At 45.7% G+C, this 144,179-nt stretch overlaps 1 protein-coding gene across 1 annotated transcript; it reads left to right on the top strand.

Moving 5' to 3' along the window:
• Positions 1–37,434: 37,434 nt before the first annotated feature.
• On the top strand, positions 37,435–88,978 carry LOC144499437 (claudin-7-like). Its single transcript, XM_078221422.1, has 6 exons — positions 37,435–37,654; positions 61,220–61,381; positions 66,606–66,681; positions 85,332–85,439; positions 87,969–88,078; positions 88,785–88,978. Exons 1-6 carry the CDS (start codon positions 37,435–37,437, stop codon positions 88,976–88,978), a joined length of 870 nt encoding a protein of 289 aa, XP_078077548.1.
• Positions 88,979–144,179: the final 55,201 nt, after the last annotated feature.

The following is a 144,179-nucleotide window of genomic DNA, read 5'->3' on the forward strand; positions in this document are numbered from 1 at the left end:
CGAACAGGGAAAACAGACTCCGCAGGGCTTTGATGACCGTGGCAGCGGACATGTCAGAACAGGGAATGGCAAAAGGGAATCGGGAGTACTCGTCAACCACGTTGAGGAAATACACATTCCGATCTGTCGAAGGAAGGGGGCCCTTGAAATCAACACTCAGTCATTCAAAAGGGCGCGTGGCCTTAATGAGGTGTGCCCTGTCAGGTCGGTAGAAGTGCGGCTTGCATTCAGCACATACCTGGCAGCTTCGAGTTATCGACCTGACATCCTCTATGGAGTAGGGCAGATTCCGGGCCTTTACAAAATGGAAGAGCCGAGTGATCCCCGGATGGCAGAGATCATTGTGGAGGGCCTGTAGCCGGTCCTCCTGCACACTGGCACATGTTCCACGCGACAGGGCATCTGAGGGCTCAATGAGCTTCCCCGGACGGTACATGATATCATAGTTGTAGATGGAGAGTTCGATTCTCCACCTCAAGATTTTATCATTTTTAATTTTTCCTCTTAACGTGCTGTTGAACATGAATGCCACGGATCGCTGATCCGTGAGCAGGGTAAATCGTTTTCCAGCCAAATAATGGTGCCAATGCCGTACGGCCTCCACGATGGCCTGAGCCTCTTTTTCCACAGAGGAGTGCCGAATTTCAGGGCCTTGGAGGGTGCGAGAGAAAAAGGCGACGGGCCTGCCCGCCTGGTTAAGTGTGGCGGCCAGGGCGAAATCAGATGCATCACTCTCCACCTGGAAGGGGATGGACTCATCGACAGCATGCATCGTGGCTTTCGCGATGTCAGCTTTTATCCCTTCAAAGACTAGGCGAGCCTCTGCTGCCAGGGGAAAAGAGGTAGATTTTATGAGCGGACAGGCTTTGTCCGCATAATTGGGAACCCACTGTGCGTAATACGAGAAGAAGCCTAAGCATCTTCTCAGTTCTTTGATGCTAGTGGGTAGGGGAAGTTCAAGGAGGGGACGCATACGGTCTGGATCGGGGCCGATGACCCCCTTTTCCACCACGTATCTGAGGATTGCTAGGCGGTGCTTGCTGAATACACACTTCTCCCTGTTATAGGTCAGATTCAGGCGAGACGCAGTGCGTAAAAACTTCAGGAGGTTGGCATCGTGGTCCTGCTGGTCATGGCCGCAGATAGTGACGTTGTCCAGGTACGGGAAGGTAGCCCGTAGCCCGTTTTGGTCCACCATTCGGTCCATCTCACGCTGGAAGACCGAGACCCCATTAGTGATGCCAAAAGGGACCCTTAAGAAGTGGTAGAGACGGCCATCCGCCTCAAAGGCCGTATATTTTCGGTCCTCTGGGCGAATGGGGAGCTGGTGGTAGGCTGACTTCAAGTCGATGGTGGAGAACACCCGGTACTGCGCAATCTGGTTGACCATGTCAGATATGCGCGGGAGAGGGTACACGTCCAGCTGCGTGTACCTATTAATGGTCTGACTATAGTCTATGACCATCCGGGGCTTGTCTCCAGTCTTAACCACCACGACTTGCGCTCTCCAAGGGCTAGTGCTAGGTTGAATGATCCCTTCCCTGAGGAGCCGCTGAACCTCAGATCGATTAAAGATCCGATCCTCAGCGCTGTAACGCCTGCTCTTAGTTGCGATGGGCTTGCAGCCTGGCACGAGATTTTCAAATACAGAAGGCCGGGTAATTTTGAGTGTCGAGAGACTGCACGTGGAGCGCGCTGGACAATTTGGAGGCTGCTGTTCTCCCACTAAAAGTGGAGGGAGTGGCCCATCGTACTGCAGGGTCACACTCCTCAGGTGGACCATAAAGTCTAGTCCCAGGAGTACCGGAGAGCAAAGGTGCGGTAACACGAGGAGCCTGAAGTTCTCATAAACTGTGCCCCGCACCGTTAGAGTTACCACGCAGCTCCCAAGAACGGTAACAGATCGGGACCTCGACGCCATCGAGATTGTCTGCCTGACAGTTTGTACTCGGAGAGCGCACCGTTTCACGGTATCCAGATGAATGAAACTCTCCGTGCTCCCGCTGTCAAACAGACAATGTATCAGGCGTCCGTTTACCTCAATGTCCATCATGGATTTGTCGAGTCTGTGAGGCTTGGCCTGGTCCAGGATGATTGACGCCACTGTTGGGTCCCGAGTGCAACTGCAGGCAGCTGAGATGGTCGATGATGAGGACCCCTGCTGGTCGTCTGCGGCCGGTGTCGACCAAAATGGCTGCGCCCATGGATCGCACGTGGTCGATGGCGTTGAAAGTGGCGGCACCCGCAGGTCGCACGTGTCTTGCGTCGTCGTCATCAGGAATGGCGGCGCCCGTGAATCGCACGTGGTTGAAGACCTCGACGAAGCTGGAGACGAGGAGACGGATCCTGGGGAGTCACACGCAGCACTGCTTGGCTTCGAAGGGGGCTTCACTCGGCACACTTTAGCATAGTGCCCTTTCTTTCCACAAGTGGAGCAAAATACCGTCCTGGCCGGACATCTCTGGCGAGGGTGCTTCGCCAATCCACAGAAATAGCACCGTGGGCCTCCTGGAGCTGCCGCAGCCGTTAGGTCCGAGGTTGAAAGCACGATCGCGCAGTTCCTAGGAGCCGCTGGGTAGAGTTGAGTCTGTGGCTGTACTTGCCACGATATTCCCACGTGGTCGGTGGGGTAAGTTTCAAGACTTCTGGAGGCCGTTTCCATCGCATCAGCCAATTCCACCGTCTTAGCCAGGTCCAAGTTACCTTGCTCTAGCAGCCGCAGGCGAATATAGGATGAGCCGATTCCCGCCACGAACGCATCTCGGATCAGATCGTTAGTATATTGAGTAGCCGACACTGGCTTGCAATTGCAGGCTCTGGCTCGCTGCTGAAGTTCGCGCAGGTACTGTCCCGTCGTTTCGCCAGGCTGCCGCCGTCGAGTGGCTAGGAGGTGAGGAGCATGAATCTCGTTTGGCGGTTTATGGTACAGCTTCTTGAGTAATTCGATGGCCTCTTTGTAGTCTTGGGAATCACGGATTGTTGCGTACACAGTGTCGCTTACCCTTGCGTGGAGGACCCGCAATCTGTCAGCGTCGTTTTGGACTGCTGTTGAGGCGTCGATATAATCTTGGAAACACTTCAACCAATAGTTGAAAGTGTTCGACGCTCCAGCGGCACGCGGATCTAAGGTTAGCCGATCGGGTTTTAACATCTGCTCCATGTTTTTTTTTCAAAACAAAAATTGTTGCTAATAAAATTGATGCGCGATTAATTCACTCGGGAGGCTGGATCGTACCCGGGAAATAAAGGCTTTTATTAGCAACAAGAATAGAGCATACTGCTTAACAATACAATCCCAGACTAAAGGGTCACTAGGAAGTGCAGTGACCTTTATACTCCTATAGGAAGGCGGAGCCAACCGGAGTGTACCACAGAACAATGCTAACAGGTGGAACACCCCAACCCTAACCCCAACAGTAACAAGAGTAACATATGTACAAGTACCCATAGTGGTGACCATCTATGGTTCACCACAGTCCCTCACCTCAAACATTCTGCAGGAGGAACATTGCACTGTCTTCCCTGCCATCCCCTCGAGATAACTTGCGGATAAAGCAAGAAAAAGAAAGGAAGAGCTTACCTGATATTCACACACCCCCTTTAGGTTAGAGAAAAAAAAAGCTTATCTGCTCTCACTCTGAGTCTTTTTTTTTAGGTTAGAGGAGGGGGGGGGGGGAGGGTGGGAGACATTACACGTTGAGTGTCTCGGGTTTCCTCAAATTTATTGGGCAAAAACCTTCCCAGGCCTCTCCGCGGCCTACATCCGGTTTCCTGTTTCCTGCTGCGCTGGAAAAAAAAACTCTGAGAAAAAGTAAGGTAAAAAATCAAACTCTCTTATCCTCAGCTCTCCTCACATGAATCGCTCCCCCTCTGCTTGCTCCGGTCGAACAATGATCTGCCATTGAATACAGCCTTAACGTCATTTTGCCATCTGCCCCCATAACCTTTCACTCCTTTGTCTATCAAAAATCTGTCCAGCTCTGCCTTGAATAAATTCAGTAATTCAGCCTGCACTGCTTTCTGGGGAAGGGAATTCCACATACTCAGGACCTTTTTGAGAGAAAGAAATCCTCCATAAAATAAAATCACAAGCAAAGCATTTTGTGACTGGCTACTTTCATCAATTTAACACTGAAGAAGGTTTGGATTTTCCAGTTTTAAAAATTCATGCATGGGATGTGGGCATCACTGGACCCATCCCTAGTTGCCCTTGAGATGGTGATCTATCTTGAACTGCTGCAGTCCATGTGATGTAAGTACACCCACAGTGCCATTCGGGAGGGAGTTCCAGGATTTTGACCCAGTGACAAAGAAGGAAAAGCAATATAGTTCCGAGTCAGGATGGCGAGTGACTTGGAGGGGAACTACCAGGTGGTGGTATTCCATGTGCATACTGCCTTTGTCCTTCTGGTTGGTCGTGGTCATGTGTTTGGAAGGTGCTTTCTAAGGATGCTTTGGTGAGTTCCTGCAGTGCATCTTGTAGATAGTACACTCTGCTGGCACTGTGAGTCGGCGATGAAGGGAATGAATGTTTGTGCATGGGGTAGCAATCAAGCAGCTTGCTTTGTCTGAATGGTGTCAAACTTCTCGGGTGTTGTTGGAACTGCATTCAGCCAGGCAATTGGAGAGAATTTCATCACACTCCTGGGCGGGGGGGGGGTGGCGCTGGGGGGGTGGGGGGGCGGTTGGGGGGTTGGGGGGGTGGGGAGGCGGGGAGGTGGGGGGTGATGTGATCTTACCTTCTCACCCCATCCACCGATGGGCGGGACGAGCCGGTAAGATCATGAAAGAGCCGAAAAATTAGATTCTCGCCCAATTTCTCGCCTCTCGCGATCTTACCAGCCCCGGATATCCAGCAAGATCAGCCTTGCACCTGAAGAGGGTCTGAGGCCGATTGTCATATTTAAATTCTATAATAGAATTTAAATATTACAAGTGAGCCTAGGATGCTATCGTCTGGGCTCACTTGTCTTAGCTGCCTCGCTTTGAATGTTCTCACTGGTGAGGACCATGTATGGTCCCCATCAATGGGAACCTGTAATGATGGCCTTGCCGGTAGAGTCAGAGGCCATTGAGCCCTCCCAACCCCTGGGAGGTCAGGGGCAGTAGGGTGCACACAGGCAGTGCCAAGGAGGTGGGGCCTTTTGTGAGAGGGTGGGCATGAAGGGGGCCAGTCTAAGGCAGAGGTGGGCAGTGGGACGCTGTACACTCTGCAACTAGGATCGGGGCGGTGGCGGGGAGGGGGGGTGGGGGGAGGGTGGTGGGGGTAGGGGTTGGGGGTGGGTAGGGAGGGAGATGCTGCACACTCTGCAACCAGTGATTGGCTGGTCCATGCAGGGGCGGGAGGGGCTTTGGAAGGTGGGCTATTGGCCAGACTGTGCTGCCAGCTTCCAGCAAGCTTAGGCCCCGACCCCCTGCCCCTGGTGACAGGAAACATATCTTGCTTAATTTTTTCCTCAGAACAAAGAACAAAGAATAGTACAGCACAAGAACACGCCCTTCAGCTTACCAAGCTGGCACCGATCACGTTATCCTATCTAGACCAATCGCCTGTATCTCTCTATTCCCTGCCTGTTCATGTGTCTATCCAGGTAAGTCTTAAATGTTGCTAACATGTCTGCCTCAACCACGTCATTTGGCAGTGCATTCCAGGTCCCCACCACCTTCTGTAAAAAACTTTCCCCGCATATCTCTACCGAATCTTTCCCCCCTTACCTTGAACTTGTGCCCCCTTGTAATTGTCATTTCTGCCCTGGGAAAAATCTTCCAACTGTTCACTTTATCTATGCACCTCATATTTTTATAAACTTCTATCAGGTCGCCCCTCAGCCTCTGTCTTTTCAGGGACAACAATCCTAGTTTATTTAATCTCTCCTCATAGCTAATACCCTCCATACCAGGCAGCATCCTGGTAAACCTTTTCTGTACTCCCTCCAAAGCCTCCACGTCCTTCGTGTGGCAACCAGAATTGAACACAATATTCCAAATGTCGCCTAAACAATGTTTTATATAGTTGTAAAATAATTTGCCAACTTTTATACTCGATGCCCCAGCCGATGAAGGCAAGTATGCCATATGCTTTCTTCACCACCTTTTCCACCTGTGCTGCCACTTTTAAGGATGTGAGGTAAGTTTTAATTTTTAACTCGCCCAAAAAAATGATACGATTCTGTCCTGTTTTCATGCTCTCTCATCACTTAGAATTGTTTTGGTAAGATCGTCCCTCTGATTTTTGTCTTTTAGATGGTGGACAGGCATTGGGAAGTCAGATGGTGAGTTACTCACCACAGGATTCCTAGCCTCTGACCTGCTCTTGTAGCCAGAGTATTTATGTGATTATTCCAGTTCAGTCTCCAGATTTTGATAGTGAGAGATTCAGTGATGGTGATACCATTGAATGTCAAGAAGCAAGTTAGATTCTCTTTGTTAGAGATAGTCATTGCTGGCACTTACATGGTGCAAATGTTGCTTGCCACTTGTCAGCCCAAGCCTGGGTATTGTCCAGGTCTTGCTGTATTTGGACATGGTCTGCGTCAGTATTGGAAGAGTTGGGATGGTGCTGATTATTGTGCAGTCATCAGCAAACATCCCCACTTCTGACCTCATGATGGAAGCTGGGCTCCTCCATCATTGAGGATGGGGATATTTGTGGTGCCTCCTCCTCCAGTGAGTTGTTTAATTGTCTACCATTATTCACAACTGCATGTGAAAGGACAGCAGAACTGAGGTCTGATCCATTGGTTGTGGATGAAATTTAGAAGAAAGATGCATCTAAGAAAGACACGCCGTGGGCGGCATGATGGCACAGTGGTTAACACTGCTGCCTCACAACATCAGGGACCCAGATTCACTGTCACTCACTGTCTGTATGGAGTTTGTACATTTTCCCCATGTCTGCGTGGGTTTCCTCCGGGTGCTCCGGTTTCAAAGAACAAATAACAAGGAACAAGGATTTATCTACCTTGATGCGCTTTAAGACTTCCAGCACCTCCTTCTCTGTAATATGTACACTCCTCAAGACATCACTATTTATTTCCCCAAGTTCCCTTACATCCAGGCTTTTCTCAACAGTAAATACTGATGAGAAATATTCATTTAGGATCTCACCCATCTCTTGTGGATCCGCACATAGATGACCTTGTTGATCCTTAAGAGGCCCTACTCTCTCCCTAGTTACTCTTTTGCCCTTTATGTATTTGTAGAAGCTCTTTGGATTCTCCTTTGCCTTATCTGCCATGTCCCCTTTTAGCCCTCCTGATTTCTCTCTTAACTCTACTCCTACACTCCCTATACTCTTCAAGGGATTCACTTGATCCCAATTGCCTATGCATATCATGTGTCTCTTTCTTCTTCTTGACCAATATCCCGAGTCATCCAGGGTTCCCTACTTCTGCCAGCCTTGCTCTTCACTCTAAGAGGAATGTACTTACCCTCAACCCTGGTTAACACACTTTTGAAAGCGTGCCACTTACCAGACATCCCTTTGCCTTCCCACAGACTCCTCCAATTAACTTTTGGAAGTTCCTGCCTGATACCATCAAAATTGGCCTTGTCCCAATTTAGAATTTTAACTTTTGGGCCAGACTATCATTCTCCATAGCTATCTTAAAACCAATAGAATTATGGTCAGACTTTGATAAATATTGAAAGATGAATAGTCACACCATAGAAGAATATATTCTTAACTTTAACAGACTGCATAAATGATTGCAGAAATTCAATTTGGGGATTTGAATTGCTGGATTGTGCTAAGATGCCACATATGAAGAGGCATCCAGTCTTTAACAGACATTCGGTTCTCGGGATCAAATGTCTGCTGCTTTATAAAAAATCCTGGGGAAGCAGTCACTTACAACAGCTTTGATATGATTTTCTCGTAGAGGACTTCCTGAGGCCTTTCCAGATCATTCAAATACAGGTTACAGACATCAGTACAAAAGAGAAGTGATAGCTGGAAGGAATAGAGCTGAAAGACAACAGAACTGGAGTTACATCAACAGATGAATGAATGAATGGACTTCAGTAAGGCCTTTAACGAGATCCCTTATGGCAGACTGGTACAGAAAGTGAAGTCGCACGGGATCAGAGATGAGCTGGCAAGATGAATACAGAACTTTCTCGGTCATAGAAGACAGGGTAGCAATGGAAGGTTGCGTTTCTGAATGGAGGGCTGTGACCAGTAGTGTTCCTCAAGGATCAGTGCTGGGACCTTTGCTGTTTGTAATATATATAAATGATTTGGAAGAAAATGTAATTGGTTTGATTAGTAAGTTTGCGGACAACACAAAGGTTGGTGGAATTGCGGATAGCGATGAGGACCGTCAGAGGATACAGCAGGGTATAAATCAATTGGAAACTTGGGCGGAGAGATGGCAGATGGAGTTTAATCCAGACAAATGTGAGGTAATGCATTTTGGAAGGTCTAATACAGATGGGAAGTATACAGTAAATGGCAGAACCCTTAAGCGTATTGATAGGCAGAGGGATCTGGGTGTACAGGTACACAGGTCACTGAAAGTGGCAACGCAGATGGAGAATGTAGTCAAGAAGACATATGGCATGCTTGCCTTCATCGGCTGGGGCATTGAGTTTAAAAATTGGCAAGTCAAGTTGCAGCTTTATAGAACCTTAGTTCGGCCGCACTTGGAATATAGTGTTCAATTCTGGTCGCCACGCTAGCAGAAGGTTGTGGAGCCTTTGGAGAGGGTACAAAAAAGATTTACCAGAATGTTGCTGGGTATGGAGGGCATTAGCTATGAGGAGAGGTTGGAGAAATTTGATTTGTTTCCAATGGAACGACGGAGGTTGAGGGCGACCTGATAGAAGTCTACAAGATTATGAGGGGCATGGACAGAGTGGATAGTCAGAAGTTTTCACCCAGGGTGGAAGTGTCAATTACGAGGGGGCATAGGTTTAAAGAACAAAGAACAAAGAACAACACAGCACAGGAACAGGCCCTTCGGCCCTCCTAGCCCGCGCCGCTCCCTGGTCCAGGATTGAATCCTGAATCCAGGATCCCCGCCCAATTTTCCAGCCTATCTACATACTAATATCCTATCCACCGAGCTGTCCCTCACAGCTACGATGCTTTGTTCATCACAACCTATTAACTCACCCCCACCCCCCCATTCCAGACCATGTGATCTCCAGGGAGAGGCGAAAACCCAGAGTGAAAACCCCAGGGCCAATATGGGGAAAAAAAATCTGGGAAATTCCTCTCCGACCCCCTGAGGCGATCGAAACGAGTCCAGGAGATCACACTGGCCCTGATCGGAAAATGCTTCCCAACCCTATTCATTTCCACTTCCACGAACACCATATGAATTCCCTGCCCCCGAGACAGGTTCCCAACTATCCGCAGTCTCGCTCTGTACTGGCACCAGCAAGATGATCATAGAATGAAGCCTTGAAACGAGAAACAAAGAACAATTAGCCCGCGCCGCTCCCTGGTCCAAACTAGACCACTCTTTTGTATCCCTCCATTCCCACTCCGTTCATATAGCTGTCTAGATAAGTCTTAAACGTTCCCAGTGTGTCCGCCTCCACCACCTTGCCCGGCAACCCATTCCAGGCCCCCACGACCCTCTGTGTAAAATATTAAGGTGCGAGTAGCAAGTTTTAAGAGAGATGTAAGTTTTTTACATAGAGGGTGGTGGGTGCCTGGAACTCGCTGCCGGGGGAGGTAGTGGAAGTAGATACGATAGTGACTTTTAAGGGGCGTCTGAACAAATACAATAGTATGGGAATAGAGGAATATGGTCCCCAGAAGGGTAGGGGTTTTTAGTTCATACAGGCAGCATGGTCGATGCAGGCTTGGTGGACTGAAGGGCCTATTCCTGTGCTGTAATTTTCTTTGTTCTTTGTTCTAACCACAGAAAACAATTTAATAGGTGCTTCAGATGTAATAATATCATAATGCAATGAACTGCCCAAAGCAGAACGGAATGCTTTTCAAAGTGATGCATTACACAGGGTTCAGAAGTTGAAAATGATCAGCTGGAGGGAGAATTGTACTAGTCACAAGAATCTTTAGTCTGATAATGAGTATATCAATCATGGATTCATTTAGTTGTGCCATTTTTAAACATTTATAGTACATGGAACAAATTGAACTGAAATAACATTTTAATCAGTCAATAGTAAGGATTTGAATAATATCAGGGAGTATGAATGTTCTATTTGTTTCAGATTTCTGGTATGAGAACACATTGAGCTCCCTGAACAAAGTGGTGATACAAAAAAAAGACTGCATATGTTAAGATGGCGCTAGACAGTTTTTGGTAAGTAAGGGAGTAGTAGGTTATCAGGCATAGGAGGATGCAGATTTGAGGTTACTATCAGATCAGTCATAATCTTATTAAATGAGAGAGCAGGCTCAAGGGGCCAAATGGCCTACTCTTGTTCCTTGTTTACAAGTTCATATACCAAGTTATGTGGACACTGTGACTTCGTACATTTTATCCTTAGCATCTCCATGGGAAGCAATACACAATTATAGTTTGACAAGTTTATATAATCAGTTTCCATTATAAATCTGGACACAGGAATTTGTAAGGTAAAAGGTTGATGTGGAGGTAGAATTGGAGGCAGGATGAAGGGCAAAACATTGAATCATACAGCATAGGAGGCTATCCTGCTCATCATGTCTGTCCCATCTCGTTCAATGAGCTATTCAATTATTCCTACTCCAATTGGCTTTCCTCACAGCCCTGTATTTTTCACTTTTCAAGTATTTTCACGTGAATCTCCTTTGAAAGTTACTATAGAGTCTGCTTTCATCAACCTTGCAGGCTATGCATTCTGACCACAGCACTCCATGTAAAACAAATTCTGCCCGCCAATGTCTGGCCATCTGTTTTTGCTGATACAGTTTGCAAATGGGTTCATTATGGCTGCTTGGTTGAGCAGAATTTTGAGATTGATACTCCCCAAAGGATGTCAGTTTTGGAAACGCTACACAGTTGAGGGAGGTGATCCTGTTTGGAGTTACTGCTTAGTATCTTTGTTAAATTACATTTGCAGTACAGTTTTGGCTCTTGTTTCCATAGGTTGAATTTAAAGCTTCTGTGCTATGGGGTGGTTTGTTAAATCCAGCAAGTGGCCTGCCCAGTGCCACCTTCCAGCCTGCCCCTAATATTAATGGCAAAGGTGGCATCCTGTCAGTGAGCCAATTGAGGCCCTTAAATGGGCAATTACTGCCCACTAATGGCCTCAACTCACTGCTGCCAGGATTTACTGGGTCATGGGTAACGCTCCAAGCAGCCAGCCTGGCAGGTTTCCCTATGCAGGCTGTTGGTGGGCTTATTTGACAGCCCCCAAAGTGGGACTTCCTGTCCCTGTCGGTGGAAGTCACGCCTCCAATCATCTGTTGAATGGCTGGGGGCTAGAATTGCCCTCAACTGACTCTTTCTCTATTCCACCATCAACCCCCCCCCCCCATCCATATTACAAAATGGATATTGATGCATTGGAGAAAGTGCAAAAAATGTCTAATTATAGATGCAAAATTGAACAGTTTTAACTGTCAGAAAAGCCGAATAGGTTGATCTAATTTCTCTAGAAAAGAAAAGACTGGGGATTGAACAGAAGTTTTTCAAATTATGATGGGGTTTGATAGGGTAGATGTTTCCCCTTGTGGAGAAGTTAAAAACTAGGTAGCCACTAATAAATCCATTAAAACATTTAGGAGAAATGTCTTTACCCAGCGAGTGGTTAGAAATTGCAACCACATGAAGTAGCTGAATCAAATAGAATAAATACTTTAAAGGAAAGCTAGATAAGCACATGAGGGAGAAAGGAACTGAAGGACATGCCAATCGGATTAGATGAAGTTGTTTGGAAGGAGACTTGCTCAGAGCATTAAACACCGCCAGGGACAAGTTGGGCTCAATGTGTAAATTCATGTAAAGATGCTTAAAATGCAAACAAGCAACCAGAGACAAGTTATGCCAGAATACTGGACTTCAGACCCAGATAAATAATAGGTTAGATGTGAGTGAGGAAGACAGATTGATGCCTGAAGCCTTTAATTATGGCAAATATGCTAATGTTAGATATGAAATAGACAGACTTCATCATCAGTAATGTAAGATCACATGACAACAAAGTATGCTGAGAGAAGCCTCATGCTAAGACTTGTACTATACATAGAGTCATTAAGTGATAGAGGTATACAGCACAGAAAAAGGCCTTTTGTCCCATTGTATCTGTGCCGGTCAAAGACAAATCATTTCATTATTCTAGTCCTATTTTCCACCATTTGGCCCATGGCCTTGTGTGCTTTGGCATTGCAAATGCATATTTAAATATTTCTTAAATGTTATGAGGGCTTCTGCCTCCCTTTCAGACAGTGAGTTCCATACTCCCACCACCTCTGGGTGAAAAGGTTTTTTCTCAAATCCCCTCTAAACCTCCTTGCTCATACTTTAAATCTATGCCCCTAGTCATTGATCGCTCCACCTAGAGGAAATGTTTCTTCCTATCTACTCTGTCTATCCCCCTCATAATTTTATACATCTCTGCCAGCTGTGTTTACATAGCATAAAAATTTTTTTAAAAGCATATGCTATGTAGGGAAGGTGGTGGCCTAGTGGTATTATCGCTAGACTATTAACCCAGAAACTGACTGTACCACCGTGCCGCCCATTCTGGGGATCTGGGTTCAAATCCCACCACGGCAGATAGTGCAATTTGAATTCAGTAAAACAAAATCTGGAATCAAGAGTCTACTGATGACCATGAAACCATTGTCGATTGTCGGAAAAAAAACATCTGGTTCATTAATGTCCTTTAGGAAAGGAAAGCTGCCTTACTTGGACTGGCCTACATGAGACTCCAGAGCCACAGCAATGTGGTTGACTCTCAATTGCCCTCTGAAATGGCTGCAGTCGGGAATGGGTTAATGACCCTTGTCATACTTAAGCAGTAAGACCCGAACTCTGTGATTTTGTTTAGAACACTGCAGAGTCCATGTTTTTGTCAGAGTTCGGTGTTTTTCATGTCTGTGCCAGATAAAAGGAACAGCTATTCCTCTGTCTCCATTTGTTATCAAGAAATGCGATTAACCCAGCTCGAAATAAGCTAAACAGTCTCCATTTTTATGTACCTTTGTTTAACACGATGGAGTTGGCATGTATGCCTTCTGTCTTTGAATCACCATAGATTCATATATATATATTCATCATACGTTATTCATCTTATCCTGATATAAAGTATTATACAAACCTGCATGCAGATTAGTTAACTTGTTTGTGCAAAACCTGTGATGTTGTTTCAAGGATATAAATGACGAACAATCGTGGCCTTGGAGATCGAACAAACTACGCAGAGGAAGATACTGCTAATACAACAAGAATCTCACCATGAACAATGACAGACATCTTAGAGAATTGCAATGTAATGAGGGCGGGGCCCGGGACATATATAAACTCTGTTCTTACTTGTGTTCGATGAGAAGCCCTGGGTCCACTGTTAGGAACCTCACTTCTCCCACAATTGTGAAAATAAACCTGCATTTTGATCTACTAATAGTGTCAGAAGTTTTTTACCTACAACATGGCCTAGCAAGCCACTCAGTTGTATCAATCGCTACAAAGTCAATAAAAAGGAATGAAACCAAACGGACCCCCAGCATCGGCCTAGACACCAGAAAAGACAATGGCAAAATAAACAGCCCTGTTGACCCTGCAAAGTCCTCCTTACTAACATCTGGCGGCTAGTGCCAAAGTTTTAAGAGTCATAGAGGTTTGCATCATGGAAACAGGCCCTTCGGCCCAACTTGTCCATGTCGCCCCTTTTTTTTAACCCCTAAGCTCGTTGCAATTGCCCATATCCCTCTATACCCATCTTACCCATGTAACTGTCTAAGCGCTTTTTAAAAGACAAAATTGTACCTGCCTCTACCACTACCTCTAGCAGCTTGTTCCAGACACTTACCACCCTCTGTGTGAAAGAATTGCCCCTCTGGACCCTTTTATATCTCTCCCCTCTCATCTTAAACCTATGCCCTCTAGTTTTAGACTCCTCTATCTTTGGGAAAAGATATTGACTATCCAGCTGATCTATGCCCCTCATTATTTTATAGACCTCTATAAGATCACCCCTAAGCCTCCCATGCTCCAGAGAAAAAAATCCCAGCCTATTCAGCCTCTCCTTAAAACTCAAACCATCAAATACCGGTAGCATCCTAGTAAATCTTTTCTGCACTCTTTCTAGTTTAATAATATCTTTTCTATAATAGGGTGACCAGAACTGTACACAGTATCCCAAGTGTGGCCTTACCACTTACTTCTGACATGCCCTCCTGCACTCTCCATTGAACCAGAGTTGATCTCCTGGCTTGATGGTAATGGTTGCATGGGAGATATGCCAGGCCATGAGGTTGCAGATTGTGCTGGAGTACAGTTTGCTGCTGTTGATGGCCCACAGAGCCTCATGGATGCCCAGTCTTGAGTTGCTTGATCTGTTCGAAGTCTGTCCCATTTAGCACGGTGATAATGCCACAGAATATGATGGAGGTTATTCTCAATGTCTTGTACAACTTCAACAAGACATCCCAACTCCTGTTTTCAATGCTCTGACCAATGAAACCAAGCATGCCGAATGCCTTCTTCACCACTTGTCCACCTGTGTCTCCACTTTCAAGGAACTATGAACCTATACTCCTAGATCTCTTTGTTCTATAACTCTCCCCAATGCCCTACTATTAACTGAGTAAGTCCAGTGCAAGAGATAAGGCTGAAGGATTCACAGCAATCTTCAGCCAGAAATGCCTCCTCCAATATTCTCCAATGTCTCAGATGCCAGTCTCCAGCCAATTCAATTCACTCCACATGATATCAAGAAACGGTTGGAGGCACTGGATACTGCAAAGGCTATGGGCCCTGACAACATTCCGGCAATAGTACTGAAGACTTGTGCTCCAGAAGTTGCTGCTCCTCTCACCAAGCTCTTCCAGTACAGTTACAACACTGGCATCTACTCGACAATGTGGAAAATTGCCCTGTTATGTCTTGAACACAAAAAGCAGGACAAATCCAACCCGATAAATTACCACCCCATCAGTCTATTCTCAATCACCCGTAAAGCGATGGAAGGGGTCATCAATAGTTCTATTAAGCAGTACCTGCTCAGTAATAACCTGTTCAGTGACGCCCAGTTTGGGCTTCATCAGGGTCACTCAGCTCCTGACCTTAGTTCAAACATGGACAAAAGAGCTGAATTCTAAAGGTGAGGTGCTAGTGACAACCCTTGACATCAAGGCTGCATTCGACCGAGTATGGCATCAAGGAGTCCTAGCAAAACTGAAATCAATGGGTATCAGGAGGCAAACACTCTGTTGGTTGGAGTCATACCTGGCACATAAGAGGATGGTTGTGGTTTGGAGGGTCAGTCATTTCAGCTCCAGGACATTTTTGCAGGAGTCCCTCAGGTTAGTGTTCTCGGCCCAACCATCTTCAGCAGCTTCATCAGTGACCTTACCTCCATCGTCAGGTCAGAAGTGGGGATGTTTGCCGATGATTGCACAATGTTCAGCATGATTAGTGACTCCTCAGATACTGAAGCAGTCCATGTTCAACTGCAACAAGATCTGGACATTATCTAGGCTTGGGCTGACAAGTGGCAAGTAACATTCGCACCGCACAAGTGCCAGGCAATGACCATAACCAATAAGAGACACTCCAACCACTGCCCCGTGACATTCAATGGTGTTACCATCACTGAATCCCCTACTGTCAACATTCTTGGGGTTACCATTGACCAGGAACTCAACCAGACTCACCACATAAACACAGCGGCTACAAGAGCAGGTAAGAGGCTAGGAATACTGCGACGAGTAACTCACCTCCTGACTCCCCAAACGCTGTCCAAGGTGCAAGTCAGGAGTATGATGGAATACTCCCCACCTGTCTGGATGGGTGCAGGTCTAACAACACTAACAACAAAGAAGCTTGCACCATCCAGGAAAAGCATCCCGCTTGATTGGCACCACATCGACAAGCATCCACTTCCTCCACCACCGATGCTCAGTAGCAGCAGTGTGTACCAGTTGCAAGATGCACTGCAGCAATTCACCAAAGATCCTTAGAGAACACCTTCCAAACCCATGACCACTTCCATCTCGAAGGACAAGGCAGCAGATACATGGGAACACCTCTACCTGCAAGCTCCCCTCCAAGCCACTCACCATCCTGTCTTGGAAATATATCACTGTTCCTTCACAGTCACTGGGTCAAAATCCTGGAATTTACTCCCTGACGGCATTGTGGGTCAATCATAGCACATGGACTGCAGCGTTTCAGGAAGGCAGATTACCACCACCTTCTGAAGGGCAACTACGGATGGGCAATAAATGCTGGCCAGCCAGTGATACCCAAGCCCCACATATGAATTAATCTTCAATCTTTCTTGTTAAACATGGATAGTGGATCTGTCCCTTGGACTTTTTCTTGCTCGTTGGAATGTATCTATTCTGTGCATTCTGAAAAAAATGTACAATAAAAGGCAAAGTTTACCAACAGTCTCGCCTCCAGCAGTCTATCAATCCTGACTAAGGACAACCTCATTTAAAACCCACAACAATGATGATTAAAGTTTACCAAGTCTCGCCTCCAGCTGTCCATCAATCCTGACTAAGGACAACCTCATTTAAAACCCACAGCAATGATGATAGGAGGGAAAGAAGGACAGTGGTGATAGAGTTTTCAGTGGAGGAGAGAAAACTCACGTCAGTAAACAGGATTGTAGTCATTAACTAAAGGGGCAAAAGCCATACAAAAATTCAATGAAAATGTCTGGCAGTCTGTTTTTCATCACATTGCTGTAATTACACCTGCCCTCCAGTAGAGTTGTTAAGGATGAAACATATGATGCCTTGATGTCTATATGCTGAGAAAGTAGAATATAAGTAAAGTGTTAACTCAGAAAGTTAGCATGTCTTGACAGGGCTTAGAGAGGATAGCATGACTCGAATAAAATAAAGGCATACAAAGAATGGAATGCTCTAGGAAGAAAGCTAAAATCACATAAGTGATTTAATAATGGGTGTAACTGTATTCTGGTAAAGACCTATTGGGTAAACAAGGTAGGAATCCATTGTATTGAGGAGTATGATTAGATCTGTACAGAATTTAATATACTCGTATGATTAGATCTGTATGAAAGGCAGCTATAAAAGAACAACTGGGAGCAGATCCCTCTGATCACTCCCAATGGTCGTTGTAAGCGCAAAATAAAGTAATATTGTGTGGATTTGCCTCAATGTAGGGTTGCTCTTTAACATTTTCATTAACAATGCCCTGGCCCATGAACATACGAACAAGGAGTAGGAGTAGGTTATTTGGCCCCCAGAACCTGCTCTACCATTTATCAGATCATGAAAGATATAAGGGTAACTTCAAATCTGTATCTGCATCCTGCCTATCCTGATAACCCCTCACCCTCTTGCTTACCAAGATTCTATCCACCTCTGTCTTTAAAATATTTAAAGGCTCTGCTTCTACACCTTGTCATGAAGAGAGTTCCAAAAGCTTATGACCCTCTGAGAGAAATAATTTTACCTCATCTCCATTTTAAATGGGTAACCCCTTATTTTTTAAAGTGACCCTAGATTTTCCCACAAGTGGAAACATCCTCTCTGCATCCACCCTGTTAAGACCCCTCAGGATATTATATTGTTTCATTCAAGTTGCCTCTTCCCCTTCTATACGCCAACAGATACAAGCTTAATCTGCTCACCTATATAAGAAGTCCTACCCATTCCAAGTATTATCTGGTAAACATTCTTTGAACTGCTCCCAATACATTTACATCTTCCCTTAGGTACCATGATCTGTATTGCGGTCTCACTCGTGCCCTGCATAATTGAAGCATAACTTCCCTACTTCTGTATTCAATTCCCCTCGCAATAAATGATATCATTCTCTGAACTTTCCTAATTACTTGCTATGCCTGAATATTCGCCATTTGTGTTTTATGCACTAGGACACCCAGATCCTTCTGCACATCAGAGCTCTGCAATCTCTCACCATCTATATAATATGCTTCTTTCACATTCTTTCTGCCAAAATGAACAATTTCACATTTTCCCATATTATGCTCCATTTGCCAGGTCTTTGCCCACTCACTTAACCTATCTATGGGGCAATTCATTGGGCCCACTAGAGCTCCCAATGAAAATCACAATGGCCTGGAGAATCGGGCATCAGCTGAAAAACTGATTTTATGCCGGTGCTGAACCCATTCCGATGCTCCCAGTCCTCCATGTCAGCCCCAATCGTTCGTCAGTCTTCAAATGTAACATTATGCAGAGATAAGGGAGGACATGAGGGGAATAGGGTGTTTGATGATGCTGACTGTCTCTCTCTGGGCCCTATTTTACCATTTTGATTCGAAGTGCTGGGCGGACTTGAAGCTGGGAGTGTTTCAGATCCGACTTTTAGACTTGTTCTGAGGTGCCCCAATATGCACTCTGCCTGCAAAAATATCAGTGATTCTGAATCGGGCTGCACAAACCTGTGGCGGGGCTTAACGCGCCTGAAACCCTGGAGCTCCAATCGGCGCCACCAACCGCACATGCGCAGAAAAAAAAAGATAGAATGGTGTTCCCCTATCACATCCCTCCCGGGCCAGATAATGCCTCCCCTGGCCCCCACAGACATTGCCCCACCCCCACAACATTACTGACCCCTTTATCTCCCACCCCCCCCACCACCCAGACCACTGATTTCAGTCAGAGTGGCAGAGGACACCCCCTTCTCCTGCATTGATCTCAAGCAGAGTGCCAGCGGACCCCCCCCCCCTTCTCCTGCATGATCTCAGGTGGAGTGGCAGTGGAACCCCCTTCCACCACCCCCCTCCACCGATCTCAAGAAGAGAGCCGTCAGCCGTCAGCCGTCCTCACTAACTGGACACCTGAATTGGACTTCTATGGAGCATGTCTGTTTTGCCACGTTTATGGATGGGTGAACACGGTGGTAAACGGGAAATGCCGATAAAGTTGGGCATGCAGCCCATTAAGCCATTTTCGGGCCTTGGTAAAGGGGGAACCGGCGCAGAGGTGGGCATGGATCGCGCTACTCGCCTCAAGCCCGACTTTACCAAGTTCCCAAGAACGGGCGCAACTTGATGGTAAAATCGGACCCTCTGTCTCTCTCTCTCTCTTCACTTCTCATCCTCCCCACATCCATCCAGTGGCTGTGAATGTCATGGCTGTCTTGAATTATTTTGCATTTGGATCATTCTAGGGCTCGAGCAGAGACTTGTGTGGAATTTCACAAACGTGCATGAACAGGTGCATCTGTGAAATGAGGAATGTCCTGTACGCCCAGGCATCAGATTACATCACTTTCCACCTGGACCATGCATGCCAGGATGCCTGGGCTGAAGGATTCTCCGCCATCACTGTGATAGCCCAGGTGCGGGTGCAATAGATGGAATGTCACCCTTCGAGCTCGGTCTTAGAAACCATAGAAACCCTACAGTGCAGAAGGAGGCCATTCGGCCCATCGAGTCTGCACCGACCACAATCCCACCCAGGCCCTACCCCCACATATTTACCCGCTAATCCCTCTAACCTACACATCCCAGGACTCTAAGGGACAATTTTTAACCTGGCCAATCAACCTAACCCGCACATCTTTGGACTGTGGGAGGAAACCGGAGCACCCGGAGGAAACCCACGCAGACACGAGGAGAATGTGCAAACTCCACACAGACAGTGACCCGAGCCGGGAATCGAACCCGGGACCCTGGAGCTGTGAAGCAGCAGTGCTAACCACTGTGCTACCGTGCCGCCCCGTGACATAGGGGTGTCCTTCATTAACAGGAAGGGATAGCAATCCATGAACATGTAGCTGGTATGCAATATGCACATCTATTCATGCTAGCCTGGGAGCATGCATGACTCCTATGTCTTGGGAGATAGCTGACATGTTCGTGAGTTCTCCTCAGCTGAGGGGCTGGCTAGTGAGGGACAAGGGCTACCTGCTAAGATCATGGCTGATGATGCCTATGTGAAGTCCTCAGACTGAGGGGGAAACCCGTTACAATCAGACCCATTCTTTCACCAGGAACATAATTGAGCAGCGCATAGGCCTCCTTAAGATGCGGTTCCACTATTTGGACCGCTCTGGCAGGGCGTTGCAATGTAGCTCCCACAAGGTGGTGTGGATGGTGGTCGCTTTCTGTGTGCTCTACAACCTCGCACAGCAGCGGGGTGACACGGTGAAGGAGGAGAAGGAACAGGCGGCCACATCAGAGGAGGAGGATCAGGATGGCATGGATGAGAGGAGGATGAAGAGGATACCATAGGAGCTGAGCATCCAGCAGGCAATATCTGACAGGGACATAGAACCAGGGAGGCCCTCATTGCCTCCAGCTTTGAGGTGTAGGAGCTTCACTGGCTGGCAGAATAACCCAACCGTCCCCCTGATCCTCATGCCCTGCCTTATTCGGTCCCTTGTTCCCCAATTTGCATGATACTGGTCTCCTTCCCACTCACCCTCCCCCAATCTTTTCCAGCCCCTTGTGTTCCATCTCTCTCTCCCCTGCTCCTAAACATTCCTCCCACTCCTCTCCTCCAAGGGTCAGCCTGGCATAACACCAGGGTGATGAGCCTGAGTTGGCCTTGTGAACAGGTCTCATCGCAAGGATGGAGGATGATGATGACGCGTTGTGAGGAAAACTCTGGTTCTCCTCAGAATCTGAAGTTTGACTCCATTCACCTCCTGGTTCATCATTGTTAGAATGAGGAGTTCACTCGATTCCACCTAACAGTAAACGTTTGGGGGTGGGGAGGCTCAAGGATCATTGGGGTCCTGGACTGGAGATGGTGTCAAAGGCAATGTCAAACATTGTTGCCCTCAAAGACTCCCCAAGTGGGAATGAGTGCAGAGGCCCTTGGGAAGATCAGAGGTCTAAGCAGTTTAGGTTAGCATGCATAGACATGCATATTGCTCAGGAGGTAATTGCACATCAGCTACATGTACATGGAGTGGTATCCCTTCCTATTAATGAAGGATTGCAACGGGATCTTGATCAATTGGGCCAGTGGGCCGATAAATGGCAGATGCAGATTAATTTAGATAAATGTGAGGTGATGCATTTTGGTAGATCGAATCGGGGCATGACCTACCCAGTTAATGGTAGGGCGTTGGGGAGAGTTATAGAACAAAGAGATCTAGGGGTACAGGTTCATCATAGGTGGACAGAGTGGTGAAGAAGGCATTCAGCATACTTGGTTTCATTGGTCAGAACATTGAAAACAGGAGCTGGGACGTCTTGTTGAAGTTGTATAAGACATTGGTAAGGCCACAATTGGAATACTGTGTACAGTTCTGGTCACCCTATTATAGAAAGGATATTATTAAACTAGAAAGGATGCAGAAAATATTTACTAGGATGCTATCATGACTTGCTGGTTTGAGTTATAAGGAGGCTGGATAAACTTGGACTTTTTTCCTTGAAGCGTAGGAGACTTAGGGGTGATCTTATAGAGGTCTATAAAATAATGAGGGGCATAGATCAGCTAGATAGTCAACATCTTTTCCCAAAGGTAGGGGAGTTTAAAACTAGAGGGCATAGGTTTAAGGTGAGAGGGGAGAGATACAAAAGGGTCCAGAGGGGCAACTTTTTTCACACAGAGGGTGGTGAATGTCTGGAACAAGATGCCAGAGGTAGTAGTAGAGGCGGGTACAATTTTGTCTTTTAAAAAGCATTTAGACAGTTACATGGGTAAGATGGGTATTGAGGGATATAGGCCATATGCGGGCAATTAGGACGAGCTTAGTGGTTAAAATAAATGGCGGCATGGACCAGTTTTGCGGAAGGGCCTGTTTCCATGCATAAGTCACTTGGTATGGAGGTTACATGTGTTTATTAGTGACAGTGTACAAGTGGTGTTCCCTTTCCCCTTACTACAAGTGTGAAACTTCATCCATGTGTGCTTGGTTGTCCTCTATCTTCTTCTTCTTGCGTTTCCTCCCACTCCTTCTACATGTGTCCCCAGATTGCATATCTGAGATGTAGATGGATTGCTGGTGACTGCTCCTTCTGGCCAACGATGCCCTTGGCAGGCGTCCTCAGGAGAGGCTGGATCTGGAGAGGCCTGGCTGGCTTTTGGGTGTCACATCTGATAATGCGCCATCCTATTCTGCTCACTGCCCAGGAAAAATGCCAGTTTCAGGAAGGGGGATTCAGAAGGACTAGTGATGGCCTGAGTCTCCATGGTTGAAGGCCCTGGGCTACGCTCCAGCACTTCCTCCTCCATCAGGGTGCCCATTGCCCCCTGGTCACTCCTTTAGATGGAGTGGCAGCTGGAATGAGCTCCAGAAGCCACTCCATCATCGGGCACTGCCAGTGCTAGAAGGCCACTGCACCATGGTTCCCATGCCCTCAACCATGGCCCTTAACAATTGGGCAATGCTGTGGATGCCCTCAGTTGTGCTCCTGTGAGACTGGACCAAGTCTTATATGCATCAGCCATGTCCCGCAATGGCAGTGACATGTCTGTTTGTGACTGAGCCCTGGGGCCTAGGGCCTCAGCCACGGACATCACTGAATGCTTGGAGGTCGTTAGACGTGGTATAGATCATAGAATCTACAGTGTAGAAGGAGGCCATTTGGCCCATCGAGTTTGCACCAACCACAATCCCACCCAGGTCCTGTACTATTCCCGTAACCCCACATATTTACCCTCCTAATCCCCATGACACTAAGGGACAATTTAGCATGGCCAATCCACCTAACCCGCACATCTTTGGAGTGTGGGAGGAAACCGGAGCACCCGGAGGAAACCCATGCAGACACGTATATATTTCTTGGCCCAGGTTTTCCCTGTAGATGCCACCATTGCATAGTTGGCCTGGATACTACTCAATACCGGCACCATCTCCTGTGAGATGAGGCTCCTGAATTCCCTCAGTTGTGTCTGCATTTGCTGGAAGTGCCTGTAAAGCCTGAATCTGCTTTTGTATATTGACCATTGCTGCGATGAACATTTCCAGAGGCCTGACTTCTACCTTGGAGCTAACGATTCTCTGGAAGCTATCTGGCCTCCGACTGGACACTCCTGTGTATGTTCCAGCCTCCTCCTGATATGCAATAGAAACAGTGTGGTTCTCACTAAAGAGTGCCCAGAAGCTTGACCACTAGTGTTTCCACCGAGGTGAGTGTCTCTTCACTGGTGCTTGTGAATGCAATGACGAGAGTGTCCTTCCTGGAGCTGTGGCTTGGAATACTCAGAGGGGTTGGACAACTGACATAACCCCAGATGGACCTGCCTCATCTGGTGGAGATCCTGCAAGACAAAATACATTGGGAAGCTGGTGGAGATGTTAAGGGAATGGGGAATGATAGACTCACTTGAGATAAATCATCTGGTTCACCGTGCTTTGGGCTCTTACTTGCTGACCTCGCCAGTGACAGTTCGCTCTTGGGCCTCAACCATTTAATAGGGCCTCTCCTCAGAGGGGGTGTATTTCGGGGATGCCCCTACCCATCATTGCCTGTTCCCTTTTGTTAAAGGCAATCTTTGCCTATGGGGAGACAAAAATGACAGAGTGAGAGGGCGGCCTGTTTAGGATGTGAGGTTTATAGCAAGTGGCATGCGTGGATATGGGGCCTGGCCAATTAGGAGTGTGATGTGGGCTCTGATGGGGTTTTGTGTAAAATGTTAAAATGTGGTGCAGTGGGATAGGGGGAGTTTAAGGTGAGGTGGCAGTGGTGAGGGCATGAGTGATGCCATGGGCAGGAAAGCACTTGCCCTTGAAGATTGCAGCATTACATGCTTACCTCCTTGGCAGTAAGTGCCTCCTGGCACTTACTGCCTCAGCCACCAGTTCCCATACCACCGTGATCTTAGCTGATGGCAGCCACCTGCCAACTCTCGGGAACAGAGTGACCCTCCTCTCCTCCAGAGCTTCCAGCATCCTCTGCACATCTGCATCCAGAAATCTGGGCACTGACCTATTCCCAGCCATTTTGCTGGCTGAAGTGAGAGTGCTCCTGTTTGTAAAGGGGGGATCAGGCACTATGTGAGTTGAGACATCAGCGTGAAACACATGGGGGGGGGTGGGTGGGGAGAGCTGGCCCTTTAGCATAATCGGAATAGCATTTGCAGATTGCTGTTAGTGCCAGCGGGAAGCTCTCTGTTTTTGCCACTGGTGTGCACACTTAGTCCTGACTCAGGAGAATCAAAGCCTATATCTTTTTGTAAACTCTCTGGGGGTGAACTTACCAAGAAAATTCGAAGTGCCGAATGAGCATGAAAACGGAAAAGAATCACATCCATTTTTTGGGCGACCTCCCATATGCTATCTTCTGGCACTTAGCAAATTAGGCAAAATGTGATTCTTGCCAGTAGAGGGAGTGGGCAGAGCCTATTCATGCTGGGAAGCCGGCTGCTGAGCTATAGGAGCTGTGCACGTGCCCGAATCTCCTCCCATCACCACTCCCCTGATCGCCACCCCCCTGATCGCAGCCCCTGATACCCCCCGGCCAATCGCTGAGCCTGATTCCCCTCCCCCGGTCAATCACCACCCTGGCCGATCCCAGTGCAGTGTACATCCGCACACTCCCTGTCATGGGCTCCCCCATCAAGCCCTGCCCCCTTCAGTCCCTGTCTCCTCCCCTTAGGCTCCACCCCCTTGGCACTATCCGATGCCCAGTAAGCAGTGCCAGGTTGCCAGGCTGGCAGTGTCAGGCGGGCACTGCCTGCCTCTGCCCCCGACCACCGGGGAGGGGGATGGGGCTTCAATGGCTTCTGGCCCCACCAGTGAAGCTATCACGCCAGGTTACTGTTGGGGTGACCATACCTGATCCTCACCAGTGAAGACCTACACCAGCAAGGCCATTAAAGCAAGTGTACCTGAATGTTTATGCCCTGGGCTCACTAATAATATTAAAATTCAGATTTAAGCATTTAAATCAGCCTCATGCCTTTCCTGCGCATGAGGCTGATCGCTCTGGTAATGAAATGCCGGTATCATCGCGAGAGGCGAGAAACCAGATGTGAACCTGGTTTTTCACCTCTCTCGCAAGCTTACTGGCTCATCATTCCCATCGACTTGCATGGTCAGATCACCCCTCAGTCTCAGAACCATTCCTCTCCCTCAATCTGAATATAAAATTGAATCATATTATAGTCACTTCTATCCAGGGGCCCCTTTATGATGAGATCATGTAGATCATGACCTGCTATTATGCACAATAGCAGGTCTAGTATAGCCTGCTGTCTGGTTGGCTGCAGAACATACCATTCCAATAGATTAACTACCCAAAAGCAATCAATGAAATAGGCTACCTTTACCCATCTGACTTTTCCAGTCTATGTGCAAATTAAAATCTCCCATTATTATCACCGTACCTTTCTGACAACTCCAATTATTTCTTCCTTTATGCTCCATCCTACCATGTGGTTACTATTCGGGACCTGTGCAAAACTTCCACAAGTGACTTCTTGCCTTTCCTATTTCTTATCTCTAACCAAACCATTTCCACATCCTGGTTTCCTGAACTTTAGTCATCCCTCTGTACTGTGCTAATACCACTATTATTAACTAACCGAGCCATCTCTACACCTTTTCCTTGTTTCTTGTCCTTCTTAAATATCCTGTATCCTTCAATATTCAGGTCCAATCCTTGCCTTCCTGCAGCCATGTCTCCGTAATTTTTTCTCCTTACAGATGCTGCCAGACCTGCTGAGATTTTCCAACATTTTTTCTTTTGGTCTCTGTCATGGTTGATGTTTGCTCTCAGTTCACCTGTTTTGTTTTGAATGCTATGTGCATTCAATTATAGGACTTTTAATTTTATCCTTTTTATAACCTCTGGTCTCATCTATTAGTTTGTTTTTTATTTCTCGTGATATCTTTCTCTTTTGTCTTGTCTCTGCTCTTTGATCAACCACATCTTCCCAAATTTGATCCCTTGCCCCCACTATTTAGTTTAAAACCATCTCTACTTTCCAAGTTATGTGGATCACAAGAACCAACCCCAGCATGGTTCAGGTGTAAACAGTCCCAATGATACAGCTCCCACTTTCCCCAGTACAGATGCCAGTGCCCTACAATGTGGAATGCACTTCTCCCATGCCAGTCTTTGAGCCACGCATTCATCACTCTAATCTGATTTGTACTATGCCAATTTGCACATGACTCGAGTATTAATCCAGAGATTATGACCTTTGAGGTTTTGCTTCTCAACTTGTCACCTAGGTTCTCATATTGACTATGCAGAACTTCTTTCTTTGTTCTCCCTAAGTCATTGGCACCGACATGGACCAGGATAACTGGGTCCTCCCCCTCCCACTGTAAGTTTCTCCCAGCTCCGAGCAGTCGTCTCAAACCCTGGCATCAGGCAGGCAACACAGACATCTGAACTCATGTTCTTTGTTGCACAGAATAATCTCAATCGCTCTGACTATACTATCCCGTACTACCATTACATTCATTCTTGCTCTCCCCACTTGACTGGCTTCCTGTACCATGTCACCATGGTCAGTTAACCAATCTATCCTGCAACTCTGAATAGAATGATTACAGCACAACAGGAGGTCATTCAGCCTATTGCATTCGTAATAGCTCTCTGCAAGAGCAACTTCCTAATCCCACTTTTCTTTTGCACCAAGTGTTTTTCAGTTTATAACCATTTGCTGCATAAAACATCATTCCCACATGTTGGCTTTGTTTAATTTGCCCTCTGGTTCTTGATCCTTCTGCTAATGGGAATAGTTTCTCCCTGTCTACTTTGTAGCTACAATTCCTCATTTGTGGAACCAGCTGTCTACAAACATCCTTTCCTCCTTTTGCCTTTACTGCTGCTGCTGAAATCTGATCTCTGAGAGCTCTATGTGTTTTTTTCTCAATTAGCTTCTGTTTCTGTTGCAACATGAGGTCATAGTTTGACTTCCCAGAAATCTGATCTCACAGTCAGGAACCCAAAGATAAAACTCCTTTCCCAGAAACTTTGAAATGGTAGTTTTTCTTTCAGTTGGGGACTATTTCAAACAAAATAAGGCTTTGAAACCAAAGTCAATGCAGACAACAGCTCATACTTGTTTCCAGCTCCACAGATGCTGACATACCAAGGCCCCCATTAGTGATCCTTGTGGTACCCAACTAATTACTGCCTTAACAACTTGAAAGTACTCATCCCATCCCTACTGTCTGCTTATCCATTAACCAATCCTCCATCCCATGCTAATATATTATCCACACCTCAATGATACCTTATCTTGTCTACTAACCTTTTGAGTGGAAGCTTTTCCATTGCCTTTGGAAATAAAAGTACTATCTCTATTGGCTTCCTTTATTTACCCTACTAGTTACGATCTCAAACACAATTTTCCTGTTGTAAACTAATTTTGTCTAATAACATTATCACTTAAGTGCATTGGTAAGATTTCCTTCGTATTAAATTCCAGCATTTTAACTGGAGTTAACTGACCTCTCGCGCCCTGCTTTTTTTCTCTTTTGCCTTTCTTGAATATCAGTGTTCCATTTGAGCTAACTTCCTGTATCACTGCCTGGAAATCTCCTGATCCTCTTGGGACCATTCTAGAATCTAGGGAATTTTGGAAAATATTAACCAGTGTATCCATCTTCTCCTTTGGAATGTAGTAGTGTAGGCCATCAGTTCTTGTGATGGCCTACACTTCTTCGTCCATTAAATTTCTTCAAAAGATTTTCCTTGCAGATATAATTTACCTTAAGTTAGTCTTATTAGCCCCTTGGTTTATTTCTGATATCTAATTTAAGTCTTCTATTGTGAAGGAAGACATTCAATGTTTCTGTGTCTCTGTCATTTCCTTATTGCGCATGATAATTTCTTTTGACTCTGCCTCCATGGAACTAACTTTAGCTATTTTTCCCTTTTTGCATACGTGTCAAACTCTTACAATCTGTATTTTTAAAAATATTTTGAGCTAATTCACTTCTGTTCTTTTCTTCTTTCCTTTTGTCATCAACTTTTTAGTCACCCATTGCTGGTTTCTACAAGTCCCCAACCCTCAGGTTTACTACTATTCTTTGCCACATTACAAGTCTCTTTAAGCATTTTGAGCATTAGAAACCCGTTATAAGATGTTTATAAGCTGTATTTATTTATTTCTCATGATTTTCTCTCCCTCCCTAAAGGCAGTGAGTCACACTTGGGTATGATTGGACAGATGGTGACAGCCTTTCTACGCCTTGTTATGAACCTGGCTAATGAATGTCAGTGAATAGCTGAACTATCACAAGGAGCTTTGTACTTTCACTGATGGGGATCAAAGAACAACAATCAGGAGTGCGATCCATCATTATTTCCTCATTTCATACTCAAAGCTGAGATTGACAATCAGGTCTTAATTACATTTTTTGCCCTTTCTGGGGGCTAAACTTCAATCAGGGGTGGCACGGTAGCACAGTGGTTAGCACTACTGCCTCACGCATCAGGGACCCAGGTTCGATTCCCGGCTTGGGTCACTGTCTGTGTGGAGTTTGCACATTCTCCCCGTGTCTACGTGGGTTTCCTCCGGGTGCTCAGGTTTCCTCCAACAGTCCAAAGATGTGCGGTTAGGTGGATTGGCCATGCTAAATTGCCCCTTAGAGTCAGGGCGACTAGCTAGGGTGGATGCATGGGGTTGTGGGGATGGAGCCTGGTTGGGATTGTGCAGACTTGATGGGCCAGATGGCCTCCTTCTGCACTATGATTCTATGATAAACTGGATAACCCCCAAATTTGGGGATCATGGTGCATGAATGCCCTACACCAGTTTAAAGTGATGTTGCCTGCTAATTATAAAGGTCATGACGTGCTATCCAGCGCTGAGTGCCCTATTGAGGAGCTGCATGCCCCTGCAAAGAAGCCTAAGTTTGTGAGATAGAACATAGAACATAGAACATAGAACATTACAGCGCAGAACAGGCCCTTCGGCCCACGATGTTGCACCGACCAGTTAAAAAAAAAAACTGTGACCCTCCAACCTAAACCAATTTCTTTTCGTCCATGAACCTATCTACGGATCTCTTAAACGCCCCCAAACTAGGCGCATTTACTACTGATGCTGGCAGGGCATTCCAATCCCTCACCACCCTCTGGGTAAAGAACCTACCCCTGACATCGGTTCTATAACTACCCCCCCTCAATTTAAAGCCATGCCCCCTCGTGCTGGATTTCTCCATCAGAGGAAAAAGGCTATCACTATCCACCCTATCTAAACCTCTAATCATCTTATATGTTTCAATAAGATCCCCTCTTAGCCGCCGCCTTTCCAGCGAAAACAATCCCAAATCCCTCAGCCTCTCCTCATAGGATCTCCCCTCCATACCAGGCAACATCCTGGTAAACCTCCTCTGCACCCTCATCACTTTAAACCAGTCCGCTCGCTGTACATAAGCCAGACTAAAGGCACAAAAGTGAAGTGCATTCTGACTCATGCAAATTCTGAAACTGCTTATGAAGAATGGAAGACATGGAAAATTTGGCTGCTGGAATTTAACATGGATAAGTGTGAGGTTATCCATATTGGTCAGAGGAATAAAAAGGCAACTTATTATCTAAATGGAGAGAAACTTCAAAATGCTTCAGTGCAAAGGGATCTGGGTGCATGAATTGCAGAGAGTTAGTGTTATGTATTATAAACCAATTCAGCTCTCTGTAGTGTGTCACATGATTATGTGGTGACCTCATCAAGAGCACTTGGAAGATTTTTACTCTCTTCCACCCTGGACTGTAAGCAAACAACACCTATCTAACAAAGCTCCACAAACTGGTTAAAAAAACCCACCGTTGGCAACCTTTTCATTCTTTTATCTTGGCTGTTAAAATGAGCTGACCACTTTAGTAAAAGACAAAATTTGTGAGGACAATGGTTTTCCAGTAAAAATAGTCGGAAGAAACAATTTTGGACCTGAACCTCGAATCAAGGATCAATTTTCAGAAGGCCACTCCACCATCAATTGAAGTTTAGTAAATGTGGCCATTAGAAATGAGCTTTTAGCCTTTGCTGAGGGTGTATATTAATTTAAAAATTGATAAAACGCATCTTGAACCATCACATAATTTTTTTACTCAACCGCAACTTCGGGAGCGCTTGAAGAGTTGGATAGAGGTGGGAAAAGAAAAAAAACTTTCAGTCAGTGCACCAGTGGTAATCCTAGTCAATACACACTGTTTGTGGGCTCAAAATCTTCTAGAAAATGAGCAAAGTTAGAATATAAGGGTATGTAAAAGCAAACTTACTTATCGAAGCTGGGGAGTCTTTCCAGCAGCGGGCCTTGACATGTGGCGGGCTGCAGCTTTGGGTCCTCAAACTCAGTGCGAGAGAGAAACCTGCTTCTGGAGAAGCAACTGCTTAAAAAGAAAACAAATAACATGATTGTAACCAAGATTAAGCAGAAAAACATCTGAAATCTCCTGTTTTAAAACAGATTGGTGTTCGCAAAAAAAAAGACTTCTTAAAGCTATAGTCCAACCAAAAATACATTTTTTAAAGAAATAACAAATAATACAAAATAATTTGGAAGAAAAAAATTAAAAGGGAAAAAAAGTTAAAGTACTGTAATTTAAGAACTGACAACTGTGATGGCAGGAAAAGGTGGTGCTATGGAATTTTTGGATGAGAATGTGGAATCATGGAGTACCTATAAAGAGAGATTTCAATACTACCTTGCTGCAAACAGGATACCGGATGAAATTGAAGTAGCAACTTTGCTGAGTGTAATAGGACAGAAACCTTCACTTTATTACAAAGTCTTGCCTATCCTGCTAAGCCTGGTACATAAACTTACAAGGAATTGACTAAGACCCTTGAGAACATCTCTCACCTAAATCTTTAATCACAGCAGAGAGAGTCAGATTTAATCAACAAAACCAAGAAGAGGGTGAAAATATTCTACAATTTGTAGCCATACTACGGAAACTAGCAACAAATTGTGAGTTTGTTCTGACCTTAGTAGACAGTCTGCAAGACAGACTTGTTTGTGGATTTCAGAATGATGCTTGCTTACCAAAAGCTCTTGTACACTAAGACTTGCTGTTGAAATTACAGTGTGCATGGCCACTAAAAAAGCTTCCCAAATTTGAGCTAGTGCTAAAATACTGAGATGAATACTGAGAAAAGAAAATCTCGCAACACGCAAGCGTGCCATAGATGTGCACAAGTGGGACATTCTCCACAGGAATGTTGGTGTTGAGAAAACAAATTTGATTTGATTTATTATTATTGTCACATATATTAGTATACAGTGAAAAGTATTGTTTCTTGCATGCTATACAGACAAAGCATACCATACATAAAGAATGAAAGGGGAGAGTGCAGAATATCATGTTACAGTCATAGCTAGGGTGTAGAGAAAGATCAACTTAGTGTGAGGTAGGTCCATTCAAAAATCTGACGGCAGCAGGGAAGAAGCTGTTCATAATGTTGTAATTCTGGCAAGAAAGGGCACATAACAAAGGCATGTAGTACCAGAGAGAATCTTCAAACCTCAAAGATCGGTAAATTCCAGAAAGCACACAAATCTACACAAAACATCTATAGAATAAGAAAAGACAATGAATATTCCCAGGAAGACACAATGGGTGGAATTTTCCCGTCCTGCCCATCACAGGAATCGTAGCAGGTGGGACACAGAGCATGCAAAGGTCCATTGACCTCAGGCAGGATTTTCCAAACTTGAGGCGAGTGCAGCCGGAAAATCCCGCCCAATGTCTAAGGAGATTGAAAAACTAAAACACGGTGAATTATTGATGCAAGGCAAAACACAGAGATTTTGGATCTAATTGAAACTGAAGAGGAATGAAATTAAAATGGAAATATATGCAGGAGCCGCTGTTTACTGTTGAGAAAGGCATAGATTTTTCAGGAACTTGGAGAAATAATTAGTGATGTCTTGAGGAGTGGACATATAACAGAGAAGGAGGTGCTGGAAGCCTTAAAGCACATCAAGATAGATAAATCCCTGGGACATGATGAAGTGTATCCCAGGACGTTGTGGGAGGCTAGGGAGGAAATTGCAGGTCCCCTAGCAGAGATATTTGAATCATTGACAGTCACAGGTGAGGTGCCTGAAGGTTGGAGGGTAGCAAAGGTTGTGCCTTTGATTAAAAAGGGCTGTAGGGAAAAGCCTGGGAACTACAGGCCAGTGAGCCTCATCTGTAGTGGTAAGTTGTTAGAAGGTATTCTGAGAGACAGGATCTACAGGCATTTAGAGAGGCAAGGACTGATTAGGGACAGTCAGCATGGCTTTGTGAGTGGAAAATCATGTCTCACAAATTTGATTGAGTTTTTTGAAGGGGTAACCAAGAAAGTAGGCAGTGCAGTTGATGTTGTCTACATGGACTTTAGCAAGGCCTTTGACAAGGTACCACATGGTAAGTTGTTGCATAAGGTTAAATCTCACGGGATCCAGGGTGAGATAGCCAAATGGATACAAAATTGGCTTGATGACAGAATAAGAAGTTTAACAACACCAGGTTAAAGTCCAAAAGGTTTATTTGGTAGCAAAAGCCACAAGCTTTCGGAGCCTTAAGCCCCTTCTTCAGGTGAGTGGGAATTCTGTTCACAAACAGGGCATATAAAGACACAAACTCAATTTACAGAATAATGGTTGGAATGTGAATCCTTACAGCTAATCAAGTCTTTAAGATACAAACAATGTGAGTGGAGAGAGCATTAAGACAGGTTAAAGAGATGTGTATTGTCTCCAGACAGGACATCCAGTGAGACTCTGCAGGTCCAGGCAAACTGTGGGGATTACAGATAGTGTGACATGAACCCAATATCCCGGTTGAGGCCGTCCTCATGTGTACGGAACTTGGCTATCAGTTTCTGCTCAGCAACTCTGCGCCATCGTGTGTCGTGAAGGCCGCCTTGGAGAACACTTACCCGAATATCAGAGGCCGAATGCCTGTGACCGCTGAAGTGCTCCCCAAAAGTAAGAGAGTCTTGCCTGGTGATTGTCGAGCGGTGTTCATTCGTCCGTTGTCGTAGCGTCTGCATGGTTTCCCCAATGTACCATGCCTCGGGACATCCTTTCCTGCAGCGTATCAGGTAGACAACGTTGGCCGAGTTGCAAGTGTATGTACCGTGTACCTGGTGGATGGTGTTCTCACGTGAGATGATGGCATCTGTGTCAATGATCCAGCACGTCTTGCAGAGGTTGCTGTGGCAGGGTTGTATGGTGTCGTGGTCACTGTTCTCCTGAAGGCTGGGTAGTTTGCTGCGGACAATGATCTGTTTGAGGTTGTGCGGTTGTTTGAAGGCAAGAAGTGGGGGTGTGGGGAGGGCCGTGGCGAGATGTTCGTCTTCATCAATGACATGTTGAAGGCTCCGGAGGAGATGCCGTAGCTTCTCCGCTCCGGGGAAGTACTGGACGACGAAGGGTACTCTGTCCACTGTGTCCCGTGTTTGTCTTCTGAGGAGGTCGGTGCGGTTTTTTGCTGTGGCGCGTTGGAACTGTCGATCGATGAGTCGAGCGCCATATCCTGTTCTTATGAGGGCATCTTTCAGCGTCTGGAGGTGTCTGTTGCGATCCTCCTCATCCGAGCAGATCCTATGTATACGGAGGGCTTGTTCGTAGGGGATGGCTTCTTTAACTTGTTTAGGGTGGAAGCTGGAGAAGTGGAGCATCGTGAGGTTATCCGTGGTCTTGCGGTACAGTGAGGTGCTGAGGTGACCGTCCTTAATGTTTGCTACCAAATAAACCTGTTGGACTTTAACCTGGTGTTGTTAAACTTCTTACTGTGTTTACCCCAGTTCAACGCCGGCATCTCCACATCTTGATGACAGAAGACAGAGGGTGGTGTATAGGGTTGTTTTTGAACTGGAGGCCTGTGACCAGCGGTGTGCCTCAGGGATCAGTTATTTGTCATTTATATTGATGATTTGGATGAGAATTTAGAGGCATGTTTAGTAAGTTTGCAGATGACACCAAGATTGGTGGCACAGTGAAGAAGGTTATCTAGGATTGCAACAGGATCGTGATCAATTGGGCCAGTGGGCTGACGAATGGCAGATGGAGTTTAATTTAGATAAATGCGAGGTGATGCATTTTGGTAGATCGAACCAGGGCAGGAGTTACTCAGTTAAGAGTAGGGCGTTGGGGAGAATTATAGAACAAAGACATCTAGGGGTACAGGTTCATAGCTCCTTGAAAGTGGAGTCACAGGTGGACAGAGTGGTGAAGAAGGCATTCGGCATGCTTGATTTCATTGATTAGAACATTGAAAACAGGAGTTGGGATGTCTTGTTGAAGTTGTACAAGACATTGGTAAGGCCACACTTGAAATACTGTGTACAGTTCTGGTCACCCTATTATAGAAAGGATATTATTAAATTAGAAAGAGTGCAGAAAAAAATTACTAGGATGCGACCATGACTTCAGGGTTTCAGTTATGGGGAGAGGCTGGATAGATTGGGACTTTTTTCTCTGGCGCGTCGGAGGCTTAGGGGTGATCTTATAGAGGTCTATAAAATAATGAAGGGCATAGACAAGGTAGATAGTCAATATCTTTTCCCAAAGATAGAGGAGTCTAAAACTAGAGGGCATCGGTTTAAGCTGAGAGGGGAGAGATACAAAAGGAACCAGAAGGGCAATTTTTTCACACAGAGGGTGGTGAGTGTCTGGAACAAGCTGCCAGAGATAGTAGTAGAGGCAGGTACAATTTTGTCTTTTAAAAAGCGTTTAGACAGTTACATGGGTAAGATGTGTATAGAGGAATATGGGCCAAAAGCGGGCAATTGGGGCTAGCTTAGTCGTTAAAAAAAAGGGCGGCATGGACAAGTTGGGCCGAAGGGCCTGTTTCCATGCTGTAAACCTCCATGACTCTCTTATTTCAGAAAATTTATATCAACACAAAATCAAGAACGTACCACTAAAGCTGTCTAATATAATTCTGAGAACTTACATGGTGAACTTTTAGTGAAGGGTTATATCGTGGTGCAAATGGAAACAAATGGTCAATCAGAAAAATTGCCATTACATGTTGTGAAAGGAAATTTTCCTGTACTTTTCAGCTTATTTAAACCATAGAACCCAATGAATCCCTACAGTGCAGAAGGAGGCCATTCAGCCCATTGGGTCTGCACTGCCTCTCCAAAAGAGCATCTACCCAGGTCCAGCCCCTGCCCTATCCCCATAATCCTGCACATTTGCCATGGCTAATCCATCTAACCTACAAATCTTTGGACAGTGTGAAAAAATTGGAGCACCCAGAAACTCACGTAGACATGGAGAGAATGTACAAACTCCACACGGACAACCACCCAAGGTCGGAATCGAACCCAGGTTCCTGGAGCTGTGAGACAGCAGTGCTAACCACTGTGATGCTGCAAACAAAATCAAACTTAATTGGCAAGCAATTAACCAATTGGTTGATTTGAAAGACACATTACAGAACCTTATCCTTCTCATCATATTCTGAATATTTCTAGTCATCCATGGTTCTTTGGGCTTGTTACTCTTTCCTATCACCCTAGAGAATTCCAGAATTGCTGGCCTTGTACCCTCCCATTGCATTTAGGTGTGTTCCCAGGATGCATTTCAGAGATGAAGCAGCCTGCTCTGTTGCCTGAGATGCCCTTGGCGGGTGTCTTCTGAAGGGCTGGGACCTAGCGGGCTCCCGCCTACTTTTGGGTGCATTGCTAGTGCTGCGTCACCCTATTCAGGTGGTAATAGCAAATCAAATTCCACTTCCAGTTCAAAAGCAATATGTTACATCTGTATAGAGCTTTGGTTAGGCCACATTTGGAATATTGCATATAGTTCTGGTCGTACAATACCAGAAGGATGTGGAGGCTTTGGAGAGGGTACAGAAGAGGTTTACCAGGATGTTGCCTGGTTTGGAGGGTATTAGCTATGATGAGAGATTGGACAAAGATTTATTTTCACTTTAACATCAGAGGCTGAGGGGTGACCTGATAAATGTTGGATAGAATGGATAGACATTTTCCCAGTGTAGAAATTTCAATTGCTAGGGGACATAGGTCTGAGGTAAAAGAGGGAAAGTTTAAAGGACATGTGAGAAGCAGGTTTTTTAGACAGAGTGGTTAGTGCCTTGAATGCGCTATCAGAGGAGTTGATAGAAGCAGCATCATTTAAGTGGCATCTTGACAGATACATGCATAGGCAGGGAATAGAGGGATACGGACTGCAAAGAGGCAAAAGGTCCTTAGTTTAGAAATGTGTCATGTATTGGCACAGGTTTGGTGGTCGAAGGGCCTGTTCTTGCCTGTACTGTTTTTTGTTCTTTCTTTGTTAAATGTTCCATCCCAGGCAGCATCCTGGTGAATCTCCTTTGCACCCTCTCCAGTGCAAGCATATTCTTCCAGAATTGCACACAGTACTCTAGCTGTGGCCTCCCAAAGTTCTATACAACTCCAACATGACTTCCCTGTTTTTGTAATCTATGCCTCGATTGATAAAGATGACTCACCTGATGAAGGGGCAACGCTTCGAAAGCTCGTGCTACCAAATAAACCTGTTGGACTTTAACCTGGTGTTGTGAGACTACTTACTGTCGATTGACAAAGGCAAGTGTCCCATATGCCTTTTTAATCATCCTACTAACATGTCCTTCTGCCTTCAGAGATCTATGGACAAACACGCCAAGGTCCTTTGTTCCACAGAACTTCCTAGTGGAGTGTCATTCAGCTGCAGCACCTGAATGTCAAGTGTTTGCATTTCATGGTATACTGCACCATGGGGAAGTGAGAAGTTTGCTATGTCTCCTGTTCCATCCCGACAGGTTCTGCTTGTAAAACAATTCTGGGCCACAGTCACCTCAAGGGCCACTGCATCACTGTCTTCAGTCTGGTCTGAGCTTTCATGTCCGGTGTCAGGTGGTGGTACAGCTCTGGCCATCTTCTTGGTGAATTGCAAACACCAAACCCACTGCCTTTTGCAGAAGACCCAAGATGGTAAGGCCTCCTGCTGAGAGCTCTTCTCTTCCTCCCTGTGTGAGCAGCTTGGGTCAGCTTGACATACCCTTGTGAGAACTGAGTCTGCAATGTCATTATTTCCATTTAATGCCAAACAAAACCTTCAAACCTCCTTAGCTCAGGTGATATTTTGGTAGACTTTGCCCTTCTTGTTAATATTGCGCAGCTCATTGCATCTTACAATGGAACAATCAAAATTATTAATCCAAACAAGAAGCAAAAGCACACAGATACCAATAAAACAGGATATTTCTTCCTTTTGCACTGATTTCTTCAGATATGCTTTCCAAGGAGTTAAAATACCACAAAAGTGGTGATTTATTCAGAAAATATCACTGACTAAGCATGTCCTGTAATAAATGCAAATTAGCTAAGTCCAACAGAAGTGCATTTGTGATCTTCTTTTAATAGTTTAATAGCCAACCATGTTGCTCTGAGAAAAGGGAACAAGTTACGTCAAGATTGCTTTTTAAAGAGGTACTTGGTAAACAAGAATTCAGTATACATATAACATGGCTAGTGCCCGATTACAGATTCTAGGCTTCATGTTTGGGATAGTTGGTCTTGGTTTTGTGCTTGTTGCTACAATATCTAAAGAATGGAAAATAACAAGTAGTGCAACTTCAGTGATCACTGCTACCTGGATTTTCCAAGGCCTTTGGACAAATTGTGCTGGAAATGCTCTTGGTGCTGTTCACTGCCGAGATCACCTAACTATGTTTAAGTTGGCAGGTAAGATTTGCTTTCAATTTCAGTCGTTTTTGCAATGATATTAAAACCCAATTTGTAACACATAAAAATGTGAATTCCGATAACATTGGGAATATTAATTAGATTTAGTTCCTTATTGAAATAACTAGTGAAATTATTTTTGAGTTCAACTGTTAATCTCTGTATTTTAATTGGGTTAACCATGCATTAAAATAATGAGTAGAGTGAAAAAATATGTTGACTTAATATCAACAATACTAATTTCTAGGTATAAAGCTTTTCCAATTAAAAAGTAGAATTCAAGGGTCCGGAGTGGCCAGGCTCAGGATAGTGGTCACTCTGGCTGCTTTCTGTTTCTATGCACTCTCTGTTAGCTGCACTGTTGACAGAGCAGCCTCCAGTGGCCACTTTAGGAATTGCTGGTTAAGTCACTCTGTTCAGCATCAAAGGTGTGAATCAGTGCAGGACCAATGCTCCAGCCATTGGCACCTGTTTATTAAATTGTTGACCTGACAAAAAGTCGTTGGATCTTAAATTGATTTTTTAATAAGACTGTTGCGAGTTTCAAGTTAGCTGCTCATTTTAAAGTCTGATGTGCCTTGAGCAGTGTGCAGTACCTTGCAAAAGAAACTTTTGGCAGCCTACCATCATGTCCAACAGTATCAAAATTGCACACAATTGTCAGCTGCCCAAATGAGCCCATATTCCAAAACTGAAACGGCCTTCAAGATTTCCAGCCTCATTTAGACTCGACAGGTGAGCACAGGAGGTTTAAGACAATAGAAGTCTGTCCCAAAGTTCATTAGACCGAAACCTGAAAAATCGGTTTGCTCTGCCACTGCTAAAACAAGTTGCAGGGGGAGGGAGTTACAATTTCAGAGCTGAGGGGTAGCAGCAGACCACATTATTTCTGTCTGCCCTGTCTATGCACTCCTACACTTCAGGGGTCCACAAAGCACATTGAATTCTTCCCTTTACCTAACTTCTCCATTGCTGGTCAAGTGGTTACTGCTGCACTGTGCAGACTCCACTCAGTTACTAATTAAAATGGCAAACAGGGTGCTAATTATTTCAAAGGATCACAACTTTCACATTATAAAGACCTATTTCCTGAATTTCACACCAGGTACTAAGCTCCTTTTAAAATGTAATTGTCTGCATTGCTGCTGTGAATGGGATGGTAAAGGTCCCTGATTCCACTTTTGAACTGTTACTGCCTTGTTAATGCCAAGAGATGACACTCAAAATTGAACACGATATTTCCACAGAATGATTTTTATTTCAAGGATTACTATTATTATGAGCTGGATTTTAAGAGATACTCACCCCTCCCCGAGGGCAGGAAGAATGTTAAGGGGACTTTGAAAACCAATACTGGCTGGCTTTTCATTTCCAGTAGTGGAAACCATAAAATCATAGAATGCCTAAAGTGCAGAAGGAGGCCATTCAGCCCATCGAGTCTCCACTGACTCTCCAACAGAGCATCCTACCCAGGCCCACCCCCTGCCTTATCCCTGTAACCCCACGCATTTACCCCAGTAATCCCCTTAACGTACATATCTTGGGACACTAAAGGGCATGGCCAATTCACCTAACCTGCACATCTTTGCCCTGTGGGAGGAAATCAGGGCACCTGAAGGAAACCCACGCAGACACGAGGAGAACAGTCACCCAAGGCTGGAATCAAAGCTGTGAGGCAACAATGCTAACCACTGTTAACCAGGACAGGGAGAGGGATCCAATGCTTTTGTGAAATGCTTCCAACTCTTGTAGGGAGAGTTATCTCGCTCTGCTCCCTATTGAGACCAATTAAAGTTGCTGAAAAGCTTATTAAGAGCTTAGAGTTCATAGACAGAACTTTGAAACTAAACACATGAATTCAGGCAGTGTCTGCTGCAGATCAGCTGAACGAAGTTGGGTGGGTATATATTGGGGGGTGTTAGTCATGATCACCCCGTGACATAATCCTGTCTCCATAAGAGAGGGCAAAGACGGGAGCTGGGCATTTGGTAAGGAAGTACCCTTGTCGTTGCACAGGTGATGGGGAGGGTGACTTTCAGACTCGGGCATTGAATGGGGTTGTCACATTCCTGACATCACAGGGGCTGGAGAGCAGGGACAAGGCTGCCAATTACAGTAGTGTGGCCACCTGTCCAAAAGGAAGGCAGCAGCTGGCAATGGGGACATGACTGTCAGATTTTGAACACAATGATTAAAGAGGGCAGGAAAAGCAGAAGGTGTGGGAAAGGAAAGAGGGGGTCCATTCCCTCAGCACAGGGTCCACTGCCGAAAGGTGGATCTACCTTACTGGTAAACACTGGGTGACGTGGACAAGTTGGGCAAAAAGGCCTGTTTCCATGGTGTAAACCTCTATGACTCTACCTGGAGGTAGAACAAGAACAGAGAATGCTGGAAAATCTCAGCATGTGTGCCAGCGTCTATTAGGAGAGAAACAGAGTTAACATTTCATTACTTTGACTCTCCATAGAACTGAAGGGAGGAAGAATATGTTAGAACTGTAGAAACTTCAACAAAAAGCAACTTTAAGAACAAAAGACAGATGGCCTGGTGTGAGGGGGGCGGGGGGGGGGGGGGGGGTTGCATTGAGGCAATACACGTATGAGAAGCTGCTGAACTCAACATTAAGTCCCAGAACCGGAAGATGAGAAGCTGCTCCTCCAGCTTGCACCAGGCTCCACTGGAGAATTGTCGCAGGCTGAGGGCAGATATATGTGCATGAGAACAAGGTGCTGAGTTAAAATGGCAAGTAACAGTATGTATCGGATCAGGCTTACAAACTGAGCTAAGGTGTTTCAGATGTGACAGAAGTGGAGAAATGGGGAGAATGGAATGGAGTCCTTCCAGGAAATGAGGTGTGAGGAGCTATAGTTGAGGAGGCTGTGGGATTCAGTAGGGTTGTAATGAATATTGGTGCCCAGCCTATATTTAGACTGCCCAATGTAGAAGAGATCACATTGGGAGCAGCAAATACAAGGGCAGACAGAAGGGATTAGTTTAATTTGGCATCATGTTAGGCACAACATCATGGGCCAAAGGGCCTGTTCCTGTGTGTACTGCTCTATGTTCTATACAATAGACCAAATTGAAAGTACAAGTGAAATGCTGCTTAACATGAAAGGAGTGTTTGGTGCGGTGAATGGTGAGAAGGAAGGAGGTAAAGGGGTAGGTGTTGCACCTTCTGAGTGTGACTGAGACCCAGTGCTGGAGAGACTGTGACCCTCCAGGCAGTTGGTCATAAAGATCTTGAAAACCTTACACATCGCAGCACTGGCCATTATGCTCTGAAAGTAGCCATCAAAACCATTGATCATCTTCACTTGGGCTTCTTCATTTCTGGCTCTTTCCAATGAACAGCTTATTGGCATCTTGCTGGTTACTGATGCCCCTTTGATAAGAGCTGGAGAGCACATTCCTTTTATAACTTGTATTTTTGTTGACAAATACAGGTCATGTAATGACAGTAAAGATACGCTGATGACATCATGTGCCATTGGAAGGCAACATATTTCCTAAAACTATGTTAGCCACTCCAGGTGCTACCCAAATCCTAGAGTTGTAGACCCCCAAAACATCCCCCCATCCCTTCTGCCCCATCCACCACAATTCTCCCCATCCCCTTTATCCATCCATCCATCCTCTCCATCCCTCTGACTCATCCCCTCCATCTCATCTCCCCCAACACCTCTGGTCCAATTTCTGGAGTTGAACTATTTTTGAACTGCAAAGCAATTAAGGGTTATGGTGAACGGGTGGGTAAGTAAAGCTGAGTCCACAAAAAGATCAGCCATGATTTTATTGAATGGCGGAGCAGGCTCATGGGGCCAGATGGCCTACTCATGCTCCTAGTTCTTAAGTTCTTATGTTCTTATTTTCAATAATGCCACTGTGACAGTCTGACATTTTAAACACACTAATTGGGAGCTCACCATTTAGGAGGAAAGAACTAACAGACAAGACCTAAAAAGGGGCACCACATCAGGCAGCCTGTAAACATCAGTCGTTGATTCCAAATCGGGTTTCAAATTGCATTACAGGAGACTGATTTGCATTTATCAATAACTACAGTATCTCTGTGTTAGGATATCTGTAGCTTTAAAAAGGCAATGTGTGCATTCATGGCTGAATAAGGTTCAGTTTCACATAGTGGACTGTTTAAGCGCTGATCCTCTTACACTTATTGGGAGGTGGGACATATCGAGACCCGTCAATATTTTATCCAATGAAAGATCAGTGCTGTACTCAAGTTGTGTATGGGGAATTTTGCGTAAATTTTGTGCTTCTGTGAATCACCACTCGGAACATTGCAGAAAGGAATATATACTTGAAAAGTGGAAGTTTGCAGAGCTATGGGTTAAGAGCAGGCACGTGGGCTAAATGTTCAAAGAACTGCCACAGGCACTTGGGTTGATTAACCTCTTCCTCTGCTGTATGATTCTCTGTCTAATATCATTACTTTCATAGTAACTCCATTGCAGTGTTAATGTAAACCTTACTTGTGACTATCAAATAAACTTTAACTTCAAATATCTTGGACTGATATAGGATATATACCCTGGTAAGGAGCTCAGGATCATGGTGGTATGTACCACACCTGGCCACACATGATTATAGATTCTCTATTCCAACAAATAATAGGCCAATATTTACACACCATTTTTCTTTGCATATCAACTCATATGGCTCAAATTCATGTCACCTTCTTACAGCTATTTTCAAACCTTGTCAAGAACTTTAGTATCATCGGGCGGAATCTTCAACTTTCTCGTGGCGAGGTCGGTGGAAGTCACCATCCCCACTGTGACCTCATGGGATCGAAAGTCCAGGCGCCGTATTTAAAGGGCACCTGGACAGCCTTTGCCTGGTCACTTTTCCACCCATCTCTGCTAACCCTCCATTCATGGTCATTCTCCACACAACTTGCACTGCCATCACCCAGATTCAAGCAATGACTAACATTTACAGATGCTACTCAAAGAGGATAATGCAGCGACAACTCACCATTAATCATGGAAGAAGTGAAACTTGCCAGGTCCATGCTATTTATGTACAATTGTAGAAGTGAACATTCTAATTTCTTGCTGGTTGGGGAGGTTAATTTGAAAAAGGAGCTTAATTCTGGAGAGATGCGCTTCTGATGCTTGGACCGCTCAGGTGGGGCTCTGCAGTACTCTCCAAAGAGGGTGACCCATATCATCATGGTTTGTTGTGCCCTGCACAACCTGATGTTTCAAACGGGAGATCACTTGCTACAGAGAGACATGGAGGACGTTGAGAACTCCTCGAATGATGAAGACCTGGAAGGGCAGGAACCTGAAGAGGGCAATGATGGGGAACTTCCACATGAGGATGTCATCAAAGCCACAAGCCATGAAAGATATGAGGCTGAGACAAGATCAGTCATGATTGTATTGAAGTTCTTACGTTTGCATGTTCTTCTGTGATGCATTCATAGCCACTAGGTTCCAGGAGGAGTAAGGTGCAGGCAGGGATATCTAGGCATATTTATCCTGCCCTTTAAAGGCATGATGTGGAGATGCCGGCGTTGGACTGGGATAAACACAGTAAGAGTTTTAACAACACCAGGTTAAAGTCCAACAGGTTTATTTGGTAGCAAATGCCATTAGCTTTCAGAGCCCTGCTCCTTTGTTAGATGGAGTGGATATCTGCTCCCAAACAAGGCACACAGAGACACAAAATCAATTTACAGAATATTGATTAGAATGCGAATCTTTACAGCTAATCAAGTCTTAAAGATACAGACAATGTGAGTGGAGGGAGCATTAGGCACAGGTTAAAGAAATGTGTATGGTCTCCAGACAGGACAGCCAGTGAGATTCTGCAAGTCCAGGAGGCAAGCTGTGGGGTTACCGATAGTGTGACATGAACCCAAGATCCCAGTTTAGGCTGTCCTCATGTGTGCGGAACTTGGCTATCAGTTTCTGCTCAGCGACTCTGCGCTGTTGTGTGCTGTGAAGGCCGCCTTGGAAAACGCTTACCCGAAGATCAGAGACTGAATGCCCGTGACCGCTGAAGTGCTCCCCCACAGGAAGAGAACAGTCTTGCCTGGTGATTGTCGAGCGGTGTTCATTCATCCGTTGTTGTAGCATCTGCATGGTTTCCCCAATGTACCATGCCTCGGGACATCCTTTCCTGCAGTGTATCATGTAGACAACGTTGGCTGAGTTGCAAGAGTAGGTACCGTGTACCTGGCAGATGTTCTGTTCTCTTCCTGTGGGGGAGCACTTCAGCGGTCATGGGCATTCAGTCTCTGATCTTCGGGTAAGCGTTCTCCAAGGCGGCCTTCATGACACATGACAGCACAGAGTCGCTGAGCAGAAACTGATAGCCAAGTTCCGCACACATGAGGACGGCCTAAACTGGGATCTTGGGTTCATGTCACACTATCGGTAACCCCCACAGCTTGCCTCCCTGGACTCTCACTGGCTGTCCTGTCTGGAGACAATACACATTTCTTTAACCTGTGCCTAATGCTCCCTCCACTCACATTGTCTGTACCTTTAAGACTTGATTAGCTGTAAAGATTCGCATTCTAATCAGTATTCTGTAAATTGATTTTGTGTCTCTGTGTGCCTTGTTTGGGAGCAGATATCCACTCCATCTGACGAAGGAGCAGGGCTCTGAAAGCTAATGGCATTTGCTACCAAATAAACCTGGTGTTGTTAAAACTCTTACTTTAAAGGCATGGCAGTGACCTAAAAGGCCCAACCATGAACATCAAGAGCCAGATCAGCATTGAGCAGTGTATCTTGAACCCTCATGTTTCACCAGGAAAGATCAATAACCAAAGCTGTATGGAGCCATGCTAGAAAACAAAAGGCAACACACCAGCATAAAGCCTGCATTGTGAATTAATGCAGTTGTGCTCTGCTAAACAAGACAATTCTTGCTGCGTGCATGGCTGGAGTGTCCATCACGTATCCAGGTCTTGTGCTTTGGCACAAAGAATTAAGACAGCTATTTGATGATGACACAACATGAAACATAGAAGATAGGAGCAGGAGGAGGCCATTTGGCCGATCGAGCCTGCTCTGCCATTCATTAAGATCATGGCTGATCATCCAACTCTATAGCCTAATCCTGCTTTCTCACCATAACCTTTGATCCCATTTGCCCCAAGTGCTATATCCAGCCGCCTCTTGAATGCATTCAATGTTTTGGCATCAACTACTTCCTGTGGTAATGAATTCCACAGGCTCACCACTCTTTGGGTGAAGAAATGCCTCCTCACCTCCATCCTAAATGGTCTATCCTGAATCCTCAGACTGTGACCCCTGGTTCTGGACTCCCCCACCATCGGAAACATCCTCCCTGCATCTATCCTGTCTAGATCTGTTAGAATTTTATAAGTCTCTATGAGATCCCCCCTCATTCATCTGGACTCCAGCGAAAACAATTCTAACCTAGTCAATCTCTCCTCATACATCAATCCTGTCATCCCTGGAATCAGCCTGGTAAACCCTCGCTGCACTCCCTCGAGAGCAAGAACATCCTTCCTCAGAAAAGGAGACCAAAACTGCACACAATATTCTAGGTGTGGCCTCACTAAGGCCCTGCATAGTTGCAACAACACATCCCTGCTCCTGTACTCGAAACCTTGCGCAATGAAGGCCAACATGCCATTTGTCTTCTTTACCGCCTGCTGCACCTGCATGCTTACCATCAGTGACTGGTGCACAAGGACACCCAGGTCCCGTTGCACACTCCCCTCTCCCAATTTACAGCCATTCAGGTAGTAATCTTCCTTCTTGTTTTCGCTTCCAAAGTGAATAACCCCACATTTATCCAAATTATACTGCCTCTGCCATTGATTTGCCCACTCACCCAACCTGTCCAGATCATTCTGAAGGATCTCTGCATCCTCGTCACAGTTCACCCTCCCACCCAACTTGGTATCATCTGCAAAATTTGAGATATTACATTTTGTTCCCTCATCCAAATCATTAATATATATTGTGAATAGTTGGGGTCCCAGCACCGATCCCTGTGGCACCCCACTAGTTACTGCCTGACAATTTGAAAAGCACCCTTTAATTCCTACTCTTTGTTTCCTCTCTGCCAACCAGTTTTCTATTCCAATAAAGTTACCCCAATCCCATGCGCTTTAATCTTGCACAATAATCTCTTGTGTCGGACTTTGTCAAACACTTTCTGAAAGTCCAAATATACCACATCTACTGATTCCCCTTTGTCAACTCTACTAGTTACATCTTCAAAGAATTCCAACAGATTTGTCAAGCATGATTTCCCCTTCATAAATCCATGCTGACTCTGTCTGATCCTGCCACTGCTTTCCAAATGCTCTGCTGTAAAGTTCTTAATAATGGATTGGAGAATTTTCTCCACTTCCGATGTTAAGCTTACTGGCCTATAATTCCCTGTTTTCTCTCTACCTCCCTTTTTGAATATTGGAATGACATTAGCTACCCTCCAATCTGCAGGGACTGTTCCAGAGTCTATAGAATCCTGGAAGATGACCACCAATGCATCCACTATTTTTAGAGCCACTTCCTTAAGTACTCTGGGATGTAGATTATCAGGCCCTGGGAATTTATCCACCTTCAATCCCATCAACTTTCCCAGTACCATTTCTCTACTAATATTGATCTGCCTCAGTTCTTCCCTCTCATTAAATCTCGCATTCTCCAACATTTCTGGCATCTGATTTGTGTCCTCTTTTGTGAAGACAGAACCAAAGTATGTATTCAGTTGCTCGGCCATTTCTTTGTTCCCTATTATACATTCCATCGTTTCTGTCTGTAGGGGACCTAAATTTGTCTTCACAAACCTCTTTCTCTTCATGTATCTATAGAAACTCTTAGTGTCAGTCTTTATGTTCCCTGCAAGCTTACTTTTGTATTGTATTTTCCCCTACTTAATCAATCCCTTGGTCCTTCTTTGCTGAATTTTAAACTGCTTCCAATCCTCAGATCTATTATTTTTCTTGGCCAAGCTGTATGCTTCTTCCTTAGACTGGATACTCTCTCTAATTTCCTTTGTAAGCCAGGCATTGGCCCTCTTACCCATTTTGCTATTGTGCCAGACAGGAATAACCAGTTGCTGCAGTTCCCCCATGAAACATCCCCCTTGAATGTTTGCCATTGTCTATCCACTGTCATCCCTTTAAGTAACTCTCCCCAATATATCAAGACCAACTCACGCCTCATATCCTCAATGAGGGGCACAGATCAGCTAGATAGTCAATATCTTTTCCCAAAGATAGGGGAATCTAAAACTAGAGGGCATAGGTTTAAGGTGAGAGAGGAGAGATACAAAAGTGTCCATAGGGGCAATTATTTCACACAGAGGGTGGTGAGTGCCTGGAACAAGCTGCCAGAGGTAGTAGTAGAGGTGGGTACAATTTTGTCTTTTAAAAAGCATTTAGATAGTTACATGGATAAGATGGGTACAGAGGGATATGGACCAAATTGGGATTATTTTAGGGGTTTAAAAAAAAGGGCGGCATGGACAAGTCGTGCCGAAGGGCCTGTTTCCATGCTGTAAGCCTCTATGACTCTCTATCCTCTAGTTACCTTTATTAAGATTCAGCACCCTAGTCTCCGAATCAACTACTCACTCTCCATCTTGATAAAAAATTCTATCATGTTATGGTCGCTCATCCCCAAGGGGTCTCATACAGCTAGACTGGCAATGATTCCCTTCTCATTACACAGTACCCAGTCTAAGATGGCCTGCTCTCTAGTTGGTTCCTCACATATTGGTCAGGAAAACTATCCCATATACACTCCAAGAATTCCTCCTCTACGGCATTGTGGCTAATTTGATTTGCCCAATCTATGTGCAGATTAAAATCACCAATGATCACCAATATTCCCTGATCACATGCATCACTAATTTCATGTTTAATGCCATTCCCAACATCACCACTGCAGTTGGGGGTCTATATATGACACCCACTAATATTTTTTACCTCTTGGTATTTCTCAACTCTACCCATACAGACTCCACATTGTCAGAGCCAATATCCTTTCTCACTATTGCGTTAATTTCCTCTTTATCCAGCAGTGCCACTCCACCACCTTTTCCTTTATGCCTGTCCTTCCTAAATATTGAATACCCTGAGACATTCAATTCCCACCCCTGGTCACCCTGCAGTCATGTCTCCGTAATCCCAATTATATCGTACCCGTTTATATCTATCTGCATGATTAGTTCATTCACTTTATTGCAAATGCCCTGCGCATTAAGATACAGAGCCCTTAAGCTTGCCTTTTTAACATTGTTTTTCTTGATCCCAATATTTTTCTCTATAGCCCTGTTTGAACTTTGTCCTTGGTTTCTCTGCTTATCACTTTTCTTATTCCCTTTACTACCTTTTGTTTTTGTCCTTGCTCCCTCCTTCTCTGACTCCTTACATAGATTCCCATCCCCCTGGCATATTAGTTTAAACCCTCCCCAACCGCTCTAGCAAACACTCCCCCAAGGACATCAGTCCCAGTCCTGCCCAGGTGTAACTCGTCCAATTTGTACAGGTCCCACCTCCCCCAGAACCGGTCCCAATGCCCCAGGAATCTGAAACCCTCCCCCTGACACCATCTTAAAGTTGTGGTCCATATAGGCACCAATGACATAGGTAGGAAAAGAGATGGGGACGTAAGGCAGAAATTCAGGGAGTTAGGGTGGAACCCTAAGGAGAGGAGAGGAATAGGGAGAGAGAACAGTTGAACACGTGGCTACAGGAATGGTGCAGGAGGGAAGGATTCAGATACCTGGATAATTGGGGCTCATTCTGGGGTAGGTGGGACCTCTACAAATGGGATGGTCTTCACCTGGACCAGAGGGGTACCGATATTCTGGGGGGGAAATTTGCGAATGCTCTTCGGGAGGGTTTAAACTAATTCGGCAGGGGAATGGGAACCTGAATTGTTGCTCCAGTGTACAGGAGGATGTGAGTGGTGAGGTCATGAATAAGGTTTCAAGGTTGCAGGAGTGTACCGGCAGGCAGGAAGGTGTTTTGAAGTGTGTCTACTTCAATGCCAGAAGCATCCGGAATGAGGTGGGTGAGCATGGGTTGGTACCTGGGACTTCGATGTTGTGGTCATTTCGGAGATATGGATAGAGCAGGGACAGGAATGGTTGTTGCAGGTTCCGGGGTTTAGATGTTTCAGTAAAATCAGGGAAGGTGGTAAAAGAGGGGGAGGTGTGGCATTGTTAGTCAAGGACAGTATTATGGTGGCAGAAAGGACGTTTGATGAGAACTCGTCTACTGAGGTAGTATGGGCTGAGGTTAGAAACAGGAAAGGAGAGGTCACCCTGTTGGGAGTTTTCTAAAGGTCTCTGAAAAGTTCCAGAGATGTAGAGGAAAGGATTGCAAAGATGATTCTGGATAGGAGCGAAAGTAACAGGGTGGTCGTTATGGGGGACTTTAACTTTACAAATATTGACTGGAAACGCTATAGTTCGAGTACTTTAGATGGGTCAATTTTTGTCCAATGTGTGCAGGAGGGTTTCCTGACACAGTATGTAGATAGGCCAACAAGAGGCGAGGCCACATTGGATTTGGTACCGGGTAATGAACCAGGCCAGGTGTTAGATTTGGAGGTAGGTGAGCACTTTGGTGATAGTGACCACAATTCGGTTACGTTTACTTTAGCGATGGAAAGGGATAGGTATATACCGCAGGGCAAGTGTTATAGCTGGGGGAAAGGAAATTATGATGCGATTAGGAGAGATTTAGGATGCATAGGATGGGGAAGAAATCTGCAGGGGATGGGCACAATTGAAATATGGAGCTTGTTCAAGGAACAGCTACTGCGTGTCCTTGATAAGTACGTACCTGTCAGGCAGGGAGGAAGTGGTCGAGCGAGGGAACCGTGGTTTACTAAAGAAGTTGAATCTCTTGTGAAGAGGAAGAAGGAGACTTATGTAAAGACGAGACATGAAGGCTCAGTTAGGGCGCTTGAGAGTTACAAGTTAGCCAGGAAGGACCTGAAGAGAGAACTAAGAAGAGCCAGGAGGGGACATGAGAAGTCTTTGGCAGGGAGGATCAAGGAAAACCCTAAAGCTTTCTATAGGTATGTCAGGAATAAAAGAATGACTAGGGTGAGATTAGGGCCAGTCAAGGACAGTAGTGGGAAGTTGTGCGTGGAGTCCGAAGAGATAGGAGAGGCGCTAAATGAATATTTTTCATCAGTATTCACACAGGAAAAAGTCAATGTTGTCGAAGAGAATACTGAGATACAGGCTATTAGACTAGACGGGATTGAGGTTCATAAGGAGGAGGTGTTAGCAATTCTGGAAAGTGTGGAAATAGATAAGTCCCCTGGGCCGGATGGGATTTATCCTAGGATTCTCTGGGAAGCTAGTGAGGAGATTGCAGAGCCTTTGGCTTTGATCTTTATGTCGTCATTGTCTACAGGAATAGTAAGAAGTTTAACAACACCAGGTTAAAGTCCAACAGGTTTATTTGGTAGCAAAAGCCACACAAGCTTTCGGAGCTCCAAGTCCCTTCTTCAAGGTCCCACCTTGTCAAGGCACGACCTGCCCTCTTTGTCAAGGGCAGGTCGTGCCTTACGAGCCTGGTTGAGTTCTTTGAAAATGTGACCAAACACATTGACGAAGGAAGAGCGGTGGATGTGGTCTATATGGACTTCAGCAAGGCGTTCGATAAGGTCCCCCATGCAAGACTTCTTGAGAAAGTAAGAGGGCATGGGATCCAAGGGGCTGTTGCCTTGTGGATCCAGAACTGGCTTGCCTGCAGAAGGCAGAGAGTGGCTGTGGAGGGGTCTTTCTCTGCATGGAGGTCAGTGACCAGTGGAGTGCCCCAGGGATCTGTTCTGGGACCCTTGCTGTTTGTCATTTTCATAAATGACCTGGATGAGGAAGTGGAGGGATGGGTTGGTAAGTTTGCTGACGACACCAAGGTAGGTGGTGTTGTGGATAGTTTGGAGGGATGTCAGAAGTTGCAGCGAGACATAGATAGAATGCAAGACTGGGCGGAGAAGTGGCAGATGGACTTCAACCCGGATAAGTGTGTGGTGATCCATTTTGGCAGATCCAATGGGATGAAGCAGCAGTATAATATGAAGGGTACCATTCTTAGCAGTGTAGAGGATCAGAAGGACCTTGGGGTCCGGGTCCATAGGACTCTTAAATCGGCCTCGCAGGTGGAGGATGCGGTCAAGAAGGCGTACGGCGTACTGGCCTTCATTAATCGAGGGATTGAGTTTAGGAGTCGGGAGATAATGCTGCAGCTTTATAGGACCCTGGTTAGACCCCACTTGGAGTACTGCGCGCAGTTCTGGTCACCTCATTACAGGAAAGATGTTGAAGCCATTGAAAGGGTGCAGAGGAGATTTACAAGGATGTTGCCTGGATTGGGGGGCATGCCTTATGAGGGTAGGTTGAGGGAGCTTGGTCTCTTCTCCCTGGAGAGACGAAGGATGAGAGGTGACCTGATAGAGGTTTACAAGATGTTGAGAGGTCTGGATAGGGTAGACTCTCAGAGGCTATTTCCAAGGGCTGAAATGGTTGCTACGAGAGGACACAGGTTTAAGGTGCTGGGGGGTAGGTACAGAGGAGATGTCAGGGGTAAGTTTTTCACTCAGAGGGTGGTGGGTGAGTGGAATCGGCTGACGTCGGTGGTGGTGGAGGCAAACTCGTTGGGGTCTTTTAAGAGACTTCTGGATGAGTACATGGGATTTAATGATATTGAGGGCTATAGATAGGCCTAGAGGTGGGGATGTGATCGGCGCAACTTGTGGGCCGAAGGGCCTGTTTGTGCTGTGGCTTTCTATGTTCTATGTTCTATGTTCAAGAAGGGGAGTAGAGACAACCCTGGTAATTATAGACCAGTGAGCCTTACTTCTGTTGTGGGCAAAGTTTTGGAAAGGATTATAAGAGATAGGATTTATAATCATCTCGAAAGGAACAATTTGATTAGGGATAGTCAATACGGTTTTGTGAAAGGTAGGTCATGCCTCACAAACCTTATTGAGTTCTTTGAGAAGGTGACCAAAGAGGTGGATGAGGGGAAAGCAGTTGATGTGGTGTATATGGATTTCAGTAAAGCGTTTGATAAGGTTCCCCATGGTAGGCTATTGCAGAAAATACGGAGGCATGGGATTGAGGGTGATTTTGCGGTTTGGATCAGAAATTGGCTAGCTGTAAGAAGATGGGCGGCACGGTAGCACAGTGGTTAGCACTGCTGCTTCACAGCTCCAGGGACTTAGGTTCGATTCCCGGCTTGGGTCACTGTCTGCGTGGAGTTTGCACATTCTCTTCGTGTCTGCGTGGATTTCCTCCAGATGCTCCGGTTTCCTCCCACAGTCCAAAGATGTGCGGGTGAGGTTGATTGGCCATGCTAAAATTGCCCTTAGTGTCCTGAGATGCGTAGGTTAGAGGGATTAGTGGGTAAATATGTAGGGATATGGGGGTAGGGCCTGGGTGGAATTGTGGTCGGTGCAGACGCAATGGGCCGAATGGCCTCCTTCTGTACTGTAGGGATTCTAATTCTAATTCTAATTCTAAGACAGAGGGTGGTGGTTGATGGGAAATGTTCATCCTGGAGTTCAGTTACTAGTGGTGTACCGCAAGGATCTGTTTTGGGGCCACTGCTGTTTGTCATTTTTATAAATGATCTGGATGAGGGTGTAGAAGGCTGGGTTAGTAAATTTGCAGATGACACTAAAGTCGGTGGAGTTGTGGACAGTGCAGAAGGATGTTGCAGGTTACAGAGGGACATGGATAAGCTGCGGAGCTGGGCTGAGAGGTGGCAAATGGAGTTTAATGCGGAAAAGTGTGAGGTGATTCACTTTGGAAGGAGTAACAAGAATACAGAGTACTGGGCTAATGGTAAGATACTTGGTAGTGTGGATGAGCAGAGAGATCTCGGTGTCCATGTGCATAGATCCCTGAAAGTTGGCACCCAGGTTGATAGGGTTGTTAAGAAGGCGTACAGTGTGTTAGCTTTTATTGGTAGAGGGATTGAGTTTCGAAGCCATGATGTCATGTTGCAGCTGTACAAAACTCTGGTGCGGCCGCACTTGGAGTATTGCATACAGTTCTGGTCGCCGCACTATAGGAAGGATGTGGAAGCATTGGAAAGGGTGCAGAGGAGATTTACCAGGATGTTGCCTGGTACGGTGGGAAGGTCTTATGAGAAAAGGCTGAGTGACTTGAGGCTGTTTTCGTTAGAGAGAAAAAGGTTAAGAGGTGACTTAATAGAGGCATACAAGATGATCAGAGGATTAGATAGGGTGGACAGTGAGAGCCTTTTTTCTCGGATGGTGATGGCTAGCACGAGGGGACATAGCTTTAAATTGAGGGGTGATAGATATAGGACAGATGTCAGAGGTAGGCTCTTTACTCAGAGAGTAGTAAGGGCATGGAATGCCCTGCCTGCAACAGTAGTGGACTCGTCAACATTAAGGGCATTTAAAGGGTCATTGGATAAACATATGGACGATGTTGGAATAGCGTAGGTTAGATGGGCTTTAGATTGGTTTCACAGGTCGACGCAACATTGAGGGCCGAAGGGCCTGTACTGCACTGTAATGTTCTATGTTCTATCTCTTCAACCACATATTTATCCGATATATCCTGTCATTTCTACTCTGACTCGCACGTGGCACCGGTAGTAATCCTGAGATCACTACCTTTGAGGTCCGATTTCTTAACCTTCTTCCTAGCTTCCTGTATTCTGTTTTTAGGACCTCATCCCTTTTTTTACCTATGTCGTTTGTACCAAGGTGTACTACGACCACTGGCTGTTTGCCCTCCCCCTTCAGAATGTCCTGCTGCCGCTCCGAGACATCCTATATCCTAGCATCTGAGCAACATCCCATCCTGGAGTCTCGTTTGCGACCACAGAAATGCCTGTTAATCCCCCTTACAATTGAATTCCCAAAACTATTGCAATGGCACATTTTTTACCCCTCCCCTCTGCAGCAGAACCAATCATGGTGCAATGAGTTTGGCTGATGTTGCTTTCCCCAGAGAGGTCATTCGCCTCAACAGTATCCAAACGGTATATCTGTTTTGCAGGGGAATGGCCACAGAAGATTCCTGCACTACCTGCCTATCTCTCTTGCTCTATCTGGTGGTCACCCATTCCCTTCCTGCCTGCGGAGTCTGAGCCTGCGGTGTGACCACCTTTCTATAAACGCAATTCACGATACTCTCTGACTCGCGGATGCTCCACAATGTCTCCAGCTGCCACTCCAGCTCTGAAACTCGAGCTTCCAGGAGCTGTAGCTGGAGACACTTCCTGCACACATGCTGACCCAGGGGATTGGAACTGTCCCCAGCCTGCCACATGGAGTAAGAGGAGCAAATCATGGCTTGGAGCTCTCCTGTCATGTCTTACCCCTTTAAATTAAACTTTTGAAAGATTTTCTTTTCAGATTATATCCAATTCTCTAGGGCCCTTCTTTCCTGCTCCTCGTTACCTCTACATATAATCTCTACAAACTATAAACCACAGAAATTACACAGAATGGCAACACTCCAATGCAATTGAACATGCATAACTCACTGGAGCTGACTTCCATAACCCCCTGTCAGACCAGTGGGTGAGTTTGGTAGACCTCTTGGATCCATCCCTGGGGAAAGACATCTTCTGGTGCTGGCAAACACCTCTAATTAAAGCTATGAACCTGTTAAACCTCTTCCAGTTCCATGGACTATCTCTTGAACATCCGACCACACAGCTGAGCTGCAGAGAATCCTATGTGTGTTTGGGTGGTGTTTAACTATCGTGTCAGGAACTTTGACCTCATGAGTCAGTGCCTCTCCAGCCATGTGATTCAGTAAGCACTCACCTATATGTGACTAATGAGATTTCAAGCAGAAGATCCAAAGGGATCAAGCTCCCAGAGGAAATAGTCACAGTGCCGTCACTAAAATCTTCAAAACCTGTCTTTTGATTATTTCCATAATGTTTATTATTAGGACCATTATTTCAGAAGGTTTAGTTAGTGAAACCCATCTAAACATTGACAGAATACAGATATTCGTCTGTAAGTGGTCGACACAGCTATACGACGCAACACGACCCTGAACAACATTGATGTACGGAGTGATCTTGGAGTTCAAGTCCATGGCTCCTTGAAAGTGACCACACAAGTAGATAGGGTGGTAAAGAAGGCTTTATTGGCTGGGGCATTGAATACAAGAGTCAGGATGTCATACTGCAGCTTTACAAAACTTTGGTTAGGCTGCACTGTATTGCATTCAGTTCTGGTCGCCACATTACAGGAAAGATGTGGAGGATATGGAGAAGGTGCAGAAGGGGTTTACCAGGATGCTGCCTGGATTAGAGGTAAGAGCTATAAGGAGAAACTGGACATACTAGGTTTGTTTTCTCTGGACTGGCAGAGGCTGAAGGGAGACCTGATAGAAGTCTATAAAATTATGAGAGGCATAGGCTTGACAGTCAGAATCTTTTTCCCAGAGTTGAAATGATTAATACTAGGGAGCTTGCACTTAAGGTGAGAAGGGGAAAGTTCAAAGGAGATGAGAGGGGCAAGTTTTTTACACAGAGAGTGGTAGGTGTCTGGAACCCACTGTCAGGGGTGGTGTTGTAGGCAGATACGATAGGGGCATTTAAGGGGCTTTTAGATAAACATGTAAATATGCAAGGAATAGAGGGATATGGACCAAGGACAGGCAGAAGGGATTAATTTAATTTGGTGTCATTTGGATAGATTTGCAAACTGATTAATAGATTGACATGCTATCTTCGCCTATGTGAAATTGCATCTATCCTTATGCCAGACAGTTTTTATTTCTTAATTCTTTCATGGGCTATGGGCATCTCTGATAAGCATTTGTTCATGATGTGGAGATGCCGGCGTTGGACTGGGGTAAACACAGTAAGAAGTTTAACAACACCAGGTTAAAGTCCAACAGGTTTATTTGGTAGCAAAAAAACTTTTTTGCTACCAAATAAACCTGTTGGACTTTAACCTGGTGTTGTTAAACTTCTTAAAGCATTTGTTCCCCAGCCTTCATTACCCTTGAACTTAGTAGATTGCTAGGCCATTTCAGAAGACAGTTAAGAGTCAATTATGGTGATTAATTCTATAAGGCAAGTGGTTATTGTGAGCTCCCACAAACTGCACTTTACAGTGTCCTACTGAAAGTCGAAACAAAAATCAAATCCAGAGCTCCAATCTCCAAATCATTGCAAATTTATGGATGCCATTTGTCATCATTGCAACAAAAAAGGTCATTTGGCTAAGAAACGCAAGGGCGCTAAGAGTGAATTGAAGGCTGAGCAGGGGAAATTAAAATTCGAAAAAGTTTCCATCAGCAAAACATCACCTGGAGAGCTCAAAGCAGGCAGAAGAGCACTCTTACAATATGTTTAACGTGGGTGAAGGACACGCGGAGCCTATCTATGCTACAATGGAGGTTGATGGAAAACAAATTAACACGGAGGTGAACACGGGAGCCCACAGGCCAGATGGCAGTGCCGGGGGTGGGGGACAGAATCCAGGCATGTCTCTCTCTCTCCTGGGGGCTACACTTAACATTACAGACCCGGGGGATCCCCTTGACAGGTTTATGTCTGGGTGAACCTGTTGTAAACCTCACCAATGTGACTTCAAGTTGGTGAGATTTGAAAATACTGTGAATGGGAAATATATGGCGGGGGGATGGTTAATGATATTCAAATATATTAAAATACATTTAAATCAGGTTCTCACCCTATGTGGGTGTGAACCTCGCTATGTCATCGGCGAGGAATGGGGAAAATCGTGGAACACTATCTATCCAGAGAGAATCGTGTTTCCTGATTCTCTCTAGATTTTCAACCTGTGTCACTATTCTCTCTGACAGCGAACATGGGCTGACAATCGTCCCTTTATCTTTGCCTGTGCTTAGCTTCTGCATCCAGAGTCCATTTCTTCAGTTTGCCTGTACTGCACCATTGCCTTCATCGGTATTTGAGCTCTAATAACTCAATCTTCTGTTATATGGTTTCAAGCAAGTTTCAATCTCCCCAAAAGTTTTTGTTTCCAATCTCAGTTTCAGTTTTTGTTTCCTTAGAAACTGGAACGGCCAATTTCCATTTTTCAATTTGGATCTATCTCAATAAAAGGAACTTTGAAAGCACAGATTCCATCATATTTTTAATTATCAAACATGAAATACATAGAGGGGAATTTTACACACCGACCAGCAGTGTATTTGAAGATGGAGGAACACATAAGATAGAACAGATGACTGTCCCAGATCTGTCTCCTGTATTACAGTGGGCAGGTATGGTGTCAGCTGCTTGCCCTTAGGCTTATTGATGAATAGGGGAGGAGAGATAAATTTAAATCCCTCATAGGCTACCCTTCTGCCTATAATCAGCGGGGTGATTTTTTTGAATAGAAGGATGTGTTTGTTTCTAAGTCCTGTTATAACAGGGACTTCACCATGTCTAAGTATTTTAATTGGTAAATGTTATGCTAATTCTTTTTGTTATATTCTAACTGTGTTCTTAAATAAAGTTTATTTTAATAAAAGCTTCCTAGTGGATCACTTGAATCATACCTGGAGTTAAACATCTTATGCTCACTCTAATGCCAAAATCAAATGCAAAAGTTGAGGTCTAGGCTAACTGCATTCTATATCTTGGAGTTTCTGGTCTGGGCCTCAACAAGTTTCAGAAGTTTTTATATAACTACAATCCATATGCTTTCTTAATCACTTTGTCCGCCTGCCCTGCCACCTTAGCAACTTTTGGACACACACTTCAATGTCTCTCACTTCCTCAACCCCTCTCAATATCCTTCCATTTATTGTGGATTCCCTTGCTTTGTTTGCTCTTCCCAAATGCACACTTCTCTGGATTGAATTCCATTTGCCACCTTTCCGGCCACTCACCCAAACCATTGATATAATTCATAGAAACATAGAAACCCTACAGTGCAGAAACAGGCCATTCGGCCCATCGAGTCTGCACCGACCACAATCCCACCCAGGCCCTACTCCCATATCCCTACACATTTACCTACACATCTAACCTCTAACCTACACATCTCAGGACACTAAGGGGCAATTTTAGCATGGCCAATCAACCTAACCCGCACATCTTTGGACTGTGGGAGGAAACCGGAGCACCCGGAGGAAACCCACGCAGACACGAGGAGAATGTGCAAACTCCACACAGACAGTGACCCAAGCCGGGAATCGAACCCAGGTCCCTGGAGCTGTGAAGCAGCAGTGCTAACCACTGTGCTACCGTGCCGCCCGTATAATTTTGGAGACAAAAGCTATCCTCTTCTCTATCAACTACACTTCTACCTGCAAATTTCCAAATCATGCCTCCCATGCTTAAGTCCAAATTGTTAATATACAACAAACAGCAGGGCCCCTGTGAAACTCCATTAGTTTGCCATTCACTAAAACTCCATTGATCATTACCCTTTGCTTCCTGTTCCTGAATCAAATTTAGTTCTAACTTGCCACTTTCCGCTACATCCCATGGGATCTCACTTTTCTGACCCGTCTGCCATGTGGGACTTTGACAAAGTGATGAGTTAATAGGGCATTTAAGTTTTCCAGAATTACTGTGTTTGCCAACCTAACAGTCGGGGTTCAATCTGGGAATCCTCCAGTCTCTCCTCCTTATTTGACTCTCTGTGGCTGTCCTCAGTTATTTCTTTCTTCTGACAAGCACCTAATGGTTGACTGGGCTCTCAGCTGTAATATTTCTTTAGCATGTTAAAATGTGGAATAAACAGTGCCTCTTTCTCCAGCCACAACAATGGATTGAATAATTTACCTCACCAATCCTTTTGGCCACCTGATACAGGCCACTGAATTTGGCTCTGGAAGTATAATTTAACAGTGGCAGCAGCACAATACTCTGACCTCCTAGCTGGAGAAATCAGGTCTCAATGTGTCTGTCTGCCTGCTTTTTCGTGATCTCCTGGAATACTTTAAAATGTTCCTTGCCCGCAGCGCAGGCAATAATGAATTGTCCCCAGAATGTGGAGACACACTAGAACATTGTGGTATCTTTCCTGAACTCAAGAAACTTCTTTTAATTGCTTCAGGCGTTCTTATCTCTCATGCCCATAACTTAATTCAAATAGGCTGAAACCTTGGACTTGTTAGGGGAGTCCCTGGTGGTGAACATTCGGAAACCTAAATGCTTGTCCCAGTCATTGGGATATTTTGAGCAATTGTAGTTTTTAGGAGCTGGTGATGCCACTCTAATATACATTAGGTTTAAATGGATAGGCTGAGGGCTTCGGCAGGGTTACTCCCAAACTGTGGGTAACTTCCTCAATCATATGGGACATGAAGTTGGTCCCCTGATCTGATTGGGTCAGTCCTTGATCATGGCTTTGGCTGCGATAATTTTGAGGGGAATGATGGCCTTGGGGAATTGATTGGCCAGCTCCATTATGGTAAGGGGACACTGATAACCTGTCCTGTTTGTAGTAACGGCCGTACACAGTCTGTAAGAATTTGGTCAAAAGGCAGTGATTTGCAGGTTTAATTTTAATTAATTAGCCTGGGGTTTGCCTGCACCTGACGAGTCTAGCAGATTTTACTGTGTCTGGCCGCATGTGACTAACACTTTGCAGATAACTGCATGTCCAGTAATTGGAATGGCATGGACAATTTGTAAGATTTCCTTATGATATTTTGGTGGAGCACTGTCCACTCTTCATTTGCAGGCCTCCTGGGTACTTCTTCATTACTCTCCCATCTCATAAATAAGAGTACCCAGGGAGCTGAGCGGCTTCTCATCAAATCAGGCAGTGTGTGCGATGTGCTTTAATTTGGAATCTGCCTGCTACACTTTAATTAACGAGGCTCGGATGAACACCTCCCCTTCAGACAGACTTTTAAAGAAGGCCTCAGCAAGCCAGACCACTGGCTCATCCAGCTGGGGTGCAGACTCCTTCTATTTTAAACTCTCCAACTTAGGACTGAGTCACTTGAAACCAAGAACATTTTTTCAGAACTTTCTCCTGCAGCTGTTCGGTTTCCTTTATCTTGCTTGACTGGTCTAAAATTATGGAAAAAAGCCACACCTTACTACCAGCTAAATCATTCCCAAGCAGGGAATCAAACCCTACCACTGGCTGTACCCAAGATTAAGTCATTATGTTGGTGGAACTGAGGTAGGGGAATGGATGGGTATCCTCCTCCAATTCCCTTAATTAACATTTGGGATTTCATGCAGGATTCTGGAGAAGAGGTCAGGTCTTTTACCAGCACCAGAGATTACGTGGCTCCTGTATCCCTGAGCAATACAATAGATTTGCTCATTTCCTGGAAGGGGTACAGGGACATCATTTCTTGAGGACAAAACTCAGGTAGCTTTTGGGAAATTTGTCAGGTTCTGCCACAAGGCAGCATTATTAGAAGGGCAGAACTAAACAACACACCTGGTCTGTGGTGAGTGAGGGTGCTGTTTAAATATGGTGAAAGGATCTCTGACCCTATGAGATAACATTGGGTGGATGAATTGTTTCCTGCCTCATCAAGAGGGCGGCACGGTAGCACAGTGGTTAGCACTGCTGCTTCACAGCTCCAGGGTCCTGGGTTCGATTCCCGGCTCAGGTCACTGTCTGTGTGGAGTTTGCACATTCTCCTCGTGTCTGCGTGGGTTTCCTCCGGGTGCTCCGGTTTCCTCCCACAGTCCAAAGATGTGCGGGTTAGGTTGATTGGCCAGGTTAAAAAAAAAATTGCCCCTGAGATTCATGGATTAGTGGGTAAATATGTGGGGGTAGGGCCTGGGTGGGATTGTGGTCGGTGCAGACTCGATGGGCCGAATGGCCTCCTTCTGCACTGTAGGGTTTCTATGTTCTATGTTCTAAGAGATTTGACAAGCAATTGATGCATTATTAATGAGCTGAAAAGTGGAAAATTGAGCCACACTTTGTCTTCAGAATGAAAAATTCTGCCCTCTCATCTAAAATGTTGCAGCCCCATTTCCAACCTGAGATCTCTACAGCTGCAGCTGTCAGTATGGTATCACATATTACATCAAGAATTTTGCTGTGATGTCATGGAAAACCATAGAATCCCTACAGTGCACAAAGAATCCATCTGGCCCATCGAGTCTGCACCAACTCTCCGAAAGAGAATTCCACCTAGCCCCTCCCCACTGCCCTATTCCCGTAACTATGCATTTACTATGGCTAATCCATCTAACCGACACATCTTTGGACACTAAGGGGTAACTTACCATGGCCAATCTACCTAACCCGCACATCTTTGGACTGTGGGAGGAAACCGATGCACCCGGAGGAAACCCAGATGAAAGGTTCTGGATCATCAAATTCTGATGCCATAGAGTGTGCTTTCCAGGCTCAATCACTGACTCTGACCAGTTCTCAATCTTGGTTTCATTGATATGTGAAATAGTGCTCAAGAAAAGTAGGATGCTAGACTTCAATGTCAGAATGTAAAATCTTTGCTCCTGTCTTCAAATAGAGTAATGTTTTAAACTGGCTTATAGATATTGATTATTCATATACATTGTTCTTATGTATTAGAACTTATGTTTATTATGTTAATAATAATTTACAAGTAAATCCTTACAGATCGTTTGATGCTCTTTAAATTTAGCCTATATCCAAGTCGCCAGAGCCCTCATGATTGTTTCTATCTGTCTGGGATTTTTGGGTTCCATATTTGCACTGATGGGGATGGAATGTACCAACATTGGAGGCTCAGGAAGAAGTAAAGCAAAAGCTGCTTTTTCTGCTGGAGTCATGTACATACTTGCTGGTAAGAGTAACTCATAACGAAGTATTCCCTTTCTGCCTCAGTGTCATACTCACATATCTGTCCTCAACCTGCTGCAGTATTCGTGGAAAGCTCAATACAAGCTTCAGAAACAGCATCTCATCTTTGAATTAAGCACTTTGCAACTTTCTGGACTCAACATTGAGTCCAACAATTCAGACCACAAATTCTGCCCCCCAGTTTGTTGCCTTTCTGCAATTTGCTGGCTTGAATCTTGTTTGTCATGTTTCAACTTTTGGACAGAGCTGTTCATTATACTGCCATTCAGACTCACTCTGGACAAATGTTTTCTTTCTTTACTACAGCTATTACCAATCCCTTTTGTTCCACCTATCTTGGCCATTTAATTTTCCTCCATCTCTACCCTATCACAGATCTTCTCTTGTTCTTCCTTGCTATCCCCTCTATAAAAGCATAAAATCCATCACATTTCTACCTTTTTTATTTGTTCTTGGATGTGGTAGTTTTTTTTATTCATTCAAGAGACATGGGCTTTGCTGGCTAGGGCAGTATTTATTGGTCATCCTTAATTTCCCTTTGTTATATACTTAAAAGGGGTTGCAGGTTGTTTTAAAAGTTTGATTAGAGGTGATGTCATTAGGGCGGGTGCTCAGGCTGATTTCAGTTTTATATTCTGATGCAGAGCAAAGAACAGCTCTTCAATAAGACCTGTTGTGTGTTTGTTTGAATCATATGTGTGCAAACTAAGACTTATTTTTCCATTAAAACCCACAATCCCTAACATAGTTAAGACATTACAGCCTTGAGAAGGTGTTGATGAGCTGCTTCTTAAACAATCATATTTGACGTAGAGGCACTACAGTGCTGCAAGATTGGTGTTCCAGGGTTTTGACCCAGGACAGTGAAAGAACTGTGATGCATTTCCAAGTCAGACTGATGAGTGACTTGGAAGGGTACTTTCAGGTGGTGGTGTGCCAATTGACCTGTTGCCCTTGTCCTTCTAGAGCGTCTTGATTTGGAAGATGCTGTCTAAGGAACTTTGGTGTTTTCCTGCAGTGCATCATGTAGCTGGTACACAGTGCTGCTACTGGTGAACAGAGTAAATGGAGTGCCCAGTGGGCTGCTTTGTCCTGTATGGTTTCAAGCTTCTTGAGAGTTATTGGATTTTCAGTCATCCAAGCAAGGGATTTCATCACATTCCTGACTTGTGCTTTGTAAATTGTGGACAAGCTTTTGGGAGTCAGGAGGTGAGTTAATCGTCACATAGTCTCTGACCTGGCCTAGTATTTGTTGCCCATCCCTCAATGCTCTTTAACTGAATGGACATTTTAGAGGGCAGTCAGGAGTCAACTACATTCCTGTGGGTCTGGAGTTACAAAATGGATCACCAGACCAGATAAGGATGGCAGATTTCCTTCCCTAAAGTACATGAGAGAATCAGGTGGTTTACAACATTTAGTGATAATTTCATGGTCACCATTACTGAGATGAGCTTTCAATTCCAGATTTATTAATTGCATTTAAATTCATCATCTGCCATGGTGGGATTTGAATTTACGTCCCCAGAGGATTAGCCTGGGCCTCTGGATTGTCTGACCAGTGATACCACCACTGCTCCACCATGTTGCACACCACTCCCTGTGCACCTGTGCCACCTCCCCCCCTCCCCCGCCACCCTCTTTCATTTGTGAAGAAGCATTATATTTTATATATCATATAGGGGATTTTCACAGTAACTTCATTGCAGTGTTAATGTAAGCCTACTTGTGACTAATAAATAAACTTTACTATGCTTTTTACTTTTTTACTTTTACATATTCAACACTAAACACTAACTCTGTTTCTCTCTCCACTGATGCTATAAGTCCTGATTTCCTGGGTTTTGCTTATATATAAGACTAGATTTCATCTGCTTTTGACTTAAAGGTTAAACATATAATATCCAAATTATAATTTAATATCTATGTGGGTATTGTGGAGGAATAATGAGAGAAAGGTCATTTTATTTAATAATTTGTTTTAAGAACATAAATTATCATGATAGATTCAAGGAGCTTTTATCTTGAGGAATATAGAAATGGGAAGAGGCCATTCAAACTCTCAAGCTATTTTGTCAATCAAGGCTGATCTGTAATTAACCTCCATTTATTCACCTTATTCCCTTATCCCTTAATGTCCTGACTTAATAAAATATGTTTCAATTTGTTTTTAAATTTTCAATTGACAGCTCAACAGATTTTTGTGGGAAGTTTCAGATGTCCTTTGTGTGGAAAGATTGTTGCCATCACCATGAATGGCTTAACTCCAATTTTAAGTTGGTGTCTCCTGGTTTTAGACTTTCTCCACCAGGGTAAATAACATCTGCCTATCAACTCCATCAAATCCTTTAATCATCTTAAGCTAGAGCATCATCAATGGTCACACAACATCCAACCCTTTGCAATGTAGTATCACTACCCATCCACCCCCCACTATCCCCCCTCCTCCCCGCCAGGAGATAAAGGTTACTTTTCATTGGTGTTTTTGGATTTCCAAAAGGCGTTTGATAAGGTGCCTCACAAAAGGTTGCTGAAGAAGATTGGGTCACACGGAATTGGGGGTAGGGTGTTAGGGTGGACTGGAGATTGGCTATCTGACAGGAAGCAGAGAGTCGGAATAAATGGGTGCTTTTCTAGTTGGCAGATGGTAACTAGTGGCATGCCACAGGGATCAGTACTGGGGCCTCAACTATTTACCATTTATATAGACGATCTGGAGGAGGGGACTGAGTGTAGGGTAACAAAGTTTGCAGACGGCACAAAGATAAGTGGAAAAGTGAATCATGTGGAGGGCGTAGAAGGTCTGCAGAGAGATTTGGACAGGCTGAGTGAGTGGGCGAGGATCTGGCAGATGGAGTATAACATTAACAAATGCGAGGTTATTCACTTTGGAAGAAATAATAACAAATTTGATTATTATCTAAATGGAAAGAAATTACAACATGCTGCTGTGCAGAGGGACCTGGGGGTCCTTGTGCATGAGACGCAAAAACCCAGTCTGCAGGTGCAACAGGTGATCAAGAAGGCAAATGGGATGTTGGCCTATATCGCAAGGGGGATAGAATATAAAAGCAGAGATGTCTTGCTGCATCTATACGGGGCATTGGTGAGGCCGCAGCTGGAATACTGTGTGCAGTATTGGTCCCCTTATTTGCGGAAGGATATATTGGCCTTGGAGGGAGTGCAGAGAAGGTTCACCAGGTTGATACCAGAGATGAGGGGTGTTGACTATGAGGAGAGACTGAGCAGATTGGTTTGTATTCGTTGGAATTTAGAAGGCTGAGGGGGGATCTTATAGAGACCTATAAGATATTGAAGGGGCTGGATAGGGTAGAGATGGAGAGATTCTTTCCACTTAGAAAGGAAACTAGAACTAGAGGGCACAGCCTCAAAATAAAGGGGGGTCAGTTTAGGACAGAGTTGAGGAGGAACTTCTTCTCTCAGAGGGTGGTGAATCTCTGGAATTCTCTGCCCACTGAAGTGGTGGAGGCTACCTCATTGAATATGTTTAAATCACGGATAGATGGATTCCTGATCGGTAAGGAAATTAGGGGTTATAAGTTGGTGTCTCCTGGTTTTAGACTTTCTCCACCAGGGTAAATAACATCTGCAGGTGCAACAGGTGATCAAGAAGGCAAATGGGATGTTGGCCTATATCGCAAGGGGGATAGAATATAAAAGCAGAAATGTCTTGCTGCATCTGTACAGGGCATTGGTGAGGCAGGCAAGTGGAACTGATCCACTTCAGATCAGCCATGATCTTATTGAATGGCGGGGCAGGCTCGAGGGGCTAGATGGCCTACTCCTGCTCCTAGTTCTTATGTTCTTATTAACCTGCTTGTTTTTTGTATCTCTTCACTAGATTTTAGTGATCAGTACACAACCCCCTAAAGCTATGTCTCTCCCACAGTTCCTAGCTTTGAATTTAATAAGTATTCCTGATGTATCTTTCTTTGGCCTCACAGTTCCCAGGTTGAATTCCATCTTCCACAGTTTCCCCACTCACGTTCAATGTTGTCTCTTTTGCAATTTTCTGTTGCTATCTACTTAATTAATATCATTTGCAAACTTGGATAAATGGCTGTCTAATTCCATCTAAGTAAATACAATGAAAATCTGAAGCTTCATTAAGGATCTTTGGCAGATTTCCTTCTCCAAGGGATATTATTGAACTAGATGGGTTTTTACAACAATGGTTTCATGGTTATCATTAGACTTTTAATTCTACATTTCTTTGGAATTCAAATTTCACCATCTGCCATGATGGGATTTAAACCCAGGTCCGCAAAATATTACCCTGGGTCCCTAATCTAGTGGCAATACCACTATACCATGACATCCTCATTTTCCCATCTCTCTTTCTCCTACCTTCTAATTAATTCCCTATCTATGGTAGGTTATACATCATCTCCCATTCCATGTACTTTCATTTTGTGAGCCAATTTTTGAAACTCTGAGAAAGCATAGGCTTGGGAGAGAAGTGACTGAAATATTCAAAATATTGAAGGGAGGTGAGGTGTTTCTCACATGCAGACTTGATGGGCTGAAGGGCTTCTTCTGAACTGTATGATTTTATGAAGGGATTAAAAGGCATACTTGTGAACAGATTATTTGAACTTGATAGGTTAGGCATATAAATTATGTAAACATAGAGTTAGGAGAAGTTTGAGGAGAATGTCTTAGAAGGTCATTTAACTTTGAAATAAGCTGCAAGCTTGTGAAATGGATACAGATTTGGTGCAAATATTTAAAAGAGAGCTGGTCAAGTTCCTGGTGAAGCCTGATATCATTGAGTACTAAAGGTAGGTGGGATGTTGGGTAATTTACTTCATAGCCACTGTAATCCTTTCTGGTTGCCTTTTGCAGTCAGAGTGGAATTTGCCAGAATTGTCTTTTTCCCCTAATTGGCCCAGGATTTTTGAAATCTGTTTTTTTGCCCTGCCAGAATATTAGATAGCTCGCAGCGAGTGGGAATATTGAGGATACGGACTCCGTAAGTGCTTACGGTTTTAGTTAGGCAGGCATCATGATTGGCACAGGCTTGGAAGGCCGAAGGTCCTGTTTCTTGTTCCTTGTTCTTTGTTTATATTACTTAGTTCCTAGAAGGCTGAATGAGACAGACTTGATGGGACAACTGGTCTTTTATGTATGTTTGGAAGTTTTTTTTTAAGATATGTGATATTAACATTATTTTCTATACCTCATAGGGTTGTCACCCTTGGTTGCTTGCTCGTGGTATGCACATCAAATTATCTTAGACCATTATGATCCCATAATGCCAAAGTAAGTATTCAATTTCAATACTGGTATTGATAATTGTTGACTGGCTAAATCTTTTAAATGATTTCTTGATCTGCAACTTTTATTTTAGTTCAGTGAACCATACAAAGGTTTTATTTTCATAATTATAGAAATGGCAAAACTGTATTTTACAAGTTGTGATCTGATAGTATTATGGGGGCACAAAGAACAAAACACAATCGGAGTAAAAATGATACATTTTCATTATAAATAGGATTAAATGAATAAACATTGGGAGCAATTTCCTCGAATAACTGATGGGATCACTAGGAAAATGGCAAAGGCTGATTTATGTCAGGTTTCTATTATTTCTGGGATTTTCTGATTTACCTAATAACGGACTGAATGTACATAAGAGTTCTTGATCCAGTGGCTCAGTCAGAATAGAAATAAAGAAAATGCTGAAAATCCTCAGTAGGTCAGACACCATCAGTGGAGAGAAGAAAGAGTTAATGGGCAGAATTTTAACTGCTAATGCAAGAGAAGGTTTGGGTGAAGGAAAGAAGGTTAAAACACGACAAAATGCTAGAGGATCAGAAATCCAAAGTGATTCTGCTCATTTTTGGATTTTACTTTGCCATGTAGTCAATTAATTGGGTCTTTAACCCTGAATTCTGGCTTTAAAGTCAGTACAGGGGTGCGTAGTACTTATCAGGACCAACAAGATGAGAGAACCATGAAAAGTCAGTGATTAGTGAAACTCACAGGTGGAAAGCATTTAAACAGTGAAATAGTGTAACTGTTGGCTTGCATATGTGAAAGACTTCTACTTAGAACATCTGTTCTGAGAGCCTAATTTCACTGCTACATCAGTGATTGCCAGCATTTAGAAGTCATTTGACTAGTCCTGAACTTTACTCACCTTGATCTCAACTTCTCTGCTGTCAGCCTTTATTGCTGCATTGGAGCAATTTATGCAGCTTTGGCATGGACGTCTAATGAGGAAGAACATGGGCAGCCACACCCATAACAGCGCAAGCAGCCTCACCCACACCAACAGCATCAGAGCATCAACAACACCAACAAAGCTGCCTACTCCACAGTCACATGCCTCTCCACAGGACAGAGGGGATGGGTAAAAAGGTAACACATTCAGTGTATAGATGCAGTGAATCAGCTTCCTCAACTTGATGGAGCAAGAGTGCTTCAGGCTCAGAGGTCTGTGGCATTGTTGTTGATATCTGCAGCCCCCTGAAACCAACAAGGCCATCACAACTCTGAATTTCTTCGCCACTAACTTCTTCTAGGGATCTGATGATGGCATCTCCAGGACTTCACAATCTACTGCCCATAAGTACATCTGCCAGATGACCAATGTCAATTTTACCAATAGTACGACATATGCCCACTTTGATACTGATGAGGCCAGTCAGACATAAAGGCAAATGTGGTTGACAGGGCCCTCAACCATGTACAACCTGTCTCCTGGATATCTGTCCTCATGCCTTTCCCTCCCTCCCTCCCAGAACTAAGATAGGGTCTGCCTTGTTCCCACTTTCCACCCCACCAAGGTATACAAGATTATGAAGGGTATAGATAGGGTGAACAGTGGGAAGCTTTTTCCCAGGTCGGAGGTGACGATCACGAGGGGTCACGGGCTCAAGCTGAGAGGGGCGAAGTATAACTCAGACATCAGAGGGATGTTTTTTACACAGAGGGTGGTGGGGGCCTGGAATGCGCTGCCAAGTAGGGTGGTGGAGGCAGGCACGCTGACATCGTTTAAGACTTACCTGGATAGTCACATGAGCAGCCTGGGAATGGAGGGATACAAACGATTGGTCTAGTTGGACCAAGGAGCGGCACAGGCTTGGAGGGCCGAAGGCCTGTTTCCTGTGCTGTACTGTTCTTTGTTCTTTGAAAGGGGGGAGGTTTAACACAGATATCAGAAGGACATATTTCACACAGAGGGTCGTGGAGGCCTGGAATGTGTTGCCGGGCAAGGTGGTGGAGGCGGACACACTGGGAACGTTTAAGACTTATCTAGACAGCTATATGACCGGAGTGGGAATGGAGGGATACAAAAGAGTGGTCTAGTTTGGACCAGGGAGCGGCGCGGGCTAATTGTTCCTTGTTTCTCGTTTCAAGGCTTCATTCTATGATCATCTTGCTGGTGCCAGTACAGAGCGAGACTGCGGATAGTTGGGAACCTGTCTCGGGGGCAGGGAATTCATATGGTGTTCATGGAAGTGGAAATGACTAGGGTTGGGAAGCATTTTCCGATCAGGGCCATTGTGATCTCCTGGACTCGTTTCGATCGCCTCAGGGGGTCGGAGAGGAATTTCCCAGATTTTTTTTTTCCCCATATTGGCCCTGGGGTTTTTCACTCTGGGTTTTCGCCTCTCCCTGGGGATCACATGGTCTGGAATAGGGGGGTGGGGGTGAGTTAATAGGTTGTAATGAACAAAGCATCGTAGCTGTGAGGGACAGCTCGGTGGATAGGATATTGGTATGTAGATAGGCTGGAAAATTGGGCGGGGATCCTGGATTCAGGATTCAATCCTGGACCGGGGAGCGGCGCGGGCTTGGAGGGCCGAAGGGCCTGTTCCTGTGCTGTATTGTTCTTTGTTCTTTGTTCTTTCTTTGTTCACCAACCTCCACATTCAAAGGATTATCCTCTGTCATTTCAGTCAACTCATGCATGATGCCACCACAAAACATGTATCCTCCTCGCCACCCCTTCAGCATTCCTTAAGAACAATTCCCTTGTGATACCCTGGTCCATTGCTCCATCATCCCCAACACTGCATTCCCTTTTCCCATGGCATCTTCCCATGCAATAACAGGTCTAACACCTGCCCTTTTACCTTCTCCCTTCCCACTGGCAAAGACCCCGAACACTCCTTTCAGGTGAAGCCAAAGATCATTTGTGCGTTCTTCAAGTTAGTCTACTGCATTTTCTGATCACAATGTGATATCCTCTACACTGGGGAGACTAAATGCAGACTGGATGACTGCTTTGCAGAAAACTTTCACTCAGTCTGCAAGCATGACCCTGACCGTCCAGTCGCTTGCCACTTTAACTCATTATCTTGCTCCAATGCCCACAGTTCCATCCTTGGCCTGCAGCAGTGTTCCAGTGAAGCCCAACACAAACTGAAGGAGCAGCACCTCAACTTCAGAATATGAACTCTTGCCTCCATTTTGATTTTTCTATTTCGAACGCCCACGCCCACAGGGTCATCCATAACTTCTTTTGGTTTCGCAGAGCACTTTGTTCTACTATTAACACATTCTGCTATCCTACCTTCATTCCATTATCAGCACCCTCTTTTTACTCCTTAATGCCACCATTAACACTTTCTTTGCCTTGTGTCCATGACACATTTGCCAATCTTTCCTGAGCTCTCACCTATCCCTGACCTTCTATTCTGCTCCATCTTCTCCACTGCCTGTCCCCCCCATCTCCAACTATATAATCCATCACATTTCTGCCCCTCGCCAACTCTGAATAAGACACATATACTTGAAGCATTAATTTTATTTTTCTCTCCACAGGTGCTGCCAGACCTGCTGAGTCTTTGCAGAATTTTCTTTTTTTGTTTCAGATTTCCAGCATCCACAGTATTTTACCATTGTGATTTAAAGTGATGTGGCACTTGCTGCAGTTGTTGGATAGCCACAGGTACAAGGAGTCAAGGATTGCGAGCATGTGGCAATCGACCCACTCCCAGATCAGCCTGGAGTGTTCACCAGTCAGAAAGTATTGCACTCCTTCATTGTTCAGCTTGCTTGTGCAAGATATCCTGGAAGCTGTGATGATCACTAAAGTAACTGACTTCATTAGTAAGTGTGTAGAATATTGTGTGCCAAAGAAGCAAATCTGTGTGTTCCCCAACCGGAAACCATGGATGAACAGGGATATCCACTACTTGCTGAAGTCCAGGTCTGAGGGGTTCAAGTCAGGCGACATTGTCCTATACAAGAAAGCCAGATACGATCTAAGGAGATCCATCAAAGATGCCAAAAGACAGTACCGGACCAAGCGAGAGTCCCAAGCTAGCCACACTGACCCCCGCCAACTATGACAAGATCTGCAAGACATAACAGGCTGCACAATGAAGGCATGTAAAATCACCAGCTCCAACGCACCCCCCCCCGATGACCTCAATGCATTCTACGCCCGTTTTGAGCAAGAGGTCAGTGAGAGCATGCCCTCCACCCTGGAACCCTGGAGGTTGTGCTGGAATCTTTGAATGGCATCAAGATAGATAAGTCGCCGGGTCCGGATGGGATGTACCCCAGGTTACTGTGGGAGACGAGGGAAGAGATTGCAGAGCCTCTGGCGATGATCTTTGCGTCGTCGATGGAGATGGGAGAGGTGCCGGAGGATTGGAGGATTGCGGATGTGGTTCCTAGTTTCAAGAAGGGGAATAGGAATAGTCCAGGAAATTACCGACCGGTGAGTCTAACCTCAGTAGTTGGTAAATTGATGGAGAAGATCCTGAGGGACAAGATTTATGAGCATTTAGAGTGGTTTAGTATGCTCAAGAATACTCAGCATGGCTTTGTCAAAGGCAGATCGTGCCTTACGAGCCTGGTGGAGTTCTTCGAAAATGTGACTAAACACATTGACGAAGGGAAGGCGGTAGATGTGGTTTATATGGATTTTAGCAAGGCGTTTGATAAGGTCCCCCATGTAAGGCTTCTCGAAAAAGTGAGAGGGCATGGCATCCAAGGGGCTGCTGCCCTGTGGATCCAGAACTGGCTTGCCCAAAGGAGGCAGAGAGTGTGTATAGATGGTCTTTTTCTAATTGGAGGTTGGTCACCAGTGGTGTGCCCCAGGGATCTGTTCTGGGACCCTTGCTGTTTGTCATTTTCATAAATGACCTGGATGAGGAAGTGGAGGGATGGGTTGGTAAGTTTGCCGACGACACGAAGGTTGGTGGGGTTGTGGATAGTCTGGAGGGATGTCAGAAGTTACAGAGGGACATAGATAGGATGCAAGACTGGGCGGAGAAGTGGCAGATGGACTTCAACCCAGATAAATGTGTAGTGGTCCATTTTGGCAGGTCAAATGGGATGAAGGAGTACAATATAAAGGGAAAGACTCTTAGTACTGTGGAGGATCAGAAGGACCTTGGGGTCCAGGTCCATAGGACTCTAAAATCGGCCCCGCAGGTGGAGGAGGTGGTTAAGAAGGTGCATGGTGTGCTGGCCTTTATCAATCGAGGGATTGTGTTTAGGAGTCCGGGGATAATGATGCAGCTATACAAGACCCTCGTCAGACCCCACTTGGAGTACTGTGCTCAGTTCTGGTCACCTCATTACAGGAAGGATGTGGAAAAGATTGAAAGGGTGCAGAGGAGATTTACAAGGATCTTGCCTGGATTGAGTGGCATGCCTTATGAGGATAGGCTGAGGGAGTTTGGTCTTTTCTCCTTGGAGCAACGTAGGATGAGAGGATTCCTAATAGAGGTATAGAAGATGTTGAGAGGCATAGATCGGGTGGACTCACAGAGGCTTTTTCCCAGGGTGGAAATGGCTGCTCCGAGAGGACACAGGTTTAAGGTGCTGGGGGGTAGGTACAGGGGAAATGTTAGGGGGAAGTTTTTCACACAGAGGGTGGTGGGCGAGTGGAATCGGCTGCCGTCAGTGATGGTGGAGGCAAACTCAATAGGGTCTTTTAAGAGACTCCTGGATGAGTACATGGGACTTAATAGGATGGAGGGTTATAGGTAGGCCTAAAAGGTAGGGATATGTTCGGCACAACTTGTGGGGCCGAAGGGCCTGTTTTGTGCTGTAGTTTTCTATGTTTCTAAGCCCTGGATGAACCTGTATCTGGGGTCACCATTGCAGATGTCAGAGCAGCTTTCTCAAAGGTCAACCCATGGAAAGTGACTGGCCCGGATGGAGTACCTGGACGAGCACTCAGATCCTTGAGGATCAGCTGGCGGGAGTATTCGTAGACACCAGCAACCTCTCTTTACAACAATCTGAGGTCCCTATCTGCTTCAAGAAGACAATCATCATCCCGGTACCTCAGAAAAACCAAGCAGCGTGCCTTAATGACTATCGGCCGGTGGCTTTGACATCCCATCATTATGAAGTGCTTTGAAAGGCTAGTCATGGCACGAATCAATTCCAGCCTCCCAGACTACCTGGATCCACTACAGTTTGTCTATTGTCGCAACAAGTCCACAGCAGATGCCATCTCCCTGGCCCTGCAGTCAATCCTGGAACACCTAGATAACAAGGACACCTATGTCAGACTCCTATTTATTGCTACAGCTCAGCCTTCAACACCATTATTCTCATGAAACTCATCTCCAAACTCCGTAGCCTGGGCCTCGGCACCTCCCTCTGCGACTGGATCCTGAACTTCCTAACTCGCAGACCACAATCAGTAAGGATAGGCAACAATACCTCCTCCACGATCATCCTCAACACTGGTGCCCCACAAGGCTGTGTTCTCAGCCCCCTAGTATACTCCTTATACACCTATGACTGTGCGGCCAAATTCCCCTCAAATTTGATTTTCAAGAACCGATGACACCACTGTAGTGGGTTGGATCTCAAACAATGATGAGACAGAGTACAGGAATGAGATAGAGAATCTGGTGAACTGGTGTGGCAACAATAATCTCTCCCTCAATGTCAACAAAATGAAGTGTAAAGGAGAATATGCCCCTGCCTACATCAACGGGAACAAAATAGAAAAGGTCGAGAGCTTCAAGTTTTTAGGTGTCCAGACCTGTCCTGGTCCCCCCATGCTGACACTAAAGTTAAGAAAGCCCACCAATGCCTCTACTTTCTCAGAAGACTAAGGAAATTTGGCATGTCAACTACGACTCTCACCAACTTTCACAGATGCACCATAGAATCATAGAAACCCTACAGTACAGAAAGAGACCATTCAGCCCATCAAGTCTGCACCGACCACAATCCCACCCAGGCCCTACCTCCATATTCCTACATATTTACCCACTGATCCCTCTAACCTACGCATCTCAGGACACTAAGGGCAATTTTAGCATGGCCAATCAACCTAACCCGCACATCTTTGGACTGTGGGAGGAAACCCACGCAGACACGAGGAGAATGTGCAAACTCCACACGGACAGTGTCCCAAGCCGGGAATCGAACCCAGGTCCCTGGAGCTATGAAGCAGCTGTGCTAACCACTGTGCTACCGTGTCGCCCATAGAAAGCATTCTTTCTGGTTGTATCACAGCTTGGTATGACTCATGCTCTGTCCAAGACTGCAAAGAACTACAAATTAAGGGCAGCACGGTGGCACAGTGGTTAGCACTGCTGTCTCACAGCGCCAGGGACCCGGGTTCAATTTCTGGCTTGGGTCACTGTGTGGAGTTTGCACATTCTATCCGTGTTTGCATGGGTTTTCTCCGGGTGCTCCGGTTTCCTCCCAAAGTCCAAAGACATGCTGGTTAGGTGGATTGGCCATGATAAACTGCCCCTGAGTGTCAGGGGAATTCACAGGGTAAATGCATGGGGTTATGGGGGTAGGGGCTGGGTGGGATTGTGGTCGGTGCAGACTCGATGGGTCGACCGGCCTCCTTCTGCACTGTAGGGATTCTATGATTCTATTCTATGAAAAGGTCGTGAATGTAGCCCAATCCATCACGCAAACCAGCCTCCCATCTATTGACACAGTGGTTAGCACTGCTGCTTCACAGCTCCAGGGTCCCGGGTTCGATTCCCGGCTCGGGTCACTGTCTGTGTGGAGTTTGCACATTCTCCTCGTGGCTGCGTGGGTTTCCTCCGGGTGCTCCGGTTTCCTCCCACAGTCCAAAGATGTGCGGGTTAGGTTGATTGGCTAGGTTAAAAAAATTGCCCCTTAGAGTCCTGGGATGCGTAGGTTAGAGGGATTAGCGGGTCAAATATGTGGGGGTAGGGCCTGGGTGGGATTGTGGTCGGTGCAGACTCGATGGGCCGAATGGCCTCCTTCTGCACTGTAGGGTTTCTATGATTCTTCTATGATTCTATGACTCTGTCTTCACTTCCCGCTGCCTCGGCAAAGCAGCCAGCATAACTAAGGACCCCACGCACCCCGTACATTCTCTCTTCCGCCTTCTTCCGTCAGGAAAAAGATACAAAAGTCTGAGGCCACGTATGAACCGACTCAAGAACAGCTTCTTCCCTGCTGCTGTCAGACTTTTGAATGGACTTTTGAATGGACTTTTGAATGGAGAATCCCAAGGCATTTTATTCATACGTTAGGAACAGAAGGGTTGTCAGGGAAAAAATCGGACCTCTCAGGGACAAAAGTGGGGAATTATGCTTGGAGCCCAAAGAAGTAGGGGAGATCCTAAATGAATACTTTGCGTCGGTATTCACAAAGGAGAGGGATGTGTTGACTGGGAGTGTCTCGGAGGGGAGTGTTGAACCGTTGGAGAAAATCTCCATTACAAGGGAGGAAGTGTTAGGTTTGTTAGAGAATATAAAGACTGACAAATCCCCAGGGCCTGATGGAATCTATCCAAGGCTGCTCAGGGAGACGAGAGATGAAATCGCTGGGCCTCTGACGCAAATCTTTGTCTCGTCACTGGACGCAGGTGAGGTCCCAGAGGATTGGAGGATAGCTAATGTGGTCCCGTTATTTAAGAAGGGTAGGAAGGATAACCCGGGTAATTATAGGCCGGTGAGCTTGACGTCCGTGGTGGGGAAGTTGTTGGAGAAGATTCTTAGAGATAGGTTGTATGCGCATTTAGAAAGGAATAAACTCATTAACGATAGTCAGCATGGTTTTGTGAGAGGGAGGTCATGCCTCACTAACCTGGTGGGATTTTTTGAAGAAGTGACCAGAATGGTTGACGAGGGAAGGGCCGTGGATGTCATCTATATGGACTTTAGTAAAGCGTTTGACAAAGTCCCTCATGGTAGGCTGGTGAAAAAGGTTGGATCTCATGGGATAAAGGGGGAGGTGGCTAGATGGGTGGAGAACTGGCTTGGTCACAGAAGACAGAGGGTGGTAGTGGAAGGGTCTTTTTCCGGCTGGAGGCCTGTGACTAGTGGTGTTCCGCAGGGCTCTGTATTGGGATCTCTGCTGTTTGTGATTTATATAAACGATCTGGAAGAAGGTGTAACTGGGGTGATCAGTAAGTTTGCGGACGACACAAAATTGGCAGGACTTGCAGATAGTGAGGAGCATTGTCAGAAGCTACAGAAGGATATAGATAGGCTGGAAATTTGGGCAAAGAAATGGCAGATGGAGTTCAATCCTGATAAATGCGAAGTGATGCATTTTGGTAGAAATAATGTAGGGAGGAGCTATACGATAAATGGCAGAACCACAAAGGGTGTAGATACGCAGAGGGTGTGCAAGTCCACAGATCCTTGAAGGTGACGTCACAGGTGGAGAAGGTGGTGAAGAAGGCATATGGCATGCTTGCCTTTATAGGACGGGGCATAGAGTATAAAAGTTGGGGTCTGATGTTGCAGATGTATAGAACGTTGGTTTGGCCGCATTTGGAATACTGCGTCCAGTTCTGGTCGCCACACTACCAGAAGGACGTGGAGGCTTTGGAGAGAGTACAGAGGAGGTTTACCAGGATGTTGCCTGGTATGGAGGGGCTCAGTTATGAGGAGAGATTGGGTAAACTGGGGTTGTTCTCCCTGGAAAGACGGAGGATGAGGGGAAACTTAATAGGTGTATAAAATTATGAAAGGCATAGATAGGGTGAACGGTGGGAAGCTTTTCCCCAGATCGGTGGTGACGTTCACGAGGGGTCATAGGTTCAAGGTGAAGGGGGGGAGGTTTAACACAGATATCAGAAGGACATATTTTACACAGAGGGTGGTGGGGGCCTGGAATGCGCTGCCAGGCAAGGTGGTGGAGGCGGACACACTGGGAACGTTTAAGACTTATCTAGATAGCCATATGAACGGAGTGGGAATGGAGGGATACAAAAGAATGATCTAGTTTGGACCAGGGAGCAGCACGGGCTTGGAGGGCCGAAGAGCCTGTTCCTGTGCTGTATTGTTCTTTGTTCTTTGTTCTTTGACTTACCTTGCATTAAGTTGACCTTTCTCTACACCCTAGCTATGACTGTAACACTACATTCTGCGCTCTCTCATTTCCTTCTCTATGAATGGTATGCTTTGTCTGTATAGCGCACAAGAAACAATACTTTTCACTGTATGTTAATACATGTAACAAGAATAAATCAAATCAAATCAAATCAAATGATTCATTCATTTTGCAATAGTCACATTTCCACATGTTTTTAAATGTCCACATAGAGTAGATGAGTATTTCCCTGGAGACAGACTCCACTCCCTGAGGACCTAACTGATGATTCCTGTAAAGGGGCACACCATTAATGCAGGTATCACAGGAGCCACATGACTATCAGGTCTATGATTGAAGAAGCCATTGGGATGTGGAATATGTGATTCAGATGCATGGACTGATTTAGTGACCCCCGTCAGTGTGTTCTGTTAAGGATTTCTAGAATGATTGTGGTCTGCTGAACCTTGCACAAAATCACATTGTAGGGAAGAATAGAGCTGCAGGAAGAGGAGATAGATCAGTATCTGAAGAGGTGGTGGAGGAGAAGGAGGAGGAGCTGGATGTGGCCATGATATCTGGAACTGCTCAACTGCCTGTCAGAGAAACCCAGGATTGGCTAATGCAAGCAAGCTTTAGGTAACCTGAGTATGTGTAAAGAAATATAGCAGAGCGATTATAAACTCTCCACCCCACCAAGCAGAAAATGTTCCCAGAGTCAACAATCTGACTGTTACATTCACACCCTTATTTCAACCTGATTATACCATTCACCTTGAGGTGACAGTCCATGTGAAGTTTGGGATCATAGAAATCATAGATCATAGAAACCCTACAGAGCAGAAGGAGGCCATTCGGCCCATCGAGTCTGCACCGACCACAATCCCACCCAGGCCCTACCCCCACATATTTACCCGCTAATCCCTCTAACCTACGCATCTCAGGATTCTAAGGGGCAATTTTTAACCTGGCCAATCAACCTAACCCGCACATCTTTGGACTGTGGGAGGAAACCGGAGCACCCGGGGGAAACCCACGCAGACACGAGGAGAATGTGCAAACTCCACACAGACAGTGACCCGAGTCGGGAATCGAACCCGGGACCCTGGAGCTGTGAAGCAGCAGTGCTAACCACTGTGCTACCGTGCCGCTACCGTGCTAACTACTGTGCTACCGGGATGCAGGAGAAGAGTTCAAATAAAGTGCTTGATTCATTTAAAGAAACATATTTAGAATGCCATCAGCATTCTTATACACAGCCAAATAAATTCCTTTATGCAATTAATAAACCCTTCTCACCTGCTTCCCATTACCCCTTTACAGTGCAACCCTAAAGCTTCAGCCTTATTCCCTTGCTCTAACATATGAGATCTTTTCTGGTCTTTGGAATCTTTGAGAATCCTGTTTCATGCTCACTTGCATTCACATGTACAGGGACAGACTTGGTCATCGGACTGATAGAGAGCACATGGGGCTCTGTCTGAAGAAAGGGACAAGGATTGGGAAAACCTTGAGAAGTGTCCACACTTCCATGAGCCATTTCCCCATTTTCCATCTCATGAGCCACTTGTATTGACCTGCTAGCCAAGAACTGGAGAGCATTTGCCTGCATTTTAGGAGCTATTGATTCATTAAGGTGAGGCTTCCCTCCAACCCTCTGGAAAGTTGCAGACCGAGTATGCAGGCATTGGACTGTGCCAGCATGCATTCAGTTTTCTGCCACATCTGATTCTCCATGTAGATGACCATTCTTTTCATGGTTCCTGAGAGATCAGCAAAAATGCTTCAGACATCATGGCACTACTACTAGAGATGGGTACCTTCAGTTTCTCTCCAAGGACACATAGAAGCATGCACATTTGCCATTGCGGCTCCAGAAGTTTGTGAATGAAATCCATAGATCAGTATCTGTGTCTAGCTGAAGAGAGCTTGGAGTGCCCTCTGCCCTCAATGGGTCTCTCCAATGCTGTCCTTCACTACATGATAACCTAACTATCTGTGCTGCACTGCCCACTGAGGTGTATGTATCTGTGCTGGTGGAGGATTAGCATGAGTTTTATGATGATGCCTCCTCAGAGAAGCCCTCTTCCAAGGACTCCTCAGCCTCCTCCCACTGCTGATCATCTTCAAAAATAATACACAAAGTATGCCCGGTTTACCTCAAATTACCCCAGAAAGGCAATGTTTGATTTGATTTGATTTATTATTGTCACATGTAGAATCATAGAATCATAGAAACCCTACAGTGCAGAAGGAGGCCATTCGGCCCATCGAGTCTGCACCGACCACAATCCCACCCAGGCCCTACCCCCACATATTTACCCGCTAATCCCTCTAACCTACACATCCCAGGACTCTAAGGGGCAATTTTTAACCTGGCCAATCAACCTAACCCGCACGGCACGGTAGCACAGTGGAGGGCGGCACGGTAGCACAGTGCAGGGCGCCACAGTGCAGTGGTGAGCACTGCTGCTTCACAGCTCCAGGGTCCCGGGTTCGATTCCCGGCTCGGGTCACTGTCTGTGTGGAGTTTGCACATTCTCCTCGTGTCTGCGTGGGTTTCCTCCGGGTGCTCCGGTTTCCTCCCACAGTCCAAAGATGTGCGGGTTAGGTTGATTGGCCAGGTTAAAAATTGCCCCTTAGAGTCCTGGGATGTGTAGGTTAGAGGGATTAGCGGGTAAATATGTGGGGGTAGGGCCTGGGTGGGATTGTGGTCAGTGCAGACTCGATGGGCCGAATGGCCTCCTTCTGCACTGTAGGGTTTCTATGATCTTTGGACTTTGTATTGGTTTACAGTGAAAAGATTATTCTTGCGCTCTATACAGACAAAGCATATTGTACATAGAGAAGGAAAGGAGAGAGTGAGAATGTAGTGTTACAGTCATAGCTAGGGTGTAGAGAAAGATGAACTTAATACGATATAGGTCCATTCAAAAGTCTGATGGCAGCATGGAAGAAGCTGTGTACCTCAAACATTTGAACAAAGTTTAAACAAGTAATTTCATGCTGCTACTATGCAGTGGTTACACGAGCAGTATTTTCCATGAACAGGATGCTGCCATCAGTCCAGAAAGATGTCCTGCCTACTATATAATTGAGCAACTTTGTGTATCAGTTTCAATTCAGGTGTAGTGCCAGATACCGGAGCTGCACATCCCAATGACTGGCTTGTTCCTTCAGTTCTCAATTGGCAAGTACAGACCGTACTCAACCAGGCCATGCTTATAAAACCCCAAACAAGGCACCTACTGTTAGATGTCATTCCACAATTGGGTAGCACTTGCTGAATAATCCAATGTGTATTAACAGCTGCACTACCAACCAATTTAAAATAATCAATCAAGCTCATTTTCACTTGCCAGAAGCAACATACATTCATACCCAGGGATTCAGTCTCTACAAATAAAAGGAATATGTTGAAGTCTTGCAACTTTTTTGAATGATCTGGGTGCCTGAGGAACTTATTGTTCTATGTTGTTTACTCCATGGCAACACCTTGGTTAATCAGTCAATTTGTCAACTAATCAGCATCCTTTTCATCTGAAGTGTAAATTGTGATCATTTGAAAATTTATATTGTTGTGTTTGTTCTGATCAGTGCAAGATGAAAAGGTTCAGCAACATGTCTCTTTTTAACAATATTCAAGTTCTGTACTACCAAGCAAATGGTCGATGTTTGAGAAAGAATCATATAAATGATAAGCAGGAATATTTTTAAAATGCATTTGTGTTAGCGTGATGTTGCATATCAAACCAAAATTTTATCCAACAATTAGTAAGACCAAAACCATTGTTTTAGACCCCAGTGGCTCCCTTGCCATTGGTTCCATCTCCACCATTTTCTCAGGCTGAATCAAGTCATCTGGAAACTTTGGCATCCTGTTCAAAGTTCAGATTCTACCCGTTATCCAAGGCATCTGTTTCTATCTGTACAACTACCTGTTTGCAGCTTTACTTCAGCCCCTCCAACAGTGAAATTCTTAACCATATATGGTCACATCCAGACTTGAATATTCTCTTCCTATATTCAACCAATTGTAATTCCCTTTGAACATTGCAATCCCTATCCGCTCACCTATCAGGACTTCCCTCATTGACCATCATAAATTCCCCGTCCTCCATCCCATTCAATTTAAATTTCTCATTCCCTTTTTCAAACATCTCCATTTAATTGCTCACTTTGCCTTTGAAATATCCTTCAGCTTTAAACACTCACTTTTTATTTTTTTCAGTCCTGATATTTTTAAATTATCCTTCATCCTACTATTAGTGGTAGTACCTTCAGTTAGTTACCACGTAATTGTCCAGGTTACTCACCCCATCTAACCCCTCTTTGTATGGCATGGCATCCAAATTGCACATATTTCCATTTATAATTTAGTTTTTTTTACATTAAATGGTTCTGTATAAATTAAGGTTACCGCGATTGTTGAACTGTCAAGATATATTGTAAGGAGACACTTTTTAAAAAATGGTGATACTTGGCACAGGTTTGATGCCCAGGTGAGATACCATCAAATCTTGTAGCATTTGCATCCAAGTTGCTTTGATACTTCTCTAGACTGTTTAGTGGCCTTCAACTACAAAAAACATCACCAACATCTGATGAACAATGCTTTTGGTATACAGACCATTTATGCCTAGATCCCATAATCAAATCCAGATTTTTTCACAAATTACGATCACCTCAAAAATTAGATTTAAAATATACACACAACCTAAGGTTGTTCTGCTGAAAAAATGGATGGTGTACAAAGCCCTACAAAAGAAATGTTGGATGTGAAATAATTTAAAATTAATTCATAATTTAAAAAATGGAGTAATCTACAGATAGGTCTTTAATCATACTCACCCATGAAATTGCCTTCTTTTAACCACTGAACAATATATTTCATTTCATCATTCAATTATGCACCCTCAAAGCAGGAGTAGGCCATTCGGCCCATTGAACTTGTTCCGCCAGTCAGAAAGATCATTGCTGTTCTGAGTGTGACCTTAACTTCCCAGCCAGCCCTCCTGTAATCTTAACAGTAGAGTCATAGAGTCATCGAGGTTTACAGCATGGAAACAGGCCCCTCGGCCCAACTTGTCCATTCCATCCCCTTTTTTTAATCACTTAGCTAGCCCCAATTGCCCGCATTTGACCCATATCCCTCTATACCCATCTTACCTATGTAACTGTTTAAATGCTTTTCAAAAGTCAAAATTGTACCCACCTCTACTACTACCTCTGGCAGCTTGTTCCAGACACTCACCACCCTTTGTGTGAAAAAATTGCCCCTCTGGACCCTTTGTATCTCTACCCTCTCACCTTAAACCTATGCCCTCTAGTTTTAGACTTCCCTACTTTTGGGAAAAGATATTGACTATCTAGTTGATCTACGCCCCTCATTATTTTATAGACCTCTATAAGATCACCCCTAAGCCTCCTACCCTCCAAGGAAAAAAGTCCCAGTCTACCCAGCCTCACCTTATAACTCAAACCATCAAGTCTTCGGTGGCATCCTAGTAAATCTTTTCTGCACTCTTTCTAGTTTAATAATATCCTTTCTATAATAGGGTGACCAAAACTGTGCACAGTATTCCAAGTGTGGCCTTACCAATGTCTTGTACAACTTCAACAAGACGTCCCAACTCCTGCATGCAATATTCTGATCAATGAAACCAAGCATGCCGAATGCCTTCTTCACCACTCTGTCCTCCTGTGACTCTACTTTCAAGGAGCTATGAACTTGTACCTCGAGATCTCTTTGTTGTATAATTCTTACCAATGCCCTACTATTAACTGAGTAAGTGCTGCCCTGGTTAGATCTATCAAAATGCATCACCTTGCATTTATCAAAATTAAACTCCATCTGCCATTCGTCAGCCCATAAGAAAGACTTCCGTTTATATAGTGCCTTTCACAACAACTGGCAACTTCAAAGCACTTTCATTATAAACTCTGTAGTGACCTATAACTTTAAAAAGAAAAGATTTGAACTTCCAGCTAATAGTTGAAAAAATGAGACAAGGTTTTACATTTCAAAACTTTTACTGTAACAAGTAACTAACTATAAAAAGCACTATTGACTAAACCCTATTTTCTTTTGTGGGCAACTTATACTTAAAATTACAGAAAAGAATGGCTCCATTTTTATACTTACCACATATTACACTCTTCTTAAAATAATAGCCCTTTACAAGAAGCAAACGCACACTTATTCCCACATTCCAGTGGGTTCATATTTCCCATTTCGCCAAGCAGAAACTTTAAATAATGGCCTCCAGGCATTTGCCTTATTTTTTGGAGAGTTTTCTAAATCCACTACCAGCAGTAGTGAAGATAAAGACTAGATACTGGAGGCAATCTGTTCTTGTGATATTTATCGAAAAATAAATATTAGCCAGGACACTAGAGATAACTCCATTGCTCTTTAAGATAGTCATGATGTGGAGATGCCGGCGCTGGACGGGGGTAAACACAGTAAGAAGTTTAACAACACCAGGTTAAAGTCCAATAGGTTTATTTGGTAGCAAAAGCCACAAGCTTTCGGAGTCTTAAACCCCTTCTTCAGGTGAGTGGGAATTCTGTTCACAAACAGGGCATATAAAGACACAAACTCAATTTACAGAATAATGGTTGGAATGCGAATACTTACAGCTAATCAAGTCTTTAAGATACAAACAATGTGAGTGGAGAGAGCATTAAGACAGGTTAAAGAGATGTGTATTGTCTCCAGACAGGACAGCCAGTGAGACTCTGCAGGTCCAGGCAAGCTGTGGGGATTACAGATAGTGTGACATGAACCCAATATCCCGGTTGAGGCTGTCCTCATGTGTGCGGAACTTGGCTATCAGTTTCTGCTCAGCGACTCTGCACCGTCGTGTGTCGTGAAGGCCGCCTTGGAGAACGCTTACCTGAATATCAGAGGCCGAATGCCCATGAGGCATTCGGCCTCTGGGCATTCGGCCTCTGATATTCGGGTAAGCGTTCTCCAAGGCGGCCTTCACGACACACGACGGCGCAGAGTCGCTGAGCAGAAACTGATAGCCAAGTTCCGCACACATGAGGACAGCCTCAACCGGGATATTGGGTTCATGTCACACTATCTGTAATCCCCACAGCTTGCCTGGACCTGCAGAGTCTCACTGGCTGTCCTGTCTGGAGACAATACACATCTCTTTAACCTGTCTTAATGCTCTCTCCACTCACATTGTTTGTATCTTAAAGACTTGATTAGCTGTAAGTATTCGCATTCCAACCATTATTCTGTAAATTGAGTTTGTGTCTTTATATGCCCTGTTTGTGAACAGAATTCCCACTCACCTGAAGACGGGGTTTAAGACTCCGAAAGCTTGTGGCTTTTGCTACCAAATAAACCTGTTGGACTTTAACCTGGTGTTGTTAAACTTCTTACTTCAAGATAGTACCATAGGTTCCTTCAAGATCACTTGAAGGGAAGACTAAGCCCCATTTTATTATCCCATCTGAAAGATGTCACCTGCAGAGGTAACAGCAACTCCCTCACAACAGCATGGGAGTGTTTGTACTTGATATTTGTGTTCAAGATCTGGAGTGTATCCTCCATACACATGTTTAGCTTCCCCTTAAATGCATCTATCTATTCTGTTCAACCATTGTCTTTGGTAGTGAGTTCCACATTCTCATCACACTTTGGGAAGAAATTTCTTCTGAATTCCCTACTGGATTTCTTGATGACTTTCTTATATTGATGACCTTGAGTTATACTCTTCCTCACAAATGGATCCATTCTCTCTATCTACCCTATAAAAACCATTCATAACTTTAAAGACCTCTATTAGGTCACCTCTCAGTCTTCTCTTATCATCCTGTCAGTCCTATCCTGGTATATATACCTACAAATTTCTGGTATTTCCTGGTAAATTTACTCTCCACCCTTTCCAGAGCCTCGATCTACATTTTATAATGTGGATTTGCACACACTTCTCTACATGTCTAACATACAGGTGCAACACAAGTTCCCGGCTTTTCAATTCTATTCTAGAAACAACACCTAATGCTTAGTTTGTTATGGCCTTTCTAAAATGTTTTCACTTTTGTCTGCATAATCTATTAATATATAGAATGGTCTTTTGGAACTATGAAATGAAGCCTCTTTCAGTACATTTCAATTAATATTTGAAAACATGTATGATTTGCAAGTTTGTTCTGACCAAAACATGAAGGAATATTTTGGTGATTTATCAGGTAAGTTCAGTTTCCAAGTTCCCAAACTCTGCTACAAATGCACAGATCGGTAATGAATAATATTTTGCATGTAATATGCTCTGTGCAATAAAATGAATCAAGCTCCTTATTTTATTTATGATCTATCAATTGTCATTGGGCAATTGGTCAGTATCATCCTCCCCACCTGAAATAAGTGACAGAACAGCAAAAACATAACTCTTAATGAGGACAGTGTCAACAGAATACTCCACATGGTGACATTGTCCGAGTCATTTATTGTTGCAATGATTTCTTTTAAAGGCCATGGAAAGTGAAACAGCATACCTGTGCTTCATTTCTATATCAGGAGAACTTTTCATCCCTGGCAGTCCTTTATGAAAGAACAATGCTTTAATAAAGTTCACAATGTAGAATATAAATAATTAAACAGTTTTCTTCAGTAAATAATTGACATGTATATTTTGCCTCTGCAGATATGAATTAGGAACTGCTTTGTTCAGTGGCTGGGCTGGCGCAACTCTTTGCATCTTGGGTGGTTTGAGTTTTTGCTTGTCAGTGACTGAAGATAAACACTCCCAAAGGTAAACATTGATTAAACCTTCTTGAAAGTGCACAGGAAAAGGAAACCTGGAACAGTTTAAGGATTTATGTTGTCACAGTTCCAGTCTCATTGGTGTGTAAGATTGTCATGGGTCTGCAGCATGATAGGGCTGATCATAGTAAATAGATTCCTATTTAAGCTTGATCAAGAGGAAAGATTTTGAAGGAGTGAAGCTGGTGATCGGGACGGGGCTCAAGGCAACGATCTTGTGTGGAACAAGCTTGAAGTCAAGAGGGATTGAGGGATTAATCCTGTGAACATGAGGAATCAAACATGCGATCAGAAGGAATCAAGTCTGTGATCAAGAGGAATTGAGTGTGTGATCAGGAGGAATCGAATCTGCGATCAGGAGGAATTGAGTTTGCGAACAAGAGAAATCGAGTCTGCGATCAGGAGGGATCAACCTGGCGATCAGGAGAGACCAAGTCTGCAATCAAAATGAATCAATCCTGTGATTAGGGGTATGAATCCTGTGATCAGAAGGAATCAGGCCTGTGATCTGGAGGAGGTTGAGCCTATATCATAGAGGGGATCAAGCAGTGATTAGTAAGGGTTGAGCCTCTGATCAGGGAAAATTAAGTCGAGTAGGAATTGATGCAGCGCGAAAGAAAGATTGAGTCAGCAATCAAAAGGGTCAAGCTTGCAATCAGGTTGAATTCTGTTATCAGGAGGGATCAGGACTGTGAGTTAGAGGATGTTGGGCTTGTGTCATAGAGGGGATTAACCAGTGAGCACACTTCGCATTTGAAAAACAAGAAGAGCTTTATTAAAAATAAGCTCAGGTGGAAGGATCTTATCAGCTAATTCATCTCCAAATTAATGAGTGAGTTGTCATGTTATACATGAAATCACAGAATTATTTACATTTGCACAGGGAATAATAATTGCACAAAATGGTACAATTAAAATGTGAATCAAAGATTTGAATGAAGGATCTACTTATATCTATCATGACAAAATGTTATATCATTACTAATGTCACAAAATGATTTAATTTTCAGTTATCTGCTGACTTACAGAAATCAATTTTCTGTCAATATTTTTGTTTATATCTATCAACACATGGGAAAACACAAACACCAATGAAGCAGTCCTTTCTGGGGCAAACATGGCAATTATACTAGCACTAATCAAGCAAAGAAGGCTTCGCTGGCTTGGACATGTGCACAGAATAGCAGATGGCTACATCCCCAAGGATATGCTATATGGTGAGATGGCCCGTGGCAAGAGACGAGCTCCAATTCAGGGATACTCTCAAAAGAGACATGAAAACCCTCAATAGCAATCATAGCAAGTAGGAAACTCCAGCTGATCAATGAAGCAAATGGTGACATCAGCTATTCACCACCACAGTAACAAGTTAGTATCAGAAGATCCAAATCAGATAACATAGAACATAGAACATTACAGCGCAGTACAGGCCCTTCGGCCCTCGATGTTGCGCCGACCAGTGGAGCCAATCTAAAACCCCTCTAATCTACACTATTCCAATATCATCCATATGTTTATCCAATAACCATTTGAATGCTCTTAATGTTGACGAGTCCACTACTGCTGCAGGCAGGGCATTCCACGCCCTTACCATTCTCTGAGTAAAGAACCTACCTCTAACATCTGTCCTATATCTCTCACCCCTCAATTTAAAGCTATGTCCCCTTGTACTAGCCAACACCATCCGAGGAAAAAGGCTCTCACTATCCACCCTATCTAATCCTCTGATCATCTTGTACGCCTCTATTAAGTCACCTCTTAACCTTCTTCTCTCTAACGAAAACAACCTCAAGCCCCTCAGCCTTTCCTCATACGATTTTCCCACCATACCAGGCAACATCCTGGTAAATCTCCTCTGCACCCTTTCCAACACTTCCACATCTTTCCTATAATACGGCGACCAGAACTGTACGCAATACTCCAAATGCGGCCGCACCAGAGTTTTGTACAGTTGCAGCATGACCTCCTGGCTCCAAAACTCAATCCCTCTACCAATAAAAGCTAACACACCGTACGTCTTCTTAACAACCCTATCAACCTGGATGCCAACTTTCAGGGATCTATGCACATGGACACCCAGATCCCTCTGTTCATCCACCCTACCAAGTATCTTACCATTAGCCCAGTACTCTGTATTCCTGTTACTCCTTCCAAAGTGAATCACCTCACACTTTTCCGCATTAAACTCCATTTGCCACCTCTCAGCCCAGCTCTGCAGCCTATCTATGTCTCTCTGTAATCTGCCACTTCCCTCCGCACTGTCTACAACTCCACCGACTTTAGTGTCATCCGCAAATTTACTAATCCATCCTTCTACGCCCTCATCCAGGTCATTAATAAAAATGACAAACAGCAGTGGCCCCAAAACAGATCCCTGCGGCACACCACTAGTAACTGAACTCCAGGATGAATATTTCCCATCAACCACCACCCTTTGTTTTCTTACAGCGAGCCAATTCTTGATCCAAAACACTAAATCACCCTCAATCCCATGTGTCCGTATTTTCTGCAAAAGCAGAAAACAGCCCTGCAAAATCAATGTATCAGCAGAGATCATCATGTACCACCAGCAAAGGACTAGATTCACAATCATTTATCCATTAAATTTAAATTCCAACAGCTGCCATGGTGAGATTTGAAACCATGAGCAATTAGCCTTGGCTTTTGGAAAGCTAGCCCAGTGACCTTACCACCACACCAATCTTTTCCCCAGTCGTTGGATCAGGGTCCTATTTAGCTATAGGCTTGGTGATGGATAATTAGTACACAACAGTTTAAAGAAAGATTAATTTAACAATATATTGGTGAAAGAAAGAAAAAAAATCTTGTCTTACACTGATTACAAGGGCCAGAGTTTTACCAGTTCACTGGAACAATGGTAAAATTGTGGCACAGATGCTGGGACCAATGTCTTTATGTCATAACAGGATATTTCCAAAGGCTGATGGGGCTGGCAGAAGGAGATCCTATTTGTGTTCTTTTATCATGCTGCAGTGAGACTGAAAGGTAATTGAATCTGTTGAACAGGCAATTTTACCAGGTTTACCTAGTTTTACAATGGGCGTAAGGGAAGCTTCAAAGCCTCGCCAACTATAACAAGGCAAAGACTTAGTGGAAGCATTGTATTAACTGCAGTCAACAGCCATTGTAATAGGTAGCATGGCTTGCTAGGGAGGGTGGCGCAGAGTAGAAAGTGACAACTGAAACAGGGATAAAGATGAACTTGCTTAACACAACAGAGGCTGCCCTCTCAGACTTGGCACTTGTATGTTCAGAGGAATAGGAGGCTTCGACAACTGAGTACAGCTCTCTGCAATAAGCCTTATTTTCTCAGGCTTTGAGACCATCAGTGAAGAGGTGAATCAAAGAAGTAGAGAGCTGCAGGAAGCAAGACAGCAGCAGCCAGAGGGGCACCACGATCAAGAACCTGGAAGGGTTCCTATGGAACAGAAGGAATCAGAAAGGCATCAAACCAGCCTCTGGAGCACAGAGGACAATATCTCCACAATGCCCAGAAAAGATCTATAGCCAGAACTCAGCTTCCTGCAAATGTCAGAAAAGCAGTGTTACCGAAGACTGAGCCTTTCAGGGAAGTGGTCACTGAGTGTGTGTCATGATAGGGGAGGAATTGATCCATAGGTGAAGTGAGGGGGATCCAATGTTTATTGAGTTCAGGTGCGCCTTGATGCTGATGTTCTTTGCCTCAGGATCATTCCAAGGATCTTCTGGGGATATCTATGGCATCTCCCAGTCTGCAGCTCATCACTGCATCAAGATGGTCACCAATGTTATGTTCAACAGGTCCACTCAATATGTGCATTTTTGACAAATCCAGAGATCCAGGTCAAGGGGGCTGTTTTCTGCTTTTGCTCCTCTCAGCCCAGCTCTGCAGCCTATCTATGTCCCTCTGTAACCTGCCACTTCCCTCCGCACTGTCTACAACTCCACCGACTTTAGTGTCATCCGCAAATTTACTAATCCATCCTTCTACGCCCTCATCCAGGTCATTAATAAAAATGACAAACAGCAGTGGCCCCAAAACAGATCCTTGCAGCACACCACTAGTAACTGAACTCCAGGATGAATATTTCCCATCAGGTGTCCATGTGCATAGATCCCTGAAAGTTGGCACCCAGGTTGATAGGGTTGTTAAGCAGACGTACGGTGTGTTAGCTTTTATTGGTAGAGGGATTGAGTTTTGGAGCCAGGAGGTCATGCTGCAACTGTACAAACCTCTGGTGCGGCCACATTTGGAGTATTGCGTACAGTTCTGGTCGCCGTATTATAGGAAAGATGTGGAAGTGTTGGAAAGGGTGCAGAGGAGATTTACCAGGATGTTGCCTGGTATGGTGGGAAAATCGTATGAGGAACGGCTGAGGGGCTTGAGGTTGTTTTCATTAGGGCTATCTATCATTGTGTTCTTCCAGTTGCAGGATATCATTGACTGTCCCCATGTGGCCATCAATGCTCCAACTGATCAGGCAGCAGTCTTCATTCACAGGAACGACTTCTATTCATTCAAATACAACTACTACAACTAACTAAATAAAAGCAAATTACTGCGGATGCTGGAATCTGAAACCAAAAGCGAAAATGCTGGAAAATCTCAGCAGGTCTGACAGCATCTGTAAGGAGAGAAAAGAGCTGACATTTTGAGTTCAGATGACCCTTTGTCAAAGCTCAACTACTACAACTAACTACTTGTAGTAGTCTACAACAACTGCAAACAAATCCATCAGCTGTGTGCAACAGTTCCTGGAATGCAGTTATGAAGTCTAGAGAAATCCGAGTGCCTGACTTTTCAAACCTGGCTCTGGCGTATCTCTATGGATGGATGCTCATAGAATCATACAGTATTGAAGTGGCCCTTTAGCCCATTGAGTCCGCACCAACATGCAAGAAACACCTGAACTCCCATCTAATCCCATCTACCAGCAATTGGCCCATAGTCTTGAATGTTATGATATGCTAAGTGCTCATCCAGGTACTTTTTAAAGGCTGTGAGGCAACCCGCCTCTACCACCCTCCCAGGCAGCGCATTCCAGACCGTCACTGTGATGAACCATAGATGGTTACCACTATGGGTACTTGTACATATGTTACTCTTGTTACTGTTGGGGTTAGGGTTTGGGTGTTCCACCTGTTATTATTGTTTATGTGGTACACTCCGTTCGGCTCCGCCTTCTTACAGGGGTATAAAGGTCACTGCTACTTCCTAGCAGTCTTTAGTCTGGGATAATATTGTTAAGTAGTGTGCTCCTATTTGTCGTGAATAAAAGCTTTTATTCCCGGGTACGTTCTAGCCTCCCGTGCATCAGTCACCACGCTCTGGTTAAAAAAGTTTTTCCTCACGTCCCTCTAAACCTCCTGCCCATCACCATGAGCCTATGTTTCCTTGTGACTAACCCTTCAAATAAAGGGAACAGCTGCTCCTTATCCATTCCGTCCATGCCCTCATAATCTTGTACACCTCGATCAGGTCACCCCTCAGTCTTCTCTGCTCCAACGAAAATAATCCAAGCCTACCCAACCTCTCTTCATAACTTAAATGTTCCATCCCAGGCAGATCCTGGTGAATCTCCTCTGCACTCTCTCCAAAGTGATCACATCTTCCTATAATGTGACGACCAGAGTTACACACAGAACTCTAGCTGTGGCCTCACCAAAGTTCTATACAACTCCAATGTGACCTACCTGCTTTTGTAATGTATACCTCGATTGATGAAGGCAAGTGTCCCATATGCCTTTTTCACCACCCAACTAATATGTCCTTCCTCCTCCGATGCTGGGTGACAATGGTTACCACTGAAGATATAGCTGCTTATATCTGTGAGGAATCTGAATACAGATGTAGAGAAGGTTATGGCATCTGCCTTATTATTTCCTGGATCTGTCATCACATGAGGCAACATAGGAACTACGTTAACCTCATTCAGTGAGGTAATCTAATCATGCCCATTGCAAGAGCTATCAATGTGTGAATAGCCCAATAATGTTTAAATAAGTAAAGGATTCTTTTTGCAGTGCTGCATATTGGAATTCATTGAAGACAAATTTGCATCAAAGTGGCATCTCATTACATAACTTAACCCTGTTAACCCATTAAGAGCAGTCAATCATAGAATCCCTACTGCATAAGGAGGCCATTCAGCCCATTAAGCCTGCACCGGCTACAATCCCACCCTATCCCCATAACCCCATGTATTTACCCTGCTAATCCCCCTGACACTAAGGCCAATTTATCACGGCCAATCAACCTAACCTCCACATCTTTGGACTATAGGAGGAAATCGGAGCACCCAGAGGAAACCCACGCAGACAAAGGGAGAAAGTGCAAACTCCACACAGTAACCCGAGACCGGAATCGAACCCGGGTCCCTGGCACTATGAGGCAGCAGTGCTAACCACTGTGCCACCGTGCTGCCCTCACATGGACTTTCTCACATGCTTGAGATTTTTGCTATGCAGTTCTCCCTCTGCACTGTCAGTTGAGGTGGAAACAGGCTGCTGATCTTTCTGCTCCATGGCTTTTGATAGCTCTGGTGGTCCACATCTGGTTGCCTGAGGCCTAGAAATCCATAATAAATTGGGGGTCTCCTACAGGAGCTTTTTCTATCTCTGTGACCTCTTGAGGCTCAGGTATTACTGGAGGAAGAGTTGAGGGACCAGGAGTGCCCTGAGAGTAGCCCCAAATGCAAAAGGTCATTCCTCTACCCTTGCAGGGTGCACCTCGCTGTTACCTGAGTAATCCAAGCACCTGGCAATGCCACCAGGTGTCCGATACCCCTATCATCCAGTCTGTTGGAGGCAGCAATTGCATGTCCACTGGTAACTCCAGCTCCCACTGAATGGTTTGCTGGACATGACTCGATAGGAAGATCACCAATTTCTTGATGCAGAATGTCATGCACACACATGTTAGAGTCATGGATGCAGTCATAGCCTGGATGGAGTCATCCATCATTCATGCATAAGTGTGCAAAACTTCTGGAAGGTCCACGTTCATGCAACTCATCCAGCAACTCTAGCATCAGTTGCTTTTTAGATGATTTCAGAGGCTCATCATCAATCTAAAGCCGAGCATTGCCATGTCCTCTCACAGTCCTCAGACAGTGAGTGCCTTGGATTTCACTGCCTCCTGTCAACTGCTCAGGAATGTTGGTGCTCTATTCACCAGGCTGTGACTCTGTTACTATTTGTGTGCAATGAGAATCTCTCCCTCAATGTCAAGAAAATGAAGAAGATTGTCATCGACTTCAGGAAGCGTCGTGGAGAACATGCCCCTCTCTACATCAATGGGGACGAAGTAGAAATAGTTGAGAGCTTCAAGTTTTTAGGTGTCCAGATCACCTACAACCTGTCCAGGACTGCCATGCCAACACAAAAGTTAAGAAAACCCACCAACACCTCTACTTTCTCAAAAGACTAAGGAAATTTGGCATGTCAGCTACGACTCTCACCAACTTTTACAGATGCACCACAGAAAGCATTCTTTCTGGTTGTATCATAGCTTAGTATGGCTCCTGCTCTGCCCAAGATTGCAAGGAACTACAAAGAGTTGTGAATGTAGCCCAATCCATCACGCAAACCAGCCTCCCATCCATTGACTCTGTCTACACTTCCTGCTGCCTCAGAAAAGCAGCCAGCATAATTACGGACCCCACGCAACCCGGACATAGTCTCTTCCATTTTCTTCTGTCAGGAAAAAGATACAAACATCTGAGGTCACGTATCAACCGACTCTGGAACAGCTTCTTCCTGCTGCCATTAGACTTTTGAATGGACCTACCTTGCACTAAGTTGATCTTTCTCTACACCCTAGCTATGATTGTAACAGAGAGGGTACAGAAAAGATTTACCAGGATGTTGCCTGGTATAGAGGGCATTAGCTATGAGGTGAGGTTGGAGAAACTTGGTTTGTTCTCACTGGAACGACGGAGGTTGAGGGTTGACCTGATAGTAGTCGACAAGATTATGAGGGGCATGCACAGAAAGGATAGTCAAAAGCTTTTTCCCAGGATGGAAGAGTCAATTACGAGAGGGCATAGGTTTGAGGTGCGCAGGGCAGGGTTTAAAGGAGATGTATGAGGCAGGTTTTTTACACAGAGGGTGGTGGGTGCCTGGAATTCATTGCCGGGGGAGGTAGTGGAAGCAGATACGATAGTGACTTTTAAGGGGTGTCTTGACAAATACATGAATAGTGTGGGAATAGAGGGATATGGTCCCGGAAGGGTAGGGGGTTTTAGTTTATTTGGACAGCATGGTTGGTGCAGGCTTGGAGGGCCAAAGGCCTGTTTCTGTGCTGTAATTTTCTTTGTTCTCTTTGTTCTTTGTATTACATTCTGCACTCTCTCCTTTCCTTCTCTATGAATGGTATGCATTGTCTGCATAGTGCGCAAGAAACAATACTTTTCACTGTAAACTAATACATGTGACAATAATAAATCAAATCAAATCAAACTCTCCACTAACATGCGATGTGCCTGCGAGCTGATCGAGCATGTTACATGCTTCAATGCTGGGGATGTTGCTTTGACAAAGGGTCAACTAGACTCGAGACGTCAGTCCTTTTCTCTCCTTACAGATGCTGCCAGACCTGCTGAGATTTTCCAGCATTTTCTCTTTTGGTTTCAGATTCCAGCATCCGCAATAATTTGCTTTTATGGGGTCAGGCAGGACTGCTGACCTTCTCTGCTATCTCAATTCATGTCTGATTGGTTTGGTGATACAGTCTCCTCCTGCTGTCCTTAGGGAACAAGAGTTCCCTATGTACTCTCACAGGCTGGAGGAACATCTCCGGGGAGACATTGTTGCATCCAGAAACAAGGAAAATAAACTTTATTTTGCCATGGAAACAATTGATGTGATATCGAGAGCTCTGTTACTGCTTCCTCTGCAGCTGCTGCATGAGTACATCCTACGGACTGCCTTTTAAAGATGGGAAAAGTGTTTCAGGGGCTGGAACTTCACCCTGCTCATCCCACCTAACTGGTTCGTTCCCTCTGTTTGGCAATCCTTGAGAGTCAAGGCTTCCACACTAAAAATGAGTTCTCAGGTTACTGAGGCATCCGATGCATGACCTGCAGTCCCTGTCACATGTGGGACATGATGTGGAGATGCCGGCGTTGGACTGGGGAAAGCACAGTAAAAAGTCTCACAACACCAGGTTAAAGTCCAATAGGTTTATTTGGTAGGAAATGCCACTAGCTTTCGGAGCACTGCTCCTTCGTCAGGTGAGTGGGAGATCTGTTCACAAACAGGGCATATAAAGACACAAACTCAATTTACAGGATAATGATTGGAATGCGAGTCTTTACAGCTAATCAAGTCTTAAAGGTACAGACAATGTGAGTGGAGAGAGCATTAAGCACAGGTTAAAGAGATGTGTATTGTCTCCAGTCAGGACAGTTAGTGAGATTTTGCAAGTCCAGGCAAGTTGTGGGGGTTACAGATAGTGTGACATGAACCCAAGACCCCGGTTGAGGCCATCCTCATGTGTGCGGAACTTGGCTATCAGTCTCTGCTCAGCGACTCTGCGCTGTCGTGTGTCGTGAAGGCCGCCTTGGAGAACGCTTACCCGAAGATCAGAGGCCGAATGCCCGTGACTGCTGGAGTGTTCCCCAACAGGAAGAGAACAGTCTTGCCTGGTGATTGTCGAGCGGTGTTCATTCATCCGTTGTCGTAGCGTCTGCATGGTTTCCCCAATGTACCATGCCTAGGGACATCCTTTCCTGCAGCGTATCAGGTAGACAATGTTGGCCGAGTTGCAAGAGTATGTGCCGTGTACCTGGTGGATGGTGTTCTCACGTGAGATGATGGCATCCGTGTAACAGGATATGGCGCTCGACTCATCGATCGACAGTTCCGATGCGCCACAGCAAAAAACCCCACCCACCTCCTCAGAAGACAAACACGGGAAACGGTGAACAGAGTACCCTTCGTCGTCCAGTACTTCCCCAGAGCGGAGAAGCTACGACATCTCCTCCAAAGCCTTCAACATGTCATTGATGGAGACGAACATCTCGCCAAGGCCATCCCCACACCCCCTCTTCTTGCCTTCAAACAACCGCACAACCTCAAACAGACCATTGTCTGCAGCAAACTACCCAGCCTTCAGGAGAACAGTGACCACGACACCACACAGCCCTGCCACAGCAACCTCTGCAAGACGTGCCGGATCATCGACATGGATGCCATCATCTCATGTGAGAACACTATCCACCAGGTACACGGTACATACTCTTGCAACTCGGCCAATGTTGTCTACCTGATACGCTGCAGGAAAGGATGTCCCGAGGCATGGTACATTGGGGAAACCATGCAGACACTACGACAACGGATGAATGAATACTGCTCGACAATCACCAGGCAAGACTGTTCTCTTCCTGTTGGGGAACACTTCAGCAGTCACGGGCATTCGGCCTCTGATCTTCGGGTAAGCGTTCTCCAAGGCGGCCTTCACGACACACGACAGTGCAGAGTCGCTGAGCAGAAACTGATTGCCAAGTTCTGCACACATGAGGACGGCCTCAACCGGGTTCTTGGGTTCATGTCACACTATCTGTAACCCCCACAACTTGCCTGGACTTGCAAAATCTCACTAACTGTCCTGTCTGGAGACAATACACATCTCTTTAACCTGTGCTTAACCCTCTCTCCATTCACATTGTCTGTACCTTTAAGACTTGATTAGCTGTAAAGACTCGCATTCCAATCATTATCCTGTAAATTGAGTTTGTGTCTTTATGTGCCCTGTTTGTGAACAGATCTCCACTCACATGTGGGACAGACAGTGGTTGGAGGAGTGGGTGGGTGGGGTGGTCGGGTTGGTACTCTCCTTTTGCAGTTGATGCTTAATTTTAGTCTGCTCTTGGTGTTGAAACTCGAGATGCTGAGCTCCTTCCTGGATGCTTATCCTCCACTTTGGGTGATGTTGGCCCAGGGATTCCCAGGTGATGGTGGGATATGGCATTTTTTCAAGGATGCTCTGAGTATGTCCTTGATGTGTTTCCTCTGCCTTCTGGGGCTCGCTTGCTGTGTCAAAGCTCCGAGTGGAGCACTTGTTTCACAAGTCTCGTGACAGGCATACGGATGATGTGGCCTGCCCAGCGAAGCTGCTCAAGAATGGTACATGCTTCTATGCTGGGGATGTTGGCCTGAGAGACAACATTGACGTTGGTGTGCCTCTCCTGCCATAGGATTTGCAGGGTCTCGAGGAGGCAGCTCTGTGGTGGTTCTTCAGGGTTTTGAGGTGTCTATTGTACATAGTCCATGTCTCTGAGCCATATAGGAGGTTGGGAATCATTATTACTCTGTAGATCATGAGCTTGGTGCTGAATCTGAGCTCCTGGTCTTCAAACACTCTCCTCGTCAGACGACCAACGACTGTGCTGGTACACTGAAGGCGGTGTTAAATCTCATTGTGGATGTCTGCCCTTGTTGATGGTAAGTCCCGAAGGTATGGAAAGTGGTCCACATTGTCTAAGGTCTCGCCATTTATTTTAATATTTGGGGTCAGAGCTGTTTGGTGAGGAGGGGTTGATAGAGGACATTTGTCATACGGAAATTTAGTGTAAGGCCCATGTTCTCGTATGCCTCAGTGAAGATGTTGACAATGATTTGGAGCTCAGTCTCCAAGTGTGCACAGGTGCAAGCTTCATCTGCATAATGTAGTTCAATGGCAGAAGATGGACAATCTCTGGCCTGCAGGTGGCAGAGGTTGAACAGATTCCCGTTTGTTCTGTGGTTTAGCTCCACTGATGGTGAGTTGGAGTTTTGCAGCAAGGAATGTCAAGAAAAACATTGGTGCAATGATACAGCCTTGTTTGAATTGGGTCTGTGGTGGATCCGGAGGTCAGGGTCAGAGCTTTCATGTATCAGGGAGCAGACAGAGGATGGTGACAAATGTTTGTGGGCAGCTGAAATGGAGGAGGATGCTCCATAATTCCTCACTGTTGACAGGGCATTTGTGAGGTCAAAATGGCTATGTACAAGAATTGATGCTTTTCCTGCATTTCTCTTGTAGTTGTCCCATGGTGAAGATCATGTCCATTGTGCTCCATAGTGGGCAGAATCGGCATTGTGATTCTGTAGGGAGTTCTTCAACCACAGGGAGAAGTTGACTCTTGCAATGACCATCCCTGTGGCCGACAGCAGGGAAATTTCTTTGTGATTATTATAGTTGGACTTGTCATCTTTCTTGAAGATAATCACAATTGTGGGATCCCTGAGATCTCCTCGCATGTTCTCCTTCCAGGTAAGGGAAATTAGGTTGCTTAATAATGCTTCACTGACATGTTTACTGCTGCGGGGATTTTATCTGCTCCTGAGACCTTGTTTTTCTTTAGCAGTTGGATGGCCTTTTCTACCTCGTGCTGAGTTGGGTTGTGCTGAGATGGTGGTGGATAGCATACTGCGTTAAAGAGAGAGTCTCTTTTAAGGAGGTCTTTGAAGTGCTACTTCCAGTGGGTTCTGACTGCCTATCTGTTCCTAATGATCATCACTCACTTCTTGGCCAGCAGTGTGGTGGGGCCTTGGATGCTTGGGTCATAGGTGGTCTTGACTGCACTAAAGAAATCTTGTGCATCATGGTTGTCGGCTAACTGCTGGATTTCCTGCGCTTTCTCCACCCACTATCTATTCTTTAGGTCATGGGTTTTTGCTGGATCTCAGTCTTCAGCTGTCTGTAGAGCTGCTTTCTTGCTTTCGAATTGGGTTGCTGGTTCAGGTTCAGAAAAGCCTTGCACTTGTAACTAATCGGCTCCTGGATCCCCTGGTCACTCTCACCAAACCAACATTGGTTGAGTGACCATGCGTCTCTTCGCAGGTGCTGATTATGGAGCCTTTGAGGACAGACCAGGAACTGTGGATGCTGTATCTCTGGCCTAATAGGGCTCTCTTATTAGGATCTTTGAATGCCTCTCCATTGCAACATTGTTTCTGCTGCCATTGCTGCTTTGGAGCTACATTGATATTGATCATAGAGTGGATTAGACAGTGGTCTGTCCAACAGTTGTGGTTCCTGTCATGTTGCAGGTGATATGCTTGAACAAGGGTTGGTCATGAGGCCTTGTACATGTCTCTCTGATGGAACAAGGTGTTGGTTATAATAAGACCATGTTCCAGGCATTTTTTCAGGAGTAGGGTATCATTGTTGTGGGATTTCCCTGCCCCTCTCTGCCGATTACACATCCCCAAAGGCCTGTGCCTTTCCAAGTCCGGCGTTCAAGGAGTATCACAGAATCAGTGTACTACAGTGCAGAGGCCCTTCAGCCCATCGAGTCTGCACCGCCGCATGAAAGGCCCTAACCTAATCCCACTTGCCAGCACTTGGCCCATAGCCTTGAATGTTATTGCATGCCAAGTACTTATCCAGGTACTTTTTGAAGGATGTGAGGTGTCCCACCTCCACTACCCTCCCAGGCAGTGCATTCCAGACCATCACCACCTTCTGGGTAAAAAAGCTTTTCCACAAATTCCCCCCTAAACCTCCCACCCCTCACTTTTAACTTGTGTCTCCTTGTAACTGACCCTTCAACTAAGGGGAACAGTTGCTCCTTATCCACCATGTCCATGCCCCTCATAATTTTGAACACCTCAATTAGGTCACCCCTCAGTCTTCTCTGCTCCAGAAAAAACAACCCAAGCCTATCCAACCTCTCTTTATGACTTAAATGTTCCATCCCAGGCAACATCCTGGTGAATCTCCTCTGCACCCTCTCCAGTGCACTCACGTCCTTCCTATAATGTGGCGACCAGAACTGCACAGAGTGCTCCAGCCTGTGGCCTCACCAACGTTCCATGCAACTCCACCATGACCTCTCTGCTTTTGTAATCTGTATCCCGATTGATAAAGGCGAGTGTGCCGTATGCCTTTTTCACACCCTATTAACCTGCCTTTCCACCTTTAGAGATCTATGGACAAACACACCAAGGTCCCTTTGTTCTTCAGAACTTCCAAGTGTCAGACCTTTCATAGCATGCTTCCTTGTCAAATTACTCCTTCCAAAGTGTATCTCCTCACACCTTCCATCTGCCACTTAACCGCCCATTTGACCATCTCGTCCATACCTTCCTGTAACCCAAGACACTCAACCTCACTGTTAACCACCCTGCCTAACCTTTGTGACATTGGCAAACTTTCTGATCCTACCCCCCACATAGTCATCTATATCATTTATATAAATGACGGACAAGAGAGGGCCCAGCACGATCCCTGTGGTACGCCACTGGTCACTGGCCTCCAGGCACAAACACAGCTGTCTATATCACCCTTTGTCTCCTACCGCTAAGCCAATTGTGAATCCACCTTATCAGATCACCCTGTATCCCATGTGCATCTGCCTTCTTAATAAGTCTCCCATGTGGGACTTTGTGAAAGGCTTTGCTGACATCCATGTAAACTACATCAACTGCACTATCCTCATCCACACACTTGCTCAAAAAATTCAATCAAATTAAAACATGCTACCGTGCAAAGGGACCTGGGGGTCCTTGTGCATGAGACGCAAAAGCCCAGTCTGCAGGTACAACAGGTGATCAAGAAGGCAAATGGGATGTTGGCCTATATTGCGAAGGGGATAGAATATAAAAGCAGGGATGTCTTGATGCACCTGTACAGGGCATTGGTGAGGCCGCAGCTGGAATACTGTGTGCAGTATTGGTCCCCTTATATGAGGAAGGATATATTGGCATTGGAGGGAGTGCAGAGAAGGTTCACCAGGTTGATACCTGAGATGAGGGGTTTGGATTATGAGGAGAGGCTGAGGAGATTGGGTTTGTACTCGTTGGAGTTTAGAAGGATGAGGGGGGATCTTATGGAGACTTATAAGATAATGCGGGGGCTGGATAGGGTGGAGGCGGAGAGATTCTTTCCACTTAGTAAGGAAGTTAAAACTAGAGGACACAGCCTCAAAATAAAGGGGGGTCGGTTTAAGACAGAGTTGAGGAGGAACTTCTTCTCCCAGAGGGTGGTGAATCTCTGGAATTCTCTGCCCACTGAGGTGGTGGAGGCTACCTCGCTGAATATGTTTAAAGCGCGGATGGATGGATTCCTGATCGGTAAGGGAATTAAGGGTTATGGGGATCAGGCGGGTAAGTGGTACTGATCCACGTCAGATCAGCCATGATCTTATTGAATGGCGGGGCAGGCTCGAGGGGCTAGATGGCCTACTCCTGCTCCTATTTCTTATGTTCTTATGTTCTTATGTTAGGCATGACCTTCCTCTGCTGACTATCACTGATCAAACCTTGTGTCTCCAAATGGAGATAGATTCTCTCCTTCAGAATCTTCTCCAGTAGTTTCCCAACCACAGACGCGAGACTCATTAGTCTGTAGTTCCCTGACTTGTCTCTACAATCTTTCTTAAATAGTGGGACCACATTAGCTATTCTCCAGTCCTCTTGTGCCTCCCCTGGTGGACAGGGAGGAATTAAAAATTTGGGTCGGAGCCCCTGCAATTTGCTCCCTTGCCTCCCACAACAGCCTGAGACACAATTTATCCAGACCTGGAGATTTGTCCAATTTTAAGCCCGCCAATACCTCCAATACCTTGCACTCCCAATCATATTTTTCTCTGGAGCCTCACAGTCTCTCTCCTCGAGTTCCATAACTGCCTCCACCCACAGATTGCTCCCTTGGTGAGAATATCAGCTTCTCACCTAGTGGGAGTTGGGCCAAGGGTTGTTAAACAAATCCTACAGGCTGCGTTTTAAAGGTAGGACCAGTGTTTCAGGAGATGAAACTTCACCCTGCCCACCCCACCTAATTGGCTGGTATCCTCCCTGCTGAACACCAGTGAAAATATTGTGACAGCAACTCTGCCCATTGCCTGCATGGCCACACCAACCACTTTTAGCTCTAGTGATGGAACTTGCTGGCTTCCGGTAAAATTTTTGCCAAGATGTTTTGATGTTTTGCAACAAGTGAACTGGAGGTACCAAGAAAATTTGGCTCATTTGGTATGGGTGGTATTAGCTATGAGGAGAGATTGAATAAACTGAGATTGTTCTCCCTGGAAAGACAGAGGCTGAGGGGCAATGTGATAGAAGATTATAAAATTATGAGGGGTGTAGATAGGGTGAACAGTTCGAAGGTTTTTCCCAGGGCAGAAATTACAATTACAAGAGGGCACAAATTCAAGGTAAGGGCGAAAGGTTCAGTGGAGATGTGCGGGGGAAGTCTTTTACACAGAGGGTGGTGGTGGCCTGGAATGCACTGCCAAGTGAGATGGTTGAGGCAGATACGTTAGTGACATTTAAGACTTATCTGGATAGACACATGAACAGACGGGGAATAGAGGGGATACAGGCAGTTGGTCTAGATAGGACAACATGATCGGCGCAGGCTTGGAGGGCCGAAGGGCCTGATCCTGTGCTGCACTGTTCTTTGTTCTTTGTTTTTATTTCCAAAATTAGTCCCAGTTCTCGGTTCCCTTGCCTTGAGTACCCTTTCACTTCACATGCTTCTTCAGTTCACCCTTAACAGGTCTCTGCCTCAACTATTTCCTGTGGTAACACATGCCATGGTCCAACAATTATTTTCAATATTAAGTTAGATATTCCCCCAACTCCCCATTCCATTCTGCATCTGTTTATTCCATCCATACTTTGTCTTATAGCATGAATCTGAATTTCTCTAACATGGTGGCACAGTGGTTAGCATTGCTGCTTCACAGTGCCAGGGACACGGGTTTGATTCTGGCCTTCGGTGTCTGTCTGTGTGGAGTCTGCACGTTCTCCCCATATCTGTATGAGTTTCCTCTGGGTGTTCCAGTTTCTTCCCACAGTCTAAAGATGTGCGGTTAGGTGGATTAGCCATAGTGCAGGGTTATGGGGATAGGACGGAGGAGAAGGCACGGGTGAGATGCTCTTTTGGACTCAAAGGGCTGAATGGCTCCTTTCTGCACTTTAGGGATCCTATGGTTCTATTCTATGGTTCTAAGACAGCAAAAACTCTTTTGAAATACATCTGCTGCACTGCCTTAAATTTACCAATAACTCCAATAATTGTTACTGTGAGTTGACTTCAACTGATCCATGTTGACTGCCCTTGATCAACTTGTGCCTTTTGTCTTGAATTATGAGGACAGATTTTCATCTTTTTTTCAGGAGTGGGGCAACAGCCAGGGAAAATACAGAGTCCGAATCCCACCCCCCCCCCCAACTCTCTCCCAGTACCTATTGATCAACTGTCATTTCAATCTTGTTTCAGGCGGGTGCCTCAGCATTAGAATGTTATGATGTACAAAGGGCCCTGATAACATTTTCAGTTACTTATGGGTGCGGCATGTACCATTTACTTTTCATTTTTGGTACTTCTCTTAAAGCAGCCTATCCAGGCTCTGCTGAAACAATGGTAAGCAAAAGATTTCATATAATTTCTGTGGTGTCAGCATTTCTGACCTTACTCTCATCCTGCTCCTCTCCCTGCTTGGCAGGCTGTAACTAACTGACTGCCACAAAGATCAGTGTTGACACATCAGCTATTAACAATCTATACTCATGACTTAGGCAAAGAGACAGAGAGAGTAATATATTCAAGTTTGCTAATACAGTCCCAGGTAGATTCTATATTTTTTACCTTTTAAAAATTATTTTTATTGGTTTTCAAAAAGAGATAAGGAGCAGATAAAAAGTACAATGCAAGACAATGATGCAGCTCCTCTGTGCAAAACATAAAAAAAGAAACGCCCACTTTAAACTAACAGTGAACAGTAATTAACTATTTCAAGAAAGAGACTGCCATCAAGATAACATTTCTCAGTAGACCCTTTTATGGTCTATTTAATCTTCTCCAAATAAAGAAAAAACATTAAGTCTTCTAACCAGGATGAAGCAGCGGGTGGCTTGCGGGAACCTCCAAGCTAATAACTATGATAGCCTGTGGGCTATCAATGAAGTGATTGCAATGATATTTGCCTTTATCTTAATGAAACTAGCCAATTCAGATGGGACTCCAAGTATAGCTATCAAAGGATAAGTAAGGCTGCAAGTCTAAGTCTAGAACTTTGAAGAGAATGCCGAAGGAGGATGACCAAAAATAGCCAGTTTCAAACACGATCATGTCGGTATGGTCTACAGGGGCAAGAGAACACCTGTCACAATTGTTGTTTGTGTTGGAAAAAAAAACTTGCTAATTCTGGCCTTGATGAAGTGAATTCCGTGCAGAACTTTAAATTGAATTAAGCTGAACCGAGCACAGGAAGATGTGGATTTGACCCTAATGAGGGCTTCCTTCCACCAGTTGTTCACAAGATCAAGCCCAAGTTCAGTCTCTCAGTCATTTCTTATCTTGTGGAGAGGAGAGGGTCCGGAGGATAGCATGAGATCATACAACCTTCAAATAGAATCTCCACGAGTTGGAGGCAGCATCAAAACCTCTTCCAATAGAGGTAGTTGAGAAAAAGATGTGTAATTAAAATGTACAAGACTATGGGCTTGAAAATGAGAGTAAAGGCTAGATTGAGGCAAGTTAAATTTGGTTGCAAGATCGCTGAAGCTGACAAAAGTCCCATCAACAAAGAGATCAGTAAAATGTTCACGTTTTCTCTCCCTCCACAAAAGAAACGCCAAGTCATGCTTGGAAGGCAAGAATAAATAATTTGTTCAAATAGGGCTGAGCAGGGAAGGAGAGGTTAGTTTAAAATGTTGATGAAATTGCTTCCATATTTTAAAGTAGAAATCACAATGGGCTTTGATATGCATTTAGAAGGAGAGAAGGATAGCAGGGCACAAAGTAAAGCAGAAAGAGAGGATGAGAAGCAGGAATGGTGCTTCCAGTTTATATTAGGATTGTGACACCATATTAAAACCGTTTGAATATCGGCTGCCCAATAATAGTACAGTAGGTTAGGTTACTACTAGTCCACCATCCCATTTCACTCTCTAAAGTATTGTTCTACGGGCTCTAGGAGTCCTGCCTTCCCAAACAAATTTTTACTATTACGTATGTTGGGGCATAGCCCTTTAAGGATCATGTGATCCTGGGTGTGGGGGAATCTGCCCAGGGACCGTCCTGGGAGGGCAGTTGTAGCTGGAGTGTGGAGCGAGTAAGACCTACAATAAATACCTGTGTTCCCCGACATACGTTTGTGGAGTCACTTCTTGGGAATACACCCCAGTAGTAAAGAATTTAACACTGACAACTCATAGGGTGAAGGATTCGGACTTTCAATGTGGACTGTCGGCCGAGATCCACAGTGCCTAGAGAAAAACAAAAGCCCTCAGAGGATGGGCAAGATCATGGGGTAATGGGGTAAGTAGCGGGTTGAATGGACTTGGGCGCCATCAATGGTTGCAAGGTTGTGTCTTCACAGTCGTCACTGGAATCAGTTATCGCAGGGTAATTGGAGGGCACTCAGCAGTCAGGCAACTGGGAGTACTGAGCCTCAGGGGGAAGGGAGTGAAGAACCAAGGCGGCAAGAGGCTTCGGGCCTAGGTTCAAGGCCACCGACAAGAAGAAAAAATGGCAGGAAAATTTGGCACAATAGGCATGTTCAATGAAGAAGACGAGTGGTGGACAGTCTACATTAAATGGTTTAGTACATTTGTGACATGAATTGGGTGGTGAACGACCTCATCGTGCCGGTCTTAGCACGGTTAGAAGTAAGACATTCGGTGTTTTGAGGAGTTTACCACAGCTGGAGAAACTGACTGGGAAGTCTTTCCAGGAGTTGTGTTCTGTATTGGAGGAGCATTTCACGCAAGAATCACTGTTGATCACGGAGCATTTCTAATTTTACAAGTGGGACTAGTTGGAGGGCGAGGCCATCAGCAAATTCGTGCCTACCCTCAAAAGCCTCGTGGAGCATTGTGAATTTGGGGCTTTCTTTCAGGACGCGCTAGGGGACTGTCTTGTGTATGGCCTCCAACAGGAAGCAATTCAGAGAAGACTACTTGCAGAGACGCAGCTGGAATTTAAGAAAACTTTATAAATTGCAATCTCAATGGAATGGGCCACCAGGGAGGCAGTGCAGTTCAGTGCTAGTGAAAGGATGCAGAAGCTGGCAGAGGTGCCGAAGAGTCAGTCACGGCCCGAGGAATGCTGCCACTGTGGCCAGGTGGGTCACACGGAGCCCAGTTGCTGGACGTGGAGAGATCAGTGCTGGAAATTTTGGAAAATGGGCCACATTGCCCGAAACAGCAGAGCACCAGTACCCCAGGAGAGTGCAAAGTCAAGCGATCAGGATCAAAATCATGGAAGAAGTGGCGAATGGCCAGCATAGATGAGGACAAGGAGTCCGTGGGGTCTGTGGAGGAAACAACATCTGAGAAGACGTAGTTTAAACTAAACATTTTGTCTGTGTGAGGTGAAGCAGACAGGTTCTGGCTGATGCCCAAAAGTGAAAGGGAAACTAGTAAAGATGGAGGCGGCTGTATCATTGATCCCCGAGTCAATATATAAGGAAAAGTTGACTCATCTACCCCTGAAGCCAGTGAACATCACTCTGAGGACATACGTGGAACAGTTGGTTCCTCTTAAAGGTTATGTCTTGGCCAAGGTCCAGCTGAGGGACCAGTACATGCATTTACCTTTGTATGTCATTAAGGATGGCTACTCCACGTTGTTCGAACCTGAATTATATTTTGGAGAGATACAAGAATGTATTCAGTAGAACACTTGGTGAGGTGAAGGATAGCCGTAAGTTTGCCCAAAGAGCATGAAAGCACGTCCAGTGCCATACATGATCAGACCATGGTGGAGGCTGAACCCGAGCATTCAGCAGGTTTGGGGGTATTGGAACCAGTGGCCACTAGTGAGTAGGCTGCGCCCATTGTTCCCGTCATGAAGACAAATGGCTCAGTGAGGGTATGTGGGGATTTTAAAGTCACAGTGAACCCTGGCCTATGTGCGGATCAGTATCTGTTGCCCCTTATCGAAGGACTATTTAGTGGCCTTGCTGGTGGTCGGAAATTTACCAGAACGGATCTCTCCCAAACTTATCTGCAGGTGAGCCGAACATTTACAGCCACCATTAACCATCATCACCCAAAAAGGGTTGTTCTGTCAAAAATGACTGCATTTTGGGATCATGTCACCCCTGACCTTATTTGATTTGATTTATTATTGTCACATGTATTAACATACAGTGAAAAGTATTGTTTCCTGCGCGCTATACAGACAAAACATACCGTACATAGAGAAGGAAACGAGAGAGTGCAGAATGTAGTGTTACAGTCATAGGTAGGGTGTAGAGAAAGATTAACTTAATGCAAGGGAAGTCCATTCAAAAGTTTGACAGCAACAGGGAAGAAGTTGTTTTTGAGTCAGTTGGTATGTGACCTGAGACTTTTCTATCTTTTTCCCAACGGAAGAAGGTGGTAGAGAGAATGTCCGGGGTGCATGGGGTCCTTAATTATTCTGGCTGCTTTGCCGAGGCAGCAGGAAGTGTAGACAGAGTCAATGGATGGGAGGCTGGTTTGCGTGATGGATTGGGCAACATTCACGACCTTTTGTAGTCCCTTGTGGTCTTGGGCAGAGCAGGAGCCATACCAAGCTGTGATACAACCAGAACGAATGCTTTCTATGGTGCATCTGTAAAAGTTGGTGAGAGTCGGAGCTGACATGCCAAATTTCCTTAGTCTTCTGAGAGGATAGAGGTGCTTGGTGGGCTTTCTTAACTATAGTGTCGGCATGGGGGGACCAGGACAGGTTGTTGGTGATATGGACACCTAAAAACTTGAAGCTCTTGACCCTTTTTATTTCGTCCCCATTGATGTTGACAGGGGCATGTTCTCCTTTACGTTTCCAGAAGTCGATGACAATCTCCTTCGTTTTGTTGACATTGAGGGAGAGATTATTGTTACCGCACCAGTTCACCAGATTCTCTATCTCATTCTTGTACTCTGTCTTGTCATTGTTTGAGATCCGACCCACTATGGTGGTGTCGTCAGCAAACTTGAAAATCAAATTATTTCAAAGAGCTATTGAGTGGTCTCCTGGGGGTACAATGTTACCTAGATGACATCCTGGTGATGTGTTCCACAGATGAGAAACATTTGCCAAATTTAGAAGAGAAGTTGAAGAGACTGCAGGAACATGGGCTGCAGATTAAGAAAGGGAAGTGTACATTTTTCAGGGACTTGGTCGAATATTTAAGAAACATTATCGACAGTGAAAGGTTGCATAAAGCACTGCAGAAGCTGGAGGCCATAATGAAGGTGGCAAGATTGGAAAACATATTCCAGCTGAGGTCCTTCCTGGGACTCATAGAATCCTTGCAGTGCAGAAGAAGGCCATTTGGCCCATCGAGTCTGCACCAACCACATCCCACCCAGGTCCTATTCCCATAACCCCACGTATTTACCCTGCTAATCCCCTGACACTAAGGTCAATTTACCATGGCCAATCAACCTAACCCACACATCTTTGGACTGGGGAAGGAAACTGGAGCACCCAGAGGAAACCCACACAGACACGGGGAGAATGTGCAGACTCCGCACAGACAGACCCCGAGGCTGGAATTGAACACAGGTCCTCGGTGCCTCTACTGATAAAGGCAAGTGTCCCATATGCCTTTTTCACTACCCTACTAACATGCCCTTCCGCTTTCAGAGATTTGTGGACAAACATGCCCCTTTGTTCCACAGAACTTCCCAGTGTCCTACCATTTGAATACTTCCTTATCAAATTAATCCTTCCAAAGTGTTTCACCTCCCACTTTTCAGGTTAAGTTCTATCTGCCACTTATCTGCCCATTTGACCATTCTGTCTATCTTCTTGTAGCCCAACACACTTAGACTCACTGTTAACCACCCGTCCAGTCTTTGTGTCATCCACAAACTTATTAATCCTACCCTCCCACATAACCATCAATGTCATTTATATAAATAACGAATAATAGGGGGCCCAACACAAAACCCTGTGGCATGCCATTGGACACTGGCTTCCAGTCACTAAAGAAGCCTTCTGTCATCACTCTCTGACTCCTACAACTGAGGCAATTTTGAATCCACTTTATCAAATTACCCTGTATCCCCTGTGAATTCACCTTCTTTACAAGTCTCCCATGTGGGACATTGTCAAAGGTTTTGCTGAAATCCATGTGAACTACATCAACTGCACTATCCTCTTCAAAAAGTACAATCAAATTTGTTAGGCATGACCTCCCTCTGACAAAGCCATTCTGACAATCCCTGATCAAGCTTTGCCTCTCCAAGTGGAAATAGATGCTCTCCTTCAGGCGTTTCTCTCATAGTTTCCCTACCACTGACGTGAAACTCACTGGTTATTCTCTACAACCCTTCTTAAACAGCAGAACTGCATTAGCTGCTCTCCTGTCCTCTGGCACCTCCCCTGGTAGTCATGATGTGGAGATGCCGGCGTTGGACTGGGGTAAACATAGAAAGAGTTTTAACAACACCAGGTTAAAGTCCAACAGGTTTATTTGGTAGCAAATGCCATTAGCTTTCGGAGCGCTCCTCCTTCGTCAGATGGAGTGGGTCAGATGGAGCAGCGCTCCAAAAGCTAATGGCATTTGCTACCAAATAAACCTGTTGGACTTTAACCTGGTGTTGTTAAAACTCTTACTGTGTGTACCTCCCCTGGGGCCAGAGAGGAATTGAAAATTTGGGTCAGAATCCCTGCAATCTCCTCCCTTGCCTCCCACAGCAGCCGAGGGCACAATTCATCTGGACCTGAAGATTTATCCACTTTTAAGGCTGCCAACACTTCCAATACTTTGTCCTTCCCTGTGTCAATTTGTTCGAGAACCTCACAGTCTCTCTCCCTGAATTCCATACCATCATCCTCATTCTCTTGGGTGAAGACAGATGTGAAGAGTACATTCAATACTCTGCCAATGTCCTCTGGCTCCACCCACAGATTTCCCTCTTGGTCCCTAATGGGCCCTACTCTTTCCCTTGTTATCTTCTTCCCAGTGATATACTTTAGAACATCTTGGGATTTTCCCTACTTTTACCAGCCAGAGCTTCCTCATAACCCCTCTGCATTCCTAATTGCTTTCTTAAGCTCCACCCTACACTTTCTATACTTCATTAGTGCCTCCATTGATTTGCTCCCCTTGTAATTTTTAAAAGCCGTTTTTTTCCTTTTCATTGTATCTTGAATATCTCTGATCATCCATGGTTCGCTGGGCTTATTATTCCTACCTATCGCCCAAGAGGGAACTTGCTGGGCTTGCACCCTCCCCATTTCCTTTTTCAATGCCTCCCACTGCTCTTCTGTAGATTTTCCCATTAGTAACTGTTCCCAATCTACCTTGGCCAGATCGTGTCTTATTTTACTAAAATCTGCTCTCCCCCAGTCCAAAACTTTTTTTTGAAGCTTGTCTGTTTCCTTGTCCTTAACAAGCTTAACTTCATCATAGAAATCATAGAACCCCTACAGTGCAGAAGGAGGCCATTCGGCCCATCGAGTCTACACCGACCACAATCCCACCCAGGCCCTACCCCCCACATATTTTACCCGCTAATCCCGCTAACCTACACATCTCAGGACTCTAAGGGACAATTTTTAACCTGGCCAATCAACCTAACCCGCACATCTTTGGACTGCCAACTTGTACCATGTTGTGATTGCTGTCACTAAAATGCTCCCCCACCACCACCTGTCCAGCTTCATTCCCCACAATCAGGTCCAGCACAGCTCCCTCCCTTGTTGGACCCTTTAAAAAGTTCTCCTGTGCACATTTCAAGAAATCTACTCCATCCAAGCCCTTAATACTATGTGCATCCAAGTTAATGCTGGGGAAGTTGAAATCACCTAATATAATGATGTGGAGATGTCAGCGTTGGACTGGGATGGGCACAGTAAGAAGTCTCACAAGGTCAGTTTAAAGTCTAACAGGTTTGTTTGGAATCATGAACTTTCAGAGTGCTGTTTCTTCACCAGGTGAGTGGAGATTAGTTCACAAACACGGCATATATAGGCAGAGACACAATTGCAAGATAATTACAGATTATTCACATTCCAACCATTCTTCACATTCCAATCTGGCATGTGTATGAACGAACCTCCACTTACCTAATGAAGGCACAGCACTCCAAAAGCTCGTGATTCCAAATAAACCTGTTGGACTTTAACCTGGTCTTGTGAGACTTTTTACTGTGCTCACCCAATATAATAACCTTATTGTTACTGTTTTGACATACCTCCATAAGCTGAGCATACATTTGCTCCTGAATATCCCTCTGACTATCTGGGGGTCTATAATAAACACCCAACAATGTGGCTGCTGCTTTTTTTATTCCTAAGCTCTACCCACAAAGCTTAATTTGACCATTTAGGACATTTAGAGTTTGTTGAATGTATTCAGGAGGAATTTCTCATTCAGTATGCGGATGGCCCGACTAGAGAGGCGGTAAATTTGACCTCCTCTTGGGAAATAAGGAAGGGCAGGTGACATAAGTGTTAGTGAGGGATCACTTTGGGACCAGTGACCATAATTCCATTAGTTTTAAGATAGCTATGGAGAATGATAGGTCTGTCCCGAAAGTTAAAATTCTAAATTGGGGCAAGGCCAATTTTGATGGTATCAGGCAGGAACTTTCAAGAGTTAATTGGGGGAGTCTGTGGGAAGGCAAAGGGGCGTCTGGTAAGTGGCACGCTTTCAAAAGTGTGTTAACCAGGGTTCAGGGTAAACACATTCAGGGCAAGGCTGGCAGAAGTCGGGAATTCGGGATGACTCGGGTTATTGAGGCCCTGCTCAAGAAGAAGAAAGAGGCACATGACGTGCATAGGCAGCTGGGATCAAGTGAATCTCTTGAAGAGTATAGGGGGTGTAGGAGTAGAGTTAAGAGAGAAATCAGGAGGGCAAAAAGGGGACACAAAATTGTTTTGGCAGATAAGGCAAAGGAGAATCCAAAGAGCTTCTACAAATACATAAAGGGCAAAAGAGTAACAAGGGAGAGAGTAGGGCCTCTTGAGGATCAACAAGGTCATCTATGTACAGATCCACAAGAGATGGGTGAGATCCTAAATGAATATTTCTCATCAGTATTTACTGTTAAGAAAAGCATGGATGTTAGGGAACTTGGGGAAATCAATAATGATGTCTTGAGGAGTGTGCATATTACAGAGCAGGAGGTGCTGGAAGTCTTAAAGCGCATCAAGGTAGATAAATCCCCGGGACCTGATGAGGTATATTCCAGGACGTTGTGGGAGGATAGGGAGAAAATTACGGGTCTCCTAGCCGAGATGTTTGAATCATCCATAGTCATGGGTGAGGTGCCTGAAGATTGGAGAGTGGCAAATGTTGTGCCTTTGTTTAAAAAGGGCTGCAGGGAAAAGCCTGGGAACTACAGGTCAGTGAGCCTCACATCTGTGGTGGGTAAATTGTTGGAAGGTATTTTGAGAGACAGGATCTACAGTCATTTAGAGATGCAAGGACTGATTAGGAACAGTCAGCATGGCTTTGTGAGTGGAAAATCATGTCTCACAAATTTAATTGAGTTTTTTGAAGGGGTAACCAAAAAGGTAGATGAGGGCACTGCAGTTGATGTTGTCTACATGAACTGTAGCAAGGCCTTTGACAAGGTACCGCATGGTAGGTTGTAGCATGAAGTTAAATCTCACGGGATCCAGGGTGAGGTATCTAAATGGATACAAAATTGGCTTCTTGACAGAAGCCAATTGACAGAAACCTTCTTGACAGTGGTTGTAGAGAGTTGTTTTTCAAACTGGAGGCCTGTGACCAGCGGTGTGCCTCAGGGATCAGTGCTGGGCCCACTGTTATTTGTCATTTATATTAATGATTTGGATGAGAATATAGCGGGTATGGTTAGTAAGTTTGCAGATGACACCAAGATTGGTGGCATAGTGGACAGTGAAGAAAGTTATCTCCAATTGCAACAGGATCTTGATCAATTGGGCCAGTGGGCTGACGAATGGCAGATGGAGTTTAATTTCGACAAATGCGAGGTGATGCGTTTTGGTAGATTGAACCAGGGCAGGACTTGCTCAGTTAATGGTAGGGCGTTGGGGAGAGTTACAGAACAAAGAGATCTAGGGGTACATGTTCACAGCTCCTTGAAAGTGGAGTCACAGGTGGACAGAGTGGTGAAGAACGCATTCGGCATGCTTGGTTTCATCGGTCAGAACATTGAATGCAGGAGTTGGAACGTCTTGTTAAAGTTGTACAAGACATTGGTAAGGCCACACTTGGAATACTGCGTGCAATTTTGGTCACCCTATTATAGAAAGGATATTAGTAAACTAGAAAGAGTGCAGAAAAGATTTACTAGGATGCTACCGGGACTTGATGCATTGAGTTATGCATTGAGATGCATATTAAAAAAGGAAGGTAATCAAACGAACGTAATTATACACATTGGTGAAAATGATGTAGGTAGGAAGAGCAGGGGGGTCATACGAGAGAAATTCAGGGAGATGGGTGCTAGGCTAAAAAGTGAGGCCTCCAGGGTAGCAATCTCTGGACTGCTCCAGGTGTCTAGTGCAAGTGAGGCTAGGAACAGGGAGATTCTACAGTTGAACGTATGGCTAAAGGACTGGTGCAAGAGGGAGGGTTTTGAATTCATAGATAACTGGGAAGTCTTCAAGTCAGGATGGCAACTGTACAGAAAGGATGGGTTACACCTTAACTGGAAGGGAGCAAATATCCTGGCTGGGAGTTTTGCTAGAGTGTTTCGGCAGGATTTAAACTAGTGTGGCAGGGGGGTGGGGAACAAAACAGTAGGTCAGTAAGTACTGAGGCTGGGGTTGAGCTGGGGGCCAGGGCAAGGCTAGCTAAGAAGAGGAGCACTCTGGAGGAGGATGACCTGAGTGAGCCTGGAGGTCTGGAGTGCATCTGCTTCAATGCGAGGAGCGTAATGGGTAAGACAGATGAACTTAGGGCCTTAATGCTTACGCGGAATTTGGATGTGGTTGCGGTGACGGAGACTTGGTTAAAAGAAGGACAGGACTGGCAGCTGAATATTCCGGGGTATAAGTGTTTTAGGTGAGACAGAGGAGGGGCTAAAAAAGGTGGGGGAGTAGCGATATTAGTTAGGGAGCATACGGTGCAGGTGCAGAGGGTAGACAACTTAGAGGGGTTATGTACTGAGTCACTGTGGGTGGAACTCAGAAACAGGAAGGGTGCAGTCACTATGCTGGGGGTGTACTACAGACCACCCAACAGCCCACGGGAAGTGGAGGAAAAGGTATGTCAGGAGATTCTGGATATGTGCAGAAAAAATAGGGTTGTTGTAGTGGGGGACTTTAATTTCCCTGGTATAGACTGGAAAGTGCTTAGAGCTGGGGTTCCGGACGGGGAGGAATTTGTAAAATGCATACTGGAAGGTTCTTTGGAACAGTATGTAGATAGCCCAACTAGAGAGGGGGCTATACTGGACCTAGTTCTGGGAAATGAGCCCGGTCAGGTCGTCAAAGTTTCGGTAGGGGAACATGTGGCAAATAGTGACCACAACTCTGTTAACTTTAGGATAGTAATGGACAAGGATGAGTGCTGTCCTACGGGCAGGGTGCTAAATTGGGGGAAGGCTAACTATAGCTGGATTAGGCAGGAATTGGTGGACGTTGATTGGGAGAGGATGTTCGAGGGTAAGTCCACGTCTGGCATGTGGGAGTCTTTTAAGGAACAATTGATAAGGCTGCAGGATAGGCATGTGCCTGTAAAAAGGAAAGATAGGAAAGGTAGGATTTGAGAGCCATGGATAACCAGGGAAATTGATGATCTGATTAAAATGAAAAGGGAGGCGTACGTTAAGTCCAGGCAACTGAAAACAGATGGAGCTCTGGAGGAATACAGAGAGAATAGGAAAGAACTCAAACGGGGAGTTAGAAGGGCAAAAAGAGGTCACGAGATGTTCCTGGCAGGCAGGATTAAGGAGAATCCTAAGGCATTAGGAACAAAAGAGTTGTCAGGGAGAAAATCGGACCTCTCAGGGACAAAGGAGGGGAATTATGCTTAGAGCCCAAGGGAATAGGGGAGATCCTAAATGAATATTTTGCATCGGTATTCACGAAGGAGAGGGACGTGTTAACCGGGAGTGTCTCAGAGGGAGGTGTTGACCCGTTAGAGAAAATCTCCATTACAAGGGAGGAAGTTTTACGTTTTTTAGGGAACATTAAGACTGACAAATCCCCAGGGCCTGATGGCATCTATCCTAGACTGCTCAGGGAGACAAGAGATGAAATTGCTGGGCCTCTGACGGAAATCTTTGTCGCTTCTTTGGACACAGGTGAGGGCCCTGAGGATTGAAGGACAGCGAATGTGGTATCATTGTTTAAGAAGGGTAGCAGGGATAACCCGGGTAATTATAGGCCGGTGAGCTTGACGTCCATGGTAGGGAAGTTGTTGGAGAGGATTCTTAGAGACAGGATGTATGTGCATTTAGAACGGGACAATCTCATTAGTGACAGACAGCATGGTTTTGTAAGAGGGAGGTCGTGCCTTACAAATTTGGTGAAGTTTTTTGAGGAAGTGACAAAAACGGTTGACGAAGGAAGGGCCGTGGATGTCGTCTATATGGATTTCAGTAAGGCATTTGACAAAGTCCCATATGGCAGATTGGTTAAAAAGGTTAAGGCTCATGGGATACAAGGAGAAGTGGCTCGATGGGTGGAGAACTGGCTTGGCCATAGGAGACAGAGGGTAGCGGTCGAAGGGTCTTTTTCCGGCTGGAGGTCTGTGACCAGTGGTGTTCCGAAAGGGCTCTGTACTGGGACCTCTGCTATTTGTGATATATGTAAATGATTTGGAAGAAGGTGTAACTGGTGTTATCAGCAAGTTTGCGGATGACACGAAGATGGCTGGACTTGCGGATAGCGATGAGCATTGTCGGGCAATACAGCAAGGTATAGATAGGCTGGAAAATTGGGTGGAGAGGTGGCAGATGGAATTTAATCCAGATAAATGCAAAGTGACGCATTTTGGAAGAAATAATGTAGGGAGGAGTTATACAATAAATGGCAGAGCCATCAAGAGTATAGAAACACAGAGGGACCTAGGTGTGCAAGTCCACAAATCCTTGAAGGTGGCAACACAGGTGGAGAAGGTGGTGAAGAAGGCATGTGGTATGCTTGCCTTTATAGGACGGGGTATAGAGTATAAAAGCTGGAGTCTGATGATGCAGCTGTATAGAACGCTGGTTAGGCCACATTTGGAGTACTGCGTCCAGTTCTGGTTGCCACACTACCAGAAGGACATGGAGGCGTTAGAGAGAGTGCAGAGAAGGTTTACCAGGATGTTGCCTGGTATGGAGGGTCTTAGCTATGAGGAGAGATTGGGTAAACTGGGGTTGTTCTCCCTGGAAAGACGGAGAATGAGGGGAGATCTAATAGAGGTGTACAAGATTATGAAGGGGATAGATAGGGTGAACGGTGGGAAGCTTTTTCCCAGATCAGAAGTGACGATCACGAGGGGTCACGGGCTCAAGGTGAGAGGGGCGAAGTATAACTCAGATGTTAGAGGGATGTTTTTTACACAGAGGGTGGTGGGGGCCCGGAATGCGCTGCCAAGTAGGGTGGTGGAGGCAGACACGCTGACATTGTTTAAGACTTACCTGGATAGTCACATGAGCAGCCTGGGAATGGAGGGATACAAACAATTGGTCTAGTTGGACCAAGGAGCGGCACAGGCTTGGAGGGCCGAAGGACCTGTTTCCTGTGCTGTACTGTTCTTTGTTCTTTGTTCTTTGAATTATAAGGAGAGGCTGAATAGACTGGGACTTTTTTCTCTGGAGCGTAGGAGGCTGAGGGGTGACCTTATAGAGGTCTATAAAATAATGAGGGGCATAAGCAAGGTAGATAGTCAATATCTTTTCCCAAAGGTAGAGGGTCTAAAACTAGAGGGCATAGGTTTAAGGTGAGAGGGGAGAGATACAAAAGTGTCCAGAGGGGCAATTTTTTCGCACAGAGGGTGGTGAGTGTCTGGAACAAGCTGCCAGAGGTAGTAGTAGAGGTGGGTGCAATTTTATCTTTTAAAAAGCATTTAGATAGTTACATGGGTACGATGGGTATGGAGGGATATGGGCCAAATGCGGGCAATTGGGATTAGCTTAGGAGTTTTTTTTAAAAAGGGGCGGCATGGACAAGTTGGGCCGAAGGGCCTGTTTCCATGCTGTAAACCTCTATGACTCTAGAGAAATAGGTTGGTTTTGGCCGATGTAAAAAATGTTGAATATTTGCTTCTCACCCATACCACAATGGTTCTAAAATTATGCCTGTTACAATAAGTCAGATTCTCCAGATCCAAAGAGTGGTGTGTCTATTGTTAAAACCCAGAGGTCTTTCAGTCACAGTTCCTTATCCAAGAGGACTATAAAGCTGGTTCCCATGCCTAATTTGGAATTGGTAAAGTGACCATTTACAGAGATGTCAGCATTCATAGAAAGATTTTAAAACAGGAGCAGGATGGGGCCTCTGGCCCTTCGAGCCTGCTCCCACCATTCATTCTGATCATGGCTGATCATCCAACTCAATAGTCTGATCCCGTCTTTCCCCATATCCTTTGATTCCCTTCACCCCAAGTGATATATCTAACTGCTTCTTGAAAAAATGCAATGTTTTGGCCTCAATTACTTCCTGTGGTAGTGAATTCCACAGGCTGCTCACTCTCTGGGTGAAGAAATTTCTCCTCATCTGTGTCCTAAATGGGCTACCCTGTATTTTCAGACTGTGACCCCGGGTTCTGGATGTCCCCATCATCGGGAACATCCTTCTTGCAGCTACCCTGTCTCGTCCTGTTAGAATTTTATAGGTTTTGATGAGATTCCTCCTCATTCTTCTGAACTCCAGTGAATACAATCCTAACTAACTCAACCTCTCCTTATCCATCAGTTCTACCATCGCAGGAATCAGTCTGGTAAACATTCTCTGCACTCGCAGTAGAGCAAGAACATCCTTCCTCAGATAAGGAGACCAAAACTGTACACAAATGTTCCAGGTGTGGCCTCACCAAGACACTGTATAGTTGCATCAAGATATCTTTGCTCTGTACTCGAATACTCTTGCTATGAAGGCCAACAAACAATTTGACTTTTTTACTGCCTGTATGCATCTGTATACTTACTTTAAGTGACTGGTGCACAAAGGTCTTTGCACATTCCCCTCCCCTAACTTATGGCCATTCAGATAGTAATCTGCCTTCCCGTTTTTGCTACCAAAGTGGATAGCCTCACATTTATCCAAATTATACTCCATCTGCCATTCATTTGCCCACTCACTCAACTTCTCCAAATCGCATTGAAAGATCTCCGCATCCTCCTCACATCTCAGCCTCCCACCCAGCTTTGTGTCATCTGCAAATTTGGAGATATTACTCCTCTCATCTATATCATTGATATATATTGTGAATAGCTGGGGTCCCAGCAATGATCCCCGCAGTAACCCACTAGTCACCGTCTGCCATTCGGAAAAATACCTACTTATTCTTATTCGTTGTTTCTTGTCTGCCACTACCGACGTCAGGCTTCCTGGACTATAATTCCCTGTTTTCTCTCTACCTTCCTTTTTAAAGAGTGTGGTTACATTAGCTACACTCCAATCCATAGAAATTGTTCCAGAGTCTATAGAATCTTGGGAAATGACTACCAATGCATCCACTATTTCTTGGGCCACTTTCATAAGAACATTGGGATGTAGATTATCAGGCCCTGGGGATTTACTGGCCACCAATCCCATTAGTTTCCCAACACCGTTTCTTTACTAATACTGATCTCCTTCAGTTCCTCCATCTCACTAAATCCTGTTTCCCAACATTTCTGGTATCTTTTTTGTGTCCTCCTTTGTTAAGGCAGAACCTGGCCAACCATTTCTTTGTTCCCCATTATAAATATCCTGTTTTTGACTGTAAGGGACCTACATTTATCTTCACCAATTGATTTCTCCTCACATACCTATATGATCTTTTACAATCAATTTTTATGTTCCTTACAAGCTTACTCTCGTACTCTATATTCCCCTTCTTAATCAGTCCCTTGATCCTCCTTTGCTGAATTCTAAACTACTCCCAATCCTCAGGTCTGCTGTTTTTCTGGGCTAATTTGTATGCCTCTCCCCTGAATCTAATACTATCTCTAATATCACTTGTAAGCCATGGTTTGGCCACTTTTCCAGTTTTACTTTTGCACCGACAGGAATAACCATTTGTTGCAGTTCAGTCATGTGCTCCTTGAATGTTTGCCATCGCCTATCCACCATCATCCCTTTGAGTAACATTTTCCAATCTATCACAGCCAACTTGCACCTTATATCAACGTAGTTTCCTTTATTAAGATTCAGGACCCTCGTCTCAGAATCAACTACATCACTCTCACCTTGATGAAAAATGCTATCGTATTATGGTCGCTCATCCCAAGGGGTTTCCACAACTAGATTACCAATTATTCCTTTCTCATTGCACAATACCCAGTCTAGAATGACCTGTTCTCCAGTTGGTTCCTCAACGTGCTAGTCCAGAAAACCATCCTGTATGCATTCCAGCAATTCCTCCTCTACGGTATTGTGATTAATTTGATTTGCCCAATCAATATGCAGATTAAAATCACCCTTAATTATAAATCGTTCCTTTATCGCGTGCATCTCTAATTTTCTGTTTAATGTCATTCCCAACATCACCTCTACAGTTGAGGATCTATATACAAACCCTGCTAATATTCTTTGCCCCTTGGTTTTGTTAACTCTTCCCATATAGATTCCATGTTGTCAGAGCTAATAACCCTCCATAGTATGGTGTTAATTTCCTTTTTAACCAGCAATGCAACTCCCCTACCTTTACCCTTTTATCTCTCCTTCCTAAATATTGAATATCTCTGGATGTTCAGTTCCCATCCCTGGTCACTTTGCAGCCATGATTCCATAATCCTGACCATATCATACCCATTTACATCTATTTGCATGATTATTCATCCACTTTATTGCAAATGCTCCGCGCATAAAGGCACATCTTTTTAACATTACTGGTCCTGTTCCTATTATGTTTTACTGAGGCCCAGTTTGAATCTGACCCTTGGTTTTTCTGCCTACCACTTTTCTTATTCCCCTCTTTGTTTTGTTTTGTCCTTGAGTCCCCCTCCTCTGACTCCTTGCATAGTTCCCATCCCCCTGCCATTTTAGATTTACTCCACCCCAACCACTTGAGCAAATGCTTCCCTTTTGAAAAGGAGAATCTGGAATCCTTGGCCTCAACCTAAAAGTATGGATGAATTTTTTCCTCGTGTGGTACTTCAATCTTGTCGACTGTTTTGGGATCCTGTGTACTGATTCTTTAGAAATGCACAACTTTCCAAGGTGTCCCACCTGGTGGCCCTTGAAACACTGCACAGAGATTCCTGGACATTACTCTTGTCTATGAGAACCTTTGGCTCCACAGTGTCCATATGGTCTTCCATTATCATCTGGGCCATTTGGGTATTGTCTTCCTTGGCTTGGAATCTCCCTGGCCTTTATAAGCTGCACAGTTGTGGTTGCTCTATATTATGGCTCAACCAAGTCACCTAAAATGGGACAGTGTTATTGGTGAATTTCAGATAGCCTGACTATTTGAATGGCCTTTACTAGAATCAGATCTTATTTTGCCTGTGGTATATCAGAAAGGGCACCATTAACTTTATGTTAAGTTTGCCATAGTCACAGCCTTCAGCCAATTTGTATATTTCAATTATGAAAGAGTCAACAGGTTCTCTATGCTGGTGGACTCGCTTGTTGAACTTTGCTCACTCCAAAATTGTATTACTTCTTAAATTAAAGTAAGTATTGAAGGATTTCAGAACATCTTCGAACTTGTCTGAAGATTCATTTATTCCTTGCCTCGCAAAGATGTCAATGGATATCGGACTGACTGAGTACAGTTCTGTATTTGCTTGTTCAATGTCTTTCTTCTTAGCTAATCCTGAAACTACCATGTGTCTTCTTCAAAATCATTTTGGCCAAAGCCCCAATCTACACCTGGTCTGGGCCTTGCATCAGCTGAAATTGATCTGCTAGCATTGATTTATTATGCATGGTTATTTTTCAGCCCAGAGGCATACAGCTATAAATGCTGTCTCACTTTTAAAGGTAGTTGCTGCAGTAACCATTTTCTCAATGCTTATTCCTGTGCTTGTTCGATTTTGGTGGATCCCCGTAGGAGCCACAGACGTGACCTGAAAGTGATTGATTCCTTGCATTGAATCTTTAATCAAGCATTTGGGTCACTTTTGAATGTTTTGTGATACATTAGGGTGATTAAAAGCCAATTTCCGGCTTCGGCTGAATTTTTGAAAGTTTGTAGGGGTGATTCCCTCACCCCGCTGTGTTGATTTTCTAGCACAGCGGGCCAGGAGATTCAAGCACCGGCTGATATGTGGGATCTGCGTTGGGCGTCCGGCCCCAAGCATGTTGGATTTCCGGTGCTATCAGCTGCATAATGTATGCACAGGGTAATTTCCATATATTTTAAATGCTATTAGCGAGCCCGGGTCTGAAGCCCCTGGGCCCTCTAGCACCTTCCCCCCTCCGCCAGGAGTATTTCACTCCAGCGAGGTTTACTATAGCCCCCCACTTGTGGGGAGCTGGCAATCTGACCCCGCTGGAGGGAAGGGGTCAGATTGGGGACCCCAGCAGGTCTGTCAGTCGGGGCTGCCCTCTGGGCATTGTATCCATGGCAGTGCCAACCTGGGCCCCTGGCACTGCCCAAGGGGCAAAGTGCCAATGCCCAGGGGCACCTTGGCACTGCCCACCAGGCATGGGCAGTGCCAAGGGGGTGGGGCCTAATGGGGACCCCGCTGCCACTCTGCATTGGGAGGCCAGCAATTGGGGCTGGCCATCGGTGGGGGTGGGCAGCCTGCTGCTGGGGTTGGCGCTGTGGTGGGGAGGGGGGGGGGGCTCAGGGCTGTGGGGGGGGGGGACCAGGGTTGCAGGATGGGGTTGGGGCTGCAGAGAGGGGGATCGGCACTGCACAGAGGGGGGTTGGCGCTGTGGAGGGACAGGGTCAAGGCTGGGCCCGGGCATGTTTGGGAGGCCAGAGATCGGACCATGGGGGAGTGAAAGGGCCGGCATTGCAGGGATCGCGGGGCTGGCCACCGATCAAGCTGGCCAGCAATCGGGGGGCTGGCAGACAGGGGTCACAATCTCGGTGCTGACAGATCAGTGCATACGCAGTAGCCCACTCAGTGCTATGCTGCCGGCCTCCCAGGCGGGAATAGGCCCAGCCCACAGATTTTTTACATGATTCACGCTGGTGCACTCAGCAGTGCACAGAGTGTGAGAAATTCTTCTCTGAACTCCTACTGAAATAACTAGCATGATTTACCACAGTTTTCACACAAATTCCACACTTAGAATTTTTTTCGGAGAATCGCCCTGTGTTTTTGATGAATATCGGTTACCACATGGTAAAGCTTCAACTCTGAACCCTGGTTGGCCATGCTGATTAACAAAATGGACTGCCCTGATTGATTAATGGCTTAAAGACCTTTAAAGACTAGTTCAACCTTCGAACTTTTAGTTCTCACCCTTGCTAAGTTCTTTGACTCTGCAATCGATGGGGATTCACAATGGCCCTCCACATGCCCTGAGATAGTCCTTGAACTGTATAGTGGATTTGTATTCTATGCTTTAGCCTTTACATCAACAATAGGATTTCTTTTTAGGTGATTCCTACTATGTCCTCAGTTCAGGTGCACTTCAGTCAGGTTAGGATGCCATTCCTTTATTTTTTTTCAGACTCCAACTCCTTCACCAGATTCTTCAGATCTAGGTTCGTTCATGAACAGCCATCATGCTGTAAGTATTTGTTACATAGGTCTCACTAAGAGGCTCAGAGGCTTGAAATGTTTTTATTGGTGTGGTGAACTATAGATGGTTACCACTATGGGTACTGAACCATAGATGGTCAGCACTATGGGTACTTGTAGATATGTTACTGTTGTCACTGTTGGGGTTAGGGTTGGGGTGTTCTACCTGTTGATATTATTCTGTGGTACACTCCAGTTGGCTCCGCCTACCTGGAAGAGTATAAAGGTCACTGCACTGCCTGGTGACCCTTTAGTCTGGGATTGTATTGTATATAGTATGCTCCATTCTTGTTATTAATAAAAGCCTTTATTTCCCGGGTACGATCTAGCCTCCCGAGTGATTTAATCGCGCATCAATTTTATTAATAACAAATTTTGGTAAAAAAAAACCATGGAGCAAATGTTGAAACCCGATCAGCTTACCTTAGATCCACGTGCAGCGGGAGCGTCGAACACTTTCAACCATTGGTTAAAGTGTTTTCAAGACTATATCGATGCCTCAACAGCCATTCAAAACGATGCTGATAGACTGCGGGTCCTCCACGCAAGGGTAAGTGACACTGTATACTCATCAATCCGCGATGCCCAAGACTACAAAGGGGCCATCGAACTACTTAAGAAACTGTACAACAAACCGCCAAACGAGATTCATGCTCGACACCTTCTAGCCACTCGACGGCGGCAGCCCGGCGAAACGACAGGACAGTACCTGCGCGAACTTCAGCAGCTAGCCAGAGCCTGCAACTGCAAGCCAGTGTCGGCGGCCCAGTATACTAACGACTTGATCCGAGATGCGTTCGTGGCGGGAATCGGCTCATCGTATATTCGCCTGCGGCTGCTAGAGCAAGGTAACCTAGACCTAGCTAAGACGGTGGAATTGGCTGACACGATGGAAACGGCCTCCAGAAGTCTAGAAACTTACCCCACCGACCACGTGGGAACATCGTGGCAAGTACAGCCACCGACTCAACTCTACCCAGCGGCTCCGAAAAACTGCGCGATTGTGCTTTCAACCTCGGACCTGACGACGGTGGCAGCTCCAGGAGGCCCGCGGTGCTATTTCTGTGGATTGGCGAAACACCCTCGGCAGCGATGTCCAGCCAGAACGGTATTTTGCTCCGCGTGTGGGAAGAAAGGGCACTATGCCAAAGTATGCAGGGCTAAACCACCCTCCAAGCTTAGCAGCGCGGCGTGTGATTCTCCAGAGCCTGTCTCCTTGTCTCCAGCTTCTTCGAGGTCTTCCGCCACGTGCGATTCCCGAGTGCCGCCATTCCTGATGACGAAGACGCAAGACACGTGCGACCTGCAGGGGCCGCCACTTTTAGCGCCACCGACCACGTGCGATCCATGGGCGCAGCCATTTTGGTCGGCACCGACCGCAGACGACCAGCAGGGGTCATCATCATCAACCATCTCAGCTGCCTGCAGTTGCACTCAAGACCCAACGGTGGCGTCAATAATCCTGGACCAGGCCAAGCCTCACAGACTCGACAAGTCCATGATGGGCGTAGAGCTTGCCTGAGTCCAGGAGATTGTCGCCACCTCGAGGCGTGCTCGAGTCCAGCAGATTGTCGCCACCTCGTGGTCCACCTGTCCGTGAGGAACTGGAGGAGTCACTGGACACCTCCTTGGAGAGAGGGTCATCACGGTCACCAGAACCGGCGCTACCGCCAGTGTTGAGGAGGTCGCAGAGACGGTGCGGTCCTCCAATACGACTGAACTTGTGAATATATAGACAGTTCGTTCTGTTTTTTTTTGCCCCGCCGGCCTTTGTTTTAAAGGAGGGGTGAATGTGGTGAACCATAGATGGTTACCACTATGGGTACTGAACCATAGATGGTCAGCACTATGGGTACTTGTAGATATGTTACTGTTGTCACTGTTGGGGTTAGGGTTGGGGTGTTCTACTTGTTGATATTGTTCTGTGGTACACTCCAGTTGGCTCCGCCTACCTGGAGGTGTACAAAGGTCACTGCACTGCCTGGTGACCCTTTAGTCTGGGATTGTATTGTATATAGTATGCTCCATTCTTGTTATTAATAAAAGCCTTTATTTCCCGGGTACGATCTAGCCTCCCGAGTGATTTAATCGCGCATCAATTGGTAACACCTAACTGTATACATACATATGAAGAATAGCCCAAACTAGGAGCCAACTCCATGCTGACTTCTTCTTGACTTTCTCCATACAACTCTGTCTATGTCATCTGCCTCTCTACATCATAATGTGGGAGATACAGTTGTCCAGTCCTACATCAACTTTTGCTATGTCAAACACCTTTATACTACATTACCAATACGATCATGGATAGATTGATTGGTGAGGACAAGATAAGCTATTCCCTCATGCTTGTTCTCTTACCACCTGCCTTGGTGGCCAGTTTGGCATGATGTATTGGTTAAAGACATGTAGATATTGGCAGGACTATTGATGCATTAGTTTGATAGAACATTTGCTGAGGACCTCAATGACAGTTCAGTAGATGGGTCTCGCAGTCTCCTCCATCTGTTTATCTTACTGCTGTGTCATTGCTTTTAGCTTTTGTGGATCTAATAATAGGGCCTGATGGATTACTTCAGAATAAAACTTTATGACTGCTGTCTGGGAAGTCATATTCACATGTTTGACTCTTTGCTGGTAGTCATAAAAAGACTGTATACTTGTGGAGTGAGAGCTTTGCAGCAGCAGTCCAGGTCACATTGGTGCTATCAATGCCATTGGACTTTGGGCAATGCTGCCACGTTAAACATATGTAGCATTTTCTCACATAATTGTTGATTACCTGTGGGGAAAATGAAGTTGCTCACAGTTCACAGTTGATTGGCTGATATTGATGCATCCTCTGTGGCAGCTTGGAATGGGAATATGAAGTTCATCACCTTGACAGTCACTAACAGAGGTATTTATTGTCATGTTTGGCTGTATCTCAGTATACTACCTGCAGATTTTATCTGGTACACTCTGTCACTGTATTTGTGGTGAATTAGTCTACGTGTACAATTATTCCATTGCATAAATACAGGTAAGTGTAACTTTTCTTGTATCTATGATTTTGAGAAAAATAATGAGTGGGCACATTGTGGTGAAAACTCATTCTTTTCAGGCACTTAATAGACTGAAAACAGCAGAAAAGGGCTTTGAAAAAATAATATATTGGACTGTTCCTTTAACTACCATGCCTTCAAAGACACAAGCAATTAAGTCTGGACACCCAATTAGTATGGACAAAGTGATACAAGTCCAGCATAAAGAGATTTTCCACCCCTGACCCCATGGCATGTTTTATGACAGTGTAGGAAGCCTGCCATTGGCCAGTGGTGTGATCCTTCGGTCCCGCGCTGTGAGTGGGACTTCCCATTGTTCGCATCCTCCATTACTCTGTTGAACCCAGGGTGGGGCTGGGGAGGGTGGTTTGGTGCGGTGGGGTTACTGTCAGTAGGACCAGAAGGTTTTGCTGGAGGGAACAGCCAGAAAATCAAACCCAGGATTTGGTGTAAATGTCTATATGACGTAGTTTCCTTCTCATTTATACTGAAATGAGTTCACCCACCTGGGGCTCTTCTTGTGCACCAGGTGGCTTATCAGCAAACCACTGTCAATGATTTTCCATCTGGATAGTAAAAAATGGATAACAAACATACAATATTTTGATACACCATCTGCTGTGTACAAAACCTTGCAGCTTGGCACTTGAAAAATGTGGCCCATGAGAAGATATCCAGCATTAATTATGTCACTTCATTACATCCTGACTCTGCACATTTAGAAATGTAACTGAACAAGAAATCAGAGCTATGGTATATCTTGAAGGATACCATTAACTCTTAAAAATAAATTTGAATTCCTAGTTACTATTTGAAAGAATTATGCCACAATATTTTGTATTTTAAACAAAATCTTTTACAGTACAAGAATTAAACAAGTAGGACTAGCTTAGCACTATATTTCATAAAACATTATTCTTTGAGCCTTAAAGCACTTCATGTTCATGACCATTTTTGATCTGGACAAATTACATGAATAATTTACATTTCTAACAAAGACAAAGTAATTATCGTCAGACTAACGGGGGGGAGGGGGGGGGGAGGGGGCAGCGACGGGGAGGGATTTTCCCCCCAAAAAAACTAAGTGCCCAATGGGAGGAAAAACGTGAGATTTTCCCACTCAATTTTTTGGGCGTACTTATACTTAGTTGAATGAATTTGCGGCACTCTATGCTCCACAGAGTATCACCGGGGGATTCACACCAATAAGGTGGGGGCGGGGGGGGGGGGGGGGGGGGGGCTCATTCTGTCCGAGAAGCCGGCATTGGTGCGCTGAATGGGCCAGTGCACACGCACCGATCTCCCCACTGTCAGATCGACGCATGCTCACTGGCCCCCACATCATTGGCCTCCCATTCGCTGGCCTCCCAATATCATTCCCAACACTGACCCCGCTCCCCCACCCCCCACCCACCGGCCAGTCCTGATTGCCTCCACCTTTCCCACTGATCCCTAATGCAGAGTGGCATTAAGTCTCTCCCCCCACCACCACCAATCAACCCTGTCTCCAGAAGGCCCCGCCCCCTCAAACCCCACCCCCTTCCCGGTGCTCGGCTGGCAGTGCCAGGGAGATGGTGGGAAGTGCCAAGGTGCTCGACTGGCACTGCCCACGGGGCAGCCCCCTGCCCCCAATCTTCCAGGAGGGCCTCAATGGCCTCTGCCCCCACTGGAGAGGCGATCATGCCTGGCCCCCATTGATGGGGACCAGCATTAATCCCCGCTGGTGGGAACCCCACCGGGCTGGGGGAGTGGGGGGGGGAAGCATTAGCAAGCCCAGATGATACCATCCCGGGCTCAAGAATGAGATGGAAATTCAGATTTCCGTATTGTAATCAGCCTCACACTGATTTCCCCCGCGAGGCTGATTATGTTGAAAAAAAAAGCGACTGGCCCAGATGGGATACCCGGATGAGCTCTCAGATCCTGTGTGGATCAGCTGATGGGGGTATTCACAGAGATCATCAACCTCTCTTTACAACAATCTGAGGTCACTATCTGCTTTAAGAAGATAACCATTACCCAAGAAAAACCAAGTCGCGTGCCCCAATGACTATTGCCCGGGTGCTCTGACATCCATCATTATGAAGTGCTTCGAAAGGCTAGTCATGGCACAAATCAATTCCAGCCTCCTGGACTTGCCTGGATCCATTACAGTTTGCCTATCGCCACAACAGGTCCACAGCAGACGTCATCTCCTTGACCCTGCACTCAACCCTGGAACACCTAAATAACAAGGATACCTATGTCAGACTCCTATTTATTGACTACAGCTCAGCCTTCAACACCATTATTCCCCTGAAACTCATCTCCAAACTCCGTGGCCAGGGCCTCGGCTCCTCCCTCTGCAACTGGATCCTGAACTTCCTAACTCACAGACCACAATCAGTAAGGATAGGCAACAACACCTCCATGATCATCCTCAACACCTGTGTTTTCCTGTACTCCTTATTCACCCATGACTGTGTGGCCAAATTTCCCTCCAATTCGATTTCCAAGTTTGCTGACAACACCATCGTAGTGGGACAGATCTCAAACAATGACGAGACAGAGTACAAGAATGAGATAGAGAATCTGGTGAACTGATGCGGCAACAATAATCTCTCCCTCAATGTCAACAAAACAAAGGAGATTGTCATTGACTTCAGGAAGCATAGAGGAGAACATGCCCCTGTCTACATCAACAGGGACGAAGTAGAAAGGGTCGAGAGCTTCAGGTTTTTAGGTGCCCAGATCACCAACAATCTGTCCTGGTCCCCCCATGCCGACACTATAGTTAAGAAAGCCCACCAATGCCTCTACTTTCTCAGAAGACTAAGGAAACTTGGCATGTCAGCTACGACTCTCACCAACTTTTACAGATGCACCACAGAAAGCATTCTTGTATCACAGCTTGGTATGGCTCCTGCTTTGCCCAAGACTGCAAGAAACTACAAAAGGTCGTGAATGTAGCCCAATCCATCACGCAAGTTAGCCTTCCTTCCATTGACTCTGTCTATGCTTCCCGCTGCCTCGGCAAAGCAGCCAGCATAATTAAGGACATCATACACCCCGGACATTCTCTCTTCCACCTTCTTCCGTTGGGAAAAAGATACAAAAGTCTGAGATCACATACCAACCGACTCAAGAACAGTTTCTTTCCTGCTGCCGTCAAACTTTTGAATGGATCTACCTTGCATTAAATTGATCTTTCTCTACACCCTAGCTATGACTGTAACACTACAGTCTGCACTCTCTCGTTTCCTTCTCTATGAATGGTATGCTTTATCTGTATAGCACGCGAGAAATAATACTTTTCACTGTATGCTAATACATGTGACAATAATAAATCAAATCAAATCAAATCAAAATGGCCTGGGAAAGTTGTGATTGGCTGGAAGCCCATCGCGATTCCCACTACAGGCCCCTCACTGACATTTCCTGGCCTGCTGCACGACTCAAACAGCGCAGTGGGCCAGGAAAATCATGCCCATTGTCTTTACCTCCCAGCTAAATGGACACACATTTTTTCATGACCATCACTCTTCTAACTCTGATTTTGCAAGAACACGTGGAAGTACCTCTGATGTGTAAGTGACTTCGGTGATCTAGCAATTCCTGAATTTCAGAATTTCATTTATCTTACATTTGCAAATTTAAATTTCAAAGCAGATGAATCACAAAATTAAACATCTTTGTAACACCTCTCCGCAGGGAAAATAAAAACTCATCAGCCTCAGATGTGCTTTTCTTCCTACCTGTATGCTACACATTTTAAAAAACTATCTTGTCATATGCAACACATCTGTATATCCAGCTTTCACCACAACATGCCTATGCACATTTTTCTCTTGCTTAATTGTAGGTGCATTTTCTTTCCATCTCCCCTATTGTCCCCATGTCGGTCCATCTTGACAATGTGGTTTTATTGATTCCACAGCTAGGAATGAGGATACAATTTTTTCTTCTTGTGATGTCTTCTTTCATTCCTCTTATATATACAAAAGTCCATTTGTCTATTAATAAGAGGGGAATCCTCATTGTCACAACGTGAAGTTGTGACACAATGGTTGGATCATTTGTTTCAGAATTCACTTTTTGAACTTCACTATTCTCCATATTTATAGTTTCTTCATTGTTTAAGTGTGAAAAGAATCTCCCTGTTAACTCCATAGATAAATAATTTTCCAGATTCAAATGTTTTGGATTTTCTTTTTGAGACAATGGGTGGAATCTTACAACCTCATTGCGCCCGTTTTGCAGTGGGAAAAAGTCATAAAGTCGAGTGTGATGTGACCTGCGGCAATGGTGCACGTTTTCACACCCATTCCCATTTTACCATCCAAAAAAAAATCAGTGCGATTGGGATCCTGCCCAAAACAGGCAAAACATTAATTTGCATTTTTTTGCATTCATCACAACGTAATTAGCGAGCTTCACTCCCAATAGTCCCAGCTCAACTGCCCGAACGACCTTGTTCGCTGCAGCTGGAATGGGTCAAGTATGAAAGTCGGTTTCAGGCGCTGCAGCAGTGAGGTGAGCGAGGAGGTAAGTCTCTGCTTTCAAACTGCTTCGTGCTGCTCAGTGGGGGTGGTTGTTTTGTGGTAGCCATGTTGTGTTTCAGGTTGGGGGGGGAGGGGGGTGTCTGCGAGTCTGTGTGGGGGTGGGGGGGTTGTTGTTGCTCACGGGGTCCGACTTCAGACTCTCAGCACAGATCTGGGGCTGAGCGCTGACCTCGGGGTCTTAGTGCTGATTCTGGGTTCTGGCAGCAGCATTTTATTTATTTATTAGTGTCACAAGTAGGCTTACATCAACACTGCAATGAAGCTACTGTGAAAATCCCCGAGTCGCCAGACTCCGGCACCTGTTCGGGTACACTGAGGGAGAATTTAGCATGGCCAATGCTAAAGCAGCACGTCTATTAGACTTTTTCTTCTTTGTGGCAGTAAGTTATATGGAGGGGATGGAAGTGAAGGCAGTGCAATGTTCCTCCTGCAGAATGTTTGAGGTGAGGGACACCGTCAGTGTCCCTACTGATTACACCTGTGGGAGGTGCACCCATCTGCAGCTCCTCCAAGACCGCGTTAGGGAACTGGAGCTGGAGTTGGATGAGCTTAGGATCATTAGGGAGGCAGAGGTGGCCATAGACAGAAGCTTTATGGATATAGTTACTCCAGGAAAGGAAAATAGATGGGTGACGGTGAGAGGGGCTGGGAGGAAGCAGTTGGTGCAGGGATCCCCTGTGGTCGTTCCCCTTAGCAACAAGTATTCCGCTTTGGATACAGGTGAGGGGGACAACATACCAGTGGTGAGCCGCAGTGACCAGATCTCCAGCACTGAGTCCGTCCCTGTGGCTCAGAAGGGTAAGAGGGAGGGTGGTAGAGCTATAGTTATTGGGTACTCGTTTGTTAGAGGGATAGATATGAGGTTCTGTGGCAACAAGAGAGACTCACGGATGGTATGTTGCCTCCCGGGTGCCAGGGTCCGTGATGTCTCGGACCGTGTCTTCAGGATTCTAAAGGGGGAGGGGGAACAGTCACAAGTCGTGGTGCACATCGGCACCAAAGACATAGGTAAGAGAAGGGACGGGGACTTAAAACAGGAATTCAGGGAGCTAGGGTGGAAGCTGAGAGCCAGGACAAACCATGTTGTCGTCTCTGGTTTGTTGCCGGTGCCACGTGCTAGCGAGTTGAGGATCAGGGAGAGAGTGCAGATAAACACGTGGATGCAGGGATGGTGTAGGAGGGAGGGTTTCAGCTATGTGGATAATTGGAACACTTTCTGGGGAAGGTGGGACCTGTACCAACAGGATGGGTTGCACCTGAACCACAGGGGCACCAATATCCTGGGAGGGAAATTTGCTACGGCTCTTCGGCGGGGGGGGCGGGGGGGGGGGGTTTAAACTAATTTGTCAGGGGGATGGGAAAAGGAGTTGTAGTCCGGAGGTCAGTGAGTGTAGTGAGGTACTGGGAAGGGTATCAAGGTCAAAGGTGGGTACCAGCAGACAAGAAGGTGGGTTGAAGTGTGTCTACTTCAATGCAAGGAGCATCCGAAATAAGGTAGGTGAACTTGGGGCGTGGATTGGCACTTGGGACTCGATGTTGTGGCCATTACGGAGACGTGGGTAGAACAAGGACAGGAATGGTTGTTGGAAGTTCCGGGCTATAGATGTTTCAGTAAGTGTAGGGTAGCTGGTAAAAGAGGTGGAGGAGTGGCATTGTTAATCAAGGAGAGTTTAACGGCTGCAGAAAGGCATTTCGAAGGGGATCTGCCTACAGAGGTAATATGGGCTGAGGTTAGGAATAGGAAAGGAGTGGTCACATTGTTAGGAGTTTACTATAGGCCCCCAAATAGTAATAGAGATGTGGAGGAAGAAATTGCTAAGCAGATTATGGATAGGTGTGGAGGTCACAGGGTAGTTGTCATTGGGGACTTTAACTTTCCGAATATTGATTGGAACCTTTATAGGTCGAATAGTTCGGATGGGGCAGTTTTTGTGCAGTGTGTGCAGGAGGGTTTCCTGACACAATATGTGGATAGGCCGACAAGAGGTGGGGCCACATTGGATTTGGTAATGGGAAATGAACCGGGCCAAGTGTTGGATTTGGTTGTGGGTGAGCACTTTGGAGATAGTGACCACAATTCAGTGTCTTTCATTATTGCAATGGAGAGGGATAGGGCCATACGGGAGGGCATAGTTTACAATTGGGGGAGAAGTAATTATGATGCAATTAGGCAGGAATTAGGAAGCATAGGATGGGAACAGAAATTGTCAGGGAAAGGCACTAATGATAAGTGGAACTTTTTCAAGGAACAAATACTGCGTGTCCTTGATAGGTATGTCCCTGTCAGGCAGGGAGGAAATGGCCGAGTGAGGGAACCATGGTTCACAAAAGAGGTTGAATGTCTTGTCAAGAGGAAGAAGGAAGCGTATGTAAGGTTGAGAAAACAAGGTTCAGTTGGCTCGATGGAGGGTTACAAGTTAGCAAGAAATGAGCTGAAAAAGGGGCTTAGGAGAACTAGGAGGGGGCATGAGAAGTCCTTGGCGGGTCGGATCAAGGAAAACCCCAAGGCTTTTTACTCTTATGTGTGGAATAAAAGAATGACCAGGGTGAGGTTGGGGCCGGTCAAGGACGGCAGTGGGAATTTGTGCATGGAGTCAGAAGAGATAGGAGAGACGATGAATGAATACTTTTCTTCGGTGTTCACCAAGGAGAGGGGCCATGTTTTTGAGGAAGAGAGGGTGTCACAGGCTGATAGGCTCGAGGAAGTAGATGTTCGGAGGGAAGATGTGCTAGCAATTTTGAATAAACTGAAGGTTGATAAGTCCCCTGGGCCTGATGAAATATACCCTAGGATTCTTTGGGAGGCAAGGGATGAGACTGCAGAGCTTTTGGCTTTGATCTTTGGGTCCTCACTGTCCATGGGGGTGGACATTTCAGTAAGGCATTTGACAAAGTCCGACATGGCAGGTTGGTTAAGAAGGTTAAGGCTCATGGGATACAAGGAGAAGTGGCTAGATGGGTGGAGAACTGGCTTGGCCATAGGAGACAGAGGGTAGTGGTCGAAGGGTCTTTTTCCGGCTGGAGGTCTGTGACCAGTGGTGTTCCGCAGGGCTCTGTACTGGGGCCTCTGCTATTTGTGATATATATAAATGATTTGGAAGAAGGTGTAACTGGTGTAATCAGCAAGTTTGTGGATGACACGAAGATGGCTGGACTTGCGGATAGCGAAGAGCATTGTCGGGCAATACAGCAGGATATAGATAGGCTGGAAAATTGGGCGGAGAGGTGGCAGATGGAGGTTAATCCGGATAAATGTGAAGTGATGCATTTTGGAAGAAATAATGTAGGGAGGAGTTATACAATAAATGGCAGAGTCATCAGGAGTATAGAAACACAGAGGGACCTAGGTGTGCAAGTCCACAAGAGGTTAAGAGGTGACTTAATAGAGGCATACAAGATGATCAGAGGATTAGATAGGGTGGATAGTGAGAGCCTTTTTCCTCAGATGGTGATAGCTATCACGAGGGGACATAGCTTTAAATTGAGGAGTGATAGATATAGGACAGATGTCAGAGGTAGGTTCTTTACTCAGAGAGTAGTAAGGGCGTAGAATGCCCTGCCTGCAGCAGTAGTGGACTCGCCAACATTAAGGGCATTTAAATGGTCATTGGATAAAATTATGGATGATATTGGAATAGTGTAGGTTAGATGGGCTTTAGATTGGTTTCACTGTTCGGCGCAACATCGAGGGCCAAAGGGCCTGTACTGCGCTGAAATGTTCTACGTTCTATATTTTATGAGGAAAGGATTGAAAGGTATTTTTTTTCCCTGCAGAGAATTGCTACTAAACAAGCTTGGACATAAGAGACATGGAGCATTTGTTAATGAAGCTTTTTTAGTAGGCAAAGCATCAGATATAAATTCAAGCCTCTTGGATGAACAGTCTTCAGGTCATGAAACTGTTAAGACTGCAGTGTTGAGTCAAAATGAGCTGATTCCAGTAGCTTACAGATTAAAATTTCAGAATCTGAGGAAAAGACAGAATCAAATATTTGTAGAATTTGATGGGGAAAAATAAACGGTTTTTGACTGTTGATGTAGAACTGGAACAGAATTTAGAAAATCTGTTGTAATGGAGGAATTGAAAAGTAGTATTTCAGTAGGAATCAGAAGCACATAGAGGACTGTAATGTCTCTAATAAAATGACATCAGGCTGATAGGTAAGATATAATTAACTAAACAATTATGTGGCAGCACATCACTGTTTGCAAGTCCACACAGAAGCTGGAGGGATAAATTGTTTGTCAATGAGTAGATTTCTGATTAGAGAAGGAGATGGGAGAAAAGGCAGATGCTCCTCAAGGGAGTCAATAGAGTGGAGGATAGGAATGAATCAAAATGACCAATATGTTTTCATTAACATGGGCCAGGATATTTCAGATAGGTTTTCCCATCCCGCCTTACAAAGAGTCAGTGGGGAACACATTCCCGCTGACTCTGAACCCGCAGCCATTTCATGCTCCAATACACATCAGTTGACTGCAGGAGGGACATCTGCCCATCACACGGGAGAAAGTCCTGGCTTATAGAGCTACTGGCCAATCTGATTGGCCGACAGCTCTCTAGCACCTGTAGTGACAGAAACTGTAGTGGACAGAGTGGATCTTCTTGAACATGATGGAACCCAAGTCCCGTGAATGGACTGAAAGGTAATTTTTGGGGTTTCAGGGCAGGGAGATTAGGGAAGGTCCGGGAGGGGTGGTGGTGGGTGGTTAGTGAGGGATTAGGGTGCCGGGGAGAGGCTGGTGATGAGGAGGGAGGTCCATGCTTGAAATGTATTAAACAAGGGTGGCACAGTGGTTAACACAGCTCCAGGGACTCGGGTTCGATTCCAGCCTTGGGTGACTGTGTGGAGTTTGCACATCCTTCCCATGTCTGTGTTGATTTCTCCGGATGCTCCAGTTTCCTCCCACAGTCCAAAGATATGCAAGTTAGGTGGATTGGCCATGCTAAATTGGCCCTTCATGTCCCAAGATGTGTAGGTTAGGGGAATTAGCGGGGTAAATGTGTGGAGTTACGGGGATAGGTAAGATGCTCTTTCGGAGGGTCGGTGCAGACTCAATGGGCCGAATGGCCTCCTTCTGCACGGCAGGAATTCTATGACTCAGTCAGGGTAGAATCAAGAAAAATTAAAGGATTACAAATGTTCAAAGAGCAAACAGGAATATCAAATATTTCTGATCAAACATTAGGTGGCATTTAAAATATATTCTTAGAGGTTAACAAAGGTTTTGACCAATGAGGGAAGACATTGTTTGCACAAAAAGAAGCCATTATGAACTTATTGGGTGGAATTTTACGAGATTTTTTCGAAGTGTCCAGAAGCATGAAAACAGGAGAGTTCCTGACCTGTTTTTTGGGTGAGTTTTCTCTCCCAATCCTATACACTCAGTCGTTGAAAATATGGGCTATAAATTTAGAGCCACCAGAGGCAGTGGGTGGTGCTTAATTCGCCAGACAGCCTGCAACTCTGATCTGAACCACAAGCTGCCCATGTGCAGAAAAAACACAAAAAAAGCAGCTCTCCTGACAGAATTTCCCCCACCCCCACCCCCGGGCCAGATACAACCTTCCTCTCCTTCCATGGACATCGGGGACCCTCCCAAACATCACTGACTCCCTTATGTCATCTCTCCCCCACCCCCAACCCCCTTGCACCTCATCAGCATCCTGGCCCTGATTACTGATTAATATGACCCTCTCCCCTGCCCCCGATCATTACAGTGGCACAAATGCCTCCCTCCACACCCCCCCCCCCCTCCCCCACACCCCCCACCACTCTATCAGCACACCTACAAGTACTGACTTGGCTTCCCCACCATGGTAACAAGGCAAACTGCATTAAACTCGCTGGAACGCTCGAACGGACGTGTGATTCACGCAAACTGCCTGCAGCTCATCTGCTCCGACAGGGGAAAGCTCCATTAAAAACCCCAAGGATGGAGAGACAAGCAGGCAGCGCACGAAGAGGTGGCCTTCAGGAATACAGCCCCCCAATTTTCAGATGGTGATCTGCTCAGGTTGCTGGAGGCAATGGAGGCAAGGCGGGAGACCCTCTTCCCTACAACAGGATGCCGCACCAGGGGAAGGGATGGAAATGCAGTCTGGGGGGTAGTGGCAGCATGCGTGAGTGCCAGGGCACTGGCCAAGAGGACCAGGAAGCAGTGGCAAAAGAAACTGAATGACCTAATCTGGGCAGCAAGGATGAGAGTTTAACCTCATTTAGTATCTTCCCCCTAGATCCCCCACTCCCAGCACCCTGCATGCTTCCAGCCCCTGACCCCCAAGCATCTCCCTCCTCCCCCTCCAAGAGTATCACAACCCTTGCCCTCTGAGGGCCACCCCCTGATACTCTGCAGGAGTCGTGCCATCAGATTTTACCTGGCTTCTTCTGTCCCAGTAAGAAGTTTAACAACACCAGGTTAAAGTCCAACAGGTTTATTTGGTAGCAAAAGCCACACAAGCTTTCGGAGCTGCAAGCCCCTTCTTCAGGTGACCTGATAGAAATGGTTCGATCAATCAGACGCAGCATGGATTCATGAGGGGAAAGTCGTGCTTGACGAACATGTTGGATTTTTATGAAGATGTGACGAGGGCGGTTGATGGAGGAGAACCGGTGGATGCGGTGTTTTTGGATTTCCAAAAGGCGTTTGATAAGGTGCCCCATAAAAGGCTGCTGAAGAAGATTAGGGCACACGGAGTTGGGGGTAGTGTGTTAAAGTGGATTGGGGACTGGCTATCCGACAGGAAGCAAAGAGTCGGAATAAATGGGTGTTTTTCCGGTTGGAGGAAGGTAACTAGTGGCGTGCCGCAGGGATCGGTACTCGGGCCGCAACTGTTTACCATTTATATCGATGATCTGGAGGAGGGGACGGAGTGTAGGGTAACGAAGTTTGCAGACGACACAAAGATAAGTGGAAAAGTGAATCGTGTGGAGGACGGAGAAGATCTGCAGAGAGATTTGGACAGGCTGAGTGAGTGGGCGAGGATATGGCAAATGGAGTATAACGTTGATAAATGCGAGGTTATACACTTTGGAGGAAATAATAACAAATGGGATTACTATCTCAATGGAAACAAATTAAAACATGCTACCGTGCAAAGGGACCTGGGGGTCCTTGTGCATGAGACGCAAAAGCCCAGTCTGCAGGTACAACAGGTGATCAAGAAGGCAAATGGGATGTTGGCCTATATTGTGAGGGGGATAGAATATAAAAGCAGGGATGTCTTGATGCACCTGTACAGGGCATTGGTGAGGCCGCAGCTGGAATACTGTGTGCAGTATTGGTCCCCTTATATGAGGAAGGATATATTGGCATTGGAGGGAGTGCAGAGAAGGTTCACCAGGTTGATACCGGAGATGAGGGGTTTGGATTATGAGGAGAGGCTGAGGAGATTGGGTTTGTACTCGTTGGAGTTTAGAAGGATGAGGGGGATCTTATGGAGACTTATAAGATAATGCGGGGGCTGGATAGGGTGGAGGCGGAGAGATTCTTTCCACTTAGTAAGGAAGTTAAAACTAGAGGACACAGCCTCAAAATAAAGGGGAGTCGGTTTAAGACAGAGTTGAGGAGGAACTTCTTCTCCCAGAGGGTGGTGAATCTCTGGAATTCTCTGCCCACTGAGGTGGTGGAGGCTACCTCGCTGAATATGTTTAAAGCGCGGATGGATGGATTCCTGAGCGGTAAGGGAATTAAGGGTTATGGGGATCAGGCGGGTAAGTGGTACTGATCCACGTCAGATCAGCCATGATCTTATTGAATGGCGGGGCAGGCTCGAGGGGCTAGATGGCCTACTCCTGCTCCTATTTCTTATGTTCTTATGTTCTTACTGTGTTTACCCCAGTCCAACGCTGGCATCTCCACATCATTCTTCTGTCCCCACAGGAGAAGAATGCTCATAACCGCTGGGAGAGGGTGGAGACAGAGAGTGGTGCACCTGAGATCCGGGTCCTCATCCCCTTTGAAGAGTGGGCATTAGAGCTTGCGGGAGAGGAGGGAATGCGGACCATCAGTAACAGCATGGTCGGGCTGGGACATAGAAGTGAGCACCTGCCAATCCTCCACTCGTTGGAATCTGTGCATGCAGCCCAGATTCCTCTCCCTCCCTTGCACTTAACCTTGTGTCCTGTGTTGCAGGAGGGACCCCGACATGCCGGGCCATCTGGCATCACGGCCCCCACTGCTCCTCCCACCCACCCTGCCTCTGACAGCTCAGAAGACTCCTCAGAGGAAGCCGATGATGGAACCTCCAAGGCCGGCACCAGTTTTGCATCAGTTTCCACATCCCAGAGACTCTCACTTGGTGGGTCAAGTTAGTGGCAAGACATCTGGGTCACTCTCTGGTGCGCACAACACATCTGCTGATCTACATTGGGTGGAGGAGTGAATATCCAAGGCCTCTGGCCTGCTGGAAGCAAGGACTCAGCTGGCCCCAGGCTCCATGCTGCGCCTCTGCGATCACTTCTCCCTCAGCTGCTGGAGATGCAGCAATAGAGCCAGGGAACACAGGAGGGGCTCCCCCCTTGCCTGGTATGGAGGGTCTTAGCTATGAGGAGAGATTGGGTAAACTGGGGTTGTTCTCCCTGGAAAGACGGAGAATGAGGGGAGATCTAATAGAGGTGTACACGATTATGAAGGGGATAGATAGGGTGAACAGTGGGAAGCTTTTTCCCAGGTCGGAGGTGACGATCACGCAGGGTCACGGGCTCAAGGTGAGAGGGGCGAAGTATAACTCAGATATCAGAGGGATGTTTTTTACACAGAGGGTGGTGGGGGCCTGGAATGCGCTGCCAAGTAGGGTGGTGGAGGCAGGCACGCTGACATCGTTTAAGACTTACCTGGATAGTCACATGAGCAGCCTGGGAATGGAGGGATACAAACGATTGGTCTAGTTGGACCAAGGAGCAGCACAGGCTTGGAGGGCCGAAGGGCCTGTTTCCTGTGCTGTACTGTTCTTTGTTCTTTGTTCTTTGTTGCCAGAGGACTGGAGAGTGGCGAATGTTGTTCTTCTGTTTAAGAAAGGGAATAGAAATGAACCTGGTAATTATAGGCCGGTTAGTCTTACTTTGGTGGTCAGTAAGTTGATGGAAAAGGTCCTTAGGGATAGGATTTACGACCATTTACAAAGATGCAGCTTAATCTGGGATAGTCAGCACGGATTCGTGAAGGGCAAGTCTTGCCTCACAAATCTGATAGAATTTTTTGAGGAGGTAACTAAGTGTGTTGATGAAGGTAGGGCAGTTGATGTCATATACATGGATTTTAGTAAGGTGTTTGATAAAGTCCCCCATAGTCGGCTTGTGAAGAAAGTAAGGATGTGTGGAATAGAGGGAAGTTTGGCCGATTGGATAGGTAACTGGCTATCTAACAGAAGACAGAGGGTGATGGTGGATGAAAAATTTTCAGACTGGAAACCGGTTACCAGCGGAGTGCCACAGGGATCAGTGCTTGGTCCTCAGCTATTTGTCATTTTTATAAATGACTTGGAGGAGGGGGCTGAAGGGTGGATCAGTAAATTTGCTGATGACACCAAAATTGGAGGAGTAGTGGATGAGGTGGAGGGCTATTTTAGGCTGCAAAGGGATATAGATAGGATGCAGAGCTGGGCTGAAAAATGGCAAATGGAGTTTAACCCTGATAAATGCGAGGTGATTCATTTTGGTAGGACAAATTTGAATGTGGATTACAGGGCCAAAGGTAGGGTTCTGAAGAATGTGGAGGAACAGAGAGATCTTGGGGTTCATATCCACAGATCTCTGAAGGTTGCCACTCAAGTGGATAGAGCCGTGAAGAAGGCCTATTGTGTGTTGGCGTTCATTAACAGGGGGTTTGAGTTTAAGAGCCGTGGGGTTATGCTGCAACTGTATAGGACCTTGGTGAGACCACATTTGGAATATTGTGTGCAGTTCTGGTCACCTCACTATAAGAAGGATGTGGAGACACTGGAAAGAGTGCAAAGGAGATTTACCAGGATGCTGCCTGGTTTAGATGGTAGGTCTTATGGGGAAAGGTTGAGAGAACTTGGGCTTTTCTCTTTGGAGCGGAGGAGGTTGAGAGGAGACTTGATAGAGGTTTATAAGATGATGAGGGGGATAGATAGAGTGAACGTTCAAAGACTATTTCCTCGGGTGAATGGAGCAGTAACTAGGGGGCATAACTACAGGGTTCATGGTGGGAGATATAGGAAGGATGTCCAAGATAAGTTTTTTACTCAGAGAGTGGTTGGGGTGTGGAATGGACTGCCTGCAGGGATAATGGAGTCAGAAACTTTAGGAACATTTAAGAAGCTATTGGATAGGCACATGGAGCACTTTGGGATGATAGGGAGGAAATAGCTTGATCTGGGTTTCAGACAAAGCTCGGCACAACATCGTGGGCCGAAGGGCCTGTTCTGTGCTGTACTGTTCTATGTTCTATGTGGGAGGAAACTGGAGCAACTGGAGCAAGCCCACGCAGACACGGAGGGAACATGCAAACTCCACACAGGCAGTGACCTACGCCGGGAATTGAACCCGGGTCCCTGGCGCTGTGAGGCAGCAGTGCTAACCACTGTGCCACTGTGCCGGTGGGGGATGGGCTGGAAACTCTCTGAACTGGCAGTGTGCAGCTTCAAGACTTGTCAGGCAGCACTGTCTGGGGCCACAACTGCATAGGCTCTGGGTGTGTGTTTGTGAGTTGGGGCGGGGCAAGGTGGGGGGGTGGGGGGTTGCCATTCTGGGGGGCTGTGGAGGGGATATGGGGAGTGTGTGTTGCTGGGCTAGGTGCAAGCAGAGTTCTTTAACCTCTCTATCTGTTTCTCCCCTTCCCCAATCTCCCCCCCTGCCCCCTCAATTGACAAGATGGTTTTTGAAGTGCAACCCATTGATCTTGCATTTCTTTTGGTGGCTGCTGGCGCTGAGGAGGAGGAGCAGAAGGATAAATTGCGGGCAGAGGAGTCCCAGGCCTTACCACTTGCAGGAGGAGAGAAACACGCCCTGAGAGGGGGTGCAGGAGAAGGTGGGAGTGGAGACCCTGGCAGTTCCGCACGCGAGTATCCTTTGAGCAACTGTTGGACATCGCATGCCACCGCCGATTCCGGCTTCAAAGGAAGACAGTACGACACCTGTGCTATTTGTTGCAGAACCTGGCACCTCAGGGCACAATGGGACTGGGTCCTTCTGGACCACTAGTGGAAAACTTTGTGACATTTCCCAATCATCCATCCACAAGTGTGTGAAGGAGGTCACGGATGCCCTGTATGCCTGGGCTGGCCAGTATATTAAATTTGACCTGGACCAGGCCCAGCAGGAAGACCGGGCTGAGGGTTTGCAGCCATCGCGGGGATGCCAAATATGCAGGGGGTTATAGACTGCACCAATGTCACCCTCAAGGCCCCTGGTGAAAAATCCAGGAAGATTCATGAACAGAAAGGGCTTCCATTCAATAAACGTGCAGTTGGTGTGTGACCATCAGCTGAACATCTCCACGAGACACCCTGGCAGCACGCATGACAGTTTTATATTGAGGACCTCCGATGTCCCAGAGGTTTTTGAGGAGGAGCCTAAGATGCAGGGATGGCTCACGGGGGACATGAGCTACCAACTTCAGACTTGGCTGATGATGCCTGTGCGGAGACCTGAGACTGAGGCGGAGATCCGATATGACGAGGCCCATCTTGCCATCTGTTCAATAGTGGAGCAGGTCATAGGGCTCCTAAAAATGCAGTTCAGGTGCCTGGACCACTCTGGCAGGTCCCTCCAACATAGCTCCCTGATATCATCCCACATAACCTGACACAGCAGCAAGGAGATGTTTTGGAGGAGGAGGACATGGAGGCTGATCAGCTGGGTGTCGCTGGGGAGGAGGCCACCCAGCAGGAGGAAGAGGAGGACGAAGACAAAAATGCCACCCAGGCGCCGGAGGGTTGACGGCAGCAAGGGTCAGGCATGCAAAGGCAGCGAGGGAGGCCCTGATCACCATGCACATTGGTCAATAAGGGCCTGTGTTGCTGTGGGTTCCCTCCCCACCCCCCATGCAGTCCTACAATCACTTGCAACATTGTGACACCAGTTTGGTGGGCCTGGGTACGCTGTGTTAGCTCAAGTTTCTGTGGCAGGCAGGAGTGTGACGACGACTCGCTACGCTCCATTGCGATGATGCTCTGGTGCAAACTAGTCTGACTCCTACCTGAGCTCTGCATGCACACTTGCACCAGGGCCCACATCTGGGTGGTGGGTAAGGGAGCACTAAACTCACATGCAGGGCCCCAGGGCAGATGGGATAGGGGGGCAGGGGGGGTGTGGAATCTCTCCTGGGTTCTTGGGATGCCATGGCAGATGTGGTAAGTTGCTGCCAATGCATGCTACCTGCTGTAGCCAGTGAATAATTTCAGCGCCTTGATTTTCACAGTAGCAGTGCACTGAGAGGCCTCCCCCACTGAAATCAATGCACAAAGTCCCATCAGCAGCCATCGGGGTAAATACATTCCTGTTGGATGCTAATCAGAGACAAATTAGTCACAGGTGTGGGGTAAAATAACATTTATTGATGCCAATAAAAGTGCCTTCAAAATAAGTGATAATATGCAAACATGTGAGTAAGGCTTTAAAGTGTCTAAATATTCTATTTAACTCGTGTTTGCCTTCACCCGTGCCATCTTAGTGCTGCTACAACTTCTTAACTTTACATGGCCTACCACTATGTCTCGGTGTCTCCCCAGGGTATACATCGGAGATGGATGTGGCCAGCTGTCTATCATGCCCCATGGCCGATGATACTTTTGACGATCGTCCTCTGGAGGCCCTGGACCTTGAGGGCCCTGGCCGGCTTCCAGATGTCAGGGATGTATCCATGCCACCCTCTTCATCCTGCTGCCCCTGAGATACCCCGGTGTCAGGAAGGGGGGAGTCATGAGGTGTAGCCACAGCCACAGTCTTCTGGGTGGAAGGCCTGGCACTGGCTTGAGCCCTTCCTCCTCCTTTGGGTTTCCTGTGGGCCCCTGGGTTATTCCAGGGGACAGCAGAGCTTCTGCAGTGAGCTCCAGAAGCTCCGGCGTCACATGGCCCTGCCAGTCCTGGAGGACCACCTACATTCTTGCCATGGTGGCTGAGACCTTGGCGATGGCCCTCTGAGTTGGGAGCCACCTGCCAATGGCAGAAGTAAGTGCCCTCTGAGACTGGGCCACACACTGCAGCCCCTCAGCCATGGTCCTCCGTGACTGAGCCATGTTCTCTGGGGCTGCCCGCTCTGCCTCAGCACTGTCCTGCTGGGTTTCCTGCAAGCTCTCAAGCCTCTCAGCCATGGGCCGCAGAATCTTGATAAGCCCTCAGCTGTGGCCTGCTGTGACTGGGCTGTGGGCCTCTGGGACTCCGCTATGGCCTACTGTGACTCGGCCATTGCTTGGAGCCTGCCATTCATGGTGATGATTTCCTGTCCCAGGCTTTCCACTGCAGACGCCACCCTTGCAGTGTTGGTCTGGGAACCACACGAGACCGGCAATAGCTGTTCCACCTGAGAGCTTTGGGACTCCACCCAACAACCTCGCAGTCAGTTCAGTATTGCTAACAAAGAACAAAGAACAGTACAGCACAGGAAACAGGCCCTTCGGCCCTCCAAGCCTGTGCCGCTCCTTGGTCCAACTAGACCAATCGTTTGTATCCCTCCATTCCCAGGCTGCTCATGTGACTATCCAGGTAAGTCTTAAACGATGTCAGCGTGCCTGCCTCCACCACCCTACTTGGCAGCGCATTCCAGGCCCCCACCACCCTCTGTGTAAAAAACATCCCTCTGATATCTGAGTTATACTTCGCCCCTCTCACCTTGAGCCCGTGACCCTGCGTGATCGTCACCTCCGACCTGGGAAAAAGCTTCCCACTGTTCACCCTATCTATCCCCTTCATAATCGTGTACACCTCTATTAGATCTCCCCTCATTCTCCGTCTTTCCAGGGAGAACAACCCCAGTTTACCCAATCTCTCCTCATAGCTAAGACCCTCCATACCAGGCAAGGGGGGAGCCCCTCCTGTGTTCCCTGGCTCTATTGCTGCATCTCCAGCAGCTGAGGGAGAAGTGATCACAGAGGCGCAGCATGGAGCCTGGGGCCAGCTGAGTCCTTGCTTCCAGCAGGCCAGAGGCCTTGGATATTCACTCCTCCACCCAATGTAGATCAGCAGATGTGTTGTGCGCACCAGAGAGTGACCCAGATGTCTTGCCACTAACTTGACCCACCAAGTGAGAGTCTCTGGGATGTGGAAACTGATGCAAAACTGGTGCCGGCCTTGGAGGTTCCATCATCGTCTTCCTCTGAGGAGTCTTCTGAGCTGTCAGAGGCAGGGTGGGTGGGAGGAGCAGTGGGGGCCGTGATGCCAGATGGCCCAGCATGTCGGGGTCCCTCCTGCAACACAGGACACAAGGTTAAGTGCAAGGGAGGGAGAGGAATCTGGGCTGCATGCACAGATTCCCTTGCCT

This window comes from Mustelus asterias, chromosome 10, assembly GCF_964213995.1.
Source record: "Mustelus asterias chromosome 10, sMusAst1.hap1.1, whole genome shotgun sequence".
NCBI classification, from domain to species: Eukaryota; Metazoa; Chordata; class Chondrichthyes; order Carcharhiniformes; family Triakidae; genus Mustelus; species Mustelus asterias.

Coding starts and splice junctions, on each gene's coding strand:
- LOC144499437 (XM_078221422.1), top strand. CDS start 37,435: ATGGCTAGTGCCCGATTACAGATTCTAGGCTTCATGTTTGGGATAGTT. Junction 37,655..61,219: donor AACTATGTTTAAGTTGGCAG/GTAAGATTTGCT, acceptor CTTTAAATTTAG/CCTATATCCAAGTCGCCAGA. Junction 88,079..88,784: donor AAATTCCAACAGCTGCCATG/GTGAGATTTGAA, acceptor TTATTTTCTCAG/GCTTTGAGACCATCAGTGAA.